The sequence below is a fragment of the Alosa pseudoharengus genome, unplaced genomic scaffold, assembly GCF_046254945.1.
Source record: "Alosa pseudoharengus isolate Yale_2024_CS ecotype anadromous, Long Island Sound unplaced genomic scaffold, YU_APseudo_1.1 YU_APseudo_1.1_scf_5, whole genome shotgun sequence".
NCBI classification, from domain to species: Eukaryota; Metazoa; Chordata; class Actinopteri; order Clupeiformes; family Clupeidae; genus Alosa; species Alosa pseudoharengus.
Genome location: NW_027468837.1, coordinates 14,153,667 through 14,275,285, shown reverse-complemented (window position 1 = coordinate 14,275,285; position 121,619 = coordinate 14,153,667). Strand labels below are relative to the sequence as shown.

The 121,619-nt window shown below is 43.2% G+C and overlaps 6 protein-coding genes across 6 annotated transcripts; 1 reads left to right on the top strand and 5 right to left on the bottom strand.

The window, feature by feature from the left end:
- Positions 1-2,179: 2,179 nt before the first annotated feature.
- Positions 2,180-17,458, bottom strand: mapkapk3 (MAPK activated protein kinase 3). The gene is made up of 10 exons (XM_076267610.1): positions 16,546-17,458; positions 11,553-11,692; positions 10,725-10,789; positions 8,727-8,806; positions 7,955-8,081; positions 6,827-6,902; positions 6,289-6,413; positions 5,327-5,412; positions 5,011-5,091; positions 2,180-3,207 (listed from the first exon to the last, which is right to left on the bottom strand). The coding sequence occupies exons 1-10, from the start codon at positions 16,822-16,824 to the stop codon at positions 3,058-3,060; spliced, it is 1,209 nt and encodes a 402-aa protein (XP_076123725.1). The 5' UTR covers positions 16,825-17,458; the 3' UTR covers positions 2,180-3,057.
- An 892-nt stretch (positions 17,459-18,350) lies between these two features.
- Positions 18,351-66,863, bottom strand: dnah1 (dynein, axonemal, heavy chain 1). Its single transcript, XM_076268685.1, is given in 76 exon segments — positions 18,351-18,508; positions 18,925-19,159; positions 19,437-19,643; positions 19,788-19,932; positions 20,084-20,214; positions 20,792-20,962; positions 21,121-21,297; positions 22,152-22,331; positions 22,492-22,662; positions 22,778-22,909; positions 23,587-23,745; positions 24,813-24,957; positions 25,222-25,418; positions 25,735-25,886; positions 26,064-26,259; positions 26,807-27,032; positions 27,377-27,537; positions 27,644-27,790; positions 27,886-28,026; positions 30,167-30,289; positions 30,648-30,779; positions 31,462-31,653; positions 32,003-32,170; positions 32,287-32,478; positions 32,962-33,147; positions 33,461-33,571; positions 34,346-34,537; positions 35,013-35,184; positions 36,623-36,831; positions 37,937-38,072; positions 38,524-38,720; positions 38,967-39,197; positions 39,472-39,650; positions 40,691-40,864; positions 41,108-41,265; positions 41,608-41,768; positions 42,064-42,204; positions 42,380-42,484; positions 42,687-42,845; positions 43,000-43,119; positions 43,779-43,973; positions 44,208-44,385; positions 45,066-45,220; positions 45,365-45,456; positions 45,546-45,732; positions 46,064-46,150; positions 46,283-46,432; positions 46,548-46,661; positions 46,990-47,095; positions 47,515-47,703; positions 48,018-48,131; positions 48,427-48,590; positions 50,720-50,860; positions 52,600-52,779; positions 52,876-52,981; positions 53,176-53,297; positions 53,502-53,666; positions 54,159-54,371; positions 54,652-54,905; positions 55,414-55,612; positions 55,908-56,063; positions 56,333-56,474; positions 56,608-56,690; positions 57,444-57,563; positions 57,904-58,129; positions 58,523-58,716; positions 59,175-59,325; positions 62,645-62,943; positions 63,360-63,571; positions 63,825-63,982; positions 64,242-64,497; positions 64,789-64,937; positions 65,182-65,318; positions 65,590-65,746; positions 66,096-66,270; positions 66,818-66,863. Coding segments are annotated over 76 exon segments (12,405 nt in total). The 3' UTR covers positions 18,351-18,386.
- A 9,962-nt stretch (positions 66,864-76,825) lies between these two features.
- Positions 76,826-83,027, top strand: LOC143103779 (netrin-4). Its single transcript, XM_076267597.1, has 10 exons — positions 76,826-77,454; positions 78,095-78,585; positions 78,901-79,233; positions 79,434-79,560; positions 79,698-79,886; positions 80,102-80,318; positions 80,436-80,554; positions 80,809-80,877; positions 81,038-81,208; positions 81,616-83,027. The coding sequence occupies exons 1-10, from the start codon at positions 77,367-77,369 to the stop codon at positions 81,750-81,752; spliced, it is 1,941 nt and encodes a 646-aa protein (XP_076123712.1). The 5' UTR covers positions 76,826-77,366; the 3' UTR covers positions 81,753-83,027.
- Positions 83,028-83,870: 843 nt separating this feature from the next.
- On the bottom strand, positions 83,871-86,416 carry LOC143103705 (mitochondrial intermembrane space import and assembly protein 40-like). Its single transcript, XM_076267493.1, has 3 exons — positions 86,296-86,416; positions 85,417-85,515; positions 83,871-85,065 (listed from the first exon to the last, which is right to left on the bottom strand). Exons 1-3 carry the CDS (start codon positions 86,315-86,317, stop codon positions 84,710-84,712), a joined length of 477 nt encoding a protein of 158 aa, XP_076123608.1. The 5' UTR covers positions 86,318-86,416; the 3' UTR covers positions 83,871-84,709.
- A 777-nt stretch (positions 86,417-87,193) lies between these two features.
- On the bottom strand, positions 87,194-93,468 carry sec61a1a (SEC61 translocon subunit alpha 1a). Its single transcript, XM_076267343.1, has 12 exons — positions 93,338-93,468; positions 92,347-92,414; positions 92,155-92,220; positions 91,974-92,052; positions 91,710-91,841; positions 91,472-91,581; positions 91,044-91,197; positions 90,048-90,208; positions 89,341-89,538; positions 88,728-88,919; positions 88,527-88,603; positions 87,194-88,411 (listed from the first exon to the last, which is right to left on the bottom strand). The coding sequence occupies exons 1-12, from the start codon at positions 93,342-93,344 to the stop codon at positions 88,225-88,227; spliced, it is 1,431 nt and encodes a 476-aa protein (XP_076123458.1). The 5' UTR covers positions 93,345-93,468; the 3' UTR covers positions 87,194-88,224.
- A 19,733-nt stretch (positions 93,469-113,201) lies between these two features.
- LOC143104809 (inositol hexakisphosphate kinase 2-like) lies at positions 113,202-120,449 on the bottom strand. The gene is made up of 5 exons (XM_076269124.1): positions 119,783-120,449; positions 116,868-117,081; positions 115,567-115,730; positions 115,112-115,287; positions 113,202-114,853 (listed from the first exon to the last, which is right to left on the bottom strand). The coding sequence occupies exons 1-5, from the start codon at positions 119,994-119,996 to the stop codon at positions 114,155-114,157; spliced, it is 1,467 nt and encodes a 488-aa protein (XP_076125239.1). The 5' UTR covers positions 119,997-120,449; the 3' UTR covers positions 113,202-114,154.
- Between the last annotated feature and the right edge of the window lie 1,170 nt (positions 120,450-121,619).

Here is a 121,619-nt window from a genome sequence, read left to right as displayed (position 1 = left end):
CTGCAGAGAAAATAAGGATTTACTTCCATACCTCAGTGGAAACAACTTCTTCTTTTCTAGGTCTGACCACTTTAGAGGTCTGTTGTCCCTCGGGATCTGATAAAGGACTGTTTGTTAAATTTGGTAAAATGCTGTCATCTATAGTAAAACAACACAGTATTTGATTAGATTAGGGCACAATTGGACGACTCAAATACAAAAGAAGCTGAACAACAGTTATGAATCATAAATTCCATGAAATTCCCCAGTAGTTTCCCGTTGATGTGACTCACAGCCCTATAATAAGTAAACCATGAACTCATTTGAAGTTTACCTGGGAATCAAAATGGCTTGTTTGAGTTCTAGCGAATCCCATTATCACACATGAGCTACTGAATTCTCCTGATAACCTTCAGGCAACTCGCATCAAGATATCAAAACATCTGCAGTAGTTGAAGACATGTAGGGCCTTATTTTTGTGGCGCACGTCCCTTTTATTGAGCAACGCGCCAAGGGTTGTGGCAGTTAACGACCTACAGAGGGGTCTGGCACATTATCTAAAAATCTCTATTGTACACTACCAGAAACATTAAGCAACTGACCAAGAGAAACCTGGTCAGAAATCCATGGCGAGTTGTTTATATGTTTACATATTACAACGCACCCTGCTTCTCTCATCCACGAACGTGCACCAGCGCACATCCATGCAAAACCTTACAAATTACACGATTACAGTGGAAAACATAATTAGAATAAAGATATTCCGAAATACATCTCACAATGAGTAATTATTCACCATTATTTGCAAATTGGTAATGACGGATGAAAGTGATGAGGTGAGAAGCAAATATGAAGCACAGCTGAGATCACGAGAATTATGAGATGTAAGCAGCAACTCCTCTGCAGGATAAATGTTTTTTATTCAGTCAATCGAACATTATTGGGTTAAGTGTTGCTTTTTCCAGGCTATGTGTTCAATGGTAACCCATTGTCAGTCAATAGTGAAAGTAATTAACTATAATAGGGCTGTCAATCGATTAAAAAAATAATCTAATTAATTACATACTCTGTGATTAATTAATCTAAATTAATCGCATATATAATTTTTGCTGTGAAAGTATTTTTAATATTTAAATTCAAATGAATCATTGAATAATCAGCATTAATGACATTAAAGTTCAAAAACTCTTTTATTATTATTTTCACTGTTCAAATAATGGCCATAATAATCTATGATATGACCTAATATGCTGAGGAAATAAATTCAACAGTGCTTCGGGAAGTTTTTTTTTCACATACAAGGTATTTCAGGCCAGATATAACCTAGGGGACACAATGAAAATAAATTAACACTCCTCTCAATGTCAACACTTATTTCTTTGCATTGATGTGCGACTATAGAGTTGATGAACTCCGGTGATATGCAAATTCCTTGCTGCAGACATTGCAGAGGACTTTATTTTCAACACTTTATTTTTATCAACACCATCGGGCCATTTTTAAAAAGTAAATGTTCCAATCAATGATCCAGGCAGCACGTTTTCTTCTCTCTCCTTCATTTTACAGTCTAATATTTACTGACTAGAATGGCTCGGGGTCAAAGGTCATACGGAATCGATTAATCTGCACTAATTTTTCAGTTAACTTAATCAGTTATTTTTTCTCAAATTAATTAATCGAAATTAATCAGTTATTTTGACAGCCCTAGTGTATAACTGTTTTTTTGTTGACTGACACCAAGGTGAAGTTAGTTTCACTTTGCCAATAAGTTCAAATAATAGACGAGTGCAAATGGTTTTAGTAAAGCATGGTTTAGTGGAATAACTGTTTCATACGGTCTCGCATAGATTTCTTCAAATGCACCGCTGACTATCAAAATACCGATGCGCTGCTTGAAGTTGCGCTGCTTGCTGTTAAAGGGAATGACAGATGTCATTCTCATTGGTTTAAATTATGTCACGCCCAAAGCACACACATGACTGATTAAGAATCATAGGAACGCCTTGTTGCGCCATCCGCCCGATGTTTGATAACAAAAACACTCCCAATGTGGACTGGACATCCCACTAAATGTAAATAAGCTTTTGACTAGTGACCATGCATTTTAGACCATGATAATAGGGCCCGTGGAGTGCATAGTGACCTGACGGCTGTTTTCATCAAATAGTTGAGTCAAATTAACACACACTTTAGGCAAAGGCAAAATCTCCGAATTTGAAAATTCAATTCATTTTTAATCCTGATAACAGGACTCAACATCAAAAAAAAAAAAAACAGTACAGACAGTGACAGGTACAGGATAGCCTCTGGAGTGAACTGTTGGGGTATGGATGCTCCAAGCTCACACACAAACCCCTCCATGAATCCAACATCCTTGTATAATCAAAGTCACACAAGAGACATCAATACGTACACTCACATCTACTGTATATGTGTATCTTCAGACATCCAAAAGACTCATCATGGTTGGTCTAAAGGTTTGCTTTTGACACACACAGTGAGGGGTGAGCTGACGAGAGAGCGAGAGGATGAGTGACTGTTTCATGATGTGTAGAAGGAATAAACTGTCACATAGCATGACATGAACTTGCCATTATACATACACTAGAAACACACACCCACACAGACACCCAAAATCATGGCAGCACATTCTTTAGCTGCTGAAATATATAAAACATTGCAAACAAGCCACACAAATACTGATGCATATGGACACAGAGACACAGGCACGCACACGCACACACACACACACACGCACGCACGCACGCACGCACGCACGCACGCACATACACACTATACAAATAAAACAGCTCAACAGCTACTGATAGCAGCTGTTCTCAGTCATGGCGATTAAAAAAACAAATGGCTTCCATAAGGGAACTATACAGTCAAGGGCCTCCCCTTTGGGGTTTGTAGGCATGGCTGCATTTTTACAGTTTGGCCTCTTTTCTTCATTGTCGTTTGTCGTCCTTCACGTCCGGGCCCCTTTCTCTCTCTCTCTCTCTCTCTGGAGGGGGCCCTGAGGGAGTGTCTCCCCCTCCCTCCTCCTCCCTTTAGCTCCTCGTTCCTCCTGCAGCATTACTGGCTGTTGCACACGGTCCCCTTGCCTCCGGTGGCCGCCTTCTTGCGCCGCTTGTTGAGCAGCGGGTTGTTAGAGATGTCCAGGTCTTTGAGCGTCACCTGGTCGTAATCCACGCGCATGGTGGCCAGAGCACAGGTCATCTCCTCCTGGAGGGGCAGAGGAGAGGGCGAGTGAGGCAGAGAATGGATTCTTAATCCTACTTTGGAGGCCCCCCTTTGCTACACACATTTCTCACCTTTACCTGCCCTATTTACCAGACTTAAAGGTCCTATATTATACCTATTTTTCAAAATCAAAATAGACCTATGGGTTGCACAAAACGTCCCTGAAGCTGTTTGTGCAAAATTCCTCTCAGATTACACATTATCAGCAGATCCATTTGTGCCAGTTTAATTCCCTTTCAGAATAGGCTGCACCTGGGGCCTGTTGCCTTAAATGCAAATGAGCTGTTGTTGGCCACGCCCCACTCCCGAACTGATTCCATGTTTACGTCAACGGACAACATAGTCAAAAGCCAGGGAATACTAATCAGTCGTGAGACACGGCGATGGAGGATTCTCCACCAGAGAGCATCCGACTGCCAGTGATAAAATGCAATTTGTTATGTAGGAATAGTAAAGAATGTGTGACAAACGTCATTGCCAGTTCTGTTTGAATGTCCGTAGTAAATATAGTCAAATTATTGGAGTTTAGCCGAAACGCCTGCTAAATACAATGACCATAGCAGAATCAATTCAGACACCTGCATGTAACATGGCCTAACAATGTTAAATGATAATGGGTAAAGTCAGTAAAGTTTAGGTCAGTATATAAGCCCAGTAGACGTGATGTAGCCTATTCCAGAGTTTAAAAGCATTCGTGAAATTGGCTGCCTACTACCTGGTGGCCTGGGTCGCTTTCAGCATAGGCTAGGCTAAATTATATGGCCTTCGGCCAAATTACAGCCACGGGGATATCGTTACCAACACCGCTCCCACTCATAAAAATTGCAAACAAGAACAAGACGTGTCCTGGAGAGTTTCTGTTTGTATACTAAATATGGATGATATCAGGCATGTAAAAGACGTTTGGATATTTTGTGTAGCCTACTACACAAATTACTGTTGATACTCTTTCGCATGGTGCTGGTTGAAAACGATGGGCTATGGCCAAAATGGAGGATCTTTGACAGGAACTTCCTAACCTAGTGGGTGGGAATTTTCAGATGGGGTGGGTAGTCAGAGCCCTATATGGCTCTGGGTGTAGTAATATTCAAATGTCCCCTATTGTGACGTCTCAATAGGGGTAATTTCTGACTAGCTCACAGAAGCGCATAGTTTCTGACATCAACCTCTCTCAACTAACCCACAAAAACTCAACGCACGGTTTTGTTTCACACGGTTTTGTAGAAGCATCAGATACTCAAATGGAAGTACAAAAGCACAGAAAAAGTGAGTTTTGCATAACATGCCCCCTTTAATGTAGCAGTGGCACTAGCAGGGATTCCATTCAACTATTTAATGTGTATTTTGATCATTCTAATTACAAACTTAAAAAGCAAATTAGAATTTGATTCAGTAGATTAACTCATTATTTCTATACGATATCATGCGACTAAGATTGGAAGGCTCAAGGCAGTGTAGCATGAATTCACAAATTACTGCAATTTTATAAGATGGTTCTGTTAAAGTTGCCTAGTAAATGTCCTTTCAGACTCTCATCTCAATTCTCAATCTGACTGCCTCCCCCTAGTGGATCTCTGCTGCCCATGCAGCTAAATTTACCCCAGAAAAAAAACTAGACAAGAAAAGGGTATTTCTAACAGACTACCCCAATACAATTTTATATGTGTAAATGACTGTTTATACAGTTGTCACAGTTGTTTCTGTTTAAAAATACTATATTATATTTTCCACCATCATGTAATTCCCCTGCTGACCAGAGGGTGCCAGTGTTGCACGTGGATTTACCTTCACATCATCCCATGTGGCTTTGTCTTCATTCAGGACCCGGCAAGTGTGGAGAGGTGTTGCTGGGACTGCCATTGATTGCTAAAATAGAAAGTGAAACAGTGAATTGTTGTTACACATATATCACACACAAATAACAGAAAGTGACACTGTTTAGGAGTCCTTTATATAAAAAGGAAAAAAGGAGATTAATATCAGGCCTACTGGTAGCTGAAGACTAAGTTATTATGGCCACTTCTGAAGTACTGACCCACAAACACACACACAAACAATAATCACAACACCTACGATACACATGCATTCTCAAGACACTTACATTTATCCATGGGTGGTTCATGAACTGTGTGATGGTCATTCTCTCAGTGGGGTCCGTCTTCAGCAGCTGAGTGATCAGGTCTTTGGCTGCATGGGGATCAAACAGATGAGGTCATTGATACCAGTAGCTCAGCGCATGGCTAGAATCTTAGAGGCAGCAGTAGCAATATATAATATGTGATGACACTCCAAAGACATTTGACCTCATACTCAAGCATGCCAGTCATGTTGATACTTCTCAAGGACACGCGAACACATACTGTAACGGGACGGCCATAGTAGTGTGGGGAAAGGCAGTGGGTGGGAAAATAAGTTTAAAGGTTGAAAGAAAGAAATACTAAAAGAAAATAGAATAGAATATATCTTAATTGCCATTGTACATGTACAACGAAATTTGAAAGTGCATTTTTTTTGTCAGTGCAAAAGGGAAAAGAATTTATACAAATAGTAATTCTCTAAAATTAATAAATAGTAATACATTATAAACTAAAAGTTTAAAAAAGTGAAACATGCAACCACACATGCACACAATACATTCCACATTCTGCTGGCACTCATTTCATGTGTAAACTGTTAAATGAAGACAGAGAGGAAGGCAAAGAAAGAACTAAAGAGACAAAAGGAGACGATAAGAGAAAAAAGGAGACGGAAAGAGAAGAAAGGAGAAGAAAAGAGAAGAGAGGAGAAGAAAAGATAAGATTATTGACTGTCTAGATTTAAGAGACAAAACTATCCTTCTGGAGAAACACCATGTTGCACCACGTGACAGATATTCTCACACTGTTTTAATTCACAGATTTAGCCAGAGTATCTCTGGTGTATTCGGGCTCCTATAAACTCCTTGACTTTGACAGCCGTACATAAGACTGACTGATGCAAGACACCAGTGGTTACACAACACAAACGCATGAAGACACCCACAGGGTGTTCAACCAATAATGTGAGCTCTGGTGTAGTACGTACCTTCTTGGGACACATCGGTCCACTCTGGCTTGGGAAACTCGTACTGGCCCATCCGAATACGCCGCTTCATTCCTGGGGAGATGGCTTGGCCCGTATTGGAGTAAAAAGGTGGGAAACCACACAAACTGCAAAGGAAAGAATAAGCATATGAGTGTCTGTCCAATGCATTCAAAAGAATATTATAGACCCTTTCAAGAGAGTTCCATTATCAGCATCATAGTTGGCCCCACAAGGCTTCCGTTTTAACATTCCCTATGTTATCTTAATGCAGAGGAAGTAGATTGGGAACCAAATAGAATGTTCAAGCATTGTTTTTGTTTTTATTGTTGAAAGCATAGTTCTATATAATATATTATAATATATATATTATACAGTCTATGGTTGAAAGGGTCTATTAAAGGCAAATATTTATACAAAATAATGTTTTCAAAAACTTTGAAGGCCTTTTTTTCCCAAATCAAAAAACGTGGCTGAGATAGTTTTGACCAAGTGTAACATCAAGACAGTGTGCATTAACCCACACGCACAGTATACTCACAGGATGTACATGATCACGCCCAGAGACCACATGTCACATGACTTGTCATACTTCTCCGGGCCCAAAACCTCCGGCGCTTTTGCAATGACAAAGCAAGAAAGGCAGAGTAGGAGAAAAGAGCAGTCAGCACGACACAAACCTACAACAACAAACTTTAAAAAAGCTTTAAAAATGCATGTCTGCAGATATTGCATATTACAGTATACACTGCCTGGCCAAAAAAAAGGTCACCACCTGGATTTAATTAAAGGAAAATTCCGGTTTTTAGCACTTTAAGGCCCTTTTCTGGTTTGTTTTGGATGAACTAGAGTGGTGGACACCAACATTTTGACGATTGGTCCTGTCTCGACTTTTCTGACTCGTTTTGAATCGCCTTTGACAGCTCAGGGTGGCTGCCAACAGGCATACTGTAGTAGGCTACTCAAACATGTCCTTAAACAACCCTTAACGTTCGTTTTCAAAACTGTGCCACTCACCGAGGTGAGGTCTAGGTTCAGCAACCTTATGTGCCCAAAGAATGAGGTCAGCTGACTATCTGAACATATCGAATGACCAGTTTATTCCATAAATTATTTGTTTCTTCCCTGACGGCACGGGCATATTCCAAGATCACAATTCATCGGGCTCAAATTGTGAAAGAGTGGATCAGGGAGCGTTAGACATCATTTTCACATATGGATTGGTCACTACAGAGTCCCGACCTTAACCCCATTGAGAATCTTTGGGATGTGCTGGAGAAGACTGCGCAGTGGTCCGAATCTCCCGTCATTAATATGAGATCCAGTGAAAAAATGAATGCAAGTCTGGATGGAAATAAATGTGACATAGCAGAAGCTTGTGGAAATGATGCCACAGCGAATGTGTGCTGTAATCAAAGCTAAAGGCGGTTCAACTAAATGTTAGTGTGTGAACTTTTTTTGGCCGGGCAGTGTATGATCATAATCTGCTGACTGTCTAAAGTCATGAATCACTTCCTTGTGAAGAAAGGATATTTGCAACCATGAATGCAACAGTGAAGTCTTGACCACGATAGATTCTCAGGAAAAAGCAGTCTGGCAGTTACACTCTTGAGGCTAATTGTCACAAAGCATCCTGCAAGGAAACTGCTTGTCCTACGCTCCTTCTTACCCACGTAGTATGGTGTGTAGCAGGGTGTCTGCAAGGGGTTGTGCAACGTGGTCTCTTTGGCAAAGCCAAAGTCGGTGAGCTTGAGCACGGCGTTGGTCTCCTTCTTTGTGTATAGCAGGTTCTCTGGCTGCAGAAAGATGGAAAAGCATTAGTGAAAGACCATCACATCCATTTTGTCAACATCCTGCTGTGACTGTCCTGTACAGACCATCTCACAATGTTAAGATAATGTGCCATCGGACAGAGCCAGAGATTAAGGCTGCCCCCCCACAATTGCCTGCGCCATTGCCTGTGCCTGTTGTGGTGTCCACGGCCATGGCTTTTTTGCACTTCTGGTTAGATGCTAACTGCATTTCATTGTCTATGAACTTGAACTCTGCACAATGACAATAAAGTTGAATCTAATCTAAATCTAATCTAAAGGCACTCAAGTAAGTACCGGTAAGTAAGTAACTGTTAGTTATATAGCACACTCAGGGCATGTTCATGAGTATTTGTTGTGCAATTCTCTTTTTCCCTTAAGGGAACTTATGGTATTTTATTATCACATTGTATTGACTGTATTCGCTTTCCCATTTATTGTCTCTGGTGCTATCATAGGATTGTTTCTCTTATTGTATATGCTTTCTATATATGCTTTGTGTACAGTGCTTCATCACAGAGATTGATCATTAGAATCGTTGTGATTCTGATTAGTGACAGTGTTGGCCCTCCCCACTGACCTATTACTTCTGTTGAACAGTATTCATCAATGTCACCACATCTCACTCACTTTGATGTCTCTGTGTGCAATGTTCATGTGGTGGAGGAAGTCAATGGCCGTCCCAATGTCACGCATGATCTCTGACGCCTCTGCCAGAGAGAAGGAAGAGAGAGGGCACACTCACCACTAAATTCAGTCAAACCGACTACTGTCTGTTAGGCCGTCTAACCCAGTGTTTTTCAACCTTTTTTGTGCCACGGCACACTTTTGACACTTAAAATATCCCACGGCACACTAACATCATGTGTGAAGAAAAAATTAACATACCATAGCCTACAATTTCAAATAATACACAGATATGGCCTTATTATGGCTTCTATGCAAGACCTGCTCAATAAAACAAGCGCCCTCTGTTTCATTTGTAGGTGACTATATCTAATTTAATTGTTGTTATGAACTGGATATGTGATGATTCTGTGAATACTGGATATGGGGCCCCCGTTGTACAATGCCTGCATACCACAAATAGTGCAATCATACAATCAATGAGAGCATGTGGTTATAAATTCTTTGATGCAACAGTTGCTTTTTTGGACCAGTGAGTGACATTTGGGTAATTTTCTGCGGCACACCTGATGATCTCTCACGGCACACTAGTGTGCCCCGGCACAGTGGTTGAAAAACACTGGCCTAACCAATCAGAAAGAAAGCAGAAGAGGACTGAGGCAATGCATACCCTTGTGCAAATGAATTGAAACAAAACGTGCAAAAGGTGACAGCATTCATTTCTCCAAAACAAAGGAAATTGTGGTCATAAGAAGTAAACGCCCGTGTTTTTACCCTGGAAAAGTAAAAAAGTCCCTCTCGAGGCAAATGATGCACATTAAAAGGCATTTCACAGAGAAAGGAACAGAGTATGTTTACTATTGTTTCTTGTAGTAGTACTACTGCTGTGCTTAGTTGGGCAAAGGGGGATTCTGTGAAGTAGTTGTCCTGTCATTCTAACAGAATAGACAGATCAGACATAGTCAGAGTGTAACAGCTCATTCTTTACGGCTCAAGAATTACAGCTCTGCCGGGTTTCTCTGAACTCTTGAGTGTTAACTATTTGGGCATTTTGGCCTTGAAAGGAAATACTGTATATATGTGCGGCTGTGTGCGCACAGTTTGGGGCTACTTCAAGAAACTCCATAGAGTGCTGCAGTTCACTGAGTGGTTGACTAGTATCATTCTATGTTGTTTTTTATGTGTTTTAATTATTACTTTTATGCTTACTATTATGTACTATTTATTTTTTACTTTTTAAACTATTCTTTGACTATTGCCCTTCTATGCTTTTATTAGTTATTCCTGTTTGCTTTTGTTTATGTAAAGCACATTGAATGACCTATGTGTATGAAATGCGCTATATAAATACAGTTGACTTGACTTGACAAGTTTTTTCCTCTGTTTTGAAACAGCTGCAAACTTGTTCAAATAATTTACATAAGGGTTTATGTTTATTTCAGATGCATTGCAGAGGCGGAAGATGCGGAAGTATCTCAGAAATGTTTTGCCATTGGTCACAAAAATCTAATGACAGAACAAAGAGTTTTGGGAAAAGGCACTGTGTTCTTATGGGAGTTATTGTACCATGTATACTGCGCCATGCTTCTGAGAAACTCAAGCCTGCTCTTTTTTTCTCTGAGTCAACTTTGGCTCAGGCCAATAACCAGACCGTACTCACATTTTATCTCACTGTGATGAGTTACATTGCCAAATGGCATGCCTTTCTGCACTAAGTTCTACTATTAAAACAACCACTTTTGTTTCCACAACATTTTCTTTGGATAGGGATACTTACATAAACTGGGCATGGACTGCCTCTGCAGTAGCCCACAGGCTAAAATTTCCACAGTAAATAATCTCAAACGGATTTTGATGTGTCATTAGCAAGGAAGGCAATGCAAGCATTTTTTTAATGCAGCAATCAAGGCAACAAAAAAACGCCAAGAAAAACAGACAAGGACAGGATGAGTTGTGTAACTACGGGCGGAAGCAGTGTTTTTAGCGTGTGGTCAAGCTAACCTTTCTCAGTGAAGGCTTGATCTCCCCGAACCTGGATCCGGCTGAAGAGCTCTCCCCCCTCCATGCTGTAAGAGTCACATATATGTTTAGGAGACTGTCAGCACCATGGTTCATTGCAACACATACTCTCACTCATGTACACATAAAGGCACACCCACACACACACACACACACACACACATTTCCTATTTCAACATCTCAGTGGTTTAAGGGTAAAATGAAATCTACAACTTTTTTCTCTCCTTCCAGGATGCATTACTGTATCTCCATCAGTCTCGTTGCAGACAGTGCAGAAACCCAGAGCAGGAAGGAGGCGATCGCGGCCGGAGATCTAGCGGCCTACTCGCTAGCAACATGACTTCTCACACTGCTCATGTCTACTCTTTGCACTTTATTCCTCTGTAGGCCAGTAGGCCTGAAACTCTTCCTGTGCTGACAGAATAACCTCATTCAAGGGATAATACTCTCTAGCTTCCCTTTTAATGAGTTTTGCTTACTACAACCACTCTAAAGTGCTTGTCAGGTAATTACACTGGCATGCACACTTCCTGTGTCTCCTATCAACATAGTGATAAACTTCGGGGCTGTAGTGGCAGAGAAGAGAACCAGAGGCAACAGCACAACTGAGGGAAGCACACATGCAGCGTGCAGAATGGCCTTTTGGGACACTTGGGAACAAAGATCTATACCAAACATCAATTTTTTCCTCAACAAAGTAGTGTCATCAAGACAACAGGATTCACAAATTGCATAAAGATGTTCGAGGTTAATGATGGGGTTAAATGGCTAGGTCCAACAATGATAGCTGCAGCACATGAAGTGTCAGACCATTCCATGATGATGAGAAGGCACTTCTTCCCATGGTGCATGTTCTCATACAGGCCAAGGATCCTCACGATGTAGGGCCCTCCACACACCCGGCAGTGCAGCTCGACCTCCCGCCTCGCCTTGGGACTGTCATACAGTATCTGGGAGAGAGAGAGAGATAGAGAGAGGTTATGGGGGTGGGATGGGAAAGAAATGGACAGAGAGCCACACAAAGACTTTTGGTTTTGGCTTTTTGGTCACAAACACTTTAGTGTTTTTGTAGTCAATAGTAGGTCATGCGAGTCAAGTTGTCCCCATGTTTTCCCCGAGTTTTTCCCACACTATTTTTAACCTTTTCAGTGTGAATGACAAAGCAGACCTTTGAGACCATTCCACATTTGTTCTCTCCTGACTGATGCCAAGCCTTTGTTTGTGTAAGTCACCACATATCACGTTTAGAAAGTAATCAGGCCATGACGGTTCCACAACCCGTACACTTTGGGGGGGGGGGGGCACCAACATCTCATTACTGTTTCTAGTCCTGCCAGAACTCAACTCCAGTGCATTTGAGCACTGAGGCCCTGCTTGACATTACAGTTTTGCTATGAAATGTTCCCTCAATGCACTTGAATGCCCAAAAATCATAGAAAGACCCTGTGGAAAATCTCTGAATCGGCCTCTCTGTTTCACTCTCTGTTGCCATTGGCCTGTCTTTCCCTCTCTCTCTCTCTTTCTCACTCTATCTCTCTCTCATTCTTCTTGTGCTACTCCCCCACATGTCGCGTAAAAGATGAGCCTGACCGCTGCACCAGACACATTCCCTCGCCTGGAATAGGCGTGGGGGCCTTGGCATTGCTTAACTGCTCCATCACAGGATATTTTTGGGACCTGACAGTGATCCCTCTCCTGTTGTTCACGCAGTTAGCTAAGCTGCTGTGGGCCGAGGTCAGAGCTACAACTGCTGTTAGTCAGTCACCAATGGAGATCTTTACAGCGAATGGTCCTAATACACAAGGACATAAACACACACACTCACACAGGGTATAAAGAAACACTGCTCTGACACAGCATGGGTGAACTGCATAATTATCTGAATGTGTATCTGAAAGTTTTTACTATGAAAACTGCCTTTTAACGACAGCATGTGATCAGTGGTAAGAATCACACATATCTGGCCCCATTAACAAGGGGAAGTGAGTGAAAGGGGGTCATAACTATTCTCACAGACAGTTTTTCACAGCCCTATTTCACCTCTAAGGCCGGATACAGTGTAAAAACAAGGACCGTGTGAACAAAATACAACAACTCTAAACAACTTGCTGCAGATCATATGGACAGAGAGAGAGACAGCAAAGTTCTTTGGACTCATGACATGTGAAATACACAACACAAATATGGAGTGACGTTATCGATTGCTCTCTCACACACACACTTGCATGATAGCCAGAGGTGTGTCAAGCTGAAACTCTGAAAGAGTTGATCAGAGGCATTCATTTCTAATGTGAAATGTCACACAGGTGCTTCCAGCCAATGACCAAGGGACTGTCACTGCACACCCCCCCCAAATCTCATCCAACCAAACAGCTCCTGTCTTGTTGAAGGGTGACACAGAGAGGTTCACAGAGGACAGAGGAGATTGAAACTTGTTCATGACACTCCTAGTCCTTATAAAACCTAATTTAGTTCACCACTCAATGCTGTTCCAGCAACCATGTGAGCACCACATTCAAAGAAATCAAATGTGCTCTTATGTAGCAGTTACTGTAGCAGTTCTAAGCAGTACTGCACCACTACATTTTCTTTTCTGGTGACTCTTACAACGGTACATGTCAGGGCTATAGAGCTCAGGGGGTGATATTGTACATTTAAAAACAAAACATATCTGGAACATACATATTTTTATGATCTACTTGGTCTATTTGAGGAGGTGGTGAATATTCCATGAGATGAGGGATGGCTGAACGAGGTAAATAAGCCAGAGGAAGGTTAAATTAGACTAGACTCGTATGGAGTTAAATACGGTCTTATAGCCCCTCTCCTCATGTACCAGATAAATGTACCAAATAAAAAGAACATTGCCAGTTTATTATGACAGTTAAATGGCATAAACAGAAAGGTAATAATCCAAAAATACCCAGAATGTTCTAAAATACTATGAGTTATGATCCACTAATTAGGATTGGTGAACTACTATAAAGAGTCATAATATATAAAAAGGCATCTCATTATATGGATTAAGACTAGTCCTAAACTTAAAGGAAAACACCAACGAAAATCTCCATTTAAAAACTTTTAGTCTTGGATAGGCACAATCCATGGAGCTATCCGCAGAAAACTGGTTTAAAATTTTTGAATATTTAAAAGACATGAATGTTTATACCGATATGAATGGTGTAGATTTACACTGCTTTTGATGTACATACAGATCTTCAAAAACACTGAGTTGAACAGGGCTGACTTTAAAGTATTACGTTTTTTATTGCAATACCCGCAATTAGTTTCCCTTATTATAACATTGCTGTAACTGTTATCACTGAGACAATTGCAGGTCCATGTTTCCAGAGTGATGTTTATCTTACGAAGACCTGGCAGGCATTTATTAACACGTTTTATGGGCTTTACCGGACTCCAGGTAGGCCACAGGATCAGAGTTTGTTTGTTATGGCACCCTCCCAAGGCAGCCTGACATTACACCTCAGATACTACTATGCCATAAAATTAAATTAATATCCTATCCCAGAGTCGGGATGCTACAGTCTAGGAGTCTGGCAAATCTGTAACAGTTGGTTATCACAGCCATAGAACCCATCAAAGCTTTCTTTGTAGAGGAGTCAGGCAATCGTGAACCTTTTTGCTAATAACAAGAAAATACATGATAAAAAATGTTTTTTTCTTGGACAGCTGAAATATAAACTTCTCATAATTATAAAATAAAGAATAAACATATCAAACAAAACATTTATCTCAATTCCCATACAAAACACAAAGCAGGCTGAGGTCTCAAACCTCCTCCACCGCAATAAAACAACAACAACAACAACAAACAACCAAACAGCCCCTGACCCAGGAGAGAACATATCAAACCACGACAGTGAGTTATGGGGACCCCAGAGATGGCTTCCCAGATGGAACTTTTTAATCTGCCAAACAGAAGCCGTGTTAGTGCAGCAGCATGATGAATGTCAGAAAGGGTCAGGCCTCGGAACACAGTGATAACACATGGCCAGAGCCTGGCTTTACAGAGTCGTCTGGGTCTGGCACCCAGTCAAGTCTTCCCCTTTGTAAACCATGATCTAAGTAATTGAATTAAATTAAAAGGATGGCTTCAGTCCAAGGCTGGCCGAGTAGATTAAACCTATCCTCATCTATTACACTTAAAGAGAGCTTGGCAGGGCATTTCATTAAAAGGCAGCAGAAGTGGACAGCTATTGTGATATCTTGTCTTTTCCCATGCTTGTTTTCCTTGCTTGATTGCAAACAAAAAGGAAATTGGGTCATAAATTATAATATCAAACATTCATCCACCATATAAAGCTTACAGCCCAGAAACAAACTCCTTCTTCTGTAACACTTCAGTAACACTTCTTCCCAAAATAGCTCAATGCTCTGATGTTGCCTTAAATATCTCTAGAATTAATCATGTCTTTTTAGTCAATTGTTCGATGAAGCCTGTGAAGCTGAGAACCTGCATTCTTTTGACAGAAAGCGTTGAAGAGCAGTCTTGACTGTGAAAGGCCAAGAAGCTTTACAAACACTTTGTCTGGTCACCTTGACCAGTGCCAGTTCGGGAGGGAGTTATAACCCAGTCAGACTGCAGCAGGTGCAATTCAAGTTGCGAGCATGCAAGTACGCATGCACACAGGGAGAGCACAAAGTTCAGGACCAGCAAAGCATGAAGCCCTTTTACCAACCAAAGTCACAGGCCTCTATTTGGTGTCACACACTCATAAGCACTTCTCAATTCAAAGAACCCATTGGCAGAATAATTTTAAGCCTGATCTAAAAAAAAAATTGCTTTCAGCAACTAAAAAGTATGGCCTTAATTAAATTCCAATGACAAGATCAATGAAACTGACAATTGACAGCCACTGTGTGAAAGAGTAGCCTCATCTTCCTCACTCCATGCTTGTTTTTTCTCATTCCCTTTTCTACCACTTTTCTTCCATACTGCAGCTGGAGGTGGAAGCACTGTGTCATGTGGGTGCTGGGCTTTGATCCAACTGCATTAATGTCCTGTCCACTTTATCTTTTCTCTGAAGTCATATGGTTACATATCTCCACATCCAAAAAGAATGATGTGACACAGGAGTGCACACACATTTAAACACACACACTTTACACTACACCTTCACAGGACTACTCTTTCATTCTGAAACAGAAGTCTATGGCAGCAGTCGTAAACTTTTCTAGATCCTGATTCCAAGTCCTGAGTCAGCAGTAGAAATTGATACATGCTCCAAACAAGCCTCTGCCATAAGTGTGTACAAATAGGTCTATACACTCTTATAAAGCAGCAGCAGGTGTCTTCAAGTACACTGAGTAACTGAGAAAAGTTGGCACAATCTTTCCCATATAGACTATTTTCTTGTGAATGATCAATGCATTCCAGGAATGACTAACTGGAGATGGGAAAGACTTTTTCATGATAAAAGGTAAGCTATTTTCCACCTTGGGGCAACAACATGCAATAGGCCTATGTATAACAATGTAAACGACAGTGTAAACTGTAAAATTCAGTTAAATTATCCATTTTTAGAGGGTAGGCTATACCACTTCTCTTAATACATAATAAAACTGTCCTCAATGTATGCAGTATTAATTCTAATATGGTTGCGTAAGACTGATCATGCCTACTACTACTACAGGGACATATCTTGAAATCGGGGGCCTTTTATGAGGCACTTGCGGTGCGTCATTAAAATAAATGAACTTTGTTCAAGCGTTAGAGGGGGCCGGAATGGAAATTTTTGACTGAGAATATAAGCCAATAAAGTAACAGGTCGGCTGTGTTCACCTTTAATGCGCATTTCTCCCCGGTCTTCTTGTTGAAGCACTGCAAGACTTTGCCATTGATACCCAAACCCAAAACCTGGCTTGAGATCTTGTAGTCGTCAGTGACCGCGTGGCGCTTTATCTCCACTTTAGGATTAACTGGCATGGGAAAGTGTGTGGAGTCAGTCTTCGTCATTTGCGCGGTGTCATCCTCGGTCCCTGGTTGAGTTTGAGGTTCAGCAGCCTCAGGCTGTGACAGTTCTGAAGACTTTTCCTCTTTGGCTTTACCATTTTGAAGCATGGTCAAACAGTTATTTAGCGTTTATCCAATTCAACACAACCTAGAATTTCTGGTGACGACTCAAGATGAAAATAAGCGACTGAAACTATAATAATGGGTCCAAATTATAAAGTTAACAGGAGCCACAAAACACAAGCCTATACTCCGAATCACAACACGAAGAGCGCGTTCGTACCGCTACAGAAATAAAAGGATAAATGTTATTGAGTAAATTGGTTGAGTAAGAATATACGGTTTCTGTTAAATAACGTTCACTGGACTTTCCAACATGTTTTCTACGAAGTTCAAACGAAAAGGATATTCTTACGCGACTTTCACTTTCCAGAACCGCTACTGTACACGTTCATCTTTAGCAATCACCAAAGGTCTTCCACGCCGACCCTCAACAAGGTAGTTCAAATCCTTGACATTCAATGACGTATGGAAATATAGCTTCAGTCCGTCCTGAGATCACTGAGTGAGTGGTGGACCTTCCCTTCGGTTCCCATAGCCTTCATTGCTTTCCAGTGTCCACTCAGTTCGCTACCACGGGCCCTCTGAATCCCCTTGCGTCAGCAACTACTCACCACTCAAGTCAAATTTCTCAACCACTCGTCTCTTAAAGGAGAAGCGTACTCATCACATCGCAAACATCGCCAAACACATTTTCTCTTATAAGCAATTGGTCCCGTTGTCCCTTAAAAGGTCCATGTGTTCTCGCTACCAGCCCTGAATGCCTTTAAACCAGGCCAATACGAACAGCACACCAAAACGGGCATGGGGGAGACTGCTGGCACATTTAGGTATGGTACCAGCCAAGGAATCATTATTTCCATTAAGCAAAGGGTGTAGTCAATGTCAGACGCAGCACAGGGACCATAAACAATCATGCTGTAATGCAAACTTAGAATACTACAGTATATAGCTGCACAGCACTGTAGTTATTAAAGACTGCACGAAATAGTCTTACTAATGCACATATACATACACAACATGCAATTCACCGTCTCAGTGATTTGTTCATTGTTTTAGACTACTCACAAAAAGTCAGGGATATTCGGCTTTCGGGTGAAATTCAGGGTGAACCTAAAATCCACTATAACCTTTACAGGTGAACTTCTCTTAACTTTTGAATGCACATGTCCAACAGTTCAATGTTTCAGTACTTTCTGTACTGAAATATAAAATTTCACCCAAAAGCCAGATATCCCTAACTTTTTGTGAGTAGTGTAGGCTATTTGCCATAGTTTAACCCTCTAATGTTATTTGGCAACTAAAACAGCAATAAGAGCTGTAAGTATGAGTTTAAATCCCTTTTGAAAACAATTATCTAACAAGTTCAAATATGCTCACTCTAAAAATGGAAAGTGGTGACCCAATGGTAAGTGGTGACCCAGGAATTATCACATAGTGTAAAGTTCATTCCTTTACATCTATACAAATGTATTAGTATAATTATATAATTCCATTAATAATTCAATACAATATTTTAATCATTGTTTACATATGGTTTTGATTGGATGAGTGCAGAGTGCACGTCTGTCTGCTTTATTGAAATTTCAATAATGTATGTGTGGGCATGTTCAGTAGTCCAACGCACAGATTAGTGCCACGCCCTGTTTGATCCAGTGCCTCTGGGTGCGGTCAGTGGGCAGCTCCACACAGATGACGTAGTTGGTGGAGTGGCCCGTTGTGGAGAGAGTTCCTGTGAAAGAGAGAGAAAGAGAGAGAGAGAGAGAGAGAGAGAGAGAGAGAGAGAAAGAGAGAGAGAGAGAGAGCAGAGGTTGAGAACAGGGTACGAGCCAAAAGCATCCATCTGGTAATTCCTAATGCAACTGTGATCTTATCTGCATTCAAATCAAAGCGAGTGTGTCTGTCTGTCTGCATGGGAAATGGTCCGAGGTAACTGAAGAACGTGCCATATCGATTTACGCATGGAAGGGAGGAAGCCAATTTCTACAGGGCAACTGTGAATGGTAGTCATTTTGCAAGAGAAAGGCAGTGCTAAGACTGTCCCAAGGGCACAACAGGCAAAAATAACCAATGTACTAGACATTTCCAAGCATTTCCACCTCTTTCAGTTGGCCTTGTTTCAGCCATTTCACACAGCGGGAGACTAACCAGCACGCGTCAGGGTTTTGTAGATGGGGCAGATGTAGATGCCCGAGGCCGGAGCCTTGCGGTTGGGAACGGGCACCAGCCAGAGGATGGCCATTTCTGTGTAGAGCTCCTTTGGCCGTGACTCGGTCAGCAGGCCGGCGTGGGCGTCCCAGCGGGCGCCCTCCAGAAACAGGCCGTGGATGAAGCAGCCCGTCTTAGGCCTGGTGGTCAGCTCGGCAGGGGACTCCTCCATCACCTGCACAACAGGGCAACGCAGACTTGGTTAAAAGACTAATTGAGTGTCCACCGTCGTTTGCCAGTAGAGGTAACCTAACTGTGCAAGAGTAACCGCATCGCGTTTGACTGACCGCACAGTTCAGCCTTGCCCAAACTCAATCCTGCAAATTAGAGTTTCTTACTAGCAGGTCTCTCGAGTCGTTTACTGTGCAGCTATGGTACCAGCTGGCTAGTTACACCAGTATGTGTGTGTGTGTGTGTGTGTGTGTGTGTGTGTGTAAGGAGTGAAATCAGACCTTGAAGTCGAATCCTATGGTATCAATAGAGACCAAAGAGGAGCGAGCAAAGTTCTGCAGCGTTCCTGTCAGGAAGGCCTGTGGGAAGAAGAAGCCGCTGATCCAGAACACAGAGGGAATGCCATCTGTGATCCATCCCTGCAGGAAACTGATCCTCTGGAGGAGGTCAGACACCCACGAGGACAAGGGCTTCAGAGAGGGGTACGCCTGGGTAGAAATATCAAAATATTGTGAATTCTTTCTCATATTACTACAGAGTAGAATTACAATGCTGTATAAAATCATTATCAGACGTTTTTTTTTCTGAATGCATGGCAGACTGATATGGCAGAATTATGCTAAGCATCTTGCCTTGGCCTTCCACATATCTGGGACAGCATTGATGAACAGGCTGTTGGCCATGAGCTCTAGCTCGGATGACATCACCACCAAGCCTTTCAAAGCCTTCACCAGGTCAACCAGGCTCCTGGATATAACCTCCAGTAACTTGTTATACCTACAAAGTAGAAAGAGCTGTAGTGTAAGAGAACTGCTAATGCACTTTCATTTAAGTTATTAAGAAGCAGATTTAATGGTCTGTTTTTTAGTGAGTTCATAGTTGTCTCTTTACAACAGTATAATTTAGTGATGGTGAGAGAGAGGGATACCTTATCACTTCCTGGATGAGAACGGTGTTCATGGATTCCTCATATAGAACGGGATACTTGGTCATCACCTCCTCCAAATCAATGGGGTTGGGAATCTTTTCCATGATACCACCCACAATCTCCTCAACAATCTGCAGGAGACAGAAACGGGTGCAACTGAAGCCCATCATTCATCTATTCACATCGTCAAGTGCACCTCTGTTTTAGTCACGATTTGCATGCACTGAAGCTGGTGCACGCTCATGCAAAAATATGTCAGACAAGTTTTAATATGGATTGGATTATGTCTTGAAATCGGTAAAAACAACATTATTTTGTCTGTTTCTGCTTCCTGCTTCAACAAGACTTTCCCTGACAAAAACCCTGAATTCTCATGACGTATAATGAGATAAGATTTCAGAGCAGCCGCGTAGCGTTCAAGAATCTTTGACTTTTTTAGAGCGGAATATGAATAAATGGGCATTGAATAAACAAAGTTGGGCTACCCGTCATCACTCAAACAAGCAGAAAAGCTAATAACCAGATATACACCAATTCTGTGTGGAAATATATTTGTATTTCGGCAAGTATATTCTAAATTGCAACAAAATTCCCTGATATTCCATGACTTAGTCCCAAATATTCCCTGACTTCCCTAGACTTTAGCAAAATTCCATGATTTTCCAGAAATTCCATGACCTGCGGCAACCCTGCTCTCTATAACGTTACCTCCTCTCTGCCCTTGCCACCACTGGCCGCAGCCCTGGGCTGCAGCTGCACCACGGCGCCCAGGAGGGTGAACACCTCGTTCTGGGCAAAGCTGATGTTGGCATTGTCATGGAGCCCAAAAATCTCCGGCGCATCGTTGATGGGCAGGCTGCGCACGTATTCCAGGTACCCCTGTGGAAAGTCATCAACATAACAGCTGTAATAAGCAGACATAAAAATGACAAGCTGGTCTTTTTGTCAGAGGGAGAGAGAGAAAAAGAGAATCAGAGAGAGAGAGAGAGAAAAGAGAGAATCAGAGAGAGGAGATGGGGTGGGGCATCATGGCTCACCTTCACGTCGAGGTCAGTGCTGATTTGCCGGTACTCTCCGGAGGGGGAGTAGCTGTGTGCGGGTTCTAGTACAGCAGGACAGTAGAAATCCTCCAGGATGTTGAGGATGCAGCGTCGGTCCCAATCGTCCGTCACGCGGCCGCCGTAGTTGATTTCGCCCGCCGTATACTTCAGCACCTAGGCCACAGGAAGTAATGAGGTGAAGTTTAAAACAAAACAGCACACACAGCATTGCTAATAGACTGAGCTATGTTCTCTATGCCAGTCCCTCTGCTCTGTCTAGGCTCATGATTTACCTTGTAAATAGTTCCAACATGACTGCTGTAAATATTTCCAGTATGACAAGGAGGACACTTACTGATTCACATCTCATAGAGGATAAGGGATCAAGTTCAAGTTCAAGTTTCACTTTATTTTTCCTTAGAAAAGGAAATTTAATGTGCAGCAGGATGTCTAAAACCCATACACAGAAAAAGCACCGGCAGATGCCAACAACATTGACAACATAGCACAGGACACACAACAACAGCACAGTACACACAACATGCAAAGGAAATGGGAAAAACACATAACGACAGAGGTCAGGGAAAGGGCAGAGAGAGGTGAGTTGAACAAAACAAATCTGAAAACTCAGGCAGTCACTGTGGTTATGTGCAAACAAACAAACAAACCAATTTCAGTCTGAATACATATTTATCTGGAATAAATAAACTGGAGTTCAATCTGATTAAAATATTAATTATATATTATATTAATATATTAATATATAATAGAAGAAGAAACAGAGGAACCAATGGACTAAAAACAAGGGGCAGCTCAACCCTGTGTCTCATCTGATTACAGGTCATGAAACCATACTCAAATAATACCAATATTTCAGTTGGAGTTTATCATGATTTGTGAATGAAGATGTGTCAACATGAAATCAATCAGATTGGTGCTTTAAATAGATTGTTTAGCATTCAACTGCCCTGAGAGGTGAGAGAACGGAGAGGATGTTTGTGGAGGCAGAGAGAGTGTTTCCCCCAAACCTTGTAAGGAATGTCCTGGTACTCGTCCAGGAACATTTTCAGCTGGCTTATACAGATGCGCAGGTCCCCATCGGTGAACTCGTACGGAATGTTGAAGCCCAGAGGTCCAAACTTCCTGCGCTCAATGGCATTTCCGTGAAACAGGCACAGGGAGAACAGGAGAGACTTCAACTGCGACGCCTGGTGAAAGAAAGATGTGCCGGAGCCCGGAGGACTTCACTGATACATTGTGATTTACACAATTTATACAGTACGCATGTTGTAGAAGACAGAGTGATATCAGTGTGGACTACTGGGAGGACAGAGTTCAACAGGTAGAACGTGGTGCTGAGGACTAGACCTTGGAGCACGAAGTGATGAAATCCTCAGTGAGACTCAGGTAGCTCTTCAGGAGGTTGGCTTTGATGCCTTTGGGAGGCTCGATGGTCATCTTGGAGCCATTTTGGAGAATAGACACCGGGAACTTGTTGCTGGGCAGACTCGTAAGCCACACGCGGAAGTCTCTGTGCACCTGAAATAGATTACCCAAAAGACCACATGCTTTTGACCCCATCTCCAAGACCCACAAGTGGCCCCCAACAGACCTGAGTTCACAGTTTATTATCCATTTGTGACAGTGTTCTCACCTTTTCCGGGTCAATATTCTCGACGAGCCGCTCCAGAGAGGGCATCCAGCTGGGCGCCAGGTGGCAGTTCTGGAAGAAGACCCACTTGCCTTTCTCCATGGCGCCGTACATCATGGCCTCGGCCCAGGGCCCCTACCAACACCAAACACACACACACACGTTAGCCTGACTAATGGAGGGAAAAAAGCTAGAAGAAACCATTATGGCCCACAGAATGAGCTTGTCCACTATCCAGGACCCCTTTGCGCATAACAAGAAAACCGCTAATGAATCACAGCGAGACAGTGTACTCACACATCGTTAGCATGACAACTGCTTGGTCATGACACTGAACCACACAACAACATCCTCACCATAACAACAACACACTGTTACATATCTCCCTCTCTTAGTGGCCTGTGGGGAAGCTTTCACTGTTAAGCTTGACAGGGATGGATCAAGTTATTGGTGTGGGATAATGTATAATGTGTACAATGTGATTCACTTGGGTCCTCCGCACGTCACCCATATGGAAATGGGCTGACACGATGCATGCACGTCGAGAGGTCCCAGTCACACCACACAGAGGCCGTTGCAGACTTGCGCTCCTAGCTCGTAGAGAATTTAACGTCTCTTTAATAGGTGACATAGGACTCCCGAGTCCTTGGTGGCAGTTTTAAAAATAGACCTGTAATTAGCACACCAACCGGGACAGTCTCTCACTGTATATGAAAGAAAGACGTAAAGAGATTTCTTGATGATGGGGAAAAAAAAAACAAATGTGGGTCAAAGGAACATTCCGAGGCTGCGGTCTCCCATCTCATGCTGACCTGGCCTTGGCCGAGGGAGATGGCATTCATTTTCTTGGAGAACTTCATGACGTCGGCGAACTTGTAGAGGTCGGCGGCCGGGTCGGTCCCTGGGGACAGCACGAAGATCAGCGGGATGGTGGGGGACGATTCCTTAAACACCACCGAGAGGTCGGACGTCTGGGGAGAGAGCGGCAGAGGAGATGGGTCACACACACATGCACACGACCAGAGTTTGGCCCAGGGCACAGGGTAATGAACACACATATGTGATATGTGCAAGGAATGTTTTCAGAACTCTAAATGAGGAGCAAAGCATTGGAGAAAGTTAAACTTAGGGTACAAAACAGAGATGGATACAGAAGCCTCAGCCTCAAAATAATGTAGACTACAGGATTGTGTAGACACTTTTGTATACAAGGATACAAGGATACAAGGAAGTTTATTGTCACATGCATATAGTTACTGGAAGTAAGAAATGCAGTGAAATTATGTCTGGTGTCAGCCTATTTGTGCATTTATGGGGGGGGGGGGGGTAAAAAGTGCAGTAGAAGAGGGGTTTAGTAGGTTAAGTGGCAAGGGCTGCATAAGAAAGGTGGGGGAGGACTGGGATTGGGGGGGGGGGGGGGGGCACCAACAAGGAGCACCCAAGAGCAACAGGGGCAAGGAAAAACTCCCTTACCAAGAAAGAAACCTTGGGCAGATCCACGGCTCAAGGGGCTAACCCAACTGCCAGGGGTCTTGGTGTGTGTGTTGGGGGGATGACAGGGGAGATGGGATAGTGTGCTGTGTATGTGGGGAGAGGGCAGTATGCAATATGTGTGTTGGAGAAGCTTCCTCATGAGACAATGTGCTGTGTATTGGGGGGGGCAGGGGGGGGGGGGGGCAGTGTGCTGTAAGTATGTTGGGGATGTGTGTTGGAGAAGCTTCCTGATGAAATAATGTGCTGTGTATGTAGGGGAGGGGGGGGGGGGGGCAGTGTACTGCACGTATGGTGAAGGGACTTACTATTGCAAGCAGATTGTAAAAGTGCTGAAAGTCTTGTAGGTGTGTGTGTGTGTGTGTGTGGGGGGGGGGGGGTCATGAGTACTGAGGAGTGAATGAGTGCAAAGTCAGTATAGTGTGAGTTCAGAGTTGGGAAATGTTTGTCACATACACATACAGTGTACATTACAACATACATTACATAGAATCTATACCAGAATGAGAATATAGATTTGACTATGTCTCTGGGCTCAGTGAAGCACCTGAGGCTCAATGAAGCGCTGGCCTAGCTGGGCAGCCACAAAGTCCTGCAGTCCCTGTGTCAGGCTGTCAGCTCGCAGGCAGCGCAGGATCAGAAGCTTCTGGAAAGAGCTCAACTTTGTCTCCCACTCACCAGGGACAGGCTGCCTGCTTTCACAAAGGCAAGGACAGACCAGATGTGAGGTCCTTCACTTGGACAGTCAATCAAAGCAAATGTGCATACACAGATTGATACCTGGTGGTTGTGTGTGACAGAGACATACATCATTACATTTACATCCACACAAAACAGCACACACACACACACACACACAAATACACATGAACACAAACTCTCGCCCAAATCTGATATAAACACACAATACACTAATCTGTTTGTTGACATATTGTAGGTGAGCTTTTGCAGGTGACCTGTGTGGCTGGCTACTGTTGAAGATCTTCCTGAAACCGCCCATGTGCTCGGAGAAACTGTCGGCCAGGCTGCTGAAGTTGGGCAGGGCGCTGAGGCCCAGGATGTCCTGCCAGGCGCGGTCCGAGAGCCACGACACTGCCGGATTGGGCAGCTCCAGCTGGACCATGCCCCCTGCCAGCAGGTAACGCCACTCCGCCTGAGGGCAGAGGTCATCAGAGGTCAGAGATGCCCAGAGGACAACTGCCATAAGTGGACACAAACCATTTTCAAATGGTGCGTCTGTCACATCTAAATGTTATGATACAGTTCATGGGACAATTTTTTGAGCAATGTTGCTGGACAACCGCATAACCAGTTCCATGTGTTCTGATTGGATGATCATGATCACATGATTGTGTCACCTACTGCTCTTATAAGCATCCCAATAAAACAGGCCGCATAATGTGTGTGTATGTGTGTGTGTGTGTGTCCGTGTGTGTGTATACGTGTGAGGACACTGTAGTCTCACTCACCATGTCGATCTTGTTCTCGTTCATCATAATGCGGGCGCACAGCAGGAAGGCGAACATCAGCTTGTGCTTCTCAAACAAGCTGCGGCACACGTTGCTGTACAGGCTGAAGGTGAAGTACTTGTTGATGTTGACGATTCGCTCTTCCACCGTGCCTGTCGAAGCGAAACACACAGACCGCTTGACATTACTCAACCGTGCAGTGAAAGACTTCAAATACTAAATGCATCCTCTGCTCTGCCATTGATAACAAACTGGTCTGAACAACTCTCACATAAACCAATTGTTCAAATAAACAATTGTTCAAATCACTTTTGGATCATCAATCTCACCGGCCCTTTCTGAGTTGGCAATGCCGGCCAAGAAGATTCCCAGGAACCACTCCAGAGAGTATTGGTACATGGGGTCCACGTTGGCGAGGTCCGACACGCAGAAGAAAAGGATCTGGGTGCGCACGGCTACTGGCACGTACTCCAGACGGGTGTAATCAATGTCCCGCTCCGTCTCTTCGGCCACCCTCACTTTAGCCTGCGGAAGACAACAGTGCAGAGCACCATCACTAAATAAATACTCTCCACAATGACGCCTAACAGAGTGTTAGCAGTGAGGGTTGAAGTATCGGTCAGTAATCAAGGATCTTTGATGTTAGGCTGAGCTGCTATAATACAATGTACTAGCAGTTATGGGATAAAAGAGGCATCTTACAATTTAAGCTTGGCAATTATGGCTGTTGAGCAACATAAATATATGCATGGTTTACTCCAGTTACACACTCATGGTACTCAAGTACCATGCTGCAATCCAAAGTGGATTAAACTACAAAAAAATGGAATCTCTGGAATGGAATCTGGCAAGACACCAGCGCGGTGCATTTCATCTCACAATGAAAAGCAGCTCTTTCAAAATGACAGCTTAAACGCAGCACAGCACAACACAGCTTTAATGCCATTTAACACCAACTGATGGATCAGTGTTGCATATCTAAGCACTTCACTGGCTACTCAGTACAGACAGAAAGCACTTTAATAAGTTATGAATGAAATGGATCATTTCTCCATCCATGCGGCCGACTGACCTCGATCTCGGCGGCTTTGATCTTGGACGCTCCCAGCACGCGGATGAGCTCCTCGTCATCCACCGGGTTCCCCTCGGACGAGCTGAGCCGGTGCAGGATCTGATCCTCGATCTCCTTTAGCTCCTGCTTCATGCGTGCGCTGCTCACAATCAGCAGGTTCTTGGCCTCCTCCAGGTCAGGCCGCTCCTCGGCCACCACGCGTCCCAGCAGCTGGTCCTCCAGGCCGCTACACATAAAGACCAGAGATGCGGTCAGACCACAGGCCAGGTGCCTTTTACCACTGGGTGCTGTTTGTGAGAATGACCTACCACAGGCCAAGTACTATGAAGTGACTCTTCTAAGAATCTACAGCAGCTAAGATGGTAAAAGATTACAGTGTAGGTACTGTACAGTGATGGTTCAGACAGTATATAAGGCTGTTATAAGTGGGTAAATCATTGTTATTAATAAGTAATACTGAATTAGTATTGATACTTAGAAATCATTTTGGAATATTCACCACTTGATATAAGTCACACCACTTGTGCTTTGAATGTGACAAACGCCTGGAGTTAATATGGAGGCCAGTACCTTGGTGACAGGGTGAAGTTGATGAGCGTGACCTTGGTGGAGATCTCAGGGGAGTAGTGTGGGTTGGGCAGCTTGGTGGTCATGTACATCTTGAAGTCGTTGTGATAGGGGATGATAGTGTCTCCTAGCTTCAGAACAACATTGCCCTGTTGCTTGAACGTCTGAGAAGGCAAAAGACAGGCCAGGTGAGGATAACGTCATAGACTACATTACGTCATGTCATGTCATGTCATGTCAGCGGAGGCAGGAGATTGTGAAGTGACACACCTGTCTCATCAGCACCGGGTCCAGTGCAGGGTCCAGCTCCTCCCCGATGTTCTCCAGCAGACAGGGCTTCCCGAAGCGGATCGCATTCTCCAGGCTGCGCAGGAAGTCCCGGTCACTCAGCTTCATCACGTCCAATCCGTTGTCCCGCTCCTGCAGGAAAATAGGACAGTGTAATGGAAGAGCTGGGCTCCATGTGTGTGGAGAGGGACATACCGTATCTGTAGGTTGAATGCAGATTTGACATGTGGCTAGAAAAGACTTTCCATGTTTTTGATCCACTTGTTGGCCTGTCCCTGAGGGTCAATGAACAGGCACCAGCGCTCGGAGTACTGAACAATAACACCATTCTCCACAGACAAATGATCCTTTGGTAGGCCTGCGATCTTTATAGAACACACACACACACACAGGCACACAAACACACAGACACAGAGAGAGAGAGAGAGAAAGAGAGAAAAACAAAGGCTTTAAGGATTGTCTGTTGAACATAAAGGGCTCTATCTTGCACTCCAGCGCAATTGACTTTGTATACTCGCGCTTTTGTCTTTCCTATGTTGCAGTCAGCGCATATTGAAATTTTCCCTCCACAGGTACATGTCTGTAAATTAGTGAATTCGATTGCGCCCACAAGGGCGGTTCAGCAGAAAGACGGGCCGTGTTCCAGCGCAAACGTTCCCTGTTGATATTTTGCACTTTCAGAAAACAATTCCGCCACAGACCAGGAACTCCCTGGTCTAAAGTCAGTGGTGCAAATTCAGATGCTATTTTAAGGGCGGATGCATGGCCACAGGCCTGCAGGAATGAATGCTATGCACACCGATCTACAGACACCCCCGTGCACAGAGGGAAATATTCAAAGCCTTGATAATATTTGTCCATTTCCCGGTTTTGTTCGTGCATTGGTCACCTAAAAATGTAGTAGCCTATATAGTACAACATCTACAGTACATGCAATATCTTTACAACAACAATGCCTAATTACGACCTATTCCTTTGGACAACTTTATACAGCCATATAAAGGCTAAAGTTACCTTTAGTTTTGTTCCAATTTACCGGTGTGTATGGCTTTAAACATTGTGTGCGCTTTAACATCAGCCTAAGCATTATTCCAGCTGCGCTAAGGTTTTGACAAGCACCATAATTTTGCCTATCTTGTTGTAGCCCATCTGAAATAACTCCAAGCTTCGCTATGTTCCCTCCATCTTTTCGTTGTTTTCAAAAAACGCTTTATATCCATTATGGCCTTGAAGTCTTGAGTTAGTGAATTAGCTTAAATCAGCTTATTATGTGCTGTTAACCAGCAACCATAGATAGTAAAAGAAAGCAGCAAGTATGGCTACAATTTCTGTAGTTGCTGCGTCCATTCATTGTTATTCTCTCTCCTGCTCAAACAAAAGTTGTGCGTGCATTAAGTTGATGACGACGTGTTTACAAACTCTACTTTACAGAAAATATTGTAAATAGCCTACTGTCATGCAGTTAATGGGATACTGTGCAGAGTTGGAAAGTTGGGTCAACTTGGAAACTGTTTCTCGTTGTTTAGTTGCCTGATGGTAACTTCGCTCCTCTCATCTATACAATGCAGTTCCCATTTCTGCAAACCATACATAATTAATTACAAGGAAAATATTACCACACGAGGGAAATCAGTGTGGTGTCCATTAAGATGTGAAAAATAGGCATAAATCTAGCGTACACATTTCCATGAATCACAGATGTGTTGATGACATAAATTAGAAAATATTAGAGGACTTAAGGAGACGTGATGTTGAACTGCATGCCGATGCCATTTAACCCAAATGCTCCAGCAGCAGCACGGGAGAGAAGAGCTTATCTGACAGAAGATATGCATTGTCTATAGAGAGGTAATGTTAGATTACATTGCAAAAATATCACCATGCATTCATAACCTCGTGATTCAGTGAGAGTGATCCCAAAACATCGGAAAGTATGTCTTTTGTGACAAAATTACATTTTGTCAAGAGGAAAAATCAATAGCTAACTCTTCCCAACTGAACAGTGCTTATAGCGCTGTGAACCCTCCTGGCTGCGCCGTCCAAACTGCCATCATAATAGCAATCATCTATGGAACAAGCGTGCCTGTTGTTAAAGGGAATGTGAGATGATGCTCTGATTGGTTTATTGCCTGTTACGCCCAAACCACACCTATGAGTAATGTAGCTACTTCAGACCACCCCATTTTAGATTTGCGTCAGTTATCCCGCCGGTAAAATAGCAACAGCGCCCAAGATCCGCCCACAAAGCCACTTGCGTTTTGCGTTTTCAAACTTCCGTATTAGATCGTTAAAATAGAGCCCAAAATCTTTTCTGTTACCCCAAAGCATAGCTGATAACTCCTATAAAGGCTTTAAGAACTGTTTGGAAGTTTGGAGATATGCATCTGGGATTTAACAAATCCAAACACACAAATAAGCAGGGGACACATCATTTTTCAACATCAACTACATCCAACATCTAAAATCTAAACGCAGGCGTAGCACAGCTCAGATGCTCAAGCGGACCTGCCAGGAGCGGATCTTGACTTTGTCCCCTAGCGTGTTGATGAGGTTGGGCTCCGTGTGCGGCACCCTCAGCTCCTTGAAGCCCTGCAGCCACTCGTCCGCCATGGCTGCCCGGTACTCCCCCTGTCCAGACAATGGCACACGTACAGTATCACCACACAGCAGTGCCATTCACACACACTGTAAGACAAGCCGTGCATAACACAAAAGGGGAGACTCAGGTGTGGTGTCAGGTTTGTTATGCAAACTAGAGGAAGACTCCAATGTCAGTGGTTGCATTTATTGTCTAAAATGGGTTATGTTACGACACTCTCTATAGAGAATACGTTAAAAACAATGAGGTACTAATGATATCTGATCACACACACACACACACACACACACACATAGACACACACACACACACACACACACACACACACACACACACACACACACACACAGTAAGAATAAGGAGAATAACAACCAGGAAGAGACTCACAGTGAATGGACCCAGGTAGGCTATATATGCAGCAGAGAGCAGCACGTCCCCAGCCACATTATTAACCATGTACTCCAGGTTCTCAACGGTTTCCTTCCAGCGCACTTTCTCATCGGCCAGACCACCAATCAGCTGTCTCACACACACACACACACACACGCATACACACACAACACACACACACACACACACACACACACACACACACACACACACACACAGAGAGAGAGAAAAACACACACACACACACAAACACACACACAAGGAGAATGGATGTAGTGCACACAGGAAGAGTGACACATTAACACAAAAAAAAAAGCAAGACAACCAACTGCACCACACTGCTCTGTCTAAAAACACAACCTTAAAATAGAAGCCATCTAATCTAGTCTTGAGGGAAAAGCTAACCCGTTGCAGTTTGTAAACACTTAGGGCCTTCTCCAAACCGGACCCAACTGACTCCTACTCAGAACAGTATTATGATTACTCAGACTTATGGAATGAGCTCAAATTGGTTTCGGATGGAACTTGATGTAACATACCCACACGTGAATGTGCAAATGGAGTGGAAGTGGGCAGGAAGAGGATGTAGTGGCTAGTTTAGAAAAGGCCCGATGTAATCCACACTTAAACTCCAGACATGAGTGAATGGCATTGTCTACTGCGTGTGCTATGCCCCTGTGGGAGGTGAGAGAGGTTGTGCAGGATGCTAAGCTGTAAAGAGGTATGCTGCGTACTCTTTGACTGAACTGTCTCAGGGGAGCTTTTCACTGTGAAAAAGAAAGAAAAAAAAAATGTTTTATAGAGGAAAAACCTTGTCGGCCCGGACAAGCCTTTTCTCGCACAGCTGGCACTTGCTGTCCAGCTCGTCCCTCTTGGCCAGGCAGTCGCTGTACTTGGCCTGGAGCGTGGCGATGCCCTCCTCCACGGCCGCCAGCTTGTCCCGTGAGTCGTCCAGGATGCGCTGCGTCACCGCCAGGTCCTCCTGGGCCTCCTGAAGGGCTTGCTGCACGGAGAGAGACGGGGCAAATGGGATTACTGATTACTGAGGGGATTAACAGTGGTCATTCATGGAAAATCAACAGTCCATCTGTGTCCAACGGCCCATCAGAACCACTCAAGTGTGCACACATGGATTCTCAAGGCCAAGACATTCATACTTGTAATGTACAGTATGGTACTATCTTTTACTGCCAGTATGTACAGTACATGCAGTCTGAAGAGTCTGGGGTTATATCAAAGCTCATTGATATATTTGACTTCATCCTAGAACCATACTTTGTTATCATCCTTAAACGATAATGCTTAATAAAGAGGGCATTTGAATTTTTGTGAGCAAAGGTCAAAGTTCATACCCGTTTAGGTTCCACTGCCCTGGCGACGAAGTGGTAGATGTGCATGGCTCGCACCCACTGGCAGATGGAGGTGCAAGCTTTGGACACTTTGGCAATGTTTGCCGGCTGGAACTCCTCGTTGTCGATGTACGGTTGCACCAGCTTGATCACAGCATCCGGGATGTTATCCTGTGGGGATAAAAACACACCAAACCCTACAGTAAGCCCTGGAAACAGCAATAGTTTATCTGTAATGGTTTTCCCAATATGAAATACTGGGGTAGGAACAGAGGATGCTGTCCAACCTTGTCAAACTTAAACAGGCCCTCCAGGAACTTTCCTGGGTCCTGAAGAAGGCCCTTTCCTGGCTCCCAGTAGTCGTCCACCTTTGTGCCTGGCTTCTCTCCTGCAACCTTTTTAGGCTTGATTCCCTTCATGATGCAAACAGCTTCAATGACCAGCCTCACTCCCTGAGGGGGCCTCTGCATGGCTCGTACCTTAACACATACAACACACAAGTCTATTTTGTAAAGAAAGAGCAGGTCATGGCCAGTCACAAGGTCAGTTACAGTATTTGTCAATGCAGCTATTAGGGAAAATGCTGGTTTATATTATGATGGCATTTTGGAGACTCAACAAACTGATCTACATCTGACTCAAGCTTCAGTTCAATCTCATGGATGGAAACAGCATTGCTCTTTTGGGTGGATGAAATGGCTCTTCCAATGTAAATGAACTCTCAAGCCAGGATGATGATGGGTGCAGTATTAAAGTCCATTTTCCAGAAAACAAATATTCTGAAGTGCTAGAATGGTTGGGTGGCTGACTGCACTGATTTGAAGAAAATGGCATGTACAAGGCAAAAAAAAAAGGCATGTACAAATGCATACGTATAGAAAAACAAGTGGTGAGAGTGGCTGTGTTTTACAACATGGAGCAAATGGAGCAATGGTGCTGGCAATGGTTATCAAAAGAGGCACCTCAACGACGTCATTCTTGTTGAGGGACTTCAGGCTGGCGAGGGCTGCATCCAGGGCAGGCAGAGCCTCATCCAGGTCCTTCTGGGCATCATCTGCGATGGCTTGTGCCACCGTCGCCTTCTCTGTGGCTTTGGTCTCCTCCGCCTGCACCGCCACTCTGGTCTCCTCGGCAACCACAGTGTCTTCCTGTGGGCAGAAGAAATGCAGGCGTGCATTAAGACAGAAGCTCTATCACACAGACACACAGACACACACACACACAGACACACACAGACACACACAGACACACACACACACACACACACACACACACACACACACACACACACACACACACACACACACACACACACACACACACACACAAACCCATATGCATCCACATAGGCATACACCTACACACCTGCAAAAAAGGATGTAAACACACACATATAAACACCACTGGATGATTGCAGTGTACACTCTGACATAATGAAGAGAGCCCTTTTTTAGTTCATACCTTGATCTTCTCCATGGTGACCACTGTGTCCTTGGCAGCCTCCTCCAGAAGAGGCCTCATCATCTCTAGCTCCTCCTGCATCTTAGCCACATCCTCAGCTGTGCTCAGCAACTGAAAGCACACACACACACACACACACACACACACACACACACACACACACACACACATGAAAAGATATAACACATGCACATCGTAAATATTACATAAAGCGTAAACATACATCCACACACCTAAACATTCACACACATAAACAGACCAACAAATATACACAATGAACAAGTGGAAAGGCCTCCTGAAGTTAAACAAAACCTCGGTCAACAGAGCCGGTCTCTGAGCAACAGAATACTAGACAGTGGACAGTACACAAGGCCAGACACTCAGTCACAGACAGGCAACCTCAGGATAAAGGACTGTCTGTGCACACTCAACATGTTGGCATACAGACAGAAACCAAGAAATGAGGACACAACAACAAATTGTCCAGGACAAAAAGACATTCAGGGCAGAAATTCTATTATTTTTATATAGAGACAGGGATGAATGTGGATTTATTGGAAAACTCTGAAGCTTCCATTATGGAGTTGCTCGATTCAGTGATACATTTTCATTCATTACCCTGCTAACAAGAGGAAGATTCTTTGCTATTAAGGTCCACCTTTGATGGCTGAGTGCTTATGACTCATACTGACCTTTAGATTAAAAGAAACAAAAAATTCAGCCAACACCAACATACAATCTGCACCCATAAGTAATGCACATTTCATCTTTACCTTTATAGAAAAAAAGGGTGTCACTGCAAATAGCTTGAACCCATTTTCATTACTGAGAGTTTGTACAACACGTGAATGATAAAATACAAAGAAGCTGTTTCATTTTTTTCACCTTATCCAGGCCAGTTTTCATACGCAGCCGAGCGCTGTTAAGCTCCTGCTTTTTGCGGCCAATGAGGGCTGAGAATATGCTGAGCAGCTCCAGGTAGCTCTTGGGCGTGACGTAGTTGTACCGTGACATCTCGGCCAGGTACTGGCCGCACATCCTGGCCACAACCTGGTGGATCCTCACGCACATCAGGCTCTGCCCAGGGGGAGATTTGGTTAACGATCTCATGATCAGTAGATCACAGAATCTAAGGGTCTCTGCTAACTCTGCTCACGTTTAAGTATAAGTATAAGTATAAGTATATATACTTTTTTGATCCCGTTAGGGAAATTTGGTCTCTGCATTTAACCCAATCGGTGAATTAGTGAAACACAAACAGCACACAGTGAACACACAGTGAGGTGAAGCACACACTAATCCCGGCGCAGTGAGCTGCCTGCATCAGTGAGGGGTTAGGTGCCTTGCTTCAGTTTTGAGACTAACATGTTGCCATTATAAGATCACATCATGTGGCATATGCCTTTCAATCTCTCTCACTCTCTCAATGACACACAAACACACACACACAAACACAAACACACACACACACACACACACACACACACACACACACACACACACACACACACACACACTCCACTCGGGGCCCTATTTTTCTGTGTCTCCATACCAGGCCCATCATGGCGGCCGGGGTACCGTCCAGGTCCGGCAGCTCTCCGAGGAAGGAGGTGGCCACGGACTGCAGTGCCTCCTCTGGCCAGGCGCTGAACCAGTCGATGGTGCAGCAGGTGACCAGCGAGGGGAACTGCCTGAGCCGCGCCCGGAACACCTCGCCAATGGGGCTGCATGTAACGCAAACGTTTAAGAATCATCCATTTACATACAGCATGGCATATTTACAAAGAAGCACAGCACAGCCTTGACAATAGGTAAGCAAATATATACAGCTCTGGAAAAAAAAATAAGAGACCACTGCACATTTTTCTGATGTCATCCAACAGTTGCTGCTTGACATTCCAATGAGCTGATGGTCATATTCAAAATTAAGAGACCACTGCAAATTTGAATATGACCGTCAACTCATTCGAATGTCACTCAGCTACTGTAATCTGGCATCAGAAAAAGGTGCAGTGGTCTCTTCCTTTTTTCCAGAGCTGTATACAGTTAATGGCTATAATATGAGCCGTTGGCTTGCTGATGAATTTATTTCAGTTAACGCAGGAAGTATCAAGTGAGCCAGCAGTCCTTAAACGTAACCATAGACACATTTGCATTCACACTGTGAAAAGAATGTGGACATATTTGGCCTAGAACACCTAAAAAGTTGTCTGAGTTATCGGCTCTTGAATGCAGATCTCTTAAGAGGTGTGAAGTCCCTTATCATTCCTACCAGGACAGGTCGGAAACAAGCTCCGTGACACTTTTCTCAAGGGTGGTCTTAATCATTTGTCTATGACTGTAATAAGCCAAGAAGTTGGCCACTTTAAAAACTTGTATTCACTAAACGGTTTCCCTAATCTTTTGTGTAGTAATTGAAATATGTTCACTACAAGCTAAAACATGTCATTACACTGATGACATATGTAAAACACCCCAGCTACAGTATACTTATGTGATGGTAGCCAGCTGGACAGTATGAGCATTAGGGATACAGTAGCTGCACATTTTGTACATTAAGTACAGTACACCTCCCTCCCAACGGCTTAAGAAAGTGCTTGTAAGAGGTTCTAGCACCCATGGGCTATAGCTTGTTTGCTAGCATGCTCGCTCTCCAATCTTAGGTGCTACAATTTGCAGGTTAGATTCCGGGCAAACACAAGGTAGTTATACTTATATGAAATATGGCAGAGGTGTACTGCACCACCACTCTAGCTATAGGTTGTGTGCTCTCTAACTGTTGCTGTCCCTTACAAAAATGAAATGTTTGCAGCAGATTTGCAGAAAATGTGTGGGTGAATTGTAGGAAACAAATGAGTTCACTAGAAAATATTGCCAGAAGTTTGCCAATGTTGGCCGCTAGAGGCAAACTTCCAGCAAAGTTCTGGCAACAATGAGAAGTTTGCCACTAGTGGCAAATGTGTTCGCCAGTGATTTGCCACCACACTGAGCCAATAATAGCAAACTTCCAATGAACTTCTGGTGACAAACCTAATTTGCATATGACATTGCCGCAGATTTGCTGCAACATTGCCAAGTTAACCACAACTGTTTGCCAGAAACCTTTTGCAGCAACTGTTCACCAAAAACCTGACATTTCTGTGAGGGGTGCTGTGGATTCACCTCATGCAGAGCACGGTGTGTATGTTGCTGCGGACCCTCTTGATGTAGGCGGCCATGAGGTTGGCCTTGGTGGGCTGCTGCCCCAGGTCCTGCACCACGGGCTTCATGGTGTTCAGGATGCGCTCCTGCTCGTCGGTGGCGTACAGGTTGGGCACATCGCCTGAGTTTAGGATGTTGTTTATGTCCTCCAGGAAGGACTCATTCTTAATCTGAAATAAAAAAAAATAAAAAAAAACACAGATGTGCACATAAGAAGACTAGTATTCTTCTGTATGTGTGTGTTTTGGTTGGAGAGTTAATTAATTTGTTTATTTAATAAATGCATGCATCATTATTCATATCATTTAAAACATTCATTAAGATAGTACAAAACCTTTGTAAATCTAATTTCATGAGTGATTTGTTTGGTGACTGGTATGGTGATTTGGTGGTATGGTGTTAAAACATTTCCTATTGAGATACCAGTAGGCCTGAGGCTGCAACAGTAGGCAGGGTTGCCAGGGGAATTACGTTCTACAAAATAATGTCAATTAATTGAAAAATATATAATGCAAAATAAGCGACTGCATAAATATTCACCCACCCTTAAAGTCACTAACCTAAATCAACAGCGGTCCAGCTAGTAGTGTCACAATTAGTGAAATGGAGATCGCCTGAGTGCAGTGAATGTCTATAGTATAGTAATATAAAGACACCTGTGTCTGGAAGGTCCAGTCACTGGTCAATCAGTATTCCTGGCTATAATTCCACCATGAAGACAAAAGAACACTCCAAACAACGCAGAGAAAAGGTTATTCAGTGAGGGGATTGATACAAAAAAGTTCAAGTCACTGAACATCCCCCGGAGCTTGAACAGTTTTGCAAAGAAAAATGGAGTAAAATTGAAGTATCCAGATGTGCAAGTCTAATTGAGACCTATCCACACAGGCTCCATGCGTTCTACTAAATGCTTTAAATGCATCTACTAAATGCTGACTCGAAGGGGGTGAATATTTATACAATCGCTTATTTTGCATTATATATTTTTTCTTTGTAAAAATCTGCTTTCACTTTGAAATTAAAGAGGGGATTTTGGGGGAAGTTATTGTCAACAAAGACAAATTAAATTGATCAAGATTCCATTTATAAAAGCAGTAAAAGGGGAAATATCCAAGGGGAGTGAATACTTTTTATAGGCACTTTTATAGGCACATCCAATCAAACTGCGCTGACGGATCTGCCAAATGACCACCCTCCTGTTATGTTTTTATTGCTGTGAGACAGATGGTGTGATAAGGAACACCAAACATGATTGGAGCTGTAAATATAACCAACCTGTGTGTCTACAAACAGAAAGGTGATCTGGACGTTGGTGAGGCCAGCTTTCAGCATGATGCTTTTGATGTCCTCTCTCCACTCTGCGTTCCCATAGTTTTTAGACAATTCGATTTGGAAACATTCGTAGTCAGACCTGAAGAGCAAAAAAACAGGATAGCACAGACAAAGAGAGAGAGAGCGAAATAGAGAAAGACAGAGAGAGAGAGAAAGAGAGATGGAGAGAGAGAGAGAAAGAGAGATTGAGAGAGAGAGGGAGTTTCTTTTGGTACAAGGTATCGAAAAAAAGTCAAAAAGAGTTCAATCACAAAGCAGAAGCTGAAGAAGCTTTTGTGAATGTTTTCAAACCTCAACCCTCAATATGCTACTTAGAATGAACTTGTCGATGGACAAATAAATTGCAGCTGAAAAGACAGCGCAACACAGATCTTCTTTCATTCATGACTGTGGTGTGGTGTGGTGTGGTGTGGTGCGGTGCGGTGTGGTGTTGTGTGGTGCGGTGCGGTGTGGTGCGGTGTGGTGCGGAGCGGTGCGGTGCGGTGTGGTGTGGTGCGGTGTGGTGTGGTGCGGTGTGGTGCTAGCCTCACATGTGGCTGGCCAGCTTGGTGAGAGACTGGCGGCCGCTGCCCCCGACGCCCAGCAGCAGGGCGTTGCCCAAGGGCTGCCTCAGGATGCGGCTGATGCGGCACACATGCTGGATGGCATCCATGAAGAGCACCAGCTTCAGCTTGGCAGTGCTGATCTGGTTGTAGTCATCCATGTACTCATCCATGACTCGAGCCAACTGGGAATTAAAACATGGACATGGAATGGCAGGTGGTGTAAAACACACAAAAAAGCATTGTAAAGTTACTTAATCAGTTTGTGGTACCTATTTACAGGCACAATGCTTTTCAATGATACATTGCTGAAAATAAATGTTATATTTTTTAATACGGGAGCGGTGATACAGACAATGCGGGAAGGTGAGACCGTGTTTGACAGAAAACTTGAAAACGCTTGAAAGATGAAAAACAGGCAGGAGTCCAACCTTCCCCCGGTCCTCTATGTGCTGATATATTTTGGTATCTGCCCCTGGAACCATGAAGTCCCCGAAGAGGACGGGTCGAGAGGGGACGACGTCGTCGAAGCTGCAGTCAAACTCCTCGATGCAGGTCTGCAGCAGCTGGTCGAACCACTGCCTGTCCTCGGCGCTGACCAGCCGGTCCTGGAACACTCGGCAGCTCTCGTGGAACCACAGCCGCAACAGGTGCTCTTTAGTCTGACAAAGCCCACACAAAACATCACATGATTACAGGACAACGCAGAATCTCAAAATAGGACAAAATATATAAGACATCTAAATCTGCAGCAAAAAAAGGAACAGCTCTATTCTAATATACAAATTCTGATACAGCAACGATTTAATAGGTAATGCATAACATGCATGATGACATATCATTTTCTTTTGTGTAAATCAGTAATGATGCCTGGCTATGATGCAGTGTGAAGTGAAATGGCAAACTGCTCTTTCCCCAAAACCTGTCCGTCCACACCTCAATCTTGATGGCCTCTGCCATGAGAATGCCCTGGAACACTTTGGAGAGGTCACGCAGGTTGAAGGTGTAGTGGGACTTGGCCGGCGTGGGCAGCAGGCAGGACGTGATGGTGGAGTACACGCGGATGGTGGCGTCCACCAGGGGCTCGTTCAAGGGCAGGATCTCAGGGATCTTCTCTGTTGGACGAGGGAGAAGAGACACAATACAGATCTAAATGGAAGTTGGTTTCTTTTTACCATTTAGTGTCTAGCATTCGATCAGACCATTTAGAGCAGTGTTTCCCAAACTTTTTTTCTGGGGACCCACTTTTTAAAAATGACGGACTATCGCGACCCAACTCGTGACTGTGGTAGTTAACAAACTAGATCCTAATAGAAAGCTGTTAGGTTTCCTAAGCTATATAAGTTATAAGCTAGGGGTATTACACAACATAAATTGTCACTAGGCTATGCTGGCGACCCAAATAAAATCTCCTACGACCCACCTGTGGCTCGCGACCCAGTCTTTGGGAACCAATGATTTAGAGTCTCATTAAATACAACATGTTAGCAAAAAGGAACTTGAAAGATGGCGTTAAGTTGATCACTCAGCTTCCTCTACCACCCCACAAACACTAAAGTGTACTACAACACCTACAAGTATGGATGGCACTGGGTTTTGTCCATGAACCTAACACTGCTGAAGGTGTGACCTTGGTGATGTTTGATGACACTTTCCCCTGTGATTAAGGATCCACAAAATATCTAGTCTGAGTTGTGTAAAGTGATACACTCACTTGGTCACACTAATTTCTGTTCTATATCAGGTATCATTATTTCCCATTAGGCGAACAAATCACATTAACTTTCTACATCTTTATCTTCCTTACTTCATCTCCTTTCTATCTATTAATCTGTTTAATGGCTCTCTCTCATCCTGAGCTGACTCACTGCCTGGGTCCTTTTTACTCATGTTTCCATCTGTGAAAGAGAGAACAGATCCACAGACATAATAAACACAGACTGCCTAACAGATGTACTAAAAAAATATTTAAATTCACCTATTTTATATCACTTCAATATGTTTTCTCATTTCTTTATTCAGTCAGCCATACCCTATATTGTTTCATTCTTCCACCTATTCATAAATCCATGCACTCATGCACCGATTTATTTATTCATTCATTCATTCATTCACTTATTTGGCCTGCTAATGTTCAATGTGTAGTGGAACTCACCCATCCAGTTGCCCAGGATAGTGGAGAAGATCTTTTTCTTGCTGCTGTCATCCATCTCGGTGAAGGACAGAAAGTTGAAGTGGCGTGTGAAGCGCTGGGTGATGGGGTTCCTGCCACCCCCAGGGGGCCCCATGGCGCACGCAAAGTTTATGTCCACCAGGTACTTGAAGGCACCTAGTGATCACCAACGGTTTATTTTACTGTGCCACTAATCTACCATAAAATTGCATTACTATGACTGCACATTTAATTGTGATGTCTCTTTTGAGAATAACTGAGGTGTAATCAGAGAGGGTTGAAGTAGAGCTGGTTAGTAATCAAGGATCTTTGATATAATCCTTGTGGATAATCTAAATAAAAATTGTTTACGGCCAGTGTTTACACTTGTATGCTATATGACAGCCAGAGGATCCTCACCAATCTGTTTCCTATCGTACCAGCCTCCATGGTCCATCCACTGGCGCAACAGCTCAATAGGGGGCTGGGCCCCATATGTCTCCAGCATGGGCATGTTCAAGTCGTCAATGAAGAAGACAAAATACTTGCCAAGTGGAGGCCCGAACACTCCCTTACGCCTTTCCACACAAGGACAATTAAAGTAAACCTCACTCCACATTCACATCACAATAGGTTAAGACTGAGATGTAACAAGCGGAAGTGCCACGACATCTGGTCATCATGTCCTGTCATTCATACACACACAAACACACACACACATACACACACACATGCACACACACACACACACACATATGCACACACACGCACACACACACACACAGATACACAAACACACACACAGACACACACACAACACACACACAAACACAATCTCACACACACACACACACACACACACACACACACACACAGACACACACACAGACACACTGCAGCTAGATAAGTGAATGGTGTACCTCTTGTCCAGTTTGCTGTCCATGTAATCTTGCGTCTGATTGGCTGATGTGCGCGCTGAGAACATCAGGAAGTGAGTGATGTACTCTGCTGGCATGTTCTTCAGCAGCTTATCTGATATGGTCAGGGTCTTCCCTGTGCCTGTGGGCCCGATGCACAGAACCTAGTGAACAGCAAAAGACAAGTACAGAGATGGGACACAGTCTGATGCACAGAAATACACAAGCATACTGTACAAAGATAAGTCTTTCTTAAAGGCTCTCCTTTTCCTACACGTACAATTATATAACAGATATAATTTAAACACATAATGTGATAACATATAATTCTAACTTAGCTTGCAATACTGGGTAACATTCATGATATACAGTATGTACTGACAATAGCAGTGCAGTGTTCCATTCGGACATATGAAATGTGTTTATGTGTGCAGACTTCTAGCAGGAGAGAGGACATACTGGCTTCTTGTTGGACAGCAGCATGTCCATGAGGAAGGACATGCGAATAGTGTCTGGTGTAGGCACAATGATGTCAGAGTAGCTGGTGTCTGGCGTGATGACCACCTGTCGCGCGGACTCCATCCAACTGACCCATTGCACCTTACAAAGCAGAAACACAATTAAGACATTACAAATCATATTACAAGTTCTAGAATAAAGTGTGGGGATGCATGATTGGACAAGGATTAGTACAGTGAAGGTGACTCATTATTTAATTTTACATTAGTGTTCGAACCACACATGTTCATAACAATGTCTTTCAAATGCATATAACCTTTCTGTCTTTGTCCTCCTCCTCTTCTTCTGATAAGTTACTTATCCCCGCATCATCTAGCCGGTAGTCATACACAAGCCCTTCCTTGGGGAAGCAAAGCTTGATCTGGAAGTGAAACATTTCGATTCTGTAGTTTACTTGTTGCATCAGTACTAAAACAAGCACTCTCAATCTCGTTGAGTATGAACTTTTGTTTTACGGTTCAAATGGGCAAGAGTCATCACTAAGAAAGAGGACACTGAGAAATGAGCCACCACAAATCAAGCCCAGCTTGAGGGTAGTGATGGACGGCTGGAGCAGCTCTCACTTTCTCCTCGGCCATCTTGTCCCTGAGCCAGACGCTGAACTTCAGCCAGCTGGCGGCGTCTCCGGTGGCCCCCACGCTCCACACCAGAGAGAAGACGAACCATGGCTCCATCAGCTCACTCAGGCGAGACAGCTTCTTCTTGGGTGGAGGCCTTGTCCCCTACATCACACAGATAAAACAGTTTACAGGGTGCAATGGTGTAGCTGTAACAACATTCCTGGTCACATTTTTTAGCCTTTTAATGTCAGTATTAACTCAGTCAAAAATGATATCAGTTAGGTCCATTTATTTCGATGTTCATTAAAACTGTTACCTCTTGAGGAACAAATGGCTTAAAGAAGCAGTCGAGCAGCTTCAGTAGACTGCAGGTGAGATTGCTGTCCATCGAGGCGATAACCTCTTTCACTGAGGAACGTACAAATGCGATCGAGTCCTGTGGACAAACACGCACAGATCATATCCAGTAACTAGTCTTCTAGACACAAGTCACATCACAAGTCACCAGCACACTCATTCATCCATTCAGCCTTCTAAAAATGTCTTCACTTACTCAGCAGCCCCCTCTTTTGCTTTCTGTCTCTTTCTAACCACTAGAGAGATGTTAATGTAACATACTGATGCTAGTGTAACGTAATGTAATGTACACAGTTTCCCTGCCCTCCCTGTAGTTTCCCTGCCCTAACTGTATGAGGTTCCCCTGCCCCACCTGTAGGAGGTTCCCCTGCCCCACCTGTAGGAGGTTCCCCTTGCCCTACCTGTAGAAGGTTCCCCTTGCCCTACCTGTAGAAGGTTCCTTTGCCCCACCTGTAGGAGGCTCTCCTGCCCCACCTGTAGGAGGCTCTCTTGCCCTACCTGTAGGAGGCTCTCCTGCCCCACCTGTAGGAGGCTCTCCTGCCCCACCTGTAGGAGGCTCTCCTGCCCTACCTGTAGGAGGCTCTCTTGCCCCACCTGTAGGAGGCTCTCCTGCCCTACCTGTAGGAGGCTCTCCTGCCCTACCTGTAGGAGGCTCTCTTGCCCCACCTGTAGGAGGCTCTCCTGCCCTACCTGTAGGAGGCTCTCCTGCCCCACCTGTAGGAGGCTCTCCTGCCCTACCTGTAGGAAGCGTGTGAAGAGCGAGTCCAGCTCCTGTGCGTAGGGCTGCAGGGGTGCGGGGATGGTGCGGAGCCAGCACTCGGTAAAGGGCTTGAGCCCCAGGATGCTGGGCTCCAGGTACACCATGCCACAGCGGGACACCGTGGCCGGTGACGCCACGGCTAGGTCCTGCACCTCAAACATCATGGTCATGCTCTGGACGGACAATAGATAACACACATTAAAAATACACATTGTACACAAATAGCAAACTAGCAAAACTAAACAGTAATTTAGAAAGAATTAAACGTGTAAAAAAATGAATTAATTATTGTGTAATGTCTATTCCTTTCTGCTTATTTGTAATCACAGATCTGAGTACTGTACAAATACTGTAGCAAATAAAGTTTGATAATGCACAAAATTAATCATGATGAGCCATGATCTCACATCAGTGAGCTTGATGATTTCTCCAGAACTCAGACAGAGCTTCTTGTTGTCGTCCAGCACAGTGTTCATGTTCTCGATCCAGACTGCGTCCACTGGCCCATCAAACATGTACCACTTCTTATCCTCATCATTGGAGGCCACACCACCGCGCACCAGAGAGGACAGAATGCCATCAGTCCTGCAGGGGGCAACAGAGGGCAGGAGGAGAGAGAGAGAGCAGAACTAGAGGTGATGATAACCAAGTGACTGGCCTTTGACAACAGGGTCATTCCATGTCAAATCAGATAGAGTTGTTGTTGTACTGTCTCAGATTTTGTTAAAAACTTGTCTATATCATGAATGGGTCCCAAAACCAAGGGCTGTAAAATGTTTCTGTTCAAACCCAATGCCTTTATATTTACCCCTTGATATTATTTTAGTTTTACAGGCTGGGCTGGGCAAATGTAGTACAAAGGTTTGTCAGGCTTGGAATGCTACTTTTTAAAAATATTAATGCCCAAACTATGTCTTGCCAGATAAGGCTGTTTTGAGCATAATAATTACTGAACAAATGAAGGAAGGGAAAACTTGGAATTGATTTTACAGGTCTTAGTTTTGGGACCTAAACGTTATGTAGACAAAATCTGAGATGGTGCGGCAACCATTTTCCTGGATTCTGTCTACTGTAATTTGACTCGGAATGACATAACCAACTGTTATATATGTTGTGGTAAAGGATCTAGCCAAAGCAGCTAAAGAGCAAATGAACGCATTTATACTGTGTGTGTGTCTGTGAGTGTGTGCGTGTGTTTGTGTCTGTGTGTCTGTGCATGCGTTCATATTTGAATGACGCACAGCGGGCCTTGGGAAAGGGCTTACCACTCATGCGTGAGCAGGTCAAACTCTCCGTAGAGCTGCCCCATGGTGATGGATTTGGGGTTGAGCACAAACGTCTGCACCGCCTCGTACACCCCACCGCTGACAGACGGCTGTCCCTGCAGAGCTGTGAGCGCAGCTCCCAAAATCATATAACACTGCCAGGGAAACAATAGATCAACTCCAACACCCAACTCTCACACAGGGGACCATGCTCTTGTCAACACATTCTGGGTTGGATACCCATATCAATTTGAGGGGACACTAAGGGCATAACGCTAGAACGGAATGTAAGAGCTGACCTTAGTTTTGCCTGAGCCAGGCGGCCCGACCAACATGAGTCCGTGACGCACCACGGTCGTCTCGTACAGCTGGATACATTTGGTGATGTAACCTGCGGGGCAGAACATCCGTGAGTTTTTGTGCTCCGGCTCTTGGCTAATCCTCTCCACCGAGGACGCTAATCCCCCCGCTGAGGCTCACCATCTACGTCCTTCAGGCACTTCTTGGCGCAGACGCTGCGGATGGACTCCTCCAGCGTGCCATAATCGATGGGCTCCTCTTTGATCTTGGGGAAGAGGTCGGACACGATGCCGCTGAAGAGCTTCAGGTCGTCCTGCAGGAACTTGGGCACGTTGACGTCCCGGATGGCGCGCAGGCAGATCAGCTCCTGTTAGGGTCAAATCAAAATGCCAGCCTCAGAGCTCACATGCCAAAACACTGGAATGCTACATCAAGGAGTCCATGATTCAGGTTCTCCCCAGGTGAATATTATACATGAAGCTGTAAGTAGTTCGCAGTCTCAAAAAAAATTGAGCTCTATTAAAACTAGTGGCTCCTTTTTTGCAAGACTTTGTCTAGTCCTTTTTTTCAGAGTGCAAACCACTTGCAGCTCTATTTTCACATTATTGGTTCTAATGCACCTGGAAACTATCATCTGAGCGCAACAATACTTCTCTGCCAGGTGAATATACATAACAAACAACACACACTCAACTAACCTCATTCATGTCCGGGTTCTCTCTTTTAAGGTTTCCCGCAGCAGAAATGACAGTCTTCACAGCTCTCATCCCAAAGTCATAATGATCCTGCAGCACAATTATCGGGCATCATTTTGACCCATAATAACTCAAAACACCAACCCCTCAATAATAATAACATCAGGAGTCAGACCATGTCAATGCCAAGCCAAAGCCTGGCCAATGTGGCCTGATGCCCACCTGAGAGCTGAGCTGCTCGGAGGACAGCTTGAAGGTGCTGGTGATCTTTTTGGACAGAATTTTGGCGTCGCTGAAGCCAAAGGAGTAAAGGGAAATCTCTGCAATCATGGCATAGTCAGGAACCATCATGGCCACCGGTCGGAATAGGGCCTGGACACAGATGGCATAGAAAACTGCTTTGTCTGAGATGTTTCATGATGTAGCTGTCTGTCGTTTACAGTTTTCTTTACTTTTTAAAAATCTGTTAGGTGGTCAGTGATTTCACCTTTAGGTTATCCGGCAGCTCGGTACGTCCTGCGTACCCAGGATTCATAGTGATGAAAACGGCACAGGAGGGCACTAGTGGAATCTCGGCCCCCTCAAACACAAATCTCTCTGCCTTAAATAAATAAATAAATAAATAAATAAATATCACACCACACTAGGACACAGCAGTCCTGTATTGTGTGTGGAAAACAGATTTGCATTTAGTATACACAGCTGGAAAGTAATGGCTGTTAGCATTAAGTGAGTAAGTAGTAAGTGAGTGCGTAGAGAAGTACTAAGTGAGTGCTGAGAGTGAGATAGAGGGAGAATGTGTGGAGATGGAGAAGAGGAATGGCATGTGCTGGCACACACGGTGTTGTTGTGTCACAGTGTTGCGCCTCTGTGTATGAGTGTGTGAGAGGTGGGCGTGCTGTGTGTGTATGTATGTGGCCTGAGCTCACCCTCTGCTGCTGGGCTTTCTGGATGGTGGTGATCTGCTGCGCCACCACAGACAGCACCTCCACATCGATGCGATTGAACTCATCAAAACAGGCCCATGCTCCAGAGCTGTGGCACATTACAGTGGATCAGTTACTGTGATGTAACAGTTATAATCCATGGCTAAATATCTGACTTTATTATACGGCCCTTCATAATGCTGCAGAATGCTACATTTACTTGAATGGGCCATCACAACGTTCAGAGGTCTGATAATTCTCGATAACAGACCGTTGCTAAGTATAACAGACCGCTGTCAAGGAAAATGGGTTTTGTGCTTCTAATTCAGGTCTCCGCTGTGCGTCGGGGTCTGGTTCGCCCTGTCGGGACCTATTTCCCGATAATGACCGGCGTTCTATACATTATCCCTTACATGGTAGGCTCTTTAGCAGACGTTAGACAAGACATTCATCGTAAGACATTCATCATTTGTGATTTTTTTCACGTGGTGTCTTACAATCAAAATAATACATGTCGGTTTAACTAACCTGGCCAGGCCCTTGAGGAACTTCCCCATGGCCATAAAGTCCAGCTGATCAGAGCAGTTGAAGACCACAGTCTGGATGGCCAGGGCTTTGCCCAGGTCTTTGGTGGTCTCGGTTTTGCCCGTCCCTGCAGGTCCAGCCGGGGCCCCTCCGAACTTCAGGTGTAGAGCCCCTGTGAGGGTCAGGTAGCACCTGTGTGGGGACAGAGAGAATAACTAAAGACTTCACCACACATTCGTCTCAGGTTCAAAATAGCACAATGATAAAATCAAAAGAGCAGCTGGGAGAGATTATTCAAAACTGTTCTACTAACACTCCACAAATGTTGTTGATTGTTGTTGATTGTTGTTGAATCAAAATGTTTTGTTGATTCCATTTTGTTATCAAGGGTTCTGAACAATGTGGCTCTGTTTAATATTACATCTATTTATAATATATATAATAGTGATGATGATGGCAAAATCTGTATGCAGAGGTGAGTGATTTAAAACAGGCCTCGGCGGTACCTGTCTGTCAGAGGAGTGATGACCAGGCGTCCTGAGTTGCCCAGATACTCGTAACCGTACAGGAACTCCGCATTCACTGCTCTGATGTACAGGTCACCTCTGGCCCAGTAATACCTACCAAAGCACACAACACCGCTCAGCAATACTGACATTTAATAAAGGATATAAATAGAAGGTATAAATAGAAGAGAATAAACTTGACTAAAAAACAATTACAAAGATATCATAGACTATAAGACATTATTTTTAATATCACATTGTATCACAATGTATGAGATAAAAAAAAGTTATATGTGTGTTTTTGTATATGCTTGATGAATACAGAATTCTGTGATTATTCTTGACTGAATTTTGGACGTGTTGGAAGTGCACTGATGCACTATGGCAGCGGCTGGATTACTCCTCACACCTGAGCTGGCTGATCCACTCAAAATCGTTTACACTGGACACGTTCTCCTCCACCAGCTTGGCAGCCACATCTTTAGCGTGGACCTCAATGACGATGAGTGCGGACAGGACCGACCTCTGCATCTTAGACAGACCACCTCTCACCAGCTGCACCAGGTCTCCCAGCTACACACACACACACACACACACACACACACACACACACACACACACACACACACACACACACACAGTTCTATGCATCAATATGCATCCAGTTATCATTTTTTAATTTGAAACCTGATTTGAAATTACAACCCCAAAACAGAAAAAGTTGGGACGTTGTTTAAAATGGGAATAAAAACAGAATGTAATAATCTGCAAATCTCTTAAACTCATATTTGGTTGCAAAAAGGACACAGACAACATATGCAATATTGAAAAGGGCAAATTTGTCTATTTCATGGAAAATATATGTTCATTTTGAATTTGATACCAGAAACATGTTTCAAAAAAAGTTGGGACGGGGTAACAAAATGCTGGAAAAGTTGTGTAATGATAAAGAAAACAAAAGGAAGAATGTTTCACAACTAACTAAGGTAACTGGCAACACAATTGGGTATGAAAAAGAGCAGCCCAGAGAGGCAGGGTCTCTTAGAAGTAAAGATGTAGGGGTATTCATCCCTCTGTGTAAACCTGTGTGCACAAATGATGAAACAATGTCATTTTAATGCTTCTTCACATGAAATTGTGACATATTTAAGGAGTTCATCATCTACAGGACATAATATTATTAAAACATTCAGAGAATCCAGAGAAATCTTTGCAAATAAGGGAAATAGCTGAAAAACAAATTGGATGGCCGTGGTCTTTTGGACCTCAGATGGCACTGTATCAACACCAGACCTGTTTCCAGACCTGCCATTGTATGGGCTCAGGAAAACCTCTGATAACCATTGTTTATGTGCCCAGTTTGATACTCAATTCAAAAACTGCAGCCAAAATTGTAACAGCAAAAATTGTATTGAGACATGATACAAAAAATACCACCCTCTTATCTGGGCCTGAGCTTGTTTAAAATGGACTGAGGTAACGTGGAAAAAGGTCTTGTGATTAGACCAATCAAAGTTTGCCATTCGTTTTGGAAATTATGGACTCATCTGGGCTAAAAAGGAGAGGGCCTATCCACGTATCCAACCTATCCAACTTGTTTTAGTGCTCTGTTCGAAACCCAACATCTATGACGGTGTGGAGGAGCATTAGTGCCTACAGCATGGGCATCTTGCACATTTGGCACAGCACAATCAATTCTGAATAATGTATACAGGTTTTGAGCAACATATACTGCCATCCAGGTATGTCTTTTCCAGAGATGACCTTGAATATTTCAGGAAAACAATGGCAAAATGAATTCTGCACATATTTAAATAGTATTTCTCCATAGAGGAAGAGTCCAGGTGCTAAGATGGCATGTCTGCAGTCCAGATTTGTCAAATTAGGTGCATAATGGAATGAAAAGCATGACTAAGGATACCCATACTGTTGAGCAACTGAAATCCTATATCGGGGAGTAATGGGACAACATTTCATTCTCAAAACTGTAGCAAATGGTCTCCTCAGTTCCTAAACATTTACAGAATTGTGTTAAATGAAAAGGTGAAGCAGTACAGTGGTAAACATGCTCCCGTCCCAACTTTTTTTGAAACATGTTGCTGGCATCAAATTCAAAATTAACATATACTTTCCATGAAAGAGTCCAACATTTCATGTTCAACATTTTATATGTTGTCTATGTCCTTTTTGCTGCTAAATATTTATGAGACTTGTATATTGTGACATTCTGTTTTTATTTGCATTTTACACAACGTCCCAACTTTTTCTGTTTTGGGTTGTATGTTAAATTCCAAGATACTAGTTGAACTGGACCAGTAAAATAACACTGAAACATGACAACAACTACAACATGCCCCTGACACCAATGTAAATCTTTAACCAGTAAAAGTTTTTTGTAATTCCAGCACCCAAACCACTGTCTGTCTCAAGTGAATGATTCATTGAGAGGTTCAGTATGCTTGGTTCAACACAAACAAAAAGGCATTGTTCCTTCAACTGGTGAACTCATTTGAGGACCCAATAACAGTTCAAATGCCCTCACCAACATACTCTATGTTTTGTACACAAAATGACAAAACGAAACACAACATACACATGCACACAAACACACACACATACACAAACATGTAGTGCATGCTGTTTTAGAGTGGTGGCCGAAGGCCCAACTCTTTGCGAGGTGACTTCCATAGCATATGACATACCTGTGCCTGCAGCTGGGGGTAGAGGCGGCTGGCCAGATCACCCTGCTCTAGGGCCTCAGACACTTCTGTGGTCCAGAAGGTCTGACAGCCCGCAATGACCACCTGGCCCGGCCATGACAGAACCCACTCAGTACGGGGATGCTAGGAAGGACAGAGACAGGGACATTATTTGAATGACAAATGCAATATCTATCCCTGCTATGACCAGCAAACATGTTTATATATACAGTATACAGTACCGTCAAAAGTTTGGGGTCACTTAAAGAGCTGCCATTTCTTTCTACAGCAGTCAAGAACCCTTTTGCAATCATGTAAGCACATAATGTAATCTGAAAACTGCTGCCCTGATTAAAAAAAACAATGCAACTGATCTGAGCTGGTATTCTGTCTATAATAGAGTGGAATGGAAATTTGACCCCAAACTTTTGACCGGTAGTGTACATATGCAGTAATTATGACCGCCGCGCCGCTGGACTGGACCCCCCGAAAGGAGGGTAGGCCAGACACAGTTTTCTGTGAATATCTGGAGAACCGTAGGGTTTAGGAGGACCATTTTTTTTTTTGTATGTTGATCTCAAAGGGCCATGTCAACCCATTCCATAACCACTCATTTCATGTATAGCGCCACCTAGTTAAACACAAAAAAGTAAAAATTAGGTGTTGTAATCGCAGGTATCTGTGACCTAACATAGTCAAAACTGCACGAAATTGGAAGTGTAGGATCATTATGACACCCTCTGAATGCACGCCAAGTTTCGTGGAATTCCGTTCATGGGGGGCCACACAATAAATTCATTTATGTTACTATACACCAACTGGCCTGTAGGTGGCCGGAGACAGTTTTCTGTGAATATCTCGAGAACCGTAGGGCCTAGGAGGTCCACCTTTTTTTTGTATGTTGGTCTTAAGGGGGCATGTCAACCTATCCCATTACCACTTATTTCATGTATAGCACCACCTAGTTAAAAATTAAAAAGCAAAACATTAGGTGTTTTCATCACAATATTTCTGGCTGACATGGTCAAAACTGCACAAAATTGAAAGAGTAGGATCATTATGACACCCTCCGAATGCATGCCAAGTTTCGTGGACTTTCGTTCATGGGGGGCCTTACAATAAAATAATTTATGTGTACATTTAGTGACCGTACACCAACAAGGATTCCCGGGACACTGAAAGGCCGGGGTACACGAAACTTGGTGGGCATGTAACCCCACATGGATAGCATGGAACCATCGCTTTTCGTTTTGATCTGTAGTCCCCCCGCTGGACTGGACCCCCCGAAAGGAGAGTAGGGCAGACACAGTTTTCTGTGAATATCTTGAGAACCGTAGGGCCTAGGATGACCAATTTTTTGCGTATGTTTGCCTCCAGGGGTCATGTAAACCCATTCCATATGCACACATGTGCATAAACAGATACACACGCACACACATACATTCACAGTAATCCTACGTATGACACATACTCACACAGTAGACATATATACGCATGCATGCACATGCACACACACAGGCACATAAACAGGCAAACACACACACGCACACACACCCACCCACACACACATAAACATAAACATGTACACGCACACATGCACACAATTCAAGAATTTCTCAGAATTATGAACAGGCAAGATGGGGGTGGGGTTGTATAAAATGTATATTACATGTGAAATCTATGAACTAATCATGTTTTGGTACTTGTTGTCTAGCAGATACCAGTGAGAATTGAGTGTGCATAATGCAATTCAGTGAGACAGTTAGAATCATATAAGCCTTTCAGCGTGACTTATTTTTGTGGAAACCATGTGCTGGACTGGGTGGCGGTCATATTTTGTACCGCTCTGCGGTACATCTAGTTTATATATTTTGCAGTCAGACCTCTGGGTATGCAAGTAGCGAGCGGTGGATGTTCTCCCTCAAACTGGCCTTCATGGACCTCTCCACATCCCTCAGCCAGTCCTCCACATTCCCAGATGGCTGCACGGGGTTCACCAGCTTGACCTCTTCACCCTCCCCTGAATACATGTGAGTGATCAGCAGGTCCGACTGGAACTTCAGCTGTGGGCACAAGGGGTGGGGGGGTATGACCAGTCAGGCTACTCAGATAGTGTAGTGAGAGGAAGATTAATTGCATTAGAGAGAGTGGAGGCGTACCCGTGCAATGTTCTCAAAGCATTTACGCAGATGGGGCTGCACAGCGGTTGGGTCTCTGGTCTGGGACAGAATCTCCAGGAGCTCATCATCAGACAGGAAGTAGAATCTGAAAACAGAAAATACACAAACACAACACACACACAAACACAAAGTTTTTTTTCTTTTTCTAAAACCTTCAACCTAGACCAAAAAGAAGGCATTCCCTGTGTAAATATGGCCTGATTCATGGACAAAATGTGCTAAACATATGAGTTTGAGAGTTAACCGTCATCTCCTGGCTGCCTACTGGGGCTAATTTACCTTGGGAAGGATCCACGCTTGGTCTCCAGATACTCGCTCAGGCCTTTCTGTACCATTTCCAACAGCTTGTTGCAGTCTCTCAGGCTGTCCAACAATCGAGTGTCCGGGCACACCTCAATTACCTAAACATGTATGCACACACACACACACACACACACACACACACACACACACACACACACACACACACACACACACACACACACACACACGCAGATGCAAGCACACGCACACGCACACACACACACACACAGAAAAGTTTCTTCTCTCATTCTCTCAAAGTTTCTTCGCTCACTTCTCTCATAGTGCCTAACCTTTGACCTCACCTGGCGCTTGTCGTTTGCCATCTTCATCACCTTCCTCCAGGTGCGATCCATCGTCTGGTACCTCTTGCCCTCCACGGGCAGCTGGCGGTTGATGTCATCGGAGCTGAAGATGGGCTCCAGGTAGAGCCAGGAGCGCTGGCAGGTCAGCCACTCCTCCAGCACATCCTGTCAGCAGGGAGCCAGAAAGAAGATGGATGGATGGATGAATGATCAAATGAAGGGATGAATAAATAGATGGATGGATAAATGAATAAATAAATGAATCAATGGATGAATGAATAGATGGATGGATGAATGGATGGATGGATGATTGAATGAATAGATGGATGGATGAATGAATGAATTAATGAATAGATGGGTGGTAGGATGGATGGATGGATGGATGAAGGGATGGATGAATGAATGAATGAATGAACGAATAGATGGATGGATGGATAGATGGATGAAATTATGAGTGGATGAATGACAGGATGGATGGATGAACAGACAGATGGATGAATGAATGATGGATAGATGGATAGTTGGACAGATTAGTGGATGAATAGTGAAATTAATAAATGCACAAATGACTGAATCTTTATCAAGCCCAATTAATTCCACTGCCATAGTAAACCTACCTACAGGTGTGCTCACAGCATCTGGATGTGCATTCAGTACCTGTGTGATTCTCAGCTTGCTCTCCCAGGTGCTGATGCGGTCCGCAAAGGGTTTCTTGTAAGGCGAGAAGGACATGCTCTGGGTCATGACGATGTGGTCATCCAGCAGCTGGGAGGCCTCGTCGGGACTCTTCAGGATGTAGGTGCCTGTCTCCTTATAAGAAAGCACATCAAAAGCCACCGTGGCCCACTCCTTCTCCATTTTGTCGAGGGCCTATGAGTGAGAACACAGGAGAAAGTATCACATAAAAGTACAGAAACAATGTTTACATCTTGAGCACCTGGGGCATCTTGGTATATGCACAAGTAAATCATATGGTCAAACGTGCTATGTATAATTTAAAATTAAAATAACAACAAAATGTGAAGAAACAACCATTTCCACTTAATGTCATAAAAGCCAATGCTCAATCACACACAGTCATATAGTTACAAAGCCAATTGGTTGTGTAGACAGGTGTAGTCAGATCAATTTTGACACAGTGAGGCCTTACTTGTTCGATGGCGTACTCCTTCCCAGCCACCTCTGCCACCAAGGCGATGTCCTTGACGTGGTTCTGCAGGCCCATCTCGAGGCAGCGGGAGAAGGTCAGGTTGGCTTTGGGCTGGACGTTCATCTTGATTTTGCCGGACAGCACCTGCCAGTGGCGGCTGCGCATGCCGGGGTTACGCAGGCCCTGAATCAGTGGGATGAGCGGAGTGAACTCCTCGATCTTCCTGCGGATCTCCATCGCCACGTCCAGACAGGCTGTGGAGGGAGTGGGGGGGTCCGGGGGCATTTGGAGGATGGGCAGAGACGAGAGGGAGAAGAATGGTGCCATGAAGGGGGCAAATGAGAGACTGTTAGGGACCTTCTTATTCAATTATTTTTTTTTTTTTTAAGATTTTATTCAATCACATTTTTCATATCTGTAAATCATTACTAACCTTTTTCTGTGTGTGAACAGATATGTGTGACAAACTACCAGTAGTGTAAAAGTCCGGCTTCAGAAAGTAAAAGTCCTGCCATATATCTACTCCAACCATTCACTAAACCAACTGATTCTAATTGGCACAACTCCTCAGACAGGTAGAGCAGCTAATTAGTGAAAACACGCATGCTAAGTGCACAGGTTAGTGCACAGAACCAAAGCATGGTAGGACTTTTACTTTGTGAAGCTGGAGTTTGGCAAACTACACAACATTTTTAAGCAAAAAAAAAGGCTTTGGAGTACACCAAGCTCCTCCACTGTGTCATGAGCTTTAATGGTACACACCAGGGATGTCCTTGAACTGCTTGACACATTTGTGCATTGTCTTAAAGGCTTCATTGACGCTGCGCTCCAGCTGCTCCGGGTCAATGATGGACAGCGGGTCGGTCATCCAGCTTTCGTGCCAACGCAGCCAGTCTGAGGTGGTGGACCAGAGATCCCGGAACGGCTGGAAGTCCTTGGTCAGCTTCTGCAGACGGTCATACTGGACCACAATGATTATGATGTTGGAAACCATAACATACGTCATATAAGAATGCACGCACATCTATATATATTACAACAGGAGCCGGATACTGAACAATGCAAAAGGAAAAAAAAATATCCGCACACCGTCTGCTTTGCTCCCAAAGGGGATTTAATGGAGCAACATTTCGACTACTCTGGTCTTCCTCAGGTTGGTTTGATGTACCTGAGGAAGACCAGAGTGGTCGAAATGTACCATTAAACCATACAGTCACATACTGAGACTGGAGAGTTCATCTCATCATGGCTCTTACGTTGGTGACGGGAATGTTAAAGAGTCGCTCGCGGTTGTTGTACAGCAATGCCATGGCCTGGGATTCCTTCAGCTGTTTGCTGACACGTCGCACCTCGTTGGCCACTTCATGTGCCCGTGTCACGTCCGTGTAGCCTGAAAATCCAGCCACCAACATCTGGAACAGACAGGAGCAAGAGGTCAGCACGCCTGGAGGAAACCGGCCACTAGAGGGCAGAGTGGAGCCACAGCGGGAGGAGTATGGGCAGACAGTGGATTCCTGGAAGAACGCCCTTGCGGATGTAAAGGAGCTTGCATACTGCTCCAACAAACGGCAACAAACTCCAACAAACACCAACAGTTGGGTCAGTGTGGGCCGGCCGTTTGTTGGAGCAGTGTGCAAGCTCCTTAATTCTGAGTGGTTAGATGCTAAGAGGCGCGACTAACTTGCAGGGAGTCCAGTCGGTCCTGGAAGTTGTTCTGGTCGACCAGCTGGATCTTGTGGAAGCGCTCCTCATCCTCCACGTGCTGAGCGGCCACCGCCTCCATCTGTTTCTCAATCTTGTGAGGCCAGGCCATGGCTGTCCACCTAACACAACAACCAGCTCTTAGCTTCAACTCATCAGCATCGACCCTCCACAAGCCCACTTTGAAGCTCTCTCTCAAAGCCATTTCAGTCTAAAGTCATGCCATATATAGATATGGTAATTAGAGTGACTTACTTAGCATTGAAATCATCATTGGACAGGCTGTAGCAGAACTCGTCAATCAGCTCATAGTCAGACATGGCTTTGGATAACACCTCCTACAGGTGACACAAAAGGAATATTTTCTGCAATGCCTCCAATACGGAAAAGAGTCAAATTGGTTTGAAATGCTTCAACAGGTTGGTTTGAAATGTATTAGGTCCATGCAAACATAAAATACATTCAACAGAGATGCAAAAGAGTCCAATCATGCAACCTATAAATATCCTGATAAGGCACACCTTGGGTACTAGTTTGAATGATGGGCAAAACACAAAGTCTTCATTTTACCTAAGGCTAAATAAGTAACTAGGCAAAATGAATTTGCTAATTTAACACCATGGGCAATACCTTACCCACTGATGAGTCAGCTCAGCGCATCCACATCATGCAAGACAACATTGTTTGTTGATAGGTTTTGTTTGTTGACAGATTTTGTTTGTTGATATGTTTTGTTTGTTGATAGGTTTTGTTTGTTTGATAGATTTTGCACTTTACCAACCATTAAATTAGGGCCCCTTCTAATTCTCATCTGATAGAAAATCACCCCATTTACAACAGCATAACCAAGGATCAAACAATACACTTTTTAAGAGACTTAACTCCCTGGAAGCTCTTGGGAAAGACCTTCAGAGACAACCCCAAATCCTTTAGTAATGCATGTGTCACAGAAATACACAAAAAGTCTCACCTCAACATCACCATCATTTGGCCGTCATCTGCAATGTTTACCCAAACACAACTCATTTGTACTGTATTGTATTTTGTAACTGTGGTGTGAGGCTTGCGGGTCACTCAGTGCTGTGTTGTACCTCGTGTGCTTTGAGTTGCTCAGGGATCTGCTTCATCCATTCTCTCTGCTCCGTCAGATCCTCTACACTGTTGGGTTTCTCATAGAGCTTTCTGCTGATGGCCTTGCATACCTCACAGGCCTAGCGCGCACAAACACACACACACACACCATAGATATGTGCAATCAAACACAAACAATATGTGCAATCACACACAACCACATCAGACACACACCTACACACAATAGTTCAAATTTATATGTAATTTAAATCAAGAAAGACTGGCACAAAATAGACTGGCAAAACACGCAAACAGGCGGACAGACAGATACACACACACACACACACACAGACACACACACACACACACACACACACACACACAACAAACACACACACACACACACACACACACACACACACACACACACACACACACACACAGCAACAATTGCTGTTTACAGAAACCAGTATTACTCACATCTTCCAGTTGCTTGCCTAGTTTCAGTGCCAGCCGGTCCAGGACAGCATTAGCCAGAGCACGCCTCTTCTTGGACAGGTTCTGACGAACCATCTCCACACTGACCAGGAAGGGCCCGATGATGATGGAGGCTGGCAATGATTGGTCCAACACCTCCTTCTCCTTCAGGTGCAGCTCCACCTCCCGTTTCACCTCCTGGGGAGTCTGCTCTGGCTGGCTGTGGGCCCTGGGTGGAGGGAACACAGCAAGAAGTCACAGTGACAGGATGTAGAGCTACCCCAAATCAATAAACCACTTTTATTAATAACAGGCTAGGTATATGGCACTAACTACTCAATTGATGCATCTTAAAGGAAAAGACTCATGTTATGTGGTGAAGAGCAAAGTCATGAAGCATGAAAGGTCAAATCAAGTTGAGAAAAAAAAAACGCATATAAGGCTGGTTTCCTGTACATGGATTAAGCCTAGTCCAGATGTCCATTGAAGGCTCTCTGTTAGGCCGGGACTAGGCTTAATCCATGTAACAGCCTATAGTGTACTCTTGAGTTTGTCAGTTTGTCAGTGCGTTAGGAGGAGCTGTGTTCTTGTGGACATGGCTGGTAGATGGCGGGTGCCGTACCGGAGGAAGCTCTCCACGTCGGAGTTGTGCAGCTCCAGGTGGCACTCGTACTCGCGGGCGTAGGCTCGGAGCGGAATGGTGGCCTGGCGCAGCGCATGCCTCACCCACTCTCGCAGCTCCTGCACGGCCGGCTCCAGCAGCCCCACCGACTCCAGTAGCGGCGTGCCACTAATGAACATGCTCGTCATCACAAACTGCCAGAACCAGGAAATCAACACCATTGTCGCAAAAATCACCTTCTCTGTCAAGTATGATTACACTTACAGTACAATTGAAAATTATAAGTAGACAATCAGAACAATGCCAATGCTCATTAAGAATCCTTTAAGTAAGTATAAGTATAAGTATATATACTTTTTTGGTCCCGTGAGGGAAATTTGGTCTCTGCATTTATCCCAATCCATGAATTAGTGAAACACACTCAGCACACAGTGAGGTGAAGCACACACTAATCCCGGCGCAGTGAGCTGCCTGCAACAACAGCGGCGCTCGGGGAGGGGTTAGGTGCCTTGCTCAAGGGCACTTCAGCCGTGCCTACTGGTAGGCCACGGCTGCCCCTGTTAAAGGAAAAGAAACACAATATATGGTGATATCCTTAAGTATATTGCTATGTAAGGCCACTTGCGGCTCTGAGCCTATATCAGTATCTCACCTTGTCTAACTGAGGGACATTGTGTGTGGAGAGAATGCCCTTGTCAAAGAGGTTCATTATGGAACTCTCAAAATTCTCCAGTGGTGTGCTGTAGTGAGCCCCTGTCTGGTCAAGAATGAGGTCCACCAGAAACAGGGGGCTCTTTTTGGGCCTGCAAGAGAAAATAGAAATCACATAAAACATCAAATAAAACATCAAATAAGAGCTACAAAAGAGCAGAACTGTGTTAATTTCACTGACATATCACAATGACAAACAGTTGTAAAAAAAAACTATTTTTCTATGTGAAGACATAGACCGTAACTAAGTAAACATCCTTTTTTGATGAAGAAAACTCAGACCAAATGTTCTAACCTGATTGTTACAAATCAAATAGGCATATTAAATCAATACTATGCAGTTCAATACATGAATTGATGTTTATTACACCAGGCAGGGATGTGACGAAGGTTCTAACCATAAACATGCATGCAATGATGTACATTTTGCCAAGACTCACAATTGGATAATGTAAGCTGGAAAAAACATGCAGTCTGACAGAGGAACAGTAGATAAAATTCACCATGTGTTCATTATTTGTGGATCCAGGCATCAGAACGCTATTTTGTTAAAGCATGCTGTCTGCTTGCTGTCTGCATCCAGGTTATTTTGAGCAATGTTGTCTGATAAAATGCCACAAGGCAAAAAGATACAATGGGTACACATGCTATTTATGGAAAATCACTCTACAAACATTTCTGTGACCTGTTCTCTAACCTTGAGTATGTTCCAAAACATTCCAGTGTAAAGCAGTCAAAGCAAGGCTTAAGGGGACCCAATGTAATGATACCTTGAACCATCAAACAGACCGTGTTTATCATAACTAGAGAGACTAACGCTGGAAATAGCCCTCCCTATGTGGGAAGAAGTGCTTTCTTTTTCCTTTTCCAGCTATATTCACTACACAACATGCTACAAATCTCCTGAATTTCAATAAAGAAATTGGTATGTGATTCATTTGACATCCATTTCTCCGTCCCTGTCAATATTGTTTATTTGGCAAGTTCCTCATAACACTGTCAGCCCTTAAGGTGCAAATGTTTCTGTGGTAAACTAGTGGCTACATGAGTTGACAAGGACCAGATGACAATTACAACATGGAACGCTAACTATGTTCAGCTCCAGCTATTTTTTCCAGGCCAAAGTACTCTGTAACATTTTTCAAGTACTGTTACTGTGACTGTCAATTAAAGCTAGTTCACTTATGTAAAATGACAATACCTTTCATCATCCAAATCTCACTACACCAAGGCCGTAGTCATGATGTCAACATTGGGGGGGACCAAATCTGTGGTGGGGTCTGAGGGACCCCCAAACAGAATTTCAATAAATTTCCTACCATGCAAAAAATATTATTAAAAATCACAAACAAGTCGTAAGTTAAGTCAGTCAATTAGGATATTCCAAACTTTTGATGGACATAGGCATGGATGGATTATGAACCCCTGGGCACAGATAATGAACCCCTGGGCCCCCCTCCTCCAGATAGAGGGGTCCTGAGGCATTCTCCCATGGAAGATTTTTTTTTTTTTAATGACCCTTTAAATGACTTCTGGGGAGTTTTGTGAAAAGAGAAGGGTGGAGAAGAATCAACTAAACACAGAGGCTTGGGCTTCAGGGCCCCCTGAGCTCTTGGGCCCAGTAAGCCCATTCAGTAATCCATCCCTGGACCTGTAGTATGACTCCATTTGTCTTCAAAATGTATACTTTAAATTACAAACTAGAGTATCTTTGTTAACCTCTATATTACAGAATGTGGTTCTTTGACTTATTACTTACACCTGAAGATTTTTTTAACTAAGGCTTAGACTCATAGGTTTGGCTAATAAGATTTTGTCTTTTAATTTAGATTGTATTATGCTGGCGGCTATTCACACAATTTTAACATATGCAAGATGCAACAACCATTTCTAAGAGGCCTATAAACGGCAATTTCTGGCATTACTACTAGCATATGAATGCATTAGCCTATTTATGTTGAAAGACATGTGAAAGAAATGAATGACACAGGCTTGCACAAATTCATCTTTTAAAATAAAACGTTTCACTTTAGCTATCATTGCGAGAATAGGCTACAATATGGAAAATGTTTCAAAGTTCCCTTTGAGTCTGATCAGCTCCAAAAATGTATGGGATTTCCTTAGCCTGTGCTATACCTTTCCAACAAGTTTTGTGAAAATTGTACCGGTAGCTTTTGCGATATTGTTGACAGCCCTACCTCACCGCAGTAGGGTGCAGTAAATGGAAGCTTTTGATAGCGCACGCCACTAACGAAAAACAGAAAACCACCAGGACAAACCACTCAGGGGTGTAGGCTACTCTGGAACCATCACTAGGTCACTAATTTGTGCGTTATTTACGTTGGATTACATTTCAGATGGCGGTGCGTGTTGGTTTCCTGTAGGGTTATAGCGCTTTTTTCTTTCTTTATTTTGCTATGTCCGTATATTGGGGGGGACATTTTGGTCATATTTGAATATTGGGGGGGACACGTCCCCCTCAATGTCTATGGTGATTACGGCCCTGCACTACACCTAAAAGAAAACAGGTACATAGCAGGATATAATATGACCACCGCACAGTGCTGCATGTACTATTCAAAGAAAATACATTTATAATTTATAGAATATAAAAAATAATAGAAAATGAACTTGTTTCCATCCCCTACTCCTGCAACTCATTGTAAACCGCAACTCTTACATGCTCTACCCTTGGTTGCTCAATGATTGTTGAAACTCAAATTTTTCCTCATGTATACATGTCAACTTCAAAAATTTTTAACATTTTGTACAAAAATATATGTGTTATTTGCGTACAGTCATTGCCATATTATCTACAAGATCACAAACTTATATCGCTCTATCTTATACACTATATCATTAAAACAAGTCTGCAAACAACAGACAAAGTATTCTTTGGTGACACCTAAATGTATACTAACAGTCAAAAGTTTGTACACACCTACTTATTAATTGGTCTTTCTTTTTATACCTGTAGAAAAAAACTGAAAACTCAAAACTATGACGCAATCTTGGGTTCAATGGTTGACGCGCTATTCCACGAAAACTGCTTTTGGTAGCCCGAGCTTTCGAGAGGGCCAGTGCAGTGTGTGTGTAGCCCCCGGGAGCCAAAACCCGCTATTCCTTATCAGCCAAGTTTCAGTGTCCCTGGAATTGTCACCCAAAATGGGTGGAAAAATTTATAAATAAATAAATAAAAATGCAATTATGACAAAGTATAACGCTGTGGTGCTGGAACTGGTCATCATGATGAGCACTGGTAGAACACCACTTTACAGTAGAGAGGGTCAGAGTGTATCACAGTGATAAGAAGCCAAACGTACCTACACAAACAGTGAATAAAGATGCTATACAATACATTTGGACCTTTACACAAAATGTAACACAGAAAGGGCAGAATTTGGGTCTCACTTGTAGGGGCTGTGGATGAGGTCACCAGCCCAGACCATGTCCTGCGGGCAGTGCAGCACATTCTGGCAGGTGTCCAGCAGGAACTGGGAGAGGCTGGCCAGCGAGTGCTGCACCAGGAAGCGCAGCGAGTCCTGCAGGCCGTAGCGCACCTGTGACATGAGGCAGCACATCTTGGACATGCAGTAGACCTCCCAGCGAGACTCCTTCAGACAGAACCAGCCGGCCGCCACGTCCCTCAGGCTAGAGCGGATGCTGTTGCACAGGGTCGTCACCCACGAGTCGCGCAGGAACAGCTGAACCTGCACACGTCACGATGGGCCACATCGTGAGAGAAATAACGCCACATACAAATTGGATTTTGTGAGCAAATATTACACAGAACATTATGAACTGCAGCTAAAGTCTGGTGCTGCAGCCATCCAATTAATGGGCAAAATCAGTCCTGATGACATACAACGACATGGAAATGTTAGGAAAATCTTGCTATTTGTGTTCAATCAATGATTTTGTTAAATGTAAAGTAAAATGGTATGTTCATGTGTAAACAATGCACGTTTTAGTATTTCAAAGGATAAGCTTTATGTTTTGCTTTGCTTTTATAACAGTAATAATATAATATATAACAGTCCAGCATAAATTTTTAGGTGCACCGCATCGTGGTATACATGGTGTGTGTAAAGACACCGATGCTATGTGAGCACCGTGTGAAGGGTACCTGTGCGTGCGTCTGTGACTGAGCCAGCTCAAACTCCTCGAGCCGCAGGACCTTGGTGAAGGTCAGGTGAAACAGGCTCATGGAGGCCACCCTGTTGCACTCGGCGTGCACTTTAGACAGGGCTGAGATCACCTCAGGCTTGGTCAAGAGCGTGTTGAAGGTGAATGTTGCCCGGTTCTTCTGAAATGGGTACGCAGGGATAGACACAAACCCTACAGATCCCACAGAGAGACACAAGATGATATAGTACCCTCCAAGACAGGTCAATCCAATTAAAACTCACGCACGCACGCGCACGTGCGCGCACACACACACACATGCGCACTCACACACACATAAACATAAACACACACACACACACACACTACTTTCACTGGCCCACCTTCTGAGAGCTGGATCAACTTAAATCCCTTGCTATCTTCCCCTCTATCTATCTTCAACATTCCTTCCCCCTCGTTGACCCACCTCTCTCTGGCACGGTCTCCGGCTCTCTGTGCGGAACGGTGATATGGGAGAACTTCTCTGGGTCCTCTTTCACCACTTTGTCAAAAACCATCCGGTTCATGGTGCGATCATATGCCAGATTAATCTCACTCTCCATCTGGACCACACATTTCTGCAGCCTGCAGCGTCCAAAGCACAGTACTTGAATATATTAACATTTATTAGGTGCCATACATACATATAGGCCATAAATCAAACAATATCTATACAACAATACAGAATATTAGAACTTCAAATATAAACATGCATTTTATAACTATACACAGGTATAAAGGCTCTGATGCCAAGCTTCAATACATAATTCATTATATATAATTATAATTATTATATTAATACACTAATATATCAGTTAATTGGAATAAACAGGGGCTAACTCACAACTTCAGCTGGAGGCCTGGCGTGGAAAGCGCGTGTTTCTTGATGCGGTTGAGGCTGTCCTGACCAAGACAGGGCATGCCCTCCCACACAGGCATGCTGTCCACTGCCAGGTGATAGAACAGCAGGCCCTCTGTGTTCTCCCTCCAGCGCTGGGCAAACAGCACCCTCTGCGCGAACACGCGTGGGTCCTCAGCACTGAATTGCACCTGGATCCTGGGGACCCAGTACTGACCCAGAAGGACTGGGGTAGAGCCGTCTGTGGCGGAGTGACATCAGTGGCAAAAGGGAAGAGGAAATTAACATGTTGATGAAACAGTGACAGCTATATAGACGTAAAATCAAGACATGGTCAACGTTTGCTAGGGCACTGTCAAACAATATTCCACTCTTTGCTGTTAAATGCTTTGCCATAGCCATGTAATGTAGTGTGGGTAGTTCTGCATTTTTACAAAATTATCATTTTCTTCCCTTAATGTCATTTGAAAAGGGCCTGAAAAATATAAAATGGCACAATGCTGTATTGCAAGAGGCAGGGTTTTGGCCTTACCTTTTGCTCTCTCTTTTGACTTTAGAATTGGCTTTCCTTTGCTGTCCCTCATTCTGCCATTACGGTCCACCTTATGAACCAAGTAGAGCTTTTTCTCCGGATAGTAGTCTAAAACTCCAACAGAATGCCAGGAGTATGTCACAGATGGACTTCTTAAGTCTGCAACAGAAATAAATCCAAAAAGGGGGTAAGCAATTACACTGAAAAAAGATGAGAAGATAAAGACATAAGGAGATTGGAAAGACATTGAGAGCGTGACAGAGGGAGAGAGAGGAATTAGTCTGTCATCATTTTTAGATATATATTTGCAATTACACTATGACCAAGCATGCAAAACATCCTTGGGAAGAGGACTGACTGCACGCTCCATGGTTCCAAGTTTTAAAAGCAAACTTGCCATTTGGAATCTTGTCATAGTTAGGCAGCAAGGCTTTCGCAGGAACTGGCTTTCTCTCAGTGGACCCTGGTTCGGTGCCTAAGGCTAGCCAATCCTGAGGGGTGCGGCAGTCGAACTCTTCGTTGTCAAATATCTGGGGAGTGGACCAATCATGCATGCAATCACAAGCACAGTTTCAAACAGTTCTCTTTAGAAAGAAAAAAAACTGTGACTGGATATATAATTTCTGACAATGGGGTTTAACCGCACACATTAAATATTAAGTGCCATGATGATTACCAACAAAGATAAAGCCATCTCCTTAATACAGTTATGAAACTTCATAAAACTCCTGTGCTGTGGCTTATGGCAGACCTACTGTTAAACATACAAAACATAGTTGCAGTCTTATCCATTTCATGTACCTCCAGGGGCAGGTAGTTTGACACAGAGAGAGCAGGGCTATTTGGTTTGGCTGGGCTCTCCACATTGCTTCGGTGTCTTGGGATTAAGAGGTTGGAGTTAATGCCCTTTTCTGCCAACAGCTCAGAAATGTCCATGTTAACATACTCTCGCCTCCGTCTGAAAATAGACATAGCCATCTCATTAAATAAATGAAGGAAAATAAGTAGATAAATGATGATAAAGGATGATGTCTAGGTGTGTTACAGCTGCCGAATTGGTGAAGAATGACTTTCTGGAGGAGATTAGAATGAGAATGATAAATTGAAAATGTAACGGTTTGGCGACTCTAACAGAATGACTGCATGATCAAGGTGATCTGGAGGGTACAGGGAAGCTGTGGTTTGGGGCAAGATCATGTGTAACTTACACACACACAACAGACAGGGAAAATTAGGCCCATAATCTCCAATTTGTACCAAGTGTATTCATTTCATAATGACTCATAAACCCAACCCCTCAACCTCACCTTTCGATCTCTATCTTGCGAGGCAGTTGTCCACGTTGGCACAGGTAGGGCAGCTGCACTTTGGCAGTGTAGCCTTGGGAGGAGAAGTCTGTCTGCTGCAACTGCTGAGTGGTGGGGCCATGCTTCTCTTTCTCCACAATGCTGTGCAGCTCCGGAGGGGTGCAGAAAGTCGCGACTGAGGAACAAAGCAATTCCCCGCGGATGTTGAAACAATGTGCACAGACTACTTGAATGGAAATACAGAGCACTGAAGCAGATCAAACATACACAGACCTCCACAATTCCTCTGCATATTGAATAAATCAGAAAAGTTAATGCAGACCCAGTGCAAGTAAGAAACTTGGGCTTAAGATTACCGTTTGGGGTGTTTGATTCATATCCTGCTTGGCACAGTAAACTCTGCTGAGTCTGTGGCCCCTGGGTATAAGACTGCAGGAAAAAGTAATTACAAGTGCTAGTAAGCGGTTGAAGTAGAGAAAATGAAACTTTATTATCAATGTGAATAAACGTAATGTCAATGTAATTTCCATTGTGCATGGCTAAACAAATAGGTATGATTAAAATAGGAAATTGCGCTCATTTGCCTTACTATAGCTACCTGAACTCGAGGCTTGGCAGATGTAGTGATGAGTTCAGAGTAGAAACCCTTTTGCTCAATCAAAGGGTACTTTCTGACCGGTGGAAGTCTGCCCCTCTGTGATTGAGATGGGGCATGTTTGTACTCTGAAGATTTACTGGAACGGTGGGGCAGAGATACTCCAAACCCATGAAGATGGCTTTGTTTCTCCAGTCTTGAATCCATTCTCACATAGTCGTCCAACGAAGACTTGTGATAGAACTTTTAAAAATAGTAAGATATGTCGTTTCGTTGACCTAGCGTTAGTTGGGAGAATAACAGATATTTTGCAATGTTGAAAGCCAGGCTGACCCTAATAGTGTTACGGTAGGATATAAGACAAGTCAGGGTTGTTTTCAAAGCTGCAAATAACAATTTGCTAAGTTATGACAAGGTTGCTAACCTGTTGCAGATATCAGCTAATGTTAATTAACGTTACAGAGGCGCGTTGGTCGCTTGAAAGAATAATGATAAATAGTTCGTAAAATTAGCTAAATGTAGCACCAAAAAATGTACAAATATTATACCTCTAATTAGTTGGGATGGGCAGCTTTCAAATTTTCATTAAAACTGAATTGACTTCTCAACTTCTTCCTGTCTTCCTGAAATCTGTTACTATGTAAACTGAAGACATAGCAACGGTTGTTAGGACACTGTTAAACAAGATTTTCAAGCGCTGTGTGCTCTCAAATCTTTTCTGTTAAATGCCACGCCACGGCAATGTAGTGTGGGTAGGTTTGCATTTTTACTGAATGAACATGTTCTCCCCTTAGGCTACATACAGTGTAGATTTCCTAAGTTGTTTATAAGGCGTGGGTTCATGGGTTATTTTTGTGTTTGGATATCCCTTTCTTTTACTGTCTGACAGGCACTCACAGATTTATGCACAAACACAGGCACTAGGCAGTGCACACAAGTTTGTGCAGACACACACACATTTGCACACGCGCGCACACACACACACACTCTTGATGTGCACACAAACACATTCACTCACTCACACTCACACATACACACTGAGACAAACTAAAAATGTAGGTAGCCTACTGTATTACAGCACAGTGTAGCCTACTGTACAATGTGGATACAGACAAATATGTTTTTAGTCTTTAAAGTAGCCTATACCTACTTTGTCTGTTGTCACAGACTTGTCGAAACAATATCTTTGTACAAAAACTAAACAATCTTTACATAACATAAGCAAACATTTTAGTTTTATTGAGCATTAATTTCATTTGAATCATTGAGCAACCAAAGGGCTTGCTGCTTACAAGGAGTTGGAGTAAGAATGGAGAGAAGCTGAGAAGCGTGATTCATTTTCTTCTAATAGAACATGCAGCACCATTCGTCCTACTACAGTAGGCCTATGTATTGCTATGTGGTACATCTAGTTGAAGTAAGTTTAGGAATACTACTTTCACCAATCATAACTAAATGTGGCAGTTTTTCACCCCATCCAGCCCCACCCCTGCTACTTTTTCAATGTCAAGAAGACTATAGTCAAAACAACATTCTTTGGCCTTTTCATGGTCAGCTCCTTATTGGGTTTGAGCACCTGGGTTGTGGATGATGTTAATGATACCACTGATAATGGCAGTAATGATGACCTAATACACTGGTATGCAACTTCAACCCATCACTCCTGTCCTGTCTTTAACTGCATGAGTGTTTTTCAAAAAGAGATCATCACTGACCCATGAGCACCTTGAGAGGGATCCCCACACTCCCGGGTCACAAGGTTGAGATATCCCCTTGGTTCCCATGGGAGATCACAGTCATTACACACCTGAAGAGCCCCCTGCCAGACTGCCTGAACCCTCTGCAGCAAACGTCTGCTTGGCCAAGCGTTCATGACTTACTTCATGTGTCTGAACTCACGTGTCATTGGTAAACACCACCATTCCTGAGGCCTGACTTAGGGGCAAGAGCTCAGCATCTGAGTGAAGTTAGAACTTAAGAGCAATGGCATGCGCCTTTGGACTTCACATGGCCTTGGTTCACATCAGCATTAACCAACCGAAAGCAAAGAGACAGTGAGGACATTACTGAGGAGCTGGAGAGACAGAGGGGAGACATATGGTGAAGGAATTGAATTAAAAGGCCAGAGGCATGTGGACTTAGTAAAAGGTTTTCCAACTCAATCAGACAGAGACAAAAAAAAAGTTAGAAAGTGAAAATTACATCCGTATGGTTGCTACCTTGCTATCTTGAATGTGGATTATTTAAGCTGGTTTGGCAGGGAGGTGATTTTCTTGAGAGGTTACAGCAGGAAGCTCAGCAGCACCATACAAGATAGGAGTTCACCAGTATTACAACTGTAGTCAGAACAACTCTTATCATTATCTAAGATTTGTTGAGTTATGTCACATGAGGTTGTATTACTTGTTTGAAGATGTAATAATGGTTAAACCAAAACCTTTAGAGGTTTTGGGAGAAAATATATGGAGGAATTTGAGACTAAACTAATCGTGCCTGGTTCCATCATTCCAACGTGAAAGAAATAACCACTGGCATGTAAGTGGTGTGCAAACAACATCTAAATTGACGCATGCTTTCTCCCTTCCTTAATTTGATCAGTCTGTCTTGTAAACACATGCAAACACACAAATATGCGCACATACCACCACAACCAACATTGCTGATGCCTCTGGCCCTGCTGTAAGGGAATTTATTCCTCCTCTGATTACCTCATCTTGGGGGAATTGACTTTGTAAGGGTGACTGGCAGTAGGAGGTAACTCAGTGTCGATGACATTATCAGAAATCTCTGCCTTACAAATTCAAACAGCCCATTCCCTGGACACCCCATTAGCCATTAGTCATTAACCATTGGCAGGTGTCTAACTGTACTGACACAATGTATGTTTGAAAGTGGCCTTTGTACTGAGGCCAAGCCATGAGTCTGGACAGCCTCTTGATACTCTAGCTGGATAGTGGTCTGCAGGCTCGGACGTCTTGATCTTCAAGCTCTGGTGAGCCGTCGTGAAACTGGCCTTTGTAGAGCATGTTTCTGCTACCTCATCACTTGGGCTTTGTTTGACAGATGTGAATTTGGCGGGCCTACCAGGAGGCTTATTGGGACCTGATTAAAATCTAATATGCTTGTCACACAGCACTTTGATCCACCCTGTGCAGTCACTTGGTTCTCCTTTTGTCCTCTCATTCAGTTCCAGTGCAAACCGCCACCTCCATCTCCGGCAGCTGGATCCCCATCAGCCACAGAGCGATCAAATTAGCTCACTGCCAACCCCCCACCTCTGAATCCAGTCGGTAAGCATCCATAGAGCTCTGTCAAAAACACACACACACACATGTAAACACTCACAAAAATCTCCACCACCACCCCATTCCACTTTCCCCCAATTCCTCCCTCTGCTTTTACTGCGCTGGGTGGTTGTGGGGGTCACGCCTGCTTGAGTGTGACTCCTATTTTACAGTAATGAGAGCAGCATGTGTTTCTAACTTTAGCCCTTCACGATGCCCAGATGTGGGCCTGTGTGATCAAATGCAGGCCGACTTCCCTCCGCAGTGTCACACTGTTAAAGGGGCCATGAGCAACGGCTCCATGGTGAAAGCTACCACACATTTATTCACACTTCCTCCGTTATAAGTGTCAATCGCATCATCTGATGCAGTTCGGACTTGATCAGTAAGTGTAACAGTCATGGGCTCAGCCTTGTGAATTGTGATCTCATTAGTGCATGAGCATTCACAACAAATACCTGGCATCAGACTAATGCGTGATGTTCAGGTGTAGAAACTCTGGAGGAAATGCATAGGGAACTGATTATGGCAATTATTGGGCAAGCTTATATTATTTCATAATAAGCATGTGTGCACTGTATCCTGAAGTCTTAGAAATGGAACGATCATTACCAAGGCTGTTATTTACTGGGACAATAATTATACCTAATTTAGTCTTCTGTTTGGTAGCATTAAGTCTGAGTCACATCTGCAACTATAAATTAACACATACTGCATTCATATAAATTAGAACACATTGAGAAAAATAATACAAAAAACAAACAGGGTCAAAGGTTGTGGGTTCATTGAGACACTGTCATCTACAGTGATTTGGTGAAAGCATCTAATTTTTGCACAGATGACGGTCTGAGAGGGGCCAAAAACATTTTGCAACTCATTATGTAGCACTCAGCACATCTTATTCTTATTTTGATGAATTAAAAGTGTGTGTTTTTGCATTGGCATTACTTGGAGTGCGAGTTTTTTTTTGATTGAACACTATACTGAATTTTTAATGGGAATTTACGCACCCACTAGGCCGTGATTTGTTGCCACAACATCCATCCATTCTGCCATATACCTGGTGAAAGCATCTGGACACATCTTTCAAAATGGTAACTTGATATCTCTGTAAGAACTATTATGACTTACCAGGGATATTGCAGAAAGCCACAGAGTGGCCTGTCAGACGGAGAAACATTACCCTTACACACAAAACATAACACGTTCTGTTTAACAGCTAAAAGGTATACAACATTACATGTAAAGCAGTGTATGCACAGCTAACAGTATGTCTGGTCAGTATGGCTGTCTGGATGCTGTTTTATGACAAACTGACTGGAGGAAACCTACATCCAGGCAAACAGTGGAAACAGGGTGTTGGTTTCTGGCATAAGACAGATTTGGTGGAGCACGGAATCGCTAATACCGGCCCCCTGGCTCTCAGGACATTGAAGTCGCCGTCTTTGGTCGGGTCAAGTCACAGGTGGACGCATGGCACGCTCATAAAAGGGGAGGCTTTAATGGGTGGTGATGAAGAGTTAAGGGAGCACATGGGGAGATGAGGCGGGGGACCCCTGTCTGCCTGCCCCCCACAAAAAGCCGCATCTGGTTTCGCCTGCTCATTTGGTCTGGATCTCTCTGGGACTTTAAGAGCGGGACCAAATGTCACATTAAAGGTGAAGATCTGAAAACGCAAGGTCGTAAAAAAACACCTCTGCAAACAGGGGATGCCCTCAGTGATATCCCTTGTGTATGTTAGTGTGAGTGTTGTGTCTGCATGTGTGTGTGTGTGTGTGTGTGTGTGTGTGTGTGTGTGTGTGTGTATGTGTCTGTCTACATATGTTTGTGTCTGCATGTGTGCGTGTGTGTGTGTGTGTGTCTGTCTGTCTGTCTATATATGTTTGTGTCTGCATGTGTGTGTGTGTGTGTGTGAGTGTGTGTGTCTGTCTATAAATGTTTGTGTCTGCATGTGTGTGTGTGTGTGTCCGTTTGTCTGTCAGTGCGAAAGAGAGAAAGACAAAAGGAGGAGAGAGACAGCTTAGTAAGTATGGTCAGTTTAAAGATTATGGCATTTTCACTCAAATCTTGCATGTAGATCTTCTATTCCATCTGTATGACATATCAAACAATGCGGATTATATTGATGTTCACAGCTGAACATCATCTGATACTTTGATTTCATCAATCTAAAACATCATTCTTGGTTGGTTTAGAAAAAACAGTTGAAATAAAGGTTATTTTGCTCAGTTTACAGATAGACACCTTGTCTTTCTTCTCTGATTATAGTAAAAACATTAGTGTTGGGTTTACTAATATTTGTAAAGATAATGTTGTTTTTGTTCTTCTCTTATTAAACCAAACTACGTCTTTGAATGATCTGAGCTGGCATCTGTTATTCGTGTGCGCATGGGGTCAGTATGGACAGGCGGTTCAAGTCCTGGAACGTATTAACTGTGGTTTCAGCTGCTTGAGTAAAAATACAGCAATGCCAGTCAGCACAAAACTCTTCAATCAAAACTTCTCGTCTTAAAATTCCTCTCATTCCATCTTATTAAGGGCTAATAATATAGAAATTAAAAGGATTTAGGACCTTTGAACATGTGCAAGTGTTTAGAAATGTGGACTACCTTCACACACAAACATATGCACGCTGCCATGAGCCCAACACGCACACATGTAGGCGAGGGCTCATGCTTGCGTGCTGGTGGAAGTAACCTGCCGTGCATGATCACTCTTATTCCTTCAAACATACACACGCACATGCCATGTATGCACACACACGCGCGCGCACACACGCACACACACACACGCACACACACACACGCACGCACACACACTCACTCTCTCTCTTTCTCTCTCTCTTCTTTCCATTCTCATGTGAATGGAGCAATACACAGATACATGTCTATTCAAGAAACACTATCACATACACACAGTCACTATGGTGGATGTGCATAAATTATCATGATAATGTAAACAACTTTGCACACCCACACTGCCTGGCATTCTGCCTGTCTGTTCTACTGGGGCTCTTGTCTGTCACAGAGCTTCATCTGGCCTCTATCAATCCCGGCTCTGACAGCTTAATCTGTGTCATTCATTCTCTCAGATCAAAGGCACTCAATGCAATTTCAACCCATTACCCACAACTAAAGGCATTTCCCATGTATTCACACACAGACCCACACAGCTACTATAGTGTTTTGCTCATGCACATGCGAGGACACATTTCTAGGCTGTGTGATGGACTGAACACACAGACAAATACTCGCAGATATGTAAACACACACCTACACACACATGCATGAATGTACCACACAGAGAGACACACACACACACTGTTGTAGCATTCCATTTCGCAAAAGGTTGCACATGACAGCTAATGTTATGACTGTTAGGAATGACTGTCTTGTTACAAATGGCATCGACAACATGAAGGAACAGACTAACCACAAAATGTGGTGAATTTAAAATGGCTCAAGCAGCCCAGTCACAGTAGATCACAGATTGTTTATGCGCAGATTAAATGTTAATGGGAAACATTTTATGGCAAAGGTTCCCAGGCTTTTGTTCTTATCTGAACTGCAATTATGAAACCTATGTTTTATCCATATTTTAATCACAATTTATCATAAACATCACTGAGTAAAGTGCTTATAAACTACAGAATAAAAAGGTACTGGACTAAATTAATGTAATTACGGCACATACACACATAAATACAGTTAACTGAAGAATTATTTTGAAATAAGCGCAATGATCAATCTGAAATGTTATACAACTGGATTATATCACTCACTCTAGCTAAAATAAAATCTCTAAACTTTACTGAAAGCTCATTTCCTGACTTTCCTGCCACAAGAGTAGAGAACAATTATAGACGAGGTCATCCGGTAGGTAAGTGACCTTTGCTCAGACCGGCTAACTGTTATTTCACCTCTCTGCAGGGGAGCATAATCAGCAAAGACAGAGAGCACAGGGGGCAACAGCGGCACATAAAACATCCACTAACGTACAGGTTCATCCCTATCCTAACCAAAGGGGTGATGCTGGCTTCAGTTCCGATACAGGGTCCTCAAACTTGGGTTGCAACCCCAGTGGACTGGCCCACCCTCATTGGATTCTCTTGAGTGTTGATTAGATTATTGACAGTGAGCACTGAGTCAGTTAAAAGACTTCATGTGTTTAAAATCTCAAACTGGATTGAAGAGCCATACAGAGCAGACCTGTTTAGCTGGCAGCTCTGAAAATGCTTTACAGCTCTTCCCTTTGCTCTGGGCCTTACAAGCACTCGCTGGTGAGCATCCATATATCAGCATTAAGCACCGTGAATTTCCCAACCACAGCTGGATTTACTACAACTCCAGGGATCTGTGAGATTTAGCTCTCATTTCACAAAAGCCATAAATCACTTTTACGGTTTATATCCGTTTCTCTTTTTAGTAAAAGCATGGTTTAATTCTCAGTTTATTTCCTACTAAAGCTACCTCTTCCTGTTAATAGGAATAGATTGTTCCGTAAAGAGTCAGGTCATCAACTGTACATAAGCATTTGGTCCTCTTTTGCTCTATGTGACCACTGTAGATGGGTCATGACAGAGGCTATCGTTTTAATGTAAACAGCAATGCAGTGACATCCAGCAGAGCAGAATGCACAATAACTGTACATTCCTCGCTAAACTCAACCCAGCTGATCGAGGGGTAGAGGGCATGTATTTTATTATCACAACCCTTTTGTACTGTACAGCACACATGGGAGAAGGCTTTTGCGACCGTGGCCTGCAAAAGATATCCCTCACATACATTTTGAATTCTGCAGAAAATTGAACTCCTTTGATAGAAAATCAAAAGCTCCAACAGTCTTTAAATCAGGGGGGGGGGGGGTTCTGCACTTTTCCTGATCTCAAAGAGAGATCCAACCAGCTGGCCCACACACATCTGAACACAACAAAAACCATTAGCATGGGCTTAATTCCCATAAACTGGATTAACACAGTCATAATAATATTTATGACACATTTTTTTACCAATTTTTGTGAGATGGGAGCAGGGAGACTTTAAAAAAAAAACTGAAAAAAGCAGTGATGTTTAAAGATGAAGGAAAGACCTCCGAATGGTTTATGGTCTGGAGAGTGGCCAGACACCAGGGAAATGAAAATAAAAATGCCAATAGTGTAAATGGAAGCGGAAAGACAAAGATCTGGGAATCTTAATGGAGACCAGATAAAGACATGAAAAGAGATTAAAGTTTAATCAAACATGGAGGAAATTAGACAACGGGACACCAACAACTTGGCTGATATGAGAGGAGAGGCACTAACATGCTATGAAACATCCAACAGATAGTCCTTCTGCTTTTGGTCTGTTTTCTCACCTGTAAATCGGTTGCCGAGTCTCTGTGTCAGAACATAATTTCTCTCATTCATCAAATCATGTGGAGCACTTATCAGTCCTGATTGATGAGACTCCGTCAGCCATACCGAGTTCAATTACTCTCAGCCCAGCATCACAAAAGCAATGTTTAAAAGCACTGAAATCCTGCAGGAAAAAAAAAAACAGCACACCACTAGGACTTTATTAACTTTAATAGCCACTGTGTACCAATAATGAAATTTGCCTGCAAATAAGCTCATCTGGTATAAAATGCTTCAATGTGATCTCACGTCTATTCTGTGCCCTGTTGTTTTTATTAAAAGCCATGAAACTGTTTGCTATGAAAGCTCTGTGAGGTGCAGTTGTTTAATTCTACCCTTCTCATGAATTAAACTGCCTTTGAAAGTGCTATGTGGTTTCATGAAAGTGCAATGTGGCACATTTTAAGGCCCAAAAATGCACGTTTACTGGTACCACTGTGTGATGTGTGGCAAAAAAATAACTGCTTGTTGTTGACAGTACATTTCACCCTCACTGCAAATAACCCCTCAAGAAAACATGCGTATGGGAGTGGGGGCACATGTGATAAAGCATGAGTGGTCTTCTTATACGTTTATAATATATAGATTGATTTGATCTACTGTCATACAATCATATTTATTTTGGTCACCCCTTCTAACTAGCTGTTTTGCAAAATAATATGTGTAAACAATGTCTAGCACAAGACAGCAGCTCAGGATAACATGCTTGTGTTGTGGTCCAACAGATTGCTGGAAATTACAACAAGAAAGGGTTACTGTGGCAAATTCAAAAACCTTGAAAAAGGTCATTTGTGTGAAAACACCCACAGTAACTAAATATAGCCACTACCTCAAACATAGCAGAGAAGATACAAGATGTACTGTATATAAGCTACGTCTGCCACTGAGAGACAAAATAAGTAATTCAGTGACCACTTACTGGACCTTAAGTCGAGTATCAGTTGCTGGCTGGCTTTGAAACAGGCTACACTTGGGAATCCCCTGTAGTGGACTGATAAGCCTCCTGGCGCATCATGAAACTATCCCGGGCATCCCCAACTGCTCTCTCATTACACTGTGCATTTTAACTTGGCCATCAATCCCCTTAATATATTGCTGTGGCTAAACCAGGAACGACACTTCAACAAACGTATTTTCCTACCCAGCCATTAAGAGACCAAGTTAACGCATGAGGAGGAGGCTGGCGAGGTCTGGTATGTTGATGTTCAGGGCGCCTGTTTCGCATTAGCCTACCTCTCTTTACCAGCTCTCCACTACCTTGTTTTCATCAGAACTCTTGCGAGAAAGAGTGAGCCTGCAAAATCCAAAAAGTTATTCGATTCTTGTCGTGCAAACAATTGCAAAAGTTTTGGTTATATTTGCTGCATTACTGTTATTACCCGCTGCGGGGCACTGAGGCACAATGGATGCTGACTTACTTATTCGTTTGTGATTTTATTTTATGGGGGCAGGCACTCAGAGGGTTCAACGAAGTACGTTGCGTTTAGAGCGAGGGCGACAACAACAGAGGAGGAACACAAAGGGACTCGGGGAACATCTGTCATCTTGATCGTTGATATCGACGTTTTATATGATAATATGGGTGACCCCCGTGAGGGAGTAACGGTCGTTGTCTAGCCTATAGTGTAATAAACGCGCTCAATTTGTCATTTTCATAGAAAGGGTGATGCTACCATGTCGGACAGGTGCACTGACCTAGGCTACCGTGTCTGCTTTAACAGAATGTTTTTGATATCTACTTTAATCAGAAACTTACCAACAAAGAAGTTTCGTGCGATCGCCTAACGATTATGTTATTGAACAGTGCGGTGATATTTTTGTTGGTTGACCAGACTTTTTTTCAGCTTGACCAGGTTTTTCGGCTTCATTCCCGTGTTCAATATTAGACTTTGAAGTTGGGATGTGCTTTGGTTGAGGTTCTTAGTGGTACGAGATTCTGGTGGCCTGTGAGCAGTTCTTGAGTCAGGGCATTAATTCCAGCCACAGAACTTTCAAGAATGAAAGCACTGGCACTGCGTCTCCTCTCCAGGATGCAGCCATTCTTCTGGATCGGGCTCCTGTTTCTAGATGTGTACGGCATGTCAGGTGAGAGACATTCACAGGTTCATTGTGAGGATTTAAACGTGTGACCCAGACCTCTCTAGACCTATACGCGTAATTTCTCCTAATGTCACATGGATGTTATTCTTTCTCAGCTGTGTTGCTGCATGGAGCCATACAAGTATAGCCTAACCAACTTTTGACAAGTGTTCCGCGTTATTGAGGCTATACAAACCCACAACAGATTACTGTCAGTTGCGTGCCCCATTAACCACCTGTTACATAATGTTGTTACGGGAAGTAACGAAATAATGGGCACTGTTTCAGGAGCGTAAATGGAGCCTATCATGCCATGGATGATGCATGATAACTATCTCCTATTATTTGGGCAAGCAGTGGCATCGCCAAAGGTCAAGTTATGGTAATTGATAACTCCGATGCGCTGCCATGGGCTTAACTGCCCTGGTATTATTAGACTGGGGCAACATGAGTCCCAGACTTCCATTGTTTCCGTTGTGGCGTCAATATGAAAATCCATTTTGCATTTTATGACAGTATCAGAAGAGAGCTCTTCCATTTCTGCTGACCATGATTCAAGTGGCACTTTTTTCCCCTTACAGAGACACATTCATCATGCCAAACATGCATCTGATTTATTTCTCTGCTAACTTCATTCTCTTCCCAGTCTTGTCACCTCACCTGGCAACCTCCAGATGTGTGGGTCATGCCTGCAGTCCTCCGGTGGGGAACCTGGCTACTGGCAGGGTCCTCCGCACACTCACAGGCTGCTGCAGGAACAGCTCCCGGGAGTCGTGCTCTTCCCTCCAACGACCATGCTCTGAGGGAACAGCACACCCACCTGCGCAGATGGCTGATGACCCCTTCCTACACCCGAACACCTGGTGGGAGTCTGGTGCTGGCCCTGGCCAGGAGGAGGAGATCCGCCTGGACCTGGAGAGCCGGTTCTGCATGACTCACGTGGTCATGCTCTTCCGCTCCCCTCGGCCCGACACCATGGTTCTGGAACGTTCCGTAGACTTCGGTCAGTCCTGGCAGACACTGAAGTTCTTTGCCTCAAACTGCAGCTCTGCGTTTGGCCTCGCTGATGATACCATCCAGCCAGGGTCGCTGTGCACCTCACGCTACTCCAGTGCTGTGCCCTGCAGTGGAGGGGAGGTGAGGAACTTTACATTTCACACGTACAAAAATAATACACTGTGCAAGACAAGGCATGTGTTGACATTGATGAAGAGATAAGAATATTTTGAATACTGTTTACCTCTGTGAAAGGAATCTTCATTCACCAGTTTGAGACAGACACAGGCAGCGTCACATGTCTCTTTAAGCATTTTGTAAACATAGTTATTAGTAGTTTTCTTGGTGACTGAAAGAGAATATAAATATAGGGTGGAGGATGTTAAATACAGGTGCTGTGCCATTTGGGTTGCTGTCTTTTGACACTGTGTGTTTGCCCCCTTGTGTTTCCCACAGGTTATATTTCGCTCAATAGGCAAAGGCAAAGAAGTGGACGATCCTTACAGTCCGGAGGCCCTCGCCTTACTCACTCTCACCAACTTGCGCATCAGGCTCCTCGAGCCTCAGGTTTGTGCGGGGTCTCCCTCCGGCTCCTCCAGGGGCCACAGTAGTCCGGAGACCCTCCCTGGTGTCTTCTCTGTGGCCACCAAGCGTCGTTCAGCCCCCTCCAAGCCAGCGCCCTACGCCATCTACTCTCTGCTGGCCCGGGGAACGTGCCTTTGTCACGGGCACGCGGAGCATTGTGTGCCCACGCAGCAGGGTACAGACCAGCTCCCTCCAGAGGGAATGGTGAGACACTCCTGCCAACACATCACATTAGATCCTGTCACTGAGGTTCTGTGAATACGTGATTTGTGATTTTGTTGACATGACATTGCAGTTCTAGTGTATACATCTGTGTGTGTGTGTGTGTGTGTGTGTGTGTGTGTGTGTGTGTGTGTTTGTGTTCCCCTCTGTTTGCTTACTTGGCCCGGGTTTCCTCACGACAGGTGTCTGGCAGGTGTGTGTGCTCGCACCACACGGCGGGTGAGCACTGTGAAAGGTGCGCTCCCCTCTATAACGACCGGCCCTGGAAGCCTGCCAACGGCAGCAGCGGCCAGCCAAATCCCTGCCAGAGTAAGTAGCCTGCCTCGATGACCACCACTCGTGCCTCGGTCCAGCAAGTCATCCAAGACCAAGAGACTTAGAAGATTCCTTTTGCACTGACACTCTCTCACTCCACACCTATTGTCTGTCCGCTGGTGTGCTTTCAGAGTGCGAGTGTCACGGCCACTCGGACAGTTGCCACTTCTCGCAGCGAGTGTGGCTGTCCACAGGGGGGATGAGTGGAGGGGTCTGCAACGACTGTCAGCACAACACAGTGGGCCGGCGGTGCCAGCGCTGTCGCCCCGGTTACCATCGCCACCCAGCAATGCCACTGACCTCTCCGTATGCTTGTACACGTAAGTAAACAAATGAAACAGACAATAACAAACAAATTTGAACATCTGAAAAGTTCCTCTGTTAATATAACATAGGTTTTTGTGGTGTTTACTGACACCGTTTTGGATGTCTGATGGATGAAAGTATGACTCCCTCTGCTGGTTACAGGTAAAACTACAATAACAAATGGACAAGGCAGTGCAGTAGTAGAGCACTGATGTCTGTCTTGTTTCAGGTTGCTGGTGTAATACTGTTGGGTCGATCCCCTCACATTCTAAAGATGAGGCACCTTTATGCCACCCCAGAAGCGGGCAGTGCCACTGCAAACCAGGGGTTGGAGGCATAAGCTGCAGTCAGTGTCTGCCAGGGTACTGGGCGTTTAGCCCAGGGGGCTGCAAACCCTGTGCTTGCCCTCTAAAATGCGATGCAGTCACTGGACACTGTATTGACAGGTCAGTCTAATTTCTTATGCCATGATGCCATATAATTATGTTTTGAAAATAATGTTGAAATTGTATCAATGAAAGTGTCATGAACTAAATATTTTCCATTTTGTACTGTTAAAACAGTGATAAGCTCTACCACATTCCCATTGGAGGCAAGATCCCTGACCTGCTCCACGTATTGTCAAATGAAGATGAGAGAACATGGTCCAAAGAGCTGGCAGTGTCTGCCTTGTACTATACAGGTACAAAGTAATACTATAACAACCTTGGATGAACAATGAAAACAAACTGTATGCACCACTGAAACTAGCTGAATAGGAAAATTGGACAGGATAATGGAAACAGTAACTGGGTAAACTGATACTCTAAATCCATCAGATCCTGGTAAACTGATAACTTGGATACCCTTAACATCAGTGTTTGGTAACTATTCATGTCCACCTAATATAAGGGAGATTAGAGCATTGAATGGGACTAATGATCATGTTCCTCTCAGGTAAATGCAGTTGCAAAGAGAGAAAACTGAGAGGTGTGGCTGATTTATGCAAGACAAAACATGCATACGGTAAGAGAACACCTCATTGTAATCTTGAAATCTTCTGTTCACAACTCACAGTAACATAACATAACAACGTGTTCCTATAATATCACAGAAGAGGGTGTGGTCTGGTGTATGGTGACTTCATGTGTCTGTGTGTGTGTGTGTGTACCTCTGGTTATTACAGCAATAAAAGCCAGTGTCCTGTCTGCCCATGACAAAGGAAGCCATGCCGTTGTGCTTGTCAAAGTTAGGAAGGTCTTGCGCTCAGGAAAGGTGCCAGTCTCTCAGGGCACTCACAGCATCTTCCCACTGTCCTGGACCAGCAGAGGATGCACCTGTCCCATCCTGAATCCAGGTAATAGCCTCTGAAGAGCTTGTTTTCTGGAATCTTCTCCCATTGTATGTCTAGAAGCAACGCAAATATGGTATTTGCTGGTTGAAAAGATGTTAGAAGTGATAGAGTCATAGCAAAGCAAAAACTTTCCTCCTTCATGGAAAGTATCCCAAATTGTATATAAAAAAACATCATTGTAGCAATGATCAAAGAATTTCCCTTACCACAAGTAAACACTGGAAACTCACTATAGTCGTTTAGGTATGGTTGTTTTTACAAGGATGGTCAGTGTGTCAAGCCAACGCCCTAGTTTTTATCTGAAAAGAGTATTTAATAAAACTGAATACGCCATGAATAAGTCACTCTGTGAATAACACTCTGTGCAAACAACACCTACATAGACAGACATTCTGCCATTTACATTTCAGGAATGGAATACCTACTGGCTGGACCTGAGGAGGTGGAGTCGGGTCGTTTGCTGGTGACCATGCAAAGTTTGGTGGTTCCCTGGACACCGATGTTGGGGCATCATGTGGCAGAGGGACTTCGGCAAGGCTGTCTCTGAGCTCTTAGTGTTTGCTCCACGGGACACATGAAAGCCATTTGCCAAGTGAACTGTGGTCACTTGAGCTTCCAGTTTACATGGCTAAGCAAGCTGACTTTCAGTTCCTTCTTGGCGCCTCTTGTGAGTAGCAGTAGGACGCACATACAAGGGCTGCTGACCAAGTTGCTCAGGGGTGAGCCTATGGAACATGACCATTGGAACAGACTCCTTTTATCTGAGAGGCTATAAAGACGAGCCATGGGGGTAATTGTCTTGTGGCCTAATAGTCTTTTTTGTAGTGGTACTGTAGTGTACTCTTAACCCACATTCTTGACAGAAGCAGATCTTTTAATTCCAAACACCGATACCTTCAGTGTCATTCTTTTGGATTTTTTCCCTTCCATTCTGTGTGTTCAGGCAGTACCTAATTTAGCTGAAAGCCTTATCATTGCTGGCTCAATGACAGTAAGGGAAACTGGGCAGTACACATACTGGTGGCTTCACATTGATTAGCTTCACAAATGAGACTGCTTCTGTAGATATTCTCCCATGAGACACGTCCACAATGTAACCAAAAAAGTAATGAATTAATATTTAAGGTATTTGATAATATGTTCATTTGTATAAAGTATGTCATCTGTATGAGATGTACAACAAGGTGTTAAAAACATTTCAGTGAGCAGTTGCACAGAGGTGCAAAATGCACTGAAGATGGCATTTTTGTTAGTATTGAAGTTAAATACCATAACATAAGTGGTAATGTTCAAAAATAATTAGATAAATAATCTCCACAGGTTGATATAGGCTAGTATTTTGTTGCATTATAGATTGTCCTTCAACTATACTGTTACATATAGGCTGCTTTCATTGAACATTGCTGGACATTATTTGAAAGAACAAACTAATTATATCACAAATGTCCATGCTGTATTTTTTCCTTCGTTTTAGAATTGTGCATCAGACTATTTCCATCGACTACACATGAAACCAAGCGTACCCTAATACGAGATGTTGAAAAGCAATGTCAGTGTTCCTTTTCACATAAACCTAATTATTCAGGGCCCAAGAGAAGAGTGAGGACTGAGGACCACTAAATGTTGCACACATTGTTACGCCCACAAATGTAATAACTTTCCACAAACATGCTAAAACCATAACTGTAACAATTACTAAGCTTGAAGGAATTTAGTATGTTTATGGGAAGATACAATTGCTTGATTACATCAAATGTAATACATCTCACTATATAAGTGTACGTGTTTAATTTTCTGTTATATCAGTTGTAAATCAGATGTTGTCCTCTAATGAAATTTTGTCAAAATTTTAATAATCAACAAAGTGTGATGCCTCACAACATTCTGCTGCTGAGTCAGAATGGACCAAACATCTGAATATACTGTGTGTCTAATAATGAGAACATTCCTTCTGCCATATGTTGGCCATGTGTCTTTACCAGCTTTACTGAGATTGGGCAGTTCATCATTATTGGGATTGGGGTGTTCTGCTTGAGACTGGACGAACTACCACCACCTTAAGGGTTAAAAAGTGCTTGCACTATATGGGTTATAGCCTGGGAATACCCATACGACCTTTCGGCAAATTTGGGATTTGCTCTGCAGGTCAGTCTGGCCAAGAGGCCATTGAAACCCATTTCCAATGTCCCTAAAACACAGGCACACAAATACAATCACTAATCCGGCATAGATGATATTTGTTTTAGAATTGAGTAAACAACTGCATTTAAGACCTTTGTTTACAAGATTGCTACACTTATGAAACGATTTGGTAAGAGTTTAATGCACCAATTTAAGTTTAATTTCACTGCTAGTTACGCCCCTGCTGGAACCCACTCCCAATTGGAATATTGTGAAAGTCTGGGTGTCCCCAGGCTATATGGGCTATTATAGTATAATGTATAATTATATAACGTATAATACATCTATAATGTGTCTGCAAGCCAGCTACCTTTATATCAATCTGATTGCTTCTGCCTCCAGCTGCATTTTTTAAACAAGCCATATTTTTCATAAGCTCCAGCCTTTAAAAACATGACAGCTAGTACAATTTCATAAAAAAAAAGAAATGTTTTATATGCCCACGCACACGTGCGTACACAAAATGTTAGAGAACACATGAAACCATAGTTTATGCTTGTTTAATTTGAAATTATTTCAAGGGTAAGGGGGGACACTTCATTAAGGCTTTGCTTGAAAGAAGTGAGCACAGACAAAAAACTGTGGAAAAGTCTCTGTCAGCTGCAGCAGCACTTATGATGATTCTGTTCAAGAGTTAGTGTGACGACCTTCAGTGTTTCTGGCCAGAGAGTCGTGTTGCCATCCATCTGCTCAGTATGTATTGCTGTAAACTGAACACGTACTCTTGTGATTTTGTCAGTAAGAAAATATGTAATGAAAGATCTCAATATCAGTATATCTCAAGTTGGCCATCAGAAGACAGACAATAATTCTTCAAACACTGAAAGAAACATGATGACTTGCACAATCAAGAGTAACAGTAAGAGACAGACACACAGTGACCTGTGAGGCTACAGACCACCACTCAATCAGTATTAGCACTAACATGAGCACTGAGAGCCTTTTGCATAAGCATCATTTAAGCAATGACCTACCCCTCATAAATACTCACAATAACTTTATGTGATTTGGGACATTTCTAGAAGCTTTAAGTGCACATCAACCTTACCATATGCTGTAAAAGAATTTCTTTATTACGCCCATATATTTGATTTCTGGACCCTAATTGATAACCTCAGTGGAGGGAAAACAGAAAATTCAACCCATGTCTATGAGTCTTTATGTGTCCAGCACGCCAACCAGTGAGTTCCAGCACTCCTGTCGGGATTGTCCTCCACAAGGGTTCCGGTGTGATTCCTTCTTCTGCCCAGCAACACACAGCCTTTGTCTCGTACACACTGATTCACACTGGTCAGGCTCAGCACAGTTTTAGAGCATACAGCGTTAACTTTTGGGCGGGCTGGCTGTGGGTGTTGGTTCTTCCGAAGTGGGCGAGGATTCTGCTGGGCCAGAGTCTTTTTCATTGGTGGGAGCAGTTTCATCTGTCGCTGTCGGGGCAGCAGCATCATCTGTCTCTTTGGGCGGTTCATTGTCATCATCTTGAGGGTACAGCTCTGGGTACCTCTGCATGCACTCTTGCATGTTGCGGAAGTTCTCCACACACTCCGAGCCCTTCACCTCCTCTTTGCTGTAGTGGAAACAAGAGAAGGCTTCTTTGAACTGCTGACCACAGGGTCCACTGGCCATACCACCCAGGCAAGGGCAGTTCCAGTTGATGTCCCCATTTGGTAGGATCAGGCCTGAGAAAAGGATATACCAGGAAATAAATTAAAGCACTGTAGCTGAAAACTATCTCTGTTAACCACAAATCAGGGGTGTAATTGTTTACACAACCATGAGACTCTTGCTTTAATCTACTAAACATACAATGACCATCTCTTTCTCTCCTCAATTATCATCCTGGTTTCATTAGCAATATGCTCATAAAAACCTCCAAAATTTCCCAGACATTGACATCTACTTTTAAAAGGTCTTGTCATCTGAGGGGAAAATAAGCTACGTGAAGACACACCTATCTAATGTATAAGACAGTTTGATATAGTTGAATACAGCCATCGTGCTTCTTCTGAGCAAAGCGTGACTACACTCACCGTGATCTTCGTAAGGGTCATTGGGGTCATCTGCTACTAGCTCGGCATTGCTGGGGGCTTCATGGTCCTCCTTAGTCACGAAGATGATTTTGTCTTTGCCTGAGACATCAGTAGTGTTGTCAAAAAAATATTTGAGAATCCCATGGTTATTACGTGTTTTACATGAGGTCAAGTATAAGCCATGCGGAGTATAAACCAAGCCTGCAGAATCATTCCGTGACGGGCAGACAGGAAGGACAACAGCCTCAACCTTCACTTGTTAAAGGAAATAAGAAAAGTAAGCCAAACTGGGCGTGCAATATTGAGTTACGTTAAATCATCGTCTTGTCAGCAAGGAATACCAACACCAAGAGCAGTTGCTTTCTAAACTGTGAGCACTTCATCATGACAGGCTGACCAGCAATGAAAATGTCGATGATTCAGCAGACGTAATAAAATGACATGGTATTTAATAATGAAAAAAAACACTAATAACGCTGCCAATCAAAGATGTATTTTCGAGATGTACAAACGAAACTGTCAGAGTGACTCGGTACCGTTACAAAACGTGCTAATAAACTAGCAGAGCTAGCAGGGCTCCATTCAGCGGTTTGGCTAACAAGTGCAAAAAATTCCGCTAACGTTAAGCTTGTTCTTGAAGACCACAAAACGTGGACACTTTAACTTATTTCACAGGAAGCACAGTATTATAGATAGGACTAATGCTCTATAATGTGAGATGTTAGAGTCGAGGGAAATTGTGTGGCCATCACGGTAAGCTAGCCAACATTAACCATCTTGAGGGCTAATGGTTAGTTAACGTCTGCTAGCTAGCACTTTCAATGACATTGGTGATCATAAATGAATGAAAAGTATGTCGATAATGTACGATGAACTCACCCTCTTGCCTGCAATATGACATTTCTGTTGGTGGTTACGGGGGACTGTTTTTTGCGACAACGTCTCCAGTCTTATTTCGCACTTTACGAAACCGGTTAAAATTACTGTCTTACACGCTTTACCTCTCACCGCATGAACTTTGCACCCTGACGTATTAGGACCTAGACATTCTCTGCTAGGACCCAAAGCGTTTTATGTCCAGTGCAATGCCAGCTGAAACGAAGGTGATAGCAGAGATATTAATCAGCATTCAGCAACATTACAGCCTACGACAATCTAAATTTTTCAGAAACTTGTATTGTCTCTGTTGACAAAATACGTCCGTACGGGCCTTTTTATGATGAAACGATAGATACTTGACTTACCAAGCCACTTTCGCATCACATGCTAGATCAATGTTTCTCAGTGTGGTCCCGGGGTCCGCGAGCAGATATGAGTTGTCTGCAATATTGAACCAACTTGTATGTAAATCCAAACAGTTCTGCAACACTGCTGTAAACTACGTCAGTTAACCATAGGAATCATCTGACATAATAAGCAAGGTGGTTCAGTGAGTAGGCCTATGATGTAATATAGGTGATGCGTGAGGTTTTTTTTTATTATTGGTTAAGTGGTCCTTGGTCTGAAAAAGTTTGAGAAACAGTTCTAGATATTTTAATGGTGCTAGTTAGGAGACGGTTATTCTGAACGGATTATCCCTTCTTCATGTACCCCTTGCTGACATGTGAAATACGATACTAGAATAAACAAATGTATTCAATAGCTTTACACATCTTACATGAAAACGTTTTTAATAAGGATTTATTAACCGTTGAAACGGATGCATTTGTTCAGAATATCATAGGACATTTTTCCAGACTCCTATGTAGCCTACAAAAAAAGTCGAGTTTTCAAAGAGTTGGCAAAAAATTTCTTCTTTAATACAATGTTCAAAACAGAACGTAAAAATCAGGTATATCCTCTTTTCTCCCCAAACAAGCCCACCCATATCCACCCCAATCAGGCAGTTTCTGCAGCAGTTCAGTCTGGGAGAAGACCATGACGCAGACAAACACTTCCCTTTACCTGGACCATGTGAAAGGGCAGTGCCTGTGCCCTTGCTAAGACTAGCGTGGAACGCTAAATAAAATAAAAAATCAAGAAACTGAACTGAAACTTACAGCTGACCCAGGATCTCTAATCCAGCACAGGGACAGTATACACCTAGCCCACAATATGCTATCTTTCTTTACAACTGACCCTACAACATGGCTCAGAGACCCCCTGCCCCATACAAAACTAAGGGTGAAATATGATAGCATGGACATGTCAGTCTCTTCCCAGCAAATACAGAGCAGTCAGCTATACACAAGCCAGTGCCACACAGACAGGTGTGAGAACAAAAACCCTCCAGCATCCTCTCGAAAAGATTTTCTTTATTTACAGTGGAATAACTAAGGGTTCCTTAGGTTGGACATTGTTAGCTGATCATACAAGCATATACACTGATATGACATGTTGGTTTTACATAATCCATGTAGTCCTACTTCCAAGTGAGTTACACTATTTTTTTTTTCACCCCACAGGATTTGAACCAAATATTCTACCATATGAGCTTTTAAATCATTAATCAGACTTAAAAGCCCAGCAGGTGGAACGCTGGCTAGACAGAGTGAGAGGTGGAGGATCTGTGTTCTGACAAACAGTTGAACGGGCCCACTGCCCAATCTGAATACTGGGATGACATGCAGTCACTCATTCCCAGAGAGGTTCAGTCCGCACATGAGCCCTTAGGGCTACTGGGAACAAAAAAATATAGATGCCAAAATGGATGCATCCAAAGAAGCAAAACATTGATTGTGCATGAAAAATAATAACATAACATTACAAAAAAAATAACTTGAGAGAATGGAGGTTGTGTCTGTCTGGTGTAATGGCAGAAGGATTTCTTTAGAATAGCAACGCTCCCATGCTGCCAACTTCACTCTGTTCCTTGACAAAGATCTCGAAGTACTGGTAGATGATGGTGACAGCCAATAAAATTCCAGTTCCAGAACCAATTGCTCCAAGGAAGTCAGCCATAACTGAGAGCCCGCCAATACAGAGGCCACCAAATGCAGCAGCTGTGGGGATGTACCTGTAAGAGAGTGTTGCGCACAGTTAGCAGCCATCAAGAAATGATGTTCAAAATAAAAGGTGCAGTTTGTTCAGGAATATTTTGTGGTTCCTTCTCAGAACATGCACACACTTACCTGTTAAGCTCGTGGACCATGGATGTCTCTCTATGTCCCCTCATCACCATCTGCTGTTCCTTCAACTGTTTAGCCACCTGTTTGAAACCAAACAAAAACAAAAATAGACTTTATGACGCTGCCTTTTAAAGTTTTAATAATGAGATCTGAAATAACAAGACACCAAGGATCGTCCATATTATACCATTAAGTATGACTTACATCTTTAGCAGATGATCCAGAAACCTCAATCCAGGTCTTAGAGAAGAAGGCACAGGATCCCAGCATGAAGACGATGTAGATAACCGCGTGGACAGGGTCATCCAGAACAGAGCCAAATGACTCTGGCGGAGAAAGGTAGTAGCACAGACCACCAACTGGATAGGCTCGTGCAGGGCCTCCGCTAGAGGTGTCCTGTTGGGAGAAAAGGAAGGAGGGAAAATAAGGACTTGCTGCAAAATGCATGACATAGCCTAAGGCCAGCCACATTAAGGCACATGACAATGTTGTGATCAAGTCTCTCAGTCTATAGACTTGAACTAAATTCACAAGCTAGTCAGATTACTAATGAATTCCACAAGAAAATATCTTGAATTGCTGCCAAACTGACACGTAAAACATGAGTCATTTCCTCCAGACACCCTGAGAGGTCTGGTTTGAGGAGAGCCAATTTAGCTCTTCAGATGTATCCTATATTTTTTTCCCCACTAGGCCATAATGGTTTGCAATTCCATTTCTTAAAATGATTCAGCAACAGTGCCATCTACATTCCTGTTCCTTTTCCTGACTTAACTGATCAAGTTATAACAGAAATATGTTGGGACTTGTTACTTACAGACCAAGTTCCAAGCAAGTTAACCAGGAAGTTTCCACTGAAGCGGGTAGAGAGCATCTGAGAGATGACATAGAGGTTGGACACAAGGGCAGACTGCAGGATGATGGGAATGTTGGAGGTGTAGAAAAGCTTGATGGGATAGGTGTTGTACTGGCCACGATAGCGGGCAGACTTGATGGGCAGATCGACTCTGAAGCCCTGAAGAGGAAATAAAAATGGGTTTAGCCTTGCAATCTCAACCCACAGTACGGGCAGGCAACATGCCAGTCATCTGGTTAGGGACAGTATTTTGCATCATGCGGGGCCTGCATGTTAAGTATAATACATGAATGTTGCTAATACATGAATGTTGCTAATACATGAATTATACATGAATTATGCTAAACTAGGCTAACAATGGGGGATTCAGACTGGGTTATTGTATGCACAGAGAGGAGAAGGGTATGTATCCTCTTATCTAACTCTGGCGTAGACGGCAGATAAGCTCATTTTCCAAAATGTTGGCGTGTTCCTTTAAGTCACAGGTGTGAACTGTGAGCTAAAATTATATATGTTTGACATCCTGGATACCACAGACATTTGGATGACTCATTGAAAGCTCAACGCTCTTGGTCCACATCACAGAGACAACCAATCCTGCCGATGACCAACTCTTCCTAAAGCCAGACAGTGTGAGAGCATAATCCAATGAGCAGTTATCCACTGACCTGGAAGTATATCACCACAGCAAACACGAAAACGGTGGCGATGAGGTTCATGAGGTTGGGCAGGTTCTGGCGGTAGAAGGCTTCTCTGAGTGCACGCACTTTGTCATTACGCGTAGCCAAAAGATGGAACAGGGCAATGATAGCTCCCTCGAACTCAGTTCCTAAGAGAAATAAAAGGCAAGTTAATTGTGGGGGCAGTTGTACATCATTTTGACAAAAAGTGACTGCTTTAATCAGAGAAGGTTGTGAACATGTGCTTTATCAGCAATAACTCATTAACTCTTCTTATCTTCACTGTGAAAGAGTTAAGAAATGGTTCAAAGGCAAACTGATGTTAACAAAATTCTCGACCAAAAACAGGCGCTGTATAAGGTAATGCGTTACAAAAAGAAAATCCTTCTTAAATGAAGACCTTTTCATTTCTTTAGACTTGCATCACTTGCTGTTGTTACTTACAGCAAACAATGTATCTTATTGAACTATTTATAGTCAACAATAATAACTATTTATAATCATTTTCACAGATGTTCTCAAGCAGATGAAGGCAACAATACTGCATCCACTATGCACTGACCCATTTATGTAAAAAGGACACCCACTGCATGACCATAATTGGTGTAAAAAGGCATTTTGGTAAGCAAGCTTACTGGTTTTGAAAGATTCTTACACCAAATGCACACATAAATATAAATACACACACAAACATACATATTTCAGCGTTTTCCATACATTGACTTATTTGTGGCGGCCCACCACAACATTGACCACCACACAATGATTTTTACAGGTTCTACTAAATTGTGCTGAAAATCTGGTTACCATCATAACCACGCTGCGCTAATGTGTTTAAAACTGTTGCATTCAAGTTAATTCTGCAAACTTACCACCACAAATAGAGTTCAATTATGTGGGAAACACTGTATTTATATATAATGCATATATATCTTTTCCAATGGATAGATCTTTTCCAATGGTGTGCATGAAAACACTCTTTACCTCTGCCGGTATTGACGGTGGTGGGGCTGAAGGCTTTCCAAACGATGGTCTCGCAGATGTTGGTGGCGATAAAGAGAGAGATACCAGAGCCAAGTCCATAGCCCTTCTGCAGCAGCTCGTCCAGCAGAAGAACAATGAGTCCTGCCACAAACAGCTACAGGACGAGAAAGATAACACACCCTGAATTAGCAAATGCAATCAAACTAGGCAACTCCTCAACTCTCCACTGTATGTTTCAACCTTTACTACTAACAAGGATGATTAGTGATTTGTCCCAATTACTGGGATAAGATCAATCAGCAAAGGTGCTATTTCAGCCTTTATTTGCTAATACCCCTTGATAAGAGATCCATGTCAAGCTTAGGGAGGAGGGGGCAGTAATTGGCTTGAGACGAACAGCTCTGCAGGAGTTACAGGACAGGACCTACCTGGATGATGATCAGCAAGCAGATGCCAGCGCCCATCTCAGAGGGGTCTCCATACATCCCAGTCATTACATACACGATAGCCTGGCCAATGGTGATGATCATACCGAACACTGTGGGACAGCAACACAGCATTGGTGACGTGTACTGACCAACACTGCGAACACTTATTTTACAATCTTAGCTGAAGATCATCAAGTGCTGGAATTGCAATTTAGGCCATGATAAGTTGGTGACTTACGTTTCTGAGCGCCATTAAAGAGCGCCCTGTCCTTGGGGGTGTCTCCAACCTCAATGATCTTAGCACCAGCCAGCAGCTGCATGATGAGCCCAGAGGTGACAATGGGCGAGATACCCAGCTCCATCAGTGTGCCTTACAAGATTAAAAGCAACGCAAGTGAGAAGGGTGATGAGGTCATGATGTAGACTATAATAGAATAGAATCAAATGAAGCTCTAGAGTCCAACAGACTTGATTTCAGCTGCATACAACAAGTTATACACACCTCTGTTGGAAGCCAGAATTACTCTCATCCAGTAGAAAGGATCGGCAGAGTCGGATGACATGATGCCAAAGAGAGGAATCTGAAAAAACCAAAGCATTAAGTCAGACACATTCAATGTCGAAACTTTTTGTATAGACTCCTTTATTTATAGTCACCAACATCAAGAAAATGAATAGCTTACCTGACAGCACACCAGGAAAATAAAAAGTGTAATTGCAGTCCATAGTACCTTCTCTCTAAACTGAATCTGTAAGAGATTGAAAGAAACAGTAATTAACTGAGTCTCCAAGAACTGTACATAAAAGTAAATAAATAAATAAATAAATAAATAAATAAACAACAAAAAGAGGATAAGATGGGCGAAAACATTTACCTTTCGTTCTGGTTTTTGGATCTCGGGCAGAACCGCACAAAACGGTTTTATTACCTCCAGAAATTTAACTGTAAGGAAGATAAGACATGTTTTACGTTACTTATAAGACATCTCAGTGAGCTGCACCTATTGGCTAACATTAGCACTGACTGAGATTTAACTGAAGTAGACGTGGCTTTAGGGAGAATAGCACTTCAGACTGTTCGAACTTGCCCCCAGGTTTTGTACTGCAACGTCATCATTTAACTCCAGAAGAAACGCACACTAGTTACCCAAACTAGTTCCATGAAAATATTTCAGCGTGTATATTAACAGTTGTGACTAAAAGCAACCCTGCCAAACAGCCCAAAAAGTATTTGACGTGGCTAAACACTACTTGGCAACTGGGCGAGGGCAATTGATAGCTAACTAGCCGTCATAATTAGTCATTACGTTAGCTAGCATGCGAATTGTTTAAATGTCTGAATGAACAAAAGTTGGTTATTCAGCTCTACTGTCACAAGGCCGAACAACATTTACACCATACACAAATAAATAGGTCTATTAATATTAGACAAGTTCATTTCCAGTAAAGATTTCACACATATCAACTGTAGGCTACTAGCTATACAGGTTGTTAGAAACTGCCGCTTCTCAGGCTAACGCTAAAAAAAGCTAGCAAGCACTAAAAGCCACTAGCTGACGTTTCCTTTTGACTGGTTTTGAATCTAACAATTTCAGAATTGTAACTGGAAATGGATGACAAAATGCACAATCCTCATTCAACTCGTTTCAGATTAGACCTATTACCGATTATTCTTTTCCTTAAACTAGCTGGATCAACCTTCGTTGAAAGGAAGAGTATCGTTGCCGCTAGCTAGCTAGTTTGAAGGGACAACGGACAAAGATATGGAACGATTCATAAACAGCTTTAATTAGCTTTACAATCTGTGAGATAATCAACCAGAAACAAAATACATTATTGAAAGACACAAATCAGATGTACACTTACTAGCCATGGTGTTCGTTGCCCAGATCCCGTTGTTTTACAGTCCTTGTGAGGTGGATCAGCACAGATCGACTGCCACCGGCCTGCCACTACTCACCGAAAAGAGAGCACTAGAGACACGTCATCATTGAAGCCTTCGCTAATACACGTCAGTGCTGGTGGTGGGTGTTTTTTCTTGTACCTTGGCTGCAGATGATTACAAAACCAATGGAGGGGCGTGTTGTATGTTGCTTGTTTATTGTATTTTACTGAATAGTCTTATGCATGCCTAGTGTTTGGTTCTAAAATGCTTCGATTGCATGATTTGATAAAATGTCTTAATTATGATACATATAATAGACATAGCCTATATGGGAGGAAAACGAAAAGAAAAAAGTCATAGTTATCTTTAGTCATATCATGTTCAGTTTACGAAACTAACGCTATTGTTTTAACCAGAAGTGTGAATTCAGGCATTATGCTGGTCTAGTGACCAGCCAAAACAAGGCAGAAAACCTTGTTGGTTTTATATGTCAATTTAAGTTTAGAGTGAGGTCTACCCATCTATCACTTTGGGCATTTAACCACTTAGCCTAGGTTTATTTGAGATCGACGCCTTGATTTATCCACATTCCGCAATATCCCTGGTTTGATATGCAATAGATGAAAACATTTAGGCATATCATTTCAACTTTCAAGTTGTTTAGGTAGGAGCAGACAGTATAACACTTATGTCATTAGGAGCATTAGTCTCTGCCTAGTAAGGCCTATTTGTCTTGATATAACTTTTTAAGTGAGCTATCATCATCCCACCAAGCTGCTAAACTGTAGGATATGCTGCTGCATTTCAAGATGGGAACTTCTGACACCAGGTCTACATATTTTGACTAATTCCGTATTCGACTGAGTTTGTACTTTCTGCTACCCTCTTCTGTAGGCCTCACTCAACAGCTTTACAGTTTACAGAAAATAAAGCGTGAGTGGCTGATACACTGGAAATTCTGCTGGAAATACAACGCCATTTCCTGTTTGTGGCACATCCCATCCCACTTTCACCCGGATGTAATATTTTTCGATGTTCGTCGTAAAAAAAAATCTACATTGAAGTGAAATCAGAGACAAAACCTGGACAAACTATCTTTGGTGAAATCTAAAGTATCTGATGATGAAATGTTTATTTCGCTTTCGGGTTCAGTAAGTTTCCCCTTCAGACATCTCTTTAGTAACATCCGTATTTGATGGTCTATTTGACATAGTCTATTTGACTATTTGACATAGACAAGATCTTGTTTCAACCATGTTAACAGGATTTCAGGGTCATAGAATGGCCTACCAATGAAAAATGTATTTCTACCTATAACTTTAATAGCCTATAAAAAAACATTTCATTTGACCAAATAGGCCTAGAAGCCGCAACTTTCTGACTTATTAGGCTACAACGTTTATCAGGAATATGATAATTAAAAATGTGTTCTTCAGTTAATAAAGTTCAAATAGGCTTATAATTTAGGGTCATTCTATGTCAAATCATCATCTTTATTGACAGACTCAAGGTCAATTCAGAAACCCATAAAGACAGACATGACATACCTTTTCTTATAAAATACACTAAACCTATACCAGTGTTTCCACAGAGGTGACTGGTATCATACAGCACTAAACCTAGGATTGGATAGGCTAGCAGCATGACAATATGTTCTGAGAGTCATTCAGGTGACAAATATGTATAGGCCTACATCAGATTTATCAATAATACCCGATAGGTGCTGACCCGTGCATTACCAAACAAGTCGGTTGCACTACAGCACCTGTGATTCATGTGTAATATCAGCATACAGTCATTATAGACATCCAGACACTTCTTCATACTTGCTTTTTAAACTTGGCCTACAAGGGAGGAGCTGACAGAGGAGTACAACATGCTTGAAGGAGACTTATATTCTCTGAACACGTAGAATTTCCTTGCCAGCATGTTAGCTTGAGCATAGCCAACCACCCCACTTCCAAAAAAAACTTCCATGAAAAATATAGGCGCATCTCAAAGAAGTTGGGATGTGGTCAACAGAAGGCTGGAAAAGTTGTGTAATTTTATCTGGCATCATGATTGGTTATAAAGAGAGCATCCCAGAGAGTCAGAGTCTCTCAGAAGTAAAGATGCGGAGGTATTCATCACTCTGTGAAAACCTGTGTGAGCAAATAAAGACTAAAAAAAGGCCCCGTAGCAAACTGACACCTTGGATGAACGAAAATATCCATGATCTAAAAAGATCATGTAGAAAAGCTGAGAGAACATGGAGAAAAACTAAGTTACAGGTTCACCGTGCCATTCTAAAAGAAAAAATAGCAAATTATAATAGAGCTATTCGGAATGAGAGAAGGAACCACTTCTCTAAGGTAATTGCTGAAAACAGTGGAAACTCTAGGGTGTTGTTCTCTACCATTGATAGGCTATTGCATCAAACACCTTTTGATACACTCAGTCAGGCATCCTCTCTAAGATGCGAAGAATTTGCAGACTTCTTCAAAAACAAAGTAATTTCTATAAGGTAGGCTATTGGTAACACAAGTAATATGTTTGATGGGACACCCAAAAACAGCCCCCCAAAATTAAGGTCCTTTAGCACTATTACTCAATCTGAGCTTGGTAAAATTATAACTCAAACCGGCTCCTCAACATGTGTTTTAGATCCAATCCCTACTAGATTCCTCAAAAAAGTATATGATAGCTTAGCTCCCTTTATTCTCAAGGTAATAAATACCTCATTAGAAACAGGTATATTTCCAACTGCTTTTAAAACCGCTGTTGTGAAACCTTTAATTAAAAAGTCAAATCTTGACCATACCAATCTGAGCAACTACAGGCCTATATCAAATCTACCGTTCCTGAGCAAAGTACTTGAAAAAGTTGTTTGTAATCAGTTAAATACCTTCCTCAACGAAAACAGTATCCTTGAAAAATTCCAATCAGGTTTTAGATCAAATCACAGCACAGAAACGGCTCTAGTAAAAATAGTCAATGATCTCAGACTGGCTACTGACTCAAACAAAGTCTCAATCCTTATTCTTCTGGATTTGAGTGCGGCATTTGACACCATTGATCATAGCATCCTAATTCACCGCCTTGCGAAGTGGGTGGGTCTCTCTGATAATGCTCTAAACTGGTTTCAAACCTACATTACTGGTAGAGATTTTTATATCATTCTAGGAGATCATGTGTCTGAAAAACATGACTTGCCTTTTGGTGTGGCCCAGGGGAGCTGCCTTGGTCCCCTGCTATTTTCCCTATATATGCTTCCATTGGGAAACGTCATCAGTCAGCATAATGTAAACTTCCACAGCTATGCAGATGATACCCAATTGTATATTTCTGTGGAGCCAACTAACCCAGATGGCCTTTGCTCCCTCACTGCATGCCTAACCTCCATTAATCAGTGGATGAGCAAAAAAAATTTGAAACTAAATGATGACAAAACAGAGGTACTTTTGGTTGGACCAAAACTAAAGCGAGATATTGTTCTTAGTAATCTGGGGAACTTGGCACACCAGGTCAAACCAAAAGTAACAAGCCTCGGTGTCATCTTGGATGCAGAGTTAAGTTTTAAGCCCCATATAAGTAAAGTTACTCAAACAGCCTATTTCCACTTGAGAAACATTGCCAAAGTGCGGCCCTTTTTAACTCAACAAGATGCAGAAAAACTAATTCACGCCTTTATCACTAGCAGGTTAGACTACTGCAATGCACTTTTCACTGGTCTTTGCAGTCTGCGGCTAGACTTTTAACTAAGACTAAGAAGAGAGAACACATCACCCCTGTGTTGGCTGAACTGCACTGGCTCCCTATTTCCTATATAATTGATTTTAAGGTTATGTTAATTACTTACAAAGCTCTGAATGGCATAGCACCTTCATATATCTCTGAGCTTTTAATATCTTATCAACCACAAAGGAAACTTAGATCATCCAATTCTAATCTTTTAATCGTACACAAAGTGCTCCACAAACAAAGTGGAGAAGCTGCTTTTATCCATTATGCCCCCAAACTATGGAACACCCTGCCTCTGTACATCAAGCAGGCGATATTTTTAAAAAAGATCTGAAAACATACCTGTACAGGAAAGCTTTTAGTTAACTCATCTTATCCTGTAGACTACTTTTTCAGATTATTCTACATCTGCTGCTATTGGAGGGTGCAGCCAGCCAGAAGCAGATGGGCTCCCCCTATTAAGTCAGGTTCTGCTCAAGGTTTCTTCCTGGAATATGGGAGTTTTTCCTTGCCACAGTTGCCATATGGCGTCCTTGTGGGGGGTAAGAGGGTTAAGGCTGCCAGTCTTATGACATGTCATTTTCTATATTTTTGATATGTTGCTGAGTGGATCATAAACGGCCCCAGCAATGAAGAAAAGTGATTGATAATGACTGACTGACTATTATTGTGTTACATGCTTCAAATGTAAAGCACTTTGAGCTGCATTCTGTGTATGAAAGGTGCTATACAAATAAAGATTTTTATTATTATTATTATTATTATTATTATTATAATAATGCAACAATATAAGAATAATGCTCCTCAGTCTGAAATTGCCAAGAATTTGGGGATTTCATCATCTACATAAAATCATTCAAACATTCAGAGAGAGAATGGTTTGTAAATAAAGCACAGGACTGAAAAAATAATATTGGATGGCTGTGATCTTCAGGGCCTGCTGAATGACATTGAGCAACATATGCTGCAATCCAGACAATGCAAGTGGGTGTGTTGTTCCCTCAATGCAGGGCTGAAGCAAAAGCACAACTACCACAACTCGTTCCTGCAGTAAAACCCTAAGCAAAAAACTAAAATGGGATAGCTATGGCATCATGAAAATCCATGTAGAAATGTCTGACTGATCCACATGAATTTAAGTACTTGAACATGAATGCAGCTGTCGATTTGCCACCATTCACAGAACACCAAAAGCACAATCAAATGCTGTCATTGTGCAAGACTGCGCATTAGCCAAACAACAATCTGTTTCTGTTACATCAGTTCAGTTCAGTTTAGTTAGTTTATTGTCATTATACAGAGTATAGTCAGTATAACGAAATGACTGTGTCAGTCAAGGCAGCAGAATAAAATTACACATAAATAAATAAACAAACAAACATACACTATAGGGGAGGATAAAAAAAAAACTGATAAAACAGAATAGTAGTCCTTTGGTAAAGTGGCTGTGCAAATCAACAGTTGAAACCAGCTGAACATGTTCAACTTAAAAATACAGTATAGGCAAACTCAAAGCCTTGCAAAATGCTTATCAGAAAGACCACTGAGAATGGCCAGGGGGAAGGCACCTTTGGAAGCAAAACGCAAAACATAATAATGTGATACATTACTAGATGTACCACAGAGCGGTACAAAATATGACGGCCACCCAGTACTGCACATTCTCTCCACAAAAAAAAATCACGCTTGTCAATTTCTCTCCATCTCTTAATCTATCCCCTACTTCATCCCCTACTTTTGTGTATACTGTATGTGTGCTTGTGTGTGCCTGTGTGTGTTTGTGGGGGGGGCAATGGTGTGTGTGTGTGTGTGTTTATGTGTGTGTGTGTGTGTGTGTTTATCTGTGTGTGTGCGTGTGTGCCTGCCTGCTTGCCTGCATGTGTGTGTGTTTTTATGTGTGCATGTGTGCGTGCGTGTGCTTGTGTGTGTTTATGTATGTGTGTACGTGCCTGTGTGTATGCGTACTTGTGAGTGTGTGCATGCCTGTGTGTGTGCGCGTGCGTGTGCGTGCATGCATGCATGCATGTGTACTGTGTGTGTGTGTGTGTGTGTGTTTATGTGCGTGGGTGTGTGCATGCATGCGTGTGTGCATATGTGTAGCTGATATGGCACCCCATGAACAGAATTCTACCAAACTTGGCATGCATTCAGAGGGTCTCATAATGATCCTACTCCACACATTTCGTGCAGTTTTGAACCTGTCAGGCAAAGATACCTGGATTACAATGCCCCGTTTTTGCCTTTTCATTTTTAACTAGGTGGCGCTATACCTCAAATGAGTGGATATGGGATATGTTGACATGGCCCCTGGAGACCAACTTACAAAAATAATTTGGTCATCCTAGGCGGCTAGGCCCTATGATTCTCAAGATATTTATAGAAAACTGTGTCCGGCCATCTATAGGCCGATTGGTGTACAATCACTAAATGTACACATATATTAATTTATTGTATGGCCCCCCATGAACGTAATTCCACGAAACTACGGTTCTCAAGATATTCACAGAAAACTGTCCAGCCTACCCTCCTTTCGGGGGGCCCAGTGCGGCGGGTGGGTGCAGATCAAAACGAAAAACAGTGGTTCCGTGTCATCCATGTGGGGCTACATGCCCACCAAGTTTCGTGCAGTCATAGTGGAGTCATAAATACAGTATTTGACAGTATTTGTCTTTCAAATGTAGTGTAGAGTAAAAGTCACAAGTTTCCAAAAATATTAATTCTTAAGTAGAGTATACTCAAAAATACTCATACTTAAGTACAGTACTAATCAAGTTAATTTACTTAGTTACTGTCCACCCCGTGTCACAGCGGCTACACCTCGTTCCTCTGTTCTGCATCCCGTCCCTGGATCTACTCCAATCCGGGTTCCAGCTCCAAATGCAGGCCTAGTCCGTTCAGCCTCTCCTGAGTTTTAGCACTCAACTGTATCCAGTTTGCTCGTTATGTTTGTATTTAAGTTCGTGTCCTTTCAGTTGTCTTTGTGTGATATTCTCTGGAAGACGCTGTGTGAGCTCTAACCAAGTCTTTGTTTTTCGTCGCAGTGTCCTTGCATTGTTTGCCCGTTGTGGCCTTTTTTAATTGTGGTAATTAAAGAAGCCTTGAGCATCTGCATCTCTATCGTTGTGTTCCTGGTTTCCTTGTGTGACACCCCTGGGCGTCGCTCCATTTATCATCAAAGCAACACAATGTAGAGAGGGAGAACAAACACTTTTGGAGACTTTTCAGAGATGGGTAACACTGTAGGAAGTGTGATACAAAGATTGTGACCTACATGAAATAAAAAGAGATAACTGAGAAAACTAGACAGCAATGGTAAACATGTACAGGTCCTATGCAACATCAGCCTCAGCCAAAATCAGAGGCATACAAAATCTCTGTCTAGACCACCTTAGTGATTGCAACAAAGTGATACTGAAGATAGTTGGAATGACCCAATACAATGGAAGGAACCTTATGCCATATTGAAGATGGGTCTGAAGGAATAATCCTCCTGCACCCTGCAGCCCAGAGACTCTTACTGTTGTTAGTAGAAGGGCTATAATTTGGACTCTGAGGAAGTGATAGGTATGTTTTCTGCCTCACAGTCCAGAGGTCTGTATGAAGCAGGATTTTGGGTGTGGATAAGCAACTTTAAGTGTAATCCATGTTTTTAGTGTCACTTTGATCGTCACTTTGATCACTTTTAGCCAGCTAGGGTACATTTAAGATTCCTCAAACAAACAATACTGTTCTCCTGTGCATATATTTCTGGTTTTCAATGTTGCTTTAGATTTGGTGTGGAGGAAAATGTATCTTACACAGCCATGATGTGAATTACAAGGTTATGGAGCTGGTCACACTAGTGTTTCTCTAACCTCAAAAAAGAAGAGGAGCTTTTTGTCCTTATTTGGTTACGAGAATGAATAAGTCTTAGGGCTCTTCTAAGATGGTTTACCCCTTCCTCTCAATTATCTTACCAAAGTTAGTCACTAAACCACATACTTCAAATACACCTCTGGTCTGATCAAAAATGTTATACAAGGGACAGGTTCACCATATCTCTGTCATCTTACACCGGCTCAGAATGCAGATGCTGGTTTATATTTGGTTTGATTTTGGTAAATATTGTGTGACGGATGAGGGAATGCAGTCACCACTTGTTTCTTTGGTATGGAAATCAACAAGGTTCTGTAGCATTGTTTTAAGATTTCAGTTTGACGTCGAGCCAATTCATTCAAGCAGAAGTGACTTTAAATGAAATATGCACAATGGGCAATCCCAAGGCGCAAATGGCCATTGTGTTTTATTTCTTATTTTTTGGTGCATATATGCTATAGTCTATAAACTATTTTATCTCTTGGACAATCACCAAAAGGGTTATTCAGGGTTCAAAAGGGTGCAAAATGGATCTCCAATGTTTTCTTAGTTATTAGCCTTTAAAAATGATGTCAGATTACCGGTATACAGAATGTGCCTTTAAAATATTGGATGAATGGTTGCTGATATGGGCAATGTAGATATTGCATTAAAGATCAGCCATTTCTTTCTTCAACAGTCGAGAACCCTTTTGCAATTATGTAGCACATAATGTAATCTGAAAACTGCTGCCCTGATTATTAAAAAACAATGCAACTGGTATTCTGTCTATGGAGTGGAATGGATATTTCTAAGTGACCCCAAATTTTTGACCGGTAGTGTATATCACTATTTATGATTATAAAACAATGATGATTTAATTAGGTTCTTTAATCATGAATTGTTGTCCGTTTATTTAGTCATCTTTTCAGCAACACTGACATCAGATGTATTTTATGTTGTAATTAAAAAAAAAAAAAAACTGTTAAACATGTAGTTGCACTGAACCATCAGCAGGTGTCAGCACTGAGCTGGGAAATGAGCATGGATCACTGTCTGTTTGCTGGTTCCATGTATTTCTTATTATAGGTCATATTTCAGCTGTGAAAATACAAGCGCGTTCTGATAAAACCAGATTTTATGAATATTAATGCATTTTTCTTCTGTGTCTTAGGCAGGCTGTTTTGCATGCTTTTTTACATAGGCTGCATTACATTCATTGTTTTTTAAAGAGTGGATGAATACGTAAAATATGTAAATTCAATATGTAAACATAGACTTTGATTATTTAATTAAACACATACCTGAGCAAACTCCATTGCAATGATGATTAAATGACTAACACTGCTGTGTTGTGTGTGTTAGCAGTAGTGACATATTTAACCACTGACCCATACTCCCACACTTACATTCAAAACAACTCAGGCATGGATAAATGCAATCAGTCTACATGCCGGTGTTAAAACCAAGTCAGTGGTACACAGAATAAATTCCAAACATCTAAATTTTTGCGAAACTTACACACACACACACACACACACACACACAAAGCAGAATCATTGGGGATGAGCACTGGTCTGCTCTTTTATAAAGAGATATTTGTTCAGCTGTGTTGCATAACGAGCCGTGGACTGTGAGCAAACGCTGAGGTGAAGACAAGCAAATGCCAGCTTCTTTATTGTGTATTCCCTCAATCCGCCCAACTAGTCTGTTCCCTGCAGTCCATTCTTCTCTGTCCAGTTATCAAACACTGGGCCTACTTATTAGTATCAATGGACTAAACGACCCCTGTGTATGAAATGCGCTATTTAAATAAACTTGACTACATCTCTGACTGACTTTAAAAAAAAGCTTAAAATCTGGTCATGTTTTGAAATAGCTAGTCTACATAAGAGATAAAAAAAATGGTTTGATTTCATTAGATGGGAGTTTTAGTGTTTGGCCATTGCACAGAAAGGGTGCATTGATCTGTAAACTGCCCTCTAATCGAAAAGAAAACATTGTTTGGACGGATACAAAAAACATCACAGCAACACACAAAAACAAAACCAAACTTCTTCTGGAAAGAAGAGGAGCCCGGCCAGCCACCAAGGTCTTACTGAACAAAAGCAAAGGCCAGACGCTGTGGCTTACGCTTACAACAACTCCCCCTCACTGCCGGAGCCGGAGTAGTGGAGTGATGATCATCCTCGCGGCTCCGATGCGCTCGGTGCTCTCATACGCACACACTGAGCTGACACACTGCTGCCCGCCCACCCCCAAGGCTCGCCATGGCACGGCCATGGATATGTAGGATGCTTGTGTAACCGCGCAGTGGAGAGACTGGGCTAGGCTGGCCTCTTTCGGTGGCACTCATGCGGAAGAGAGAACAGGTATGGCCTTAAGCAAGGCAGGAATCTATGGCATGTTCCATTGCCATACGTCATCTAGTCTTTCAGGCATCAGTGTGTGTGTATATATAGGAAGTTTATGTACATGTGTTGCAAATGTACAAGCATTTTCCATTAGCATCAAATATGTTATATTTATATTATATGCACATGCCATGACACTCTTTTTGTGCCCTACTTTTTCTGTTGAATCACTCCCTTAAAGGACAGGTTCGGTATTTTACACTTAAAGCCCTGTTTTCAGATAGTTTATGATTAAATAGAACGTTTAAGATTGAAATTTGGACACATGCTGCTGTCCTGAGAATTTTCGGTTTCTGTGGTAGCGCCCCCCCTCCTCCAGAACGATGTATAGGTGCACTGGAACAATCCTTCCTAAAACGCATTAAACTTTCGTTTACAAAGACGTGAAACTCACCGAGTGGTCAGGGGTGTTCGCTGATATGCTCACACAAAAATCGCTGCAAAAGACGCTTTCCAACAGGTTATTACCATGTTGTAAAACTGTGGAGCTATTTTTCCAAACGCCTCACACCCGTACATTCTTCCGTTGAGAACTTGAATAATAGACACTCCAGCCCAGTTGGTGGCGATAATGCACCATACACAGTCTTGCCAATTACAAGCAAACCACTGGCATTTCATTGAATACACAGAAGAAGCAGAAGATCGCTGTCTTGAAGTATTTTGCAACAGACAGCTAAAAATGAGGCGATTTTATGCAGTTCCGAATTGCGGGAAAATTCGTGGCAAAAAAAGTTGTCACAGACTTCCTTTCAACGATCCAGAAAGGCTAAAGTTGTGGCTGGAATTTCTGGGGTTGGATGTGAGCACACCTGTTGAGAATCTGCAGAAAGCTGATCACCATGTCTGCATTTTACTGAACGTCGCTGGAGGTCAAAAGAAATCGCCCAAAAAGCTATTTCGCCTGAGAAATACAGCGGTTCCCACATTACCTCCTGGGACGACAGAGTTGGAAGAACTTGGGGTAAGAACTTATTTGTTATGTCCATAACCTGTCATGTTCACATCATAAGCCTAACACTAACCCTAGCCTACATGAATAATTTGGCTACATGATTTTGTACGTTTACAAATTTTTTGGCTGTGGAACTTTCATGATGAAAACGTAATGATTCACGTAGGCTATCATTCACATTGTGCAAGTTCCAAGACATTTTAGCATTAGCCATGGTTGGACGTGACAATAATTTGGATAGCGTAGTAGCCTACGATACCGCGACTGCATAAGACTACAGAAAGAAAACAAACAACCCCATATCCGTTTCCGGCAGCGGAGTAATACCGTACCTCACAGCACATCCAATACAAGTCAATGGAGTTGGACAAAAACTATGATAAAACCTGTTGGAAAGAATCTTTTGCAGCGATTTTTGTGTGAGCATATCAGTGAACACCCCTGACCACTCGGTGAGTTTCACGTCTTTGTAAACGAAAGTTTAATGCGTTTTAGGAAGGATTGTTCCAGTGCACCTATGCATCGTTCTGGAGGAGGGGGGGCGCTACCACAGAAACCGAAAATTCTCAGGACAGCAACATGTGTCCAAATTTCAATCTTAAACGTTCTATTTAATCATAAACTATCTGAAAACAGGGCTTTAAGTGTAAAATACCGAACCTGTCCTTTAATATAACATCTTCTTTGGTGCAAGTGTGGCTTTACAGATTGATGGTCAAACAGTATTGCTTGCAAATCAGTGTGCAGCACAAAACATTTTAGTTGCACTATCTACACAAGCACTTTTAATCATCAACTATGTGCAAGTCTCTCTCTCCCTCTTTCTCTGTCTCTTTCTCTTCCTCTCTCTCTCTCTTTCTCTCTCTCTAATTATGTCTGATTTATCACTTAGGTATCCACATCATATTTCATTTTTCTCTGGAATGTTGATCTTGATCCAAAGTCCAGTCCAACGTATCAGTGTACAGTCATAAAGTTCTGACACACACTTGTACACGTCACATCACAGTCATGGTAGCAACAGTTTTCCTGCTGTGTCCACTAAGTTGTTAACATTTGAGCTCCTCACAAGGTGTCAGTGACCTGTCTGCAACTGAATGGTAATTATTTCAGGCTTCAACTATCCTTTGTGTTTCCAGCAGCAGCAGCCGCAGCAAATCCATTTATTTTTAAATGATGCAATCAGTGAGGTATGATTTGGTGCAGCTGAACACTGCATTATATTAAAAAATATTGGATATGGTGATTATACTCTATTTCTAATGTTCTGTGGAGCCATTTTCTAAGCAGATCATTGTTAGCACTTAATTAAAGTCTAAAGATAGGGGTCTACCATTCCCTTCTCACAGTGTTAGTTCTCTGTTTCTCTGATCACATTTTCAGACACATGGGAACAAACACGCACACACACACAGTCACACACCTGGAACGAACAGCTCTGTGATCCCCACCAATCCTCAGGGGTGTGGGAAGTTGATCTATCAAGCAGAACGTTGAGTGACGGTGGTGGGTAGCTAATTTCCGTCGCTCCAGATTAGTGGGACATTTTTTCCCTTTTTTTAGAGGGAGCTAAAAATACTATGGTTCGCTAGGTTCAGAGTGTTGTGGTGAGTCAGACTTCCACAGAGATCGTGGTCTCCATGTGCAGAAAAGGTCTGTGGAGAACAGCAAGCACTGCTGGGTCAGGCAATGCTGCAGTCCACATGCAGAATATGGATTTCCCTTCCTTTTTTAATACAATTCATGTCATGTTTTATGACATGGTGCATCTGATAAAATCTCCCTTGCCTAGACCTAGATCTTTTTATTATTTTATTAGTCAAAGCCTTGCCCTAGACAACCCTTAGAACCCTTTTGTTGAGTAAATACCATGCTTACACAGCTATACCAAATGGGCTGACCCATTTTTCCAACTCATGAGTCCATGTGTGTTAATGTAATGAATATAAACATTACATTAATATACATATATATATACACACACACACAGACCAGTGAACTTTCTGTCTCTTCTAACTGGGACATTCAGGATTAGGCCGGATCAGAGTAGTTTACCAGTCATGGCATAAAGAGACCCCATCTACTGCCTTTCCCCCTTGCATCCTCATTGGACAGAATGCAAGTTATGAGCATGTCGGTTACGTAAACTCGTCTCTCAGAATAGTCTCTATCCTCTGCTTGGGAGCTGCTGGGCAAGAGGGATACACAACAGTTTTATCGCCAGTCTCAGGCTGCATGCACATTGTTATAATTCTTCTAATTCTGTTTTTGTGCTCGTTTTATGTGTGTGCGTGTGTTTGTTCAGATGTGAATAAGAGCACAGCACTGGCACGCTCATGTCATTGATGGGACATTGTTGTAGGACAAAAGAAACAGCTTGGTTTTTGCATCCATGTTTGCGTGATTGCAAAAACAGGACTAGGATATTAAACAAGAACATCTGGCTTTGATCCAGACATGTTTACACTACAAACAATGCACCAAGCATCAGATAAGAACAATTCATACATTTTATTATCGCATTGTCCACACTGATAACTACTGAGTATTCAAGCCAAAGAAGAAAGACACTGTTGTTTTCCAATTTAATTCAATTAGGGGATTTACTTAAAATGTCTTGACAGTGAAGTCAATGGATCAAGTGATGGCCATAGCCCTCATAAGTCCTAAGCTGTACCATACCACAAACGTCATTGCGCCAGTTATATAAGATTCTAATTCGTTCTCGGCCTGAATTTCTCCTCTTCTTTTCTCAACGGTCAGTTCTGTAGGGCATTCATGTCCCCTGGCTAGTCTCTGCCTGGTTCTATATATGTGACACAGCGCCAGATGGGAGAACAAGCTCTCTGACTCTTTCTGCTTCTAACCACTTTGCTTTTCTTATCAATTTAATTTGATTATTGCATCCAATGTTGCATGTAATGCATCAGTATTTCTAATACACTTGTCATTATATCAAATGAATAAACATATGGATTTCTAACTGAGAGTAGATGTTGACTATTTGTTTCCTCTCCAGTGTGAAAATCACTAACCACTCAATGCCTCCCCACACCCACACACACACACACACACACACACACACACACAAACACACTTCCATCAATGGAGGTTTAAGCTTTATCAGCTGTGTACTCTCCAGCATCCCAGGGGTCAGGGGTTTAAGTCCTCTGAAACCCCACCACCATCATCCGCATAATCTGCCTCTCTGGAGTGGAGGACTGAGGGGGCGCGGATTTGATTAAAGTCTCTCTTCTCCGCCTGTCACAGTGCTGTCCTCGCTTATGTAACGGCCTGTGTTGCTGTGTTGCCCGTGGCCGCTGGGTGAGTGGGAAGAGTTTTTAACCTCTGTCAAAACAAAAACACCTTCAAACGCAGGCATGCGGTGGCTCCATGCTGCAGATCACAACAGCCATTCCATTCCAAGTATTGGTTCCAACACACACACACACACACACACACTCACACACACACACACCATCCTTGATGAGACTGAAATGAAATAACCACTTCTGTTGGCAGCTTCCCATTTAAGCAGGAAAGTAACCAGATTTAGTAAGTTTGTGGACATAAGTGTGTGTGTAACTTTTGAAAATTAGATAATATGACAGTTTATGCAAGCAGCATTAAGCCTTTCATGGAATCTACAATCTTAAATCTGGGAGCCCCTGCAAAATTATAAAGATAATCATCAGTATGCCACAGTGGGCACCAGATCAAAAACTGAATTAGTCCCTCTCTCTCTGCTTTTTAGCCCACACTTGTCCAGATGGTACAATCCCATTTCCAAAAAAGAAGTTGGAACGCTGTGTAAAATGTGTATAAAATAGGAAGGCATGATGTGCAAATCATGTACCGTAAACTATACGGTAATTGACAATAGTGCAAAGACAACGTACCAATTGTTGAAATTGAGAAATGTTTTTTTTTTTGTGGAAAATATATATGTACACTTTGAATTTTATGCCAGCAACACATGAACAGGGCATGTTTACTATTGTGAGGCCTAAACTCTCAACTTTCAACAACAATCTGTAAATGTTTGTCTGGATGGCAGCATATGATGCTAAAAAGCAGGCCTATTCAGCATTAATTGACCCTTTCCAGATGTGCAAGCTGGACATGCCATAGGCACTATAATGTGCCCCCATACTATCATCATAGATGTTGGCTTTTGAACTGGTCCCTCTCCCCTTTCACCCGGAGGATGCAGAGTCCACAATTTCCAAAAAGAATTAGACATTTTGATTGGTGTAACCAGTGCCACAGTTTCCCACTTCGCTTCAGTCCATCTTAAATGAGTTTGGGCCTAGATGAGACCACGGCATTTCTGGATCATGTCTATATACAGCATGATTTATTCGTTGCATAGCAGTTTTAACCAGCATTTCTGGATGGAGCATCAAACTGAGTTCATAGACAATGGTTATTGGAAGTTTTCTGGGGCCCATATAAGGATTTACAGAATCAAGATCTTTACAGAAACATGCTTGTTTGTAATGCAGTGCTTTCTGAGGCCCTGGAGATCACAGCCATCCAATATTGCTTTTCAGTCCTGTCCCTTGGTTACAAAGAATTCTCTGGGTTCTCTGAATGTTTGAGTGATATTATGTATATGATGAAATGCAAAAATAGTTTTTTCACAGAGTGATGAATACCTCCACATCTTTACTTCTGAGAGACGGTGACTCACTCGGATGCTCTTTTTATGCCTTATCATGGTGTCAGTTAAAATTAGTTGTGAAATGCTCCTCCTTGTGTTTTCTTTCTCTGTCTGTGTCCATTTTGCAACTAAATATGCATTTGCAGATGATCACATTCTGTTTTTATTTACATTTTACACAGGAAATTGGGTTGTAGTAGATAAATGCTTGCGTGACGGGAACATGACGTGGCCTTACATTTATGGTGCAATGAACTTTAGTTCGGAAAGATGTTCTTTTTTATACTGCAACAAAATGGGAAACTACAGAATGTAGCTTTAGCCAAATAAAATCAGGAACGTAGAGTTAAAGTATTTTTGCTGAGTTTATAATGTCAGGAATGCAGAACAGTTCCAAATACATACTCCAGTCACATAAATATAGAGTCTATTTATACACCTATAATATCCTCCATTTAAGGCATTATTCATTTTTAATTATACGTTTAGCATTACTACATATAAATTACTTGGTCTTGACAGTAATACAGATTCATTGAGAGTGTCTGACTGTCAGAATGAATGGAGCTCAATGCAATGAATAGTTTTCTGTTGTAAGAATAGACTGTAGGCCTACTGTAGTCAAGATGAAAGACTGTAATTAAGAAACATATTATTGTATCACTGGAGGGGATACTGCACCTCTGGCAGGCAGGTAAGTCATGCTCAAAATCTGTATTCCATATTATGGGGTTTCATCTATGTATCTGGGACAACATAGCCTCCCCAGATTCAGACAAAGACTAAAAAATTCCGAACAGTTGCCATAGAGATTCTTCACTGTTATGAAACCGGTCCACTTACCATGGCAACTGATAGGAACAGCCTAGTGAAACAGACAGGAAAACATGCACGCATAGCCTACTGACTGACACAGAGAAAGACACAAGTGTGAAATCAAATCGGTGACTAAAAGCGTGAAGAGACACACTGAAGCTCACTGACCCACAGTCTTTTGATGACTATATCCGAGGCTAAAACCAGTCACCAGAGGGATGGCATATAAGGTAACTACTGCTAGTTCTCTCTCTCTCTCTCTCCACTTGATTTGTCATTAAACACCAGGGATGGCATTAAAGCTTTTGTTTATCTCCTGTCCCTTAACACAGGACTGACACAATATGAGCTATTGTATATTCTATCGTGAAACCATATCAATATTGGTTGATCCCGCTGGGATATATAACCCAGATGTGTTCTGACCTCTCTGTTTGTACTGTTCATTCTTACTCGTTGCTCGACTTATCGTGACTAAATTCAAGATGGCTGCAAACGCTAAACTTCGTGAAGATACTGTCTGTATAAATCGTCTTGTAAGTAAACTACCAGTGCTTTTTCAAAGTTCTCAATGTCTCGTTTTAAATGTCAGGGCCCTCGGAAGTCTACCAATGAAGTGTGGAGATACATTGAGCCTCGTAAATGGTGTAAAACAGTGATGTATTTGCATGGCTAGCCCGATGCCGAAGCACCACCATTGAAAAAGCTGTTGGTAGCATCGGCTAACTAGCGCCAGATTTTGGAGTGCAGGGGACAAGCCAAGATGGGCTATGAGACATACATTCACACTCGGTATCATGTTTCAACACACTTTAGCTAGCCGGGCTAGCCATGATACATGTGTTATGTTTTGGCGCTCTATAAGCACAATAAATTGAAATTGAAATTTAGGTCAATATCACACCGGAATTCTCCTTTAATCTCGTCGTGTCGTCGACATGCTGACATTAAACTCGCAATAGGCCCTACTGTTTAAACATAGCCTACACTAATACACAATATTACATAAAAAGGGCTTCAAATAGGTGTTATTTCAGATAGATTGCTAGATTGCAGATATTCAGATAGATTGCGTCTTGTCTGTTAACTACTCATTGCCGTCATCGTGAAGTGCTGTCTCGCGGTTATGGAAATACCATGCACTATGCCGTTTAGGCTAAATAGCTAGAAAAATATATGTATCCAATGATACTGTTATTTCACTCTGTTTTACTTGGTTAAGGCCACTGCAAATAACTGCCCTTCATGACCCACAGGCCATCACTCTCCATAGGATAACATGGCAAAACTCATTTTTCTAAAACTGCTTTTCCATGTCTCACCTGCAATACGTAGGCTATAGGAGGCTAGAAACACATAGCCTAAGCATATATACTATTTTGATCCCGTGAGAGAATATGTGTGCATGCACTTTATTTATGCACTTTGTGTGCATGTAGGCTATAGGGTGGTCGGGAGGATAGCTTACTTCGTCCCTCCATAGACATTCAGCAATAGGCTGTTTTGCATCCATTACAAACAAGCAACGTGAAAGTCTAGGATTGGGGAGAGTGCCTATGCCTCTAGTGCATAAGCATTAAGTTGAACCTTTAGATGAAAAACAACACTTTAATAATAGGCCTACAATAAATAAAACGCATGACGTTTAGGCTAGGTTAATATGTTCTGTTTTGTCCACATGATATAGGCCTATGTCTAATCATTGTTGCACTCGAACACTCTGAATCATTGTTGCACTTGTTGCATTGTTTCATTCGTCCTCCCTTTCAATCGTCCCGAGCGGTCGTTCTCTCTCCAAACTAACTTTATTCTCAAAATGTTGAGTTTAATGTCGACACGTCGAGATTAAAGTCGACATGATATTTCAACTTTATTCTCGAAATGTTGAGTTTAATGTCGACATGGCGACATTAAAGTCGATTACATTTCAACTTTATTCTCGAAATGTCGAGTTTAATGTTGACGTGACTTTAAAGTCGACATGTGGAGTTTAATCTCGTCATGGCAAAAATATTTTTTCCTTCATGTGTGGCCCTAATACTCCGTCGTACAATTCTCTATGTGTAACATGGCAGCTCTCACGTCCGCATGGTGCTACAACACGTTTCTTGGTGTTTTATGCCCCCAACATTGTCTTCAAGGCAGCGCTGCCTGGAAGGTACTAGGGTTAGCCATAGAAGCCTGGAAGACGACGTTGGGAATAAAACACCATCGAGCGCTACAGCACATACTGTCAAGGCCTGTGTCCTGACAAAGGTTAGAGCAGCGTTGCCACTGCTGCTTTGCTCTTGCGTGTGTCTGAGAGGAATAAAGCAGTCATGCGTGGCCTAAGGCAATGAGTCAGACATTCTCTCGTCTCCCTGCACAGTTGACGGGTGATCGGACTTCTCCACTGACGTTAACCCTACACACTGAAAGTCTCATGACTCGGGCTGACTGAAGGGTATTTATGGTCAGTCTCCCACTGTCGGACTACCAAAAAAAAAAAAAAAGTGTTTGATGTAAAGTCTTAGAGACAATTTGCCTGCTGTGTACTGGAGGCCAATGCAGGATTAGGTTTTCCATTCCAGCTTAAAAAATGAAAGAAAATTATCTTAGATCATTTAACTGACTACTGAGAACTGTCTTTGACCCAATTCATTGAATCTTGCACCTAAATACAGGCAGTGTACTGGGTGCCCATGAGACAGGACTCTGCCCCCGATTATGAAACAGCAATCTTCACATATTTTCCAGGACTGATTAGTGCGGAATTCATTAAGCCCTCACGATTGTGCCGTGGTTCCCCCTCTCAGCCTTTACAAACAGGCGTCAGTCAACCTCCTCGGGCTCAAGGTCCCACGGTGAAAACGTGCTGCAGTGCAGCCAACGGTGTCGTGCAAGGTCCCCGGTGGCATGATGAAAGAGAGGCCGCTAATAGGATTTAGGAAGGAAATCGCACAAAGCGGTCATCCATCGCAGGAGTACAGTGGAGTGAACAGAGCGATCCGAGGCAGGCTCCAATCTACAGCAGGGCTTCCTGAAGAGTTAACTTCAAAGAGTAGGAAACGCTTTGTCTGACCTTTAGGAAAATTACTCAATTCATGACTGATGAACTCACTTGGCTTCTTTTGTTTGAGCTGGCCAAAATTAGGCCTCACCTGCTAACTTCATATCGCTATTCAGATACAGATCTGCCATGAGGTCAGCAAAAATGTTTGTTCACCAGAATGTTCACTATGTCCAAATTACCCTCATAAAACTCTGACATTGTGCACTGCAGCCATGTTGCCTGTATTTGCAATTGCAAGATCAGCACACTCACTACACAGTAGCAACCTAGTCACTCTTTTACAGGCTTGCACCTTACCTTATCAGTTGTTATGTTACTTTTCTGACCTGAAAAATAGAACCCCCTGTACACGTAGCAAAGATCATCAAACACACACCAAGAGTCAGTGACGTAACACAAATGCTGTTTATTATTACTTTTCCATTCGAACACAGATATACAGTATAAGATAGAGGTATCTCAACATGTCAAATAACAATATTAATTCATATTATTATTATAACATTAATAAGATGGAATGTAGTCTCTCAATCTCCATTCATGTTTTTTGTGTTCATTTTTTTAGTTTATTTAAGAAATATGTCAAATAAATAAAAAGATCTATATAGTCTCTCTGCACTTCTCTAGTAACTATCTGAATAGAATGGGCGCTTCTTCCCGTGGGAAATGTGCTGTCGGCCACACTGCATAATTCCCTCTCACGCACCCAGCTGACCGCTCCTCTCCCTTCAGAGGCACAGCTGGAGGTGAAATTAATGCAAGCAAAGTCTCAGTTTGAAATCCTAGTAGAATCTTCTGGAATGGGTCTGGGAACCACCGGTTACATCAGTCTTTATGAAAGGTTGTGTGTGTGTGTGTGTTGTTTTGCTTTGAACTGTTGGATTGTTTTCTTTTTCTTCTGCTTCTGTTTCCAGTAAAAACACCAGTAAGGAAGGGGGAACTTGTAACAGTTACAGGGCGAGTTGGGGAGTGGGAGGGGAAGTACTTCACTGAGTCAAGTAAACAGAAAATAACAGACACTGCTTCAGTGTTACAAACATCAACCCTTTTTATATCCTCTAACACAAGTCTTGAGAAAAGAAAAAAAAACAGCGAAAGAAACACCAACAGAAAGACAAGTGGCCAGTGTGCAATAGTGGCCACTACAGGTCCCAGTCACGTGGCTGGAGGAAAGAGACGAGCCTTCGGACATCCTCTAACCCACCCTCGCTGCGTCGCGAAGGGCATCAGGTTGTCAGGACGAAGTGCTTCGCCGAAAACACACTGCACTAGTGTACACAATTGTGCACGCGTGTGTATTTCATGTGTATGTGTGTGTGTGTTTGTTTGTGTTTGAGCAGCAGCTCAATCTGTGCCATGGTCCTCCAGCTGGGAGATGATGGTGATGAGGTTCTGCAGGCCAAAAATGTAGCCACTGTCCTGACCCTCATGCACCACACTGTCCTCGTCGTAGTGCCGACACGTGGTGTGGGCAAAGTCAATCATGCGCACGTCCACATTGGGCTCCTGCAGGCCCCGCGCCACCCGACGAGTCACCGCCGAACTGCCGCCACTGCCACCGGCGCTGCTGCTACTGCTAGTGCTGCTGTTACTGCTGCCCCCGTTCAGGCCGCCCTCGCTGCTGCCGTTACAGCTGCCGCTGCTGCTGCTGCTACCTCCCCCGGCCACAGCCCCGCTGCGGGGGAACCCGAACGCCCCTTCCTCCACCGCCTCCTCTTCTTCTTCTTCGTCCTCCTCCTCCTCCTCCTCCTCCTCATCGTCCTCCTGGTCCGAGAGGCCATCCTCGTCAGCCCTGCGGGAGCGCGGAGGCTCGCCGTCGTAGATGATGAGCAGCGACGACGAGTAGAAGCGGTAGGACTCGCAGTCCTCCAGCGCCGCCTGCATCTCGCGCAGACGCCGTAGCACCGGCGACAGCAGCTCGCCCCGCAACCGCTGGCCGTCGTGGAAGAACTGGTAGAGCGCCTCCTTGAAGCCCGGGAGCGTCAGCTTGCGTCCCTGGTATTTGTTCATGAACATTAGCTGCCCTACGCCTGACTGGTATACCTGTTGGGGAGGAGGAGAGACACAGAACAGTTCAAATCCAGACTTCTGAACAACTAAATGATTCATGTTGCTCCCCACAATGAAATGCGTAACATCCCAAAATGTTCTTACTACACTTAAGCCTTACTAGGAAGTGAGACAAACGTACAACTTGCAAATATACAGTTAACAGCACGTGCTAACCATAGTGTAAACATAATCACATACTGAAACTCCTATAGAATTCCTACACTAAATCCAAGAATTCCCGATGCCCACCTGCATGCCACACAGGCGGACGCCGATGCTGGCCGATGTGCTCTGCTGGCACTTGCGGATCTGCATGGCTTTCTTCTCCTCGGAGGCGTCGTCTCCATGCTGGCGTGTGCCCATCTTCAGGTCCAGCACGCAGGGCACTTTATGCCTCCATGTCAGGTTCTCTAATAGGATGAATTCTGGGAGGGAGCTGGAGTCAAGGGCAACAAGCTCAAAAATGACAGGAACGTCTTCTCTCCGGGAACAGCATTATCCCCACTCTCTCTAGACAAAGCAAACTCATTACCACACCTGGGAAACAGGTTTACATTCCACAAAAGGTATGTGGGGTAACATTCTTACACAGAAGCTCTCTAGATACTCATGGTGATGATTCATGATACTCAATGACTCTTTCTGAGAGCCTCTCAACGATCATCTCCATACGCAGTAGTGAACAGTGAGCAGTGAAAGGATACTGTATTGGTTGCGGTGCTTGGCGTTCTCCTTCATCCTCTGAAGGTGCTGCTGGTGGCACTTGAGGCTCCAGGGGTTGTGCTTGAGCTGGGGGACGGCGTTGCTCCTCTCCAGGGTGTAGTAGAGCACCTCGGCCTGTTGTAACCACTCCTCCTCCCGCTTCAGACTGCATGGAGAAAGGGGGGGGGCGGGGGGGGGTAAGAACAGGGCGTTATTAAGGAAGTAACAAACAAAACACACCTAAAGAGACAAGATGATATCCATCAAATTCACCGTGGGAGCATGGCCTTTGTCCCACTTTCCCATTCCCACTGCCTGAGAGTGGCTAAAATGAGTCTGGCTCTCCATGATATAGGACCCGTTCTTAGTGGTTATGAATGCAGGGAAACTGGCTAGGATTAAGCTGCCTGTTTATTTTAAACATTGCTGTGGCGCAACGCCCTTTCACACTCCTGCTGACGCAAGCAGAGTTTGCCCAGGGCTGAGAGTGGTGTGACAGGACAGAGGTAATGAGTCATATGGAGGTTGTTTCTACTCCTACCTAGGGACACATACACATCCATAACATACAGTGCATTAGCGTAAGTGGTAGGCCGCACTGACTGTCTGCATCTCCACTGGGAGCGTGTTGGAAGACAATGTCCATTATAACAATGCAGCAACTGAAACAATAAAGACCCCCCCAAGCCCGACCGATCACCCTATTGGAGGTCAAGGCTGAGTCACTGGGCTCTGCTCTGCTTACATAACCTTCGCTGGCTCTCACAAACTCTTGTCTGGCTGCCAGAAGCCGGGAACAGAGGCCTGTCTGCTCGCTCCGACCGACCAGCTGGGCCCCCAGTATGTGTCAGTGCGCTAAGCCCCTCATGATGGGTGAGGTTACCCAAACCACGCCCTGGCGGCTCAGTGGGCACCATTGATGGCTCAGTGAGTCGTTGTTTTGTGAGATTAGCTCTGCTGCCCTTGGCTGAACTGCTCCACTGATGTGTACCTTGGCTTTGTCCCCTCATTTGAACCAAGTGACTCGCAAGGGGCCAGTGGGATGACCAGGGGAGTTTTATAGTTATTCATCGGGCTGACGCTTTTATCCAAATGTTTCAATTCTTACAAGGGCCAGTCTCCCCAGAGCAACTTGGGGTTAAGTGCCTTGCTCTAGGCCACAACAGTGGCAGCCAGGTATTGAACCTACAACTATTCTGGCTGCTGTATGCTAACCCAGTTCCTTAGCCACTAAGCTAACACCGCCCCAGGGGTTTACACTATGTGAGTGTCCCACTGAGTTTGTCCACCCCTTGCTGCTCACCTCTTGTCTTTGTCCTTGCGCGAGTTCCTGGCCCGGTCCTTGCCGTAGCCGTCATTGTCTAGTAGCATCTTGTTGGCCCACTTGATTTTGTTCTTGGGCTCCAGGTCGACGGAAGGGGCCACATTCTCCAGGTCGCTCACCTCGCTGTGCAGGGGGTATGCGATGAGACACAGGTTTCCCTCCTCGTCTTCTTCAAAACTCACAGAAACCTCACCTGAGGAAGAAAGAGAGAAAGACAGAAAATTGATTAAGCTGCCAAGACTTATGAATAGGAATCTTGCACCCAAACAATAACAAACAATAACAACAAAACGTGTGAAAGTAGCCAGATCTCCCAGAATCAGAAAAGAAATTCGGGATTTCTTTGACATCTCTTACCCCCATCTCTTTTTTTTGTTCTCATACAGAGATTTCTCCAGCTTTTTAAAAAGCTACAGAGACGTCTGCACAAGCTTTTCTTAACCTGATAGAGATTAGACAAGTCCATGACAAACAGAATAAGACAGAAAAAAGCTGAGATAGAAACAGATAGAAGAGAGCAGGGAATGAGATAAAAACAGGGAAATAGGGACTGGGGTATAGAGGGGAAACGTGGGAACAACAAAGCTGACAAAATGCATGTGTGTGTCACTGTGACTACATTTGCCTTTGTCACAATAAAAGACAACCTTTCAATGTGATGACGCACAGTAATAATGGACCCATTTAAAAAAAGACTCGAAACCAAGGAAAGGTGCTGAAGATGATATTCTTTATTTGCAATGAACAGGAAACGGTTCATTACAGAGAAATGCCATCATTCAGCTATGTACTGGACACGACAACACAACACCTGACACAAGGACAGAAAAAGAAACCTACACGTCATGATGAAGTAGCTATCAGGAAGCCCTGGAACAACACAAGATAAGGCTGGAAAAACATGTCAGTGTGACTCGGTGTTTCAAAAGAAGGAAAGATAAATAAGTCAACGGTCAAAATGATGAAGTTCATTCAAAAATCAAGTTCATGAAATCATCAGTTTCTCTTTTCACCATCCATTGAAATAAAAACATTATGAAAATCAATGTTTTTAAAATTAATCAAAGTGAAAAACGTTGGTTTCTTAATAGTCTTTTGTGATTGCATGTAAAGGGGTGGAGGGTTGTTGTTTGTTATTTCCAGAACAAGTCAGGGGACTAATTATGCAGGAGACCTGCAGGCCGCCCTTGGGGATAAGAGGATGACAGGTGTGTGTATATGAGTCCTTGAAAACAAGCTCTGAAGAGCATCTCAGTCCATTGAGCTGTGGAAACATTTTCTTCAACAATACCCCCCCCCCCCTCCAAAAAAACAAACAAATCGTCAAGCCCTACCTCTGACCCAAGTGTTCTATCTCACACCTTACGCCCCATCACATCCCTTAAAAGTCTTCATCTAAACGACCCATCACATATGTGCTTGCCCCACCCAATCCTTCCTTTACAACACAAAACATTCCCCCAACCCCCAATCCCTTGTGTCATTGAGTGTGGGCTTCTTTCTGTGTTTGAGGGTAAAGACTAGGGGGGTTCGGTATGAAACAAAGGTAAGGGTTTTCACAGCGCACAATGGTTGTGTAACTAGCCACAAGATGGAAGGTGAGAACTGCTTCAGGCAAACAGGGTGGAATAAGGAGATAGCAAGACAAAGACAGAGAGAGGGAGATATAGAGAGCACAATATAAAAATAATACACTGTAATGCTGCATATCCACACAGAATCTTATACCAAAATCATGCAAAGTGTAATTGTTAAGATATTAATCCATGGTAGCCACCAATCCAGGGATACCATTTGTTCTTTCAGTAATTCGATTTCAACCCACAACAACCACGGCAGCATTATTTAGCAGAAAACATATGGATGACATCCTCAACTAAAAAATATGAAAATCTGGAATGGAAAATTGTCTTATAGAACAGACTGTAACCGAGCTTAAGGCCAACAGGCTCTAGGACCCAGTGGCTCCTTGTATTTCTGACTCGGCAGCCTTGGAGACTGATGTCATTGCTGTGCAAAATTTAACCCCTCCCTTGCCTTCACTTTCTCTTGAACGAAACCTAGCATGTGTTTACATGTTCACATATAATCATTTGGTCTTCAGTGAGTGGACTTTGTATAACTTGTGATGTCATGTATAACAATCCGTTTTGAGAGCCTAGAACGTAGGAGTTGAACAAAAGTACAGCTACAGGTATCACCACAAAATGTATAGAAACATCCAGAAGACAGACAAAGACCAGAGAAAGGATCCTGTTGAGGACTAGTCATCCATCCTCATCCTTATTGTCCCCTTCGTCCATCCGATTCCAATTTCACACCTTCCGTCAATCCAATCCTCTATAGAAGTCTTCATGTCAGGACATGCGTAAAGGAATGGAAAGGTCCTTTCGTACGGAGTGACTTACCTCTGCTCGGGCCTGTCCACCTAGTGGATGGGCGCTCGGAACACACAGGAGGGCATCACAATTACAGCGCCCCCCTATGGTGGGTCAACACCCCTTGGCCCAGTCTCCTGGTTTCCCCCTTGCTCGTCCCTTAACCCCGGACTGGTCTGAGCCTGGGCTGGAACGCCAAATCCTGCCCCATACCAATGACGTGTCCTAGTCTCAAAGAGTACCAAGCAATAGCATTGCAGGAACACCATAACAATAGTCGACAAAGAGACAACCCGTATACATCTAAATGACAGTAACAGCCCTGGCACAACCACACACACGGCAATCTAACATCATACAGTACAGAAAAGAGAGAAGAGAGAGGGAGAGACAACAGAGATACCAGAGCAGCAAGACTATCAAACACAGCACAGCAACACAAACAGTCGGAGGAGGGGTGCTGGGGGATTGGTGAAGGAGGAAGAGGAGAAGCAGGTTGGGGGGGGTCTCTCTTACCTCTGTATTGCGGGGTGAACTTCCGCATGGCTGCGGGAAGGCTCTTGTAGAACTGGTGTTCACGGGGGATGAGGGGTTTGCAGATAGTCTGCTCCCCGAAACGGAGCACACACGAGTGGCCCCCCACCTGGTGCACGAAGGGTTCAAGCAGAACCCCTTTGCCCAGATAATGCTGCTGTTCTGCCTGCTGCATCGCCTCGATCGCTGGACTCATCCTCCACGGGCATTAGATTCCTGGCTCCGGAGGTTCCGGATCCCGCAGGAGGTAACACGGACGGGGACTGGTGAAGGCAGAAACGACAAAGGCAGTCGGTGGTTGTGTGTCTGTCTCTCTATCTCTCCTTTTTTTTCTTGTGTGCTTTTTTTTAATTCCTAGTGCTCCCTCTTGAGTGCTGCTGTAATCTTCCCCCTCTACAAGAGAGAGTACTGCAGGAGGAAAAAAACAAAGAGAGACAGGAAGGAGGAAGAGAAACACAGAGAGGAGAAAAAAATATATCAGCTCTTCTCTTTAAATCCACGTTTGCTTTTTCTTGCTTCCTGGCGGTGTTGTTTGTTCTTAGCGGAGCGGAGAGCGTTGAATTTTAAAATACTTTTTTGCCTGCGACAGCTGTGGCTTCGTGCTGTGTCACACGGGCGCTGCGCCGCTCTCGCTGTAGAAACTGGTCTGATACCCTGCGCTCGCAGAGGACTGGTAAAAATGTCACAACTAGATATGTGGCCCCTCCCCCGTCCACGCCAGCTGGCCTATCACAGCAGCCGTGACGGTATGTTGGGTGGCAACCAGAGAGGCGAAGGCAGCAGGCAAACAAAGAGAGGGGGGGGAGAGTGAGCGAGCGAGAGAAAGAGAGAAACGACTGGGGGAGGGGAGGAAGAAAAGCAGCACAAACACACAGGGAGGTGGTGGTGGAGGCTCAGGCAGCTCGACTCAGCTGTTTTCCTCCAGCAGGCTGTCTGAGGAACCAAACTTGGAAATCTCCCTGGACAAGTAGGAGCAAACAAAAGGCAAAACAGGGAGGAAACCCTGAATGCTGCTGACTGCGGTGGAGGACCACCACTGTGGCATTGCCAGGCTGCCAGACCTCCACCAACATGCAGACCCGTTGCAAACAAGCAAACAGACCTCCCAAAACATGAACAAAAGCTCCCACCTGAGCTTGTCACACAATGGCAAACAAGAACTGAAAACAAGCTTTGACGAGAACAGACGTCACAAAGGCAAAATCCCACTAGTGAGCTAATAAATGAATAGATCCTATTTGCACAGTGTTTAAAACCTGGCACTTTTCTGTGCAGTCGATGATGAGGGTCTTTGTTTTGCAAATTTTTAAGCCTCATAAACATTAGTTGTGTTTGTATCAGTTATGGTTATGGTTATGGATTTAGCAGACGCCTTTGTCCAAAGCGACACATAAATACAAAACAACATAATAATATTTAAAATTGAACAGGGAACAGATTATAATGTAGGTCAAATATAGTAAGGAGAATAGTTGTAGTACACAATAATATCAATTCAATCAGTAGCCTAATAAAAAAGCAATGTAAAAAAGGGGAAAGGCAAGTTACAGGTATAGATTACGTGATTTCCAAGGAGGAAGCGGCTGTGTGACCCAGTTAAGGTAAAACATCATTGGGGTGTTAAAGGAAGATAAAAATAATCAAATATGTGCAAAACATAAAGCTGGAGAAAGATAGTCATAAATGGAGCAATAAAGAGAAAGAAACTAAAAGAGAGTAAAAGATAGGAAAGGGGGGATTTCAATAACTGTATGGGACACTTAATAATCCTTAATGTCCTTCTACTTAGAGCAGATTATAAAATGAGAAGAACACAAGA

Excerpts from the sequence above, each read along its gene's own strand:
- LOC143103705 (XM_076267493.1), bottom strand. The coding sequence starts at position 86,317 with ATGTCATATTGCAGGCAAGAGG. Across the intron at positions 85,516-86,295 it reads GTCATATTGCAGGCAAGAGG|GCAAAGACAAAATCATCTTC; the intron begins GTGAGTTCATCG and ends CTGATGTCTCAG. Across the intron at positions 85,066-85,416 it reads TGACCCTTACGAAGATCACG|GCCTGATCCTACCAAATGGG; the intron begins GTGAGTGTAGTC and ends TCCTTTTCTCAG.
- sec61a1a (XM_076267343.1), bottom strand. Across the intron at positions 91,842-91,973 it reads AATTCTGGCTTCCAACAGAG|GCACACTGATGGAGCTGGGT; the intron begins GTGTGTATAACT and ends TAATCTTGTAAG. Across the intron at positions 88,412-88,526 it reads ATGGTCCACGAGCTTAACAG|GTACATCCCCACAGCTGCTG; the intron begins GTAAGTGTGTGC and ends ACTCTCTTACAG.
- LOC143103779 (XM_076267597.1), top strand. The coding sequence starts at position 77,367 with ATGAAAGCACTGGCACTGCGTCTCCTCTCCAGGATGCAGCCATTCTTC. Across the intron at positions 80,319-80,435 it reads ACTGGACACTGTATTGACAG|TGATAAGCTCTACCACATTC; the intron begins GTCAGTCTAATT and ends CTGTTAAAACAG. Across the intron at positions 80,878-81,037 it reads CAAGACAAAACATGCATACG|CAATAAAAGCCAGTGTCCTG; the intron begins GTAAGAGAACAC and ends TGGTTATTACAG.
- LOC143104809 (XM_076269124.1), bottom strand. The coding sequence starts at position 119,996 with ATGAGTCCAGCGATCGAGGCGATGCAGCAGGCAGAACAGCAGCATTAT. Across the intron at positions 115,731-116,867 it reads CGCAAGGACAAAGACAAGAG|TCTGAAGCGGGAGGAGGAGT; the intron begins GTGAGCAGCAAG and ends TTCTCCATGCAG. Across the intron at positions 115,288-115,566 it reads CAAGCACCGCAACCAATACA|AATTCATCCTATTAGAGAAC; the intron begins GTATCCTTTCAC and ends GCTCCCTCCCAG.
- mapkapk3 (XM_076267610.1), bottom strand. The coding sequence starts at position 16,824 with ATGCTTCAAAATGGTAAAGCCAAAGAGGAAAAGTCTTCAGAACTGTCA. Across the intron at positions 10,790-11,552 it reads CTTCTCATCATCATGGAATG|CATGGAGGGGGGAGAGCTCT; the intron begins GTCTGACACTTC and ends TGACTCTTACAG. Across the intron at positions 3,208-5,010 it reads CCACATGGGATGATGTGAAG|GAGGAGATGACCTGTGCTCT; the intron begins GTAAATCCACGT and ends CTGCCCCTCCAG.